Source organism: Tauraco erythrolophus, chromosome 3 (assembly GCF_009769465.1).
Source record: "Tauraco erythrolophus isolate bTauEry1 chromosome 3, bTauEry1.pri, whole genome shotgun sequence".
Taxonomy (NCBI): domain Eukaryota; kingdom Metazoa; phylum Chordata; class Aves; order Musophagiformes; family Musophagidae; genus Tauraco; species Tauraco erythrolophus.
Genome location: NC_141467.1, coordinates 51273746 through 51389083, shown reverse-complemented (window position 1 = coordinate 51389083; position 115338 = coordinate 51273746). Strand labels below are relative to the sequence as shown.

Sequence of the window (115338 nt, the reverse complement as noted above, 5' to 3'; positions counted from 1 at the left end):
TGTCTGTCATCATTTAAAACCAGAAACCACAAACATATGGACTAATTTTGCAGCATGGAGCAGTAAAAGTTAGAGATAGTTGTATTTGTAGGATTGGAGCTTATTAATTTAATCTCAGCAGAATTCAGCTTTCATCTCTCCTTATCCTTGCAACTTCCGCAGTAACTTCAGTCTTTATAAAATTCCTCTTCAGGAATTCAGCTGTGGATAGGTCTATGGTTAATACTCAGACATAGCATATTCAATACATGTTTGAACACATGGACAAATGCATAGTGATCTTTTGATTAATTTTTGAGGTCAGTAAACTGGTAAATATCGTTGTAAAATTCTACAATTTGATATAATGCTAAGAATTAAATAAACAGTGTGCTTTGATTCCAGTCATTCAGAGGCCTGAAAAAGAGGACCATTGCATCTTTCTTGAACCAAACTGCTAATAACTTTCAAAAGCATATTTTGCATCAAAATTATTTGTGAATCTCATTATACTGATATTCATTATACCAATCACTGATCTTAATACTAATTTTTTTGTAGTGCCATGTCATGTGCTCAAAAAATAAGTTGTTGTTCTCTTTTCCTGACAGCCCAGCACAACAAAATTGCAGAAAAAGGATGTCATTACCTTTTGTAAGAAGTACATCAAATGTAAATAGGCCACTGCTTATTAGAAAGATTCTCCTCAATATCTACTGTAGTCCATCTTTCTTGGACAGAGGTGATCAGACTACATGCTCTTTCAGCTGAGATCATATGAGAAGCTTGATACATGGAAGGATCAAACCTCTCTTTTTCTGAGGCTGCATTAAATGGACACTCAGTAGCCAACCTGTAGTTAAACCCACTTGGGTCTTATCTTCTTTCAGATTACTGAACTCACAGATAGTAGCAGTATTCTTGTTACTAGACCTGAAAGCCATGTCACATGCTCCTTTTATCAGCTCAGCTCTACTAGTCTTATATTTTAAATATAAGTCACCTAGTTCAGATATTTCAGGTGTCATCTGCATTAATGATACCTCCCAGCTGTAGGTTGTCAGCAGCTCATTACCATGTGCATACTTTTGTAAATTAAAGGTTCTTGAGTGTATTTACAGTCCTCTAAAGTACAAGAAAACCGTTTAGATTGCAAATTTGCTTAACAGTTCTGCCTACACTTAGCAAGTTAAGTTCCTTTTGCTGGAAAGCGCTTCATGTCACATGTCTGATCAGGTGGAATCTGCAGGGCATTTCAGCAATCATGGCCAGAGAGGACATGAAACAAAATGTTGGCCTCAGGGCTTGACTAGTGGGAATTAGCAGTGTCAGTGAAGTTAACCAGGAGAGGAAGACTGAGCCAAGAGAAGAATTTGGAATGGGAATCACCTACTGCCTTTCACAAATTAAAGAGGAGTTAATCCAATCAGAAGGAAAACATTAAAAACCCCTTTAAGTATTACCTTTATGAAAAATGACAAATGGTCTGTTCTCCCATAGGTGTACTGACATACATAGCATGCTTAAACAGACCAATATATAAAGCTCTGGAAGAGTTACTGCTTTTCAGTACAGGAATTAACTACAACTTCCCCTTAATCAGTGCAATTTACTTACTGCCAAAAGCAGTTGTTGAAATGAAGCCTGGACCTTGAAGTCCAAGATTTATGCTGCTTAAAAGATCAGAAATATGTAAAAAGCAGACTTTACACAGAAGACTTCGATGTGAATGAAAATGAAAATACACTTATTTTAAATTAGTGGATATGAGACTTCTGTGATTTCAAGGAAAAAAATTAATATTCAAAGAATTTGAATATATAGACTTAAAAAGGAGATACTCAAGGAATTTTTATTTGCAGAATATGAAAACTGTTCACTGCTGCAAAGATGACTAGTATGACTGCAGGCTATATTCAGAGCAGCATTTTAGACAAAACATGGGACACTTAGATCCTTTTGGGAAGATATGAAAGGAACCCATAGGCCTACTGAGAGAAGGGAGTATTTGTGGACTTAGGTCCTGATGAATAAGCTGTCCCGGCAGCTCTCTGTCCCTCACACTCTCCCGCTGATGACTTAAAGAGCTGTACAGGTGGCATTAGAAGTCAGTTCCTTACCAGTTCTGCATATCCATAGCATTTTGAGTCCTTGCTGTTTACCCTGCTGACCACTACACTCTTTCTGCCTCACAATTTGGCCTTGAAGAGTTTCTTCTCTTCTGTCCTTCCTCCTCTGAATGCATCCTTTTATAATTTGCCAGCTTTCCAAGGGCAATTCAATCAACTTGGAGATAGCAAAGAAATTTCTTACCACTTTGCTCAACTCCCTCTGTGCTCTAGCTTCTTAGACAAACTTTCAAAACCCATGTTATTTCTGACATGTTATATGTTGCAGAATTGGCCTTACTGCAATACCAGAAAGAATATTAGTTACCTGATCATGATAGATGAGGGGTCAGAAAAGAAGGAACTCTTTCTGAATTTTGACACAAACACCTACCTGATCAGCCATGAAAATCAATAGCCTGACTAATTAATTAGTCTTGACTTGGTAAATTTGCCACCATAGTGACTGCCATCTGTGATGTGTCTGACTATGGAATACAGCCCAGGTTTCAAGTACCTTTATCAAACCCACAAACTGTTCACTTTCACCTGCTTGAAGTTTAATCCCCACTTCTAACTTCTGTTTGTAGCCCACAGGTAGGTGGGCATGTAGGGTAACAAGACAAATGCATGCTGAGACCACCATGTAGAAATATCTTTTTTAAGGAAAAAAAAGCACAATCACCATAGTCAATTGCTTCTGGAGTATTTTTTATAACTAACCTGCTGTCATGGTTTGATGTGGAGGGGGGGGTGGTTCTGGTGGCAGGAGAGGGATTTTGCTCCCTGCGACCTCCCCGGTTTTGGATCCGGGTTAGGCTTAGTTCTGGCCACCGGATCAGACTGCCATCCCCCTCGGGGTTGAGCCAATAGGGCGCCTCTGCGAATTGCCCTATTTAAGTCAGGACAAGGGAACCGGAAAAGGTGCTTCGCCCAGGATCGACCAGAGAAGGGAGGAGGGCACTGCCCCCGCTCCCTGGCTCCCGGCCGGGCGGCTGCCTGCGTCGGGCCGGCGCCGCCCACGGAGAATGGCGGCGGCGGAGCCAGCTGGGGAACTCGGGGGCACCCCACTCCCAGGGTGCCTACTGGGCTGAGTTCACCTGGAGAGGACTGAGATCTGAGAGAAACAGCCGCATCGACAGCAGGTCAGTGAGGATGGAGCGGGAGGAGGTGTGCCGGAGCCGAGTTTCCCCTGCGGCTGATGGTGAGATAGCAGGCTGCCCCCCTGCAACCAGGACGGCCTCGGTGGAGCAGCGACCCACTCGCAGCCCGTGGGGAGAAGATGCCTGAGCCCGAGGATGGTCGTGTTGGGGGCACGACAAGGCAGAGAGGCATCTGGAGTCTTCGTGACGACCCACGCCGGAGCGAGTGGCTACAGCTCCCTAAGTACCCGAGACTGTGGTATAGCCCACACCGGAGCAATCTGTGGGGAAGGATTGTTTCCAGTGGGCTGGACTCACGTTGGAGAAATTTGTGGATTTTTCCTCGTGGGTAGGGGATCCATTGGAGCAGGGGAAAAGGGTGTAAGGACTCCTTCTCCTTTAAGAAAGAAGCAGCAGTAACAGCACGGAATGAACTGACCTGCACTCCCCCAGTCCCTGCCCCCTGTGCTGCTGGGGGGAGGAGGTAGAGCCGGGAGGAAAAGGAAGGTGGGGGGGGGGGAAGGTGTCGGTTTTAAGATCTGGTTTTGTTTCTTTCTGTCCTCTCAAGTAATCGGTTTTTATTTCCCTTTGTCCTTCTAAGTAATCATTAATAAACTGTTTTGCTTTGAGAAAAGCGCTGCCTGTTTTGCCCAGGACCATGGTTGGTGGGTGCTCCCTCTGTTCTTGCCTCAACCCTCAGTCCTTTTGTTTTTTTTTCCCTCTCCTCTCTACTTTATTGGAGAAGGAGAGACTGTGTGAGTTTTAGTTGCTGGATCAGCCTAAAACCACGACAGTCCTTTTTGGCGCCCAACGTGGGGCTCGAGGAATTTGAGATAAGAATAGTGATTGGGAGAGGTAACGGGCAAAACATGGACTTCACAGTGCTGAAAAACAGAAGGACCTTGGGAAACTTTGATTGTTGTGACTGGTGAAGGGACAAGGGGTGGATTGTTTGTAAAATGTGTGTTCTTCTTCTTCTTCGATGTTGTTGTTGATACTGTGTTCTTTTTCTGTAACTCTGTGTTCTCTTTCTGTAACTAAAGTTGTGCCTAAATATGGAATTCGCAGAGGCGAGGGGTGGAATGTCATGGTTTGATGTGGAGGGGGGGGTGGTTCTGGTGGCAGGAGAGGGATTTTGCTCCCTGCGACCTCCCCGGTTTTGGATCCGGGTTAGGCTTAGTTCTGGCCACCGGATCAGACTGCCATCCCCCTCGGGGTTGAGCCAATAGGGCGCCTCTGCGAATTGCCCTATTTAAGTCAGGACAAGGGAACCGGAAAAGGTGCTTCGCCCAGGATCGACCAGAGAAGGGAGGAGGGCACTGCCCCCGCTCCCTGGCTCCCGGCCGGGCGGCTGCCTGCGTCGGGCCGGCGCCGCCCACGGAGAATGGCGGCGGCGGAGCCAGCTGGGGAACTCGGGGGCACCCCACTCCCAGGGTGCCTACTGGGCTGAGTTCACCTGGAGAGGACTGAGATCTGAGAGAAACAGCCGCATCGACAGCAGGTCAGTGAGGATGGAGCGGGAGGAGGTGTGCCGGAGCCGAGTTTCCCCTGCGGCTGATGGTGAGATAGCAGGCTGCCCCCCTGCAACCAGGACGGCCTCGGTGGAGCAGCGACCCACTCGCAGCCCGTGGGGAGAAGATGCCTGAGCCCGAGGATGGTCGTGTTGGGGGCACGACAAGGCAGAGAGGCATCTGGAGTCTTCGTGACGACCCACGCCGGAGCGAGTGGCTACAGCTCCCTAAGTACCCGAGACTGTGGTATAGCCCACACCGGAGCAATCTGTGGGGAAGGATTGTTTCCAGTGGGCTGGACTCACGTTGGAGAAATTTGTGGATTTTTCCTCGTGGGTAGGGGATCCATTGGAGCAGGGGAAAAGGGTGTAAGGACTCCTTCTCCTTTAAGAAAGAAGCAGCAGTAACAGCACGGAATGAACTGACCTGCACTCCCCCAGTCCCTGCCCCCTGTGCTGCTGGGGGGAGGAGGTAGAGCCGGGAGGAAAAGGAAGGTGGGGGGGGGGGAAGGTGTCGGTTTTAAGATCTGGTTTTGTTTCTTTCTGTCCTCTCAAGTAATCGGTTTTTATTTCCCTTTGTCCTTCTAAGTAATCATTAATAAACTGTTTTGCTTTGAGAAAAGCGCTGCCTGTTTTGCCCAGGACCATGGTTGGTGGGTGCTCCCTCTGTTCTTGCCTCAACCCTCAGTCCTTTTGTTTTTTTTTCCCTCTCCTCTCTACTTTATTGGAGAAGGAGAGACTGTGTGAGTTTTAGTTGCTGGATCAGCCTAAAACCACGACACCTGCTTTCAAGGCTTTCACGTACTGGGATATAATCAAGTGCTGGACTAATTCACATAGTCCATTCTAGAGAAAGACAGTGCCCAATACCAAGACATCAAAAGCTTTTTGGTGCAGCCCTACAGCATGACATAAAAGAAAGGAAATTACAGCAGTGCATGCAAGCTTATGCTCAGAAACCGCAAGCACGACAGCTGAAGAAACTAATCAGACTAGCTTGGAGGGTGGGGAGATAAAGATTTTTGCCTTGCTGCTGCATTTTGCAGAGCCTTACTCTGGAACTTTTTGGCTATCAGCAGCACAGACAAGTTTTTGTTCACACTTCCAAGCCTGCAGCTGTCAATTTGGATATAACTCAAGGCCTTAGCTTGCAGAAGCTGTTTAAATATCACTCTGTTGTGGCAAAGTAAGGGAAAAATAAAAAGTTAAGACCTGAAGTCTCCCAGATTAACATATTAGAAGAGCTGCTGGCAGCTCATATAAAAACATTTGTACAGTGTCCCTCCTGAGTGTCTCAATAAATCCAAATTATTTTAATTACTTGAAATGAGACATCACATGAGAATTTGGATGAAGTGAAGTTGAAGGATGTTGCCAATATTAAAAATAATCAGCTTCTACTTGTAATGTTAAAAGCACCACACCTGACACAATGAACTGAGGTACACTGAAAAAAAAAAAAAAAAGTCACTGTATGCCAAAGGGCATAGCTGTACTGGAATGAGTTTGGAAATGACTGCCCCTTAACTGGATGTTGAACCGCATAAGTGAAAGTGAAGCGAAAATGCCAAGTGAAAATGGCTCTTCCATTCCAGGACAAGGACAGGGGCTTAGCCTGCACAAAGGCAGCTGAGTTTGTAGCAAAACTATTAGGTAATGCTGATCAGGCAGCTCTGCCAGATAATTGCCTCATAGGCTACCTCAAAATCTTTTTAGGATTTAGACTCCTTTAGGAGCCAACTCAGCCACCTCTGGTCACCCAACTGTGTCCCCAGGCAGGGACTTGGGATATGCTGAGGACTGGACTGTCATAGCCCCAGTTCAGCATGCTCAGGACCGCATAGCTTTAGGATGTGCTTGTCTATGTGAATGAGCAGCTATTCCCATTTTGAGACAGCTAAAGTGAATATAACAGTGATCCTGCTGTAAGAAATCATTCCTTCTTCTGGATACCAGTGCAGCCAGATGAGAGATGGCCTTGTAGACATGATACACTTGGATAAGAGTCAGGATTCAATTTCTAGCTGTGCTACAGATTTCCTGTCTGGAGCTTGGCTAAGTGGTTCGGTCAGTTCAGGCCTCACGTTAATTTTCTGTGTTTGTAATGCAGGTAATAGTACTCCTCTTATTCACAGGGGAATTCTGTGGATAAATACATTAAATGCTTATGTAGTTCTCAAACATTATGATGAAAGAAAAAAAAGGTTATACAAACCATCAAGTAAAGCTAGTACTCAGGACTGGCCTTTACTTTGTAAAGCGAAGCTGTACTGACAAGTAATTCAAACCCATCCAAATAGATGTTCATTATAAAACACCCACCTCCCCAAATTAAGTGTCCTATCTACTGGTAGAAAACAGCTGAGAGCGAGAAGCACAGTGAAATATGCTGATAGCAGGGCTTGGCATGAGAAACTGGCAGCAGAGAAACTATGCTAATGCAGTCACTGTTGACTCCAGTTGCTGCAGAGAACCGAGAATTTGTTAATTCACATTGTTTGGCTCTGTAGATTTGGTGTCAAGATTTGGCAAAAAGATGGGTGAAGTGAAAAGCAATGTACTTTAGGTTGAAGACTGGTATTCTAAAAGGTACCAGCCCATCTATTGACACCTCGCTATTTATGATATATCTGGGAATTAGTGCTGGTCTTTGGACTTGCTAAAAATATTTCACGTGAAAAGTATTTAAACATAGCTAATGGCAGTGACTTACTGCTAATGCCAGCAATGATTTTCCTTGGGGAAAGGAAAGGTTCCAACCTTATAAAATGCTGCACATACACCGGCCAAATTCCTCCTAAGGCCAGGCAGGGCACTAACTCACCCTGACGAGTCTCAAGTCGAGGCCTGCACACTCTGCCCACGGGCCTTATTTCTGCCTGGGCTGCGTTACAGGTGTGCCTGCTTCCAGCTGTGGCACAGCTGTGGATGTGCCTGGTCATGGACCAACATGCCAGCCTGTCCTGGTGATGGTGGCCCTGCCTGGACACACCCTGGGCTATGTCTGACCTTGGTTCCCCTCAGCAGGCCTGATCCTGAGCCTGCTGCCCCACAGGGACCCTCCGTAGCTGCGGGTCCTCTGGGAGCAGCTGGCACCAGTGGCGCCCTGCTGGTTACCTGGGGCTGTCTGGCGCCCTCCGCCAGCCCCGCAGAGCGGGCCCGTGCTGTGAGCGGCCATACCCTGCAAACCTGGCCTGGCTCTGCGCTCCGATCCTCCCGCACCACCGGCCCCTGCCCAAACCCAGGCCTCTGAGGGAGCCCCTCACAGGGGAACTCCAGGGCTCCTCAGGGGCCATGTGAGAACCGCCCCCCCTTCACTCCCCATAAGCCTGCCCAGCCTCTGGGGCGACTCAGGGTCTGCCCAAGCCTCCCGCCTGGCTCCACCCCCTCCGCCACCTTCCTGTCCTGTTTCCTTGTTTCCCTGCCCTGGTCCTGTGTCCCCTGAAATGCACCCTACACCCCATGGCAGTTAAATCACTCTCAGCAAAGTCCCCTCTGAGCCCAGATCTCTGCCAGGTGAGAGGACACATCCCTCGGGGGAAGCTGCTGTCTGGGCACTGAGGGCAGCAGCGGCCCTGTCTGGCCCAACCAGAGACCTTCCCACCCCACAGCTGCCCTCGGGACCCCACCTCAGCTCGGGCCATGGCCCTCAGTCCCACCCGAGCTGCCCCTGGATGTGACTGTCTCCTGTGGCACTGCAGCTGTGCCAAGCCATGGACCTCCCTGAACCGCAGGCTGAGGGCCCAGCTCCACCTGGGCTCAACTCCGTCATGGTGGATGGGCTGGCAGTCACTGGGCTAGACCCAGCCCTCAGAGCCATCTCCTCACCACGACCTCATCCAGCAGCCTTCTCAGCTGACCTGGCTGGGGCTCCCAGACCTGCCTCGCCAGCCGCGGTGTTGGGTCTGGGCTGCCCGGCTCCCCAACAGTGCCCCCGGTGCACTGAGAGCTCGACCTACATCTTGCTAACAGCAGGATTTTCTGGGATTTTGATCTTTACTTTTGAGTTAGTGCAGCACAAATACAGTTGGTACAAGAAGAGGAGCCAGGAACCTCTCCACTCTGAAAACCACTTGTTCATGTAGCTGCTGCAAGGTCATGTCTACACACGCACCACTGTGCTGAGCAAAACACTCGCTCAAGCACCAAACCCACAGAGAAAATAAGAGCTGTGATGATCATCCTTGGGCTACAGGGGATATCAGTGTCAGCAGCCCTGCAGCTGTCTGCAGACCGCATTGTCCAGCCCACGCTGCTCTGCGCAGATGTTATCCAAGTTTTCTCGTGAAGCTGCAGCGCGCTCCATGGAGCAGCATGGTTTTACTCTTTGTATTTTGCTTCTCTGCCTTTCATATGGGCAATCATAGTCATAGGTGCATTCTTCTGTATTTCTCACTGGTGTAAGAATATGAAATTTTAGCACTCTTGTAATAATGATTTAAAAATCATGTATTTCCAGGTTGTTCACAGAAATCTTGTGTGGGAAGAATGAACCAGAGAAATAAGGTGAAGGGAGGCAACTGTGGCAGGGAATAGCTGAAATAGAGACCGAGTAATTTTCAGCTGTAGTATTTAACTTTAGTGAGAAACGCAAAGGAGTTTTGGCACCAGCTCCAAAGGTTATGCAGTAGTTCCATTAAGCAAGTAGTAATTAGGAAAAAACCTAAAGCACGCACACGTATACTCACATGTTCTCTGGTTGCCACATCAATTCCTAGCAGTGCTAAGGCCTGCAAGGAAATAACAAACATTCAAAACTTGCTTCTGTTTTTTAATTTCCAGTGGAGTTACTCAGTAGCATAAAGGATGAGACAATAGTTGATTCAGCATACTGTTTTCTACTCATTTTATAGAAAATGTAACACATGTTATAAAACTTTTTATTGATTTTTTTTTCTGCTTTCTCTGCTTCATAAGCAAGGTAAAGAATTATATAGCAGGATGTGTGGAGCAGTAAAGAAATGCACATACTGTACATCTGGGGTTTTAACAGTGCTGCTAAGTATAGTGTGTTGGGAGCACAAATTCTGAACTGAACTTCCAATTTCACTGGAAATTGCACATTTTAAAAAAAAAATCATTCACATTTCATACTAAATGTCGGCTGCCTTCCTCATGCAGGCATTACAGTCCTTTCATGTGTTTTTTGTTGAAACGAACTGTTTCTTTATACTTAAGGGAATACAGGTGCAAAATGTATGTCAAGGTCCTGTAGCAAATACATTTAATAGTACTCTGAATAACTAGTTCAACCTGAACTCTGAATACATGAAGAAATAGTATCAATATTACATTACAGTACTGACTGGAGTCACCATATTATTACTGAAATAAAAAAATTATCTCTCCAACTTTTGAAATGATTGCAGGTCCCGTCTGGACATGCATATCCTCATCTGGAAAAGTTGGCTTCTTAATCCACAAGGGTTTAAATTCAGCTGTTTAGTGACCTGCTGTATTGCTTCCTTTATTTCCCATTGTTGGTTTGCATCCAGCATCTGGGGTTAAGGAAAATAAGAATCAAATACACTAAGAATTCTATTGACTTTTTTTCTGTCAAACTCTCTTCATAAAAAGAGCTGCAAAATTGATATGAAGTTGTAGAAATTCAGGAAATAGAAATCAAATGAAAAGCTGGAATTGCCATTCTGTCCATTTTATGCTTTTGGCCACACTTAACACTGAGTTGCAATGACTATAGCAATATCCAGACTAGGCTTGAACCAAGCAGATCAGGAGCTGTAGGAAGTAGAGCAGAGTCTTCTGTGGGAATGAGTGTATCTTGGCAGCATATACTTGAGTAAAGCACCCTAAAACATGGACGTGGCTGCCTGAAATATTCAGCAGAAAAGCTTCTTGACAAAAAAAAATGCAGTAGTTTAAATAAGATGAGTTTCTCAAGCAGCACTTCTCTCCCACGCAAGGGAGAATTTTTCTCCCTACGAGAAGTGAAACATCTGAAAATGACACCACAGTTCCTCTGCAAGCTCTTCAGGTGCTTGCCATCCTGTACTCACAGAGTTCTTCGTTCAGCATTTCATGATGTATGGCATCCCATGAAAGCCCCACGCTGCACTGCAGCACCCAGAGTAGGTCGTCAGCTGTGGCGTGTCAGGGAACATATGGGGCAAAGAATCCAGCTCATAGAAGCCAACAGAGTAACATTTCCAAGTCAAAATGTGTGCCTTCCATCTAGTACTCCTTTTCATTCAAATATTTCAGTTTGAAAAACTTCTTTTCCAGTTTATTTTTGGACAAACATAGGTGAAAAAATGTTAACAGGCTCTCCTGTGGAAGCCTCCCTGGATATAAAAGGCACTTTAAATCTTCTAGAAGACAGTCCTAAAAGTGGGTTCCCCTGTAGACTTGAAAGGGAGTTCTGGCACAGAAATACAGGATAAAATTCTTAGTAACACATCTAATTTGGTTATGTCCAATACTGCTCTTTGTTGATATATGTATCAACATTTGTTGCTATCATTATTCAGGACTTGAAGAACAAAGAAAAAAAGTATTTGTCAAGAGTATTTGTCATTTGTATATAATGAGAGATATTTTATCTAATGCTTTTAAATGGAAAATAACATAGTATAGTAGCAAAAAGTGATATTCACCATTATTTTGTCTGGGCCAATAATTTCTTGTATAAATTTGCATCTGCAAATATCATCCTGCAGATCTGCACCCACCTTTACTTTGAATGTAGATGTGTATTTGGAACAAGATATAGATAACTTCTGAATGATTAATGAAGCAATAAACTGGAATCCATAAACTAGAATTTACAACTTCAGCATCACTGTCTTACAGAAAGAACTTTCTTATTACTTCTCTTCCCTTGTGAGTAAGCCTCATCCAGCAATGTTTTTTTCATAAATCAATGGAAACACATTTATCTTCACTTGTGATCAGCCCTCAGCTTTGCCATACCATTACTGTTTTCCTGCAATGCAGCATTATGCAGTAGTAGAAGGGAGAAGTGTCTGAGAGAGATACAGAAGCAAAGTCATCAGTACCCGTATCATAGACCTGAAAAAGTAAGACTAGGTCTAAGCCATCTGTTCAAAGCATAAAACACAGAAGAATAACACTGAGCACAAGTGTTTACTATACATTGTCCAGCCTTCTCCCAAGGCTTATCTGCATAACTGCAAGCAAAGTTACATCAATTATACACCTCCAAATAACTCTACCACACTGCATCTAGAATCGTACTAACTTACACATTTTCAGAATAACAATAAGGTTTTAACTTCTTCCTAGGAGGTAGCTGAAAACCATCAGAAAATGAGATCAGATACCTGAATAACATCCAGCTGAACCAAACTCCTCAATCAGCTAACTGTAACGTATGATAAATTTTTCTAATCCAGGTATGAACATCCCATGACTCGGCAACACTATTTCTAGACATACCAAGGTGTATGTTTCCCAGACGATAAATCTCGACTATATTAACTAAATCTGACACTGATAAACTGTCCAAAGCTTTCACAATATTTTACAGAAAGCCAAGCACATGCAACTTTCTCTGACAGTAAGGATGCTGCTTTATGAAGGAAGTTAAGGACCTCCTGCTCCTAACAATTTCAGAGTATCCCTCAAAGCCGAGGCAACCAGAAGTTCTAGAAGAAACCAGAAATTATCAAACTTTTGAGGTTCATCTTGCCTGTGAAGGATACATCCCTTTTTCTCATCTATGAAGTTACTGCAGGTTAAGGGCACTGTGCTTCTGAATATAGCTATCCAAGCACAGATTTATGTGTTTTCATTAACACTCTTAATGATCACACTTTTGATTAATTCATGTCACTCTCCTGAGTATCCCTATGTGCATAAGCTCCTTGCTTAAACCAACACAGCTGCACCCATGCAAACTCACTGTTCTACATGATATACGAACATAAAGAGACTTCCGTTTCTACCTTAGTACCTTATTCTCAATACTTACATTCCTTGTGTAGATCCTCGATCACAGTCACGACTGTAACACTCTGCCTTACTGGGAAAATCACTTAAATGGCACCGGGTGTGCTTTTTACGTCCCCAAATGGATCTACAGTGTTACATTTTTACTCAGTCCAGCAAAACTTCTATAGTGTTCAGGAGCAAGCAGTGAGAATTGATCATCATCTGTTAGCATTTCCCCACTTCACACACCATTTAAAATCTTACTATTATTATCTCCTTAGTAACCCAACACAAAGAGTTAAATGGTAAAAAGTCACCAATACAGTGCAAGCTGAATGTCTTGACTTGCAGTCCTGGAACACTTGAGAAGATGCTGGCAAGCAACATGCTTCATCTCACATAGTCCCCTTCTCATTCTCTAAGAGACAAAGAATAATGGTTTTCATCAGGTACAGGTCTGTTTAAGCTCACCCCTTTAATTTTTCCCAAGTATGCCATTTTGGAGTATTTCGGCAGAGGTGCAAGCATAAATATCAAATTAGACTGTACAACAACTTCTCCTCACCCTCCAGGTTTCATCATTACAGTTGTCGCTCCAACCTGTCTTAGTCTCACAGGCTGGTGATGTACTCCCAAGTGAGCTACAGCCACCAAAACTGATGAGACAACTCAAGGATTAGGAAGATGGAGAGTACCAAAGTCCAGCTTTGAAGGAAAGATGACTTACCATAAGCTGCTTCGTCTGTTAGCACATCAGTAATATATCTGAAATCCATGCAGAATAGCAATTGTTTAGCATCCTGATTCATGGGTGACATATAAAATAAAAAGGCATAGCATAATAAAACAGTACAATGAAAAAATGATTAAGTAATGCTAGTCACTTGAGGAATGGCAGTTAATTTTTTTTCCTATGTCTCTGAAGCAAGCAGAGAGTTCAGACAGCAGATATTCTAAACCTTCCCCGCAAACCACCTTATCAGCCTCTGTTGCACTGCCAAATGTGTGTGTGCTGAATTTCATGGCTGTGAGGAGTTGATAATAAGCCCTTTTTAGCTTCCTTTTAAACTCTATCCAAGCAAGAGTAAAAAATTAAACAGGAAAGCCAAGTCACACTTTTCAGCTGTCAAATTAAGACAGAGAAGCACCCCTGTTGTCACACCTCCTGCTCTCAGGAAAGGAAAAACCAGGTTATTTTAGAACAGGCTCTTTTAGATCTTAATACTGAACGGAATTCTCCCGAAATGACTGATCACTTCAGCAAACAGATAACACACGAGGCCCACGCATTTGCTAGCAGAAAATGATAGCGTATACAGTTCAATTACTGAGTTTTTAGTTTTCAGCAAGGAATTAATTTTGGGAAAAAGCCCTCAGGAATTAAAAAAATTAAAACAAACCCTCAAATACCCAGACTTAAAGAAAAGCAGCTCCTTGGCCAAATCATAAACAAAGATGTACAGATTAAAGCATAATCTTTAAGAACACGTCTTCCTATTAGCAGCAGACATCAGTTCCTACTGCCAGCTATGATGCTGGAGTCAGACAAGACAAGCTGTACAGCTTCCCTAGAAGAGGGGCTAGTTTCCATCTCTGCATGAGGGTAGACACATGAAGAAGGTATGTTAGGAGGAAGGACATCTCTGAGCAGAAGGTAACACCCACTACCAGGGGAACAGCTTCTGTCTGAAATTACCTGTAAGAGCGTTTTAGTTCGGACACCAACTAAAACGCGTACTCTTCCAATACAGTTAAAAACAATAGGACCCAGTTGCCTTTAGACTGGAAATGTAACAGAATTTCTTTACCATGTCAACTAGTAACTTCTACATAAACTAGAAAAAAAAACAAATTAAGTAACTGGAACCACGTGGATGCCATAAAAGAGAGAGCATTCAGATGCTTTTTTCTTTTAGAGGAAGTGTCACGAAGTGCAATTATGTTTACATTTGGCACACAGAATTAATTATTGATGCCAAAGCAGTGTGGTTCTCAAACCCAGGCAAGAATATTTGACACTTTCCCCTGAAAATCATTAAGGATGGAGTATCGTTCTTAACCTGGTTTTATTATGGAAGCAGTATTGGGAGAGTGATTATTAAAAAAAAAGAAGTGCTTCATACCAGCTATCTGAAATGATGACCTTCCCTCTGGCCCCCTCCCTTGCTGGGAATCATTATCATACAAACTACCCTTTCAACATGCAAGATGTCTCTGTGAATTTTTTGATGCGCCTCTTTTTTGGACTGTATTATGCTCTTGGACTTGGGCAATGCTACGTGAAGGCTCAATTCAACAGAGCAGAAGTGAAAAAAAGAGCGAATGCTGGCAGGTCTGAGCCAGTGGGACTCAACCCAATTTCCCCTGCAAGCTCTACAGTCAAAGCAGTGTGGTGGCATGTTCCAAGCCACATGGTACGTGAGCGTGCACAGCAGCGACTCCAGCCAGTGCTAGCTGCAGCTTTTTGCTTCTTCTCTCCTCTGAAATCAGGTGTGAAAACAGCAAGCATGTCCGACCGTGCCTGTCAGGATACAGCCACAGCAATATTGTACCAGGTATTGTTTGTCCTCCTGCAGCGGTCCCAAGTGCTGGTTCTGGACTAGGAGTCCCCCCATTCCAAGGGTTTTAGGCTCACATGACAAAAGGCCAATTTCTGACTCTTACAACCTAAAGGGTTACCTGCCCTGCAGGTGTGAAGAGATCATGACCATGGGTTTGTAAGATTCTGTAATATGCAAGGACATGGAAGCTTTACCCTCTAAATTCCTCTGCTTTATTACAGATTGCCACAAATACCACAAAAATCACCACAAGTGAGTATACTACTACAAAAATCATCACTAGCAAACATACCTATGATTAATAAAATGAATATGAGTGAATATATATCAAGCTATTACAAATTACTACCAGCAATCAATACTATTGTATAAATCAATAGTATGGTATCAATCAATAATAGCATCATTCAGTGTTATAGTACAACCAATAACAGCAGCAGCCAAGTAGCTGTATACCATTACAGATTACTACAGCGTATCGTTAACGAAGCAAAGCTATCAACCATATAATAGCAGATATATTTAGGATAGATTACTTCTATGAAAATATGTAGTATCCATATGAAGCGAATTAAACTGGTTTCAGAAGGAGCCAAACCATCCCAAAAGGTGGGGACAAACAGATCCCAGAGGTGGACCAACCACCCCCAAAAGAGGGGAGGAAGACCAAGCTAGTAAGACAGCAGGCAGAGTCCCACTTTCAAAATGATCTGCATCACAGGCTCTGGTTTCAGCCAGGCACCCCTGGGAGAGCCTAAGAGCTGACAGAAAGTTCATGTGTGATTCAACTGGGAAGTTCTCTGAAAAACAGACTCCATTTTGGATAAAAATTCATAGATTCATAGATTTCTAGGTTGGAAAAGACCTTAGAGATCATCGAGTCCAACCATCCCTAATCCCCATTAAACCATATCTCCAAGTAGATCATCCACCCTATTCTTAAACACATCCAGGGATGGGGACTCAACCACCTCCCTGGGCAGCCTATTCCAGTGGCTGACAACCCTTTCAGAGAAGAAATACTTCCTAACATCCAACCTGAATCTCCCCTGACTAAGCTTATACCCATTTCCTCTTGTTCTATCACCCAACACTAATGTAAAGAGCCCTTCCCCTACCTTCCCACCATCTTTTCTCAAGTATTTGTAGGCTGTAATCAGGTCACCCCTCAGCCTCCTCTTCTCCAGGCTAAACAGCCCCAACTCCCTCAGCCGCTCCCCATAAGTTTTATTTTCCAGCCCCTTGACCAGTTTAGTCGCCCTTCTTTGGACTCGCTCCAGGAGCTCAGTATCTCTCTTAAAGCGAGGGGCCCAAAACTGGACACAATGTTCCAGGTGTGGCCTCACCAGTGCCCAGTACAGGGGCAGGATCACTTCCCTATTCCTGCTGGTCACACTATTCTTGATACACGCCAGTATCCCATTGGCCTTTTTGGCCACCTGGGCACACTGCTGGCTCATATCAAGCCGGTAGTCAACCAACACCCCCAGGTCCTTCTCCGCCAGGCAGCTCTCCAGCCACTCTTCCCCGAGCCTATAGCGATGCTTGGGGTTTTTATACCCCAAGTGAAGGACTCTGCACTTGGCCTTATTAAAGCTCATGCCATTGGCCACAGCCCAACGATCCAGTCTGTTCAAATCCCTCTGAAGGGCCTCCCTACCCTCAAGCAGATCGACACAGCCTCCCAGCTTGGTGTCGTCTGCAAATTTACTGAGGGTACATTCAATCCCCTCATCCAGGTCATTGATAAAGATGTTAAACAGAACTGGACCCAGCACTGAGCCCTGGGGAACCCCACTGGTGACCGGCCTCCAGCCACATTTAGCCCCATTTACCACCACTCTTTGGGCCTGGCCATCCAGCCAGTTTTTAACCCAAAGGAGGGTGTGCCTATCCAGGCCAGCAGTTATCAGTTTCTCCACCAGAACACTATGAGAAACTGTATCAAAGGCTTTACTGAGGTCTAGGAAAACTACATCCACAGCCCTTCACTCGTAACCAGGCGGGTCACCCTGTCATGGAAGGTGATCAGGTTTGATTGGCAAGACCTGCCTTTCATAAACCCATGTTGACTGGGCCTGATCACCCGGTTAACCTGTATGTGCTCATTAGTAGCACTCAAGATAACCTGTTCCATGACTTTGCCCGTCACCGAGGTCAAACTGACAGGCCTGTAGTTCCCCGGATCCTCCTTCCGCCCTTTTTTGTAAATGGGGGTAACATCCGCCAGCCTCCAGTCCAGCGGAACTTCCCCAGCGAGCCAAGACTGTCCAAAGATAATGGACAGGAGTTTGGCAATTACATCCGCCAGCTCTCTCAGGACTCTCGGGTGGATACCATCAGGCCCCATAGACTTGTGGGCATCCAGCCGAAGGAGTAGATCCTTGACCCGTTCCTCTTGGATCACAGGAGCTTCGATTTGCTCTCCCTCCCTGCACTCAGACACCGAAGGCCAGCTCACCTGGGAACTACTGACCTTCTTATTAAAGACTGAGGCAAAGAAGGCATTAAGGACCTCAGCCTTGTCCTCATCCCTAGTGACTAACGAACCCCCTGAGTCCAGTAGGGGCTGGAGGTGATCTTTAGCCCTCCTTTTGTTATTAATATATTTATAGAAAGACTTTTTGTTGTCCCTTACGGAGCTGGCTAGTCTAAGTTCCAATTGGGCTTTTGCCCCCCTGATTATCTCCCTACATGTCCTAACTTCCTCCCTGTGTTGATTCCTGGATGCCTGCCCATTCTTCCAAGACTTATAGACATCCCTTTTTCTTTTGAGATGTTCCCAAATCTCCTTTTTGAAATTGGAGATTTGAAATTGAATCTTTTTATGTTACAGAGATAGGGAATAAGACGTTGAGCAGCCAATAGATGTTGTTAATTTCTATTTTTCATCTGTAGCAGCCAACAGATGATGCTGTTTTCTGTTCCTTCAGAGCAATTTTATTTTTTTTGACTGTTTTCTACCTTCTCAGATCATAAATTGCCGTTACAGTCCCTTGTTTTGTGCTTATCAGTGGTATTTGTGGACGTCTCTGGTTTCTAGGTACTCTGCTGCACTTCAAAGAGGCCAGCTGCAATTTTCAAGGATGTTTTTTTCAGGCTTGCAGTTTCAGGCTGGCAGCCCTTTCTCTGTCAGTATTTTTGAGCAGACAATATCTTTTGTTCAGTAATTTCCCCTTCTAACCAGGCTGCCTTTATGGCTGCTCACATCACTGCCTAAATAGGTTATATTTAATATCCAGTAACATGCTAAGTGTACAAGATTTGGCTCCCAGATCAACAGCGTATTCAGTAGGGAAGTGGCTAAAAGATTCAAATCTCGGATTGAAATCTCCAAGTAAGAAAGACGAAATCAAGAGAAGGGCATAAAGAGAAACATCTGAGAAACAGGGCTAGGCAAAAATCTTTTCTGTCAGAACTAGAGTTCCAACAAAATGACTCTGAAATGTTCTGATCAATTCCACCACTAAGCACTGTGCAGTTGCTACAATTTTCCATCCTGCAAAAATCAAGCATGTGCAGAGTCTCCAAGAACTCAATGATGCCTGTACTTTATCTGATATTTTAAAGCTAAACATATGTATAAATTACTGCAAAATCAAGACCAGATGTGGAAATGAGGGCAACCAGGAGCAGGGAATGTCTCTGAATTAATGAGCATTCTTATATTGAGATCCCATGAGCATTACCTTTCCCTCTCTCGTGGCCCGTGGAGCGTTCAGGACAGCAGCTACGGCCAAGTGCACAGCACCCTTCTCCGGTCCAATCTTTCGAGCAAACAAATGTACATCCACCAGTATCATCCACAGTGGTTTGATACTCACTGAAGTCTCAGTTTCTGTTAAATGATGTTTTGCCCACCGGAGATTAAAAGACAGCACTGTTGATAACACAGCAAGGGGAAAAGTCACTGATACTGGAAAAAATGAGGAATCTGTATTGGTTAAAAATTACAAAAGAAGTAGATGCTGAAATGTGTGACTTGCGGCAAATACCCACTCTCTGAGTGGTCACTTTCACCCTGGCTTGCCTTAGCACCAGAAACTGTTCCCAGTTCACAAGAATAAAAAAGAAAATATTTTGTGAAAATGCACATGTTTGTTACTATCCTTTTCACAACAGCATCCCCAATGTGTCTTACCCAGCAAAGTTGCCTGTCACTGGTGAGCTCTCTGCAGAAGCCTCCAAAGTTGTTGACAATTTCTCCCATGTCTCTATTGACCATGTGAATAAAGAAAGCCTTGACAGCACATACGACTGCAAAGCATACCAGAATTTACTGCCTCGTTACAGCCAAATGCCTGTAATGGAATGACTGTGGGCCCTTTCCTCAGCTGATTCTTTGAGAATTAACCTTTTCTGACAGTCTATGAATTTGAATTATCAGCTTTGCACCATTCACTTTGCTCCCAGATCTGGGTGACTGCCGCCAATTTAGTTGCATGGCCATGTTTGATCTTATACTTGTCTGTCTCCAGATGCTGATCTCTTCCTCAAAAAAATTAATAATTACATAGGGCTTTCAAGATGAGAAGTTGCTCCTGTATCACCTCCCACTCCACAGAGGAAGAAAATCACCACCTTAGACTGACAGCCCAGTACAATGTTAAAGAGACAGAGGTCATCGGATCACATCTCCTCTGAGGAAAACAGCGTTTCTATAAATGAGGGAGTCTTTACATACCATCCCTTTCAAGCAACTGCTGCATCTCCCAGAGTTGTTTTGATTCTCGCAGTCACGTTCAAGTTCTCATTTCCTCATAAGGCATTCTGTTTCTGGCGGTGACATAATGGCAGTTGTGGTCCAGCTGTTTCAAGTCCCCAAGACTCGGGGCTGAGAGTGAATTCTATTTTTTTTCCAGTCCCACATAACACTATTCAATGTCAACATACATTCCCAGCAAGGGTTTTTGTTAGGGTAAACCACACACAAATCATGTCTAGCACACTGCAGAGTGTCAGAGAAAGGACAGACACAGTATGAAGCCTCGTGCCAACCATCATTTTCTTTAGCAGTGTGGATAAAGAGAGTCTTAAGAAACACGAGACCATGAGCCCAATTCTGTGAGGTCTCACCTGTTCAGGGTATTTGCTCGAGATCTGAGAAACCAGCGTCTGAACCTCAGTTCTGTAAGAAGCTTTTTGTGTGATTCTGGCTAAGACATTTTACTTGCCTGTGTCTCAGTTCCTCTGCTGTTCCTACCGGCACCATGGGAGGAAGATCCCACCTCACTTTTCTTGGATGTGATGAATCAAGTACTACAGAGGCTGAAGTCATTTATGTATCTAGGCAGATCGTACCAAGCACATTTTACTCATGACGATAAAAGGATGTTCAGCATCTTGTAACAGAGCGGGTGATACACGGACTCCAGTCTTGGGCTGACTAAAGAGAATGGTTTATCCTTTATCCTATTTTTAAGAAGCTTAAAAATAACTGAGTATGTACTTGCCAGATTGCTAAATGGTTTAAAAAAAGCTCATAGATGTTTCTGTAAAAACGGTTGCAAAGGTAGATTGAAGGAGGAAATGGCATGATATTGTCAAGTCACAGGTTTTGTGGGCATTCAGCTGATTGCTTAGAGTGTTTTGATATTCAGCAGTATCTGTGAAACACCAGACTTGAGTGGCAAAGAAGGAATTGCTCATTCTATGGTCTAGGGCACTGACTGGCTGAAAGGGCATTAGAAAACCCCTCTAAAGCAATGCTGCAAACCAACTGAAAGATGGTAGATTTAGATTAAATCTAAGGAAGAAATTTTTCACTCTGAGGGTGATGAGGCACTGGAACAGGTTGTCCAGAGAAGCTGTGGATGCCCCATCCCTGGAAGTGTTCAAGGCCAGGTTGGATGAGGCTTTGAGCAACCTGATCTAGGGGAAGGTGTCCCTGTCCATGGCAGGGGGGTTGGAACCAGATGATCTTTAAGGTCCCTTCCAACCCAAACCATTCTATGATTCTGTGATAATTACATATGGAAGTTACATCTGGTATGAGAAAGGAGCAACGACAACCGCAGAGGAACTCGTGCGTGTGCTCTCTGAGCACTGCTTGTGGAACACCATTGCAGTCCTGTCCTATTGTAACAAACTGCTTTACATAATGAAAGCCTCCTGCCCACCTGGCCGTGTGTACTGCAGTGTCCAAGATGCAGCAGCCCAGCGAGCTGGGAAGGCGGATGCCACTGAGAGTCGCTGCTATCCTCAGAGGCTGAGGTCAAGTGCTTACTCACACATGGACTGTCTGTGTGGGGGCTAGCTGCACCCCAGGGCCAACTGGGCTATCCCCAGGCTAAGCATGCAAGGGGTTGGCATGGTTTCACCGCTCAGCCTTCACTCTGTCTGCATGTAATGATTGATACACCGGATTTGCGGCAGCCAAATTGCTGTACGGAGCCCACAGGCTTTACTCAGTTTTTTCCTTTTTTTTTTTTGAGTAGCTCAGGTGTCTGTTGTGGGGCATAATGGGAAATTACTGCAGGCTTTTCTTAGGAAATCACCTCTCCCAGCTCAAGACCAGGAGTTGTGGTTGGTAAGAGATAATAAAAGCTGCCCATATGAAAGGAAAGTCCCAGTAGACCAAACAGTAGATTCTAGCTGCTCTCAGTCATGGTCTTCAGCTTGATCCTGGATGATTCAAAACAGCTCTTCTCCCCTTGCCTTAATTTGCCATCCAGAGATAACGAAACTGATCTCATTTGTGAAGTGTTTGAGAGTGAGAAATGCTATATGTCAGGTAGTAAGGGTTGTTGAGCAACATGGCAGATGCCTTTGGAAACCCCCAAGAGAGATGCTCTGTATCAGTAGATTTCTGCCTATTGCTTGGCGTAACAGTGTCTGTCTTGGGAAGAAGAACAAATGAGAGTTGTGCTCTTTTGTCAATAAATCAAGAGCACTTGCACAAGGCACTTGGCCTGTCAAAGTGGATGTGTATCCTACTATCTTTCTGAATGTCATCTGTCATCCCCAAGCTGCAGAGAGGATCGTTCTTTCTTACCTAACCGTCAGTTGAACTCAAGGAGTGTATCTATTGCTAAGTATACACACACTTGCTCTTCAAAACACTTAGTAGCAGTCTGAAAAGGCTGGGGCCATTCTAATGACAGTGGCACCAGAGATTATATTTAGCCTATTACTAATATGCTTATTATAACCTTAAACCCATTGAAGCCATTACCATTGAAGCCAAACCCATTGATTGAACATCAGCTTCATGTGGAAAAAATTCTCCCCTTGCAAATGGTAGTCCTTTGATAAAGACGGCAAGAAGATTAAATGCACAGATTTTGATGTAGTCACCTTAACAAGTAATACTAAATTAAAATTTAAATACAAAAATTATTTCTATTGTAGTTGCCATCTTTTAGCACAAAGAATATACATTTACTCTCATCATAAGCCAATTTGAAGGACAGAACCATTCCAGAAGTGAGGAGAGCAGTATAGAACAAAATCAAAACTCAGATGAAAGTCATATGGATATGACCTTCCTCTAACAAGACTGCTCAATTTGCCAGGCACCTTCCATTTAAAAAAAGAAGAAAGAAAAAATGGTACATAAGACTGCTGAAGGCTTCTTTAATTCTGTGAATTGTCATATATGTTCATGCTATTACTGCATAACCACATGATGGAGAATTAAAAGCTGGTCAGTTGTGGTGAAAAGCAAGCACCTGAGCTAGAACTGAGAGAAGAAGGTGGGTAGAGGGATGTAAGGGATGTAAGCCATCTAGTCACCAGCTTCCACTCTTAAAAACATGAGCCAACACTCTTGCCTTATCTTGGGAACTCTCCAGAAGGACAGAACCACAAACTTGGCCTCCTTGCCAGGATCAAACAGGGGCTGCAGTACAGCACAGTCATTCACTGTTTGACAACACACCTTGAGCATCTCCCTGAGTGGCGTATTCCACAGTTGCTGGAGGAGCAGGGAGCCATCCTTACTGTTTTCATGATGAAGCAGTCAAATGATTAGATGTTCTCCTTATTTGTGGCACTTTTTTCATAGGAGTCAGGCTGAACTGAGATTTATTCTTCCTTGGTTTTGAAAGAGCAGAAATGCTACCTTACCCAGCAAATACAACCCTGGCTCTTTCAAACACTGAAGCTGAGAGAAGCATCATCAGCCACGGAGCCCCTGGAAGGCTGCGCCAAATGTGAATAAATGTGGGGGTACTGAATGAATGGTGAACAGCAGCAGCAGCTCGCATCTGTTGAGGTCCAGGAAAAAAGTGAGTTGTTAGCACACATGGGATGGATTTTCAGGGTCAAATATAAGATGCACAGATTTCCCAGTATGCACTTAATCAGTAGTCTCAGCTAGAGACTCAATAACCTAGCAGCATGGCACAAAGGAGAGGGGTTAAGTGCTCCTCCTGGGAGTAGCTTTTTGATAAAAAAAGGAATGCTTTCACAGCAGTCAGCTTCAGTGTTGGTACATGATAGATTCAATTCATCAAGAGTACTTATATTCAGGTTTCCCTTTTAAATTTCCAGTCTGTTCCTCAGACCCTGCTGAGTTTAACGAGGTAACTGTCCTCTCTCCTTTAAGGAGAACAAATCGAAAGCAACACGATGGCCAACATGTGTTTCTGCTCACTTAAAGTAAATGAAATACTGAGAGAAGATGGACAATGTTCTGTAAAAATAGACAGTGCTATGAACACTTTGATCCTCAACAACAGTGGTTATTACAATTTGACAAAAAATATGCCTTTAAATTAAAAGAGAATGTTAAAACCCCCAAACTAATGAGCTACCTACAAGAAGCACATGTTTGCATGCAGAACTAACAAGGAAAATGAGCTCCAAAAGTAAGACCAGTAAAGAACACGGGTCCCAGAGGTAATGCCTGAACATTGTTCAGTTCCTAGGCACACCATACCTCCATGGAGAGGAGGGAAATTTAACACAAAATCCTACATTCACATACATCTGCTTGAAAAGAAACGTTAAGCTACTTGCCAGTGTCTGAAATACCATCACTCTGGGGCTGAGCTTCATAGGCAAGCATCCCTGTCAATTTGGATCCAGGGACCAGCATCTCTTGTTAGGTTCATTGCATAACTTTTTTTTTTTCCGTAAGAGCTGATCAAGGTTCACTCTTACAAATGACAGCAGAACGATGCTTGGGACTCCCCAACTGAGCTGAGCTGACTAGAACCACCATAGAGAACAGAAGCAGCACTTGGCATTAGCCTTGCTCCATTTCCACTGTGCACAAGGGAACAGATGCTCCTCAGTTCCTCTGCATTTCTACCTCCTTTTCAAAATATGACAGAGAGGAGAACCGATGACACCTGCCCTGCTATGCCATAGCCCTCAACCTGCTTCCCTCTGCCCAGTGAAGAAGTGCAGTACCTCAGCTGCTCACCTCCATCCTTCCATCTCACTCTCTCCTTTTCCCTCCCCTATGCTAAGGGAGAAGCAGGGAAGCTGTCGATGTTTCTCCAGCTAACGCTCTCCTTCTAAGTATCAGTAGGGAAAAGCGCAGAGGAAAAAAAAACAACCTGGTCCTTGAGCAAATGCTTAAACCTGTGGCTGTGGACGAACTCTTGTAGGGGGCTCTGCTCCCCACTCTCAACAACCTCCTAACAGTCTCTCACAGCTGACAACCACCTCTATAAGATTCATCAGCTATCCAGGATTCTTGATCAGAGCCCAAGTTTTCCACTCAAGGCCGTTATATCAAAAATAGATACAACCATCCCATTCCCACCTACTGATTCTTCCCATCCTGTCTTGAAAAGGTGTCTGCCAGAGATGCCCATCAGAGGGGCTCTCAGCCCTGCGCTGCCTGGAAGGTCAATGGCCATCTTCTTCCTGCACTAGGATCAGGCTGAAATGGGAGCAAGATGGGTGGATGGGAATGCATCTGCACTTCCAGGCATTTGCACAAATAGACTCCAAGTACCTACCACACAAGACAAAAGCTATTGCATGAATCACAGTTCTGGGGTTCAGCAGTTATCCTCCCAGACCTGCTTATGGTGCCCAAATCAGTTATTTGAACTTAGTCTTAAATTCCTTAGCGAAGTGTGAGAATTTGAGACTCCTGTTCGCAATGTACCGCTTAGCTTAAGTGAGTGCTCCTGTGGCTTAAACCCAACATGACTGCGTAGCTCTAAGCAAAGCCTTGTGTGTTGAGGGAAAGCTGGCACTAATACAAACATCTACAGCATCTTCACAGAAATCTTAAAAACTGAGTAGTTTATTGGATTGAACAGATAAAAATAAGTAACAAAAGTGGGGGTTCATTAAGTTGTTTATATTAATTTATACTCTTTCCAGCTGTGGATAACGAGTTTTAGAATAAACAGTACTGTAGATGAATATGGCTAAGATAGCATTCCAGCTTGTTTCTACCCATCAGCAGACTCTGAAATATTTTAATTTTTTTTCAAAAAAACCCTCCCACCTTTCCAAGGCTACTTTTCAGTGGCAAGAGCTACTCACAAGCCTAGTGAAACTAAAATTCACTGGTTGCAAGGATAAGAACACATAAGGTTCTTTTCATAATGCTTTTTGCTAAAATAGGTATGTATTTTATCTAAATAGTAGGATCATACACATTTTTATGTTTGGAAGTTTACTCAAAAATAGTATGAAAATAGTCTTAAAATACTACAGCTTGAAACAACACATGACAGAAACAATCTGCAGGCCTGGCATGCAGAACAGGTATCGCAAGGTTCTGATGGACAACAGGGAGAGTACAGAGTACCAGAAATTACATGATCGTTGTCATTAAAAACAGTAAAACATTAATTACATTACAGGAAATAATAATACACAGTAAACTTTGCAGTTTGTAGGTTTTGTAAGAAGCATGGTCTTAGTGCTGTATTAGTTATTACTGAAACTCAAGCAGTACTAGCTCCTTAATCTACAGTGGCACTGCGTATACGTGTCAGGATTTGCGGTTTGAGGAGTACTGGTCGTTGAGACAGGTAACGGTCAATGAAGCTGAGATAAAACATCAGCTATCACAAGAACAAATGTATAAAATTCCCTGAAAAATTGCACAGAAATCAACAGTGGCTGCTAATACCCTATAAAGCAAGAGAGAAGAAATGTGTTTTCCCCTACAGCGTGGCGGTGACCTTCAGCTAAGAGTCTACGTTGGACTTTGTCACAAGAAACCCAAGCCTGTCTGTCGGGTACAGAGATTAGTTTTAGGTCCAGACAGAACTGTTCTAGCCCATTCCTGCCAAGGACTTCTGAACTGCTCTAAAAAAAATGTCTTCCTTTTCACAGTAATAACGCACCATGAACTCAGCATCTTGTACAAAAGGACATTAAACTAGTTTAGAGAGGATAAAAATACAGCCAAAACTCATGAAGGCTTTATTCCCCTGCTTTTCCCCTTCAACATGAAGGCAACTCTGCTTTTGTCCCCCTCCCGCCTTCCCCACCCCCCTCAAATAAGCAGATGCAATCAAGGAGAAATTTATTTTGAACCAATTCTGCAAAACAGTTTAACAATGCCGTACTTTATAAAAATACTTAGTTACATAATTAAACTTATTACTATTTATATAAAAAGTGTGAATGTGAATTTTAAACTCTGTTAGGGTAAGAACCACATCAAGGTCTTCAGGTGAAACAAATACATTTTCATAAACATACAAACTCTTTTGGAGAAGTCTTATAATACACAACCATTTACAATGAACACGGCTCATTAAATTAGTGTTTTATTCCTTTACTATACAAGTGTTATTACAATGAACTGTTCCATTCAGTAATTAAAAATCCAAACAATGCCAGTGTCATATTTTGGCATTTTTTGTTATAACTGTATTAATACATAAACTCATATGATTGTGTTATTCATTTTAAAATATTTAGAAAAATTAAAATGCCATTGCATTTTTTGGGGTTTTTGATTATTTTTGTGTGTGTGGTTTTTTTTTTGTTTTATTTTTGTTTTTCTTACATAAAGCCCTTTTAAAATTCGATAACCACAGATGTACAGGTGATGAGCGATGATGAGGGAAAATGAAAAACGATGGCACTGTTCTTACAAAGATCTGCTTGGTAGTTGGATTCAATGTAGTGTAAACCCATGAAGAATGTTCAGTTTAGTACCAGAACTATATTACCAGCTTTTCTGAAATTCATTCGTTGGATAGCTTTACAATGATAATATGAATTCCGATCTGGTAGCTAAGTTAAGAGTTTAGTGTTTCAAAATTAAAGTACATCAGCTTGATCAGAAATTCAAGAACCTCATGCAAATTGTTGAGTAAAAGACATGATGTTATTGCTTGATATGTCAGTAGCCAAAGAAAATAAATCTAGATGTAGTGTCAGCTGGGCTGAATGCCAGCAAATTTCAATGTCACTATTTTCAGACAGTATTAAATATATTTTATCCCTTTAGTTTTTAAACTTTCACATTTTTTTTTGTTTATTTTCTGTTAAATAATTTCGTAGGAAGGGCAGAAGTGGGAAGAGCAACTGTGTGTAAGTGTGTCTTAATAGTCGAGAAAAGCAAAAGTGCAATCAAATCCCTGAACTAGTGACAGCTAGCATTTGTGGCACCCACCCTTGTTAACACATATAAGCCACATACAACAGTACCAACCCTGTCTCTGAAAATGGACTAAAAACTGACCATTTACCAGCTTCAGTCTTGCTTTCCCTGCGAGCTTTGTTCAGGTAGTCTTCCTATACAAAAGCTCGCTGTTGGATTGGAGCTTAAAAGATTAAAGGCTTTCCCCCCTGATTGTATTACATAGCTTCAAGTTCAAATATCATCATACTTTATCAACACAATTTTATAAAACATTACCTCATTTTCTAGTTACCTTAATTATTCTTAATTAGCTATGCAGAAAGAAAAAAAAAGAAAAATCTCTCATGCTACTTTCCAGTTATATTAATACAAGAATTAACACAGTGCATTATGCTAATTTCTCTATTGAGGTCTACCATTTAGATCAAGTTTGCCATTCACTGTTCCGATTTCTCTTTCAACCTGCCTACCCTAATTAAGTCCATGCAAGAGGAAGCTTAAAGATCAAGACTATATATCAAATACAGTTCTACCATCTTTTTTTTTTTTGGGTGGGTGAGGGGCACACACATGTAATTTTGAACACAGGGAGTTTTACAGAACTGGAAAAGAATTGCTTGGTCCCGCAAAGTTTTTCTGCTTTAAAAATATCTTACCCCAAGATCACTTTAATGCCAGACAATTCCCTCTTTAGTAGAATGATTATCAAATGTTGGGAAAATAAAGGATTTGAAGCATTGGTTTTTCTGCTATTGTTCACACCAACACTCAATTTTTTACCCCATATTTTCAGTAAGCTTCCTTTGGACCCTGAAAATAAGTTGGGAAAGAGGAAAAAAAATAAAAACATGTCATTGGTAAATTAGATTATAACACTTTAAAAGTGGTTTTGTGCAACTGCATTATGAAATTCCAGTTTGCCATTAAGAGCATGCAAAGTAGCGAAGATTTTCTTTCCTTTGATTCCTTACAGACGTCAGGAATTCTTTGCAAGTCTTTTACATTTGGCAGATTTGTGCATGTTATATAGACTGTTGGCTTATAAATTGTCTCCAGGCTGGTACTGTGGTTCTGTAGCAGTAAAGTAGTCCTCCAAGAAAGACTGTATATATTCAAATGTTGGTCTCTCATCAGGGTCCTTCTTCCAACACAGTTTCATTAACTCATGGAGAGACTCTGGGCAGCCTTGCGGGCAAGGCATCCTATATCCACGTTCCACTTGTTCCAGAACTTCCCGATTCACCATCCCTAAAAAGAAAGCATTTTAGCTCTGAATGACCTTAGGCAAAGAACTGTTTCCCAAAGTTTTTCAAGCATCTCTCCAGCCGCAATACATGTGAATCTACCATAATAAAACCTTTAATGAACGTGCTTTATGTTCAATTAATTTTTCACATTTTGCATTAAATACATTTTCTGAAAATTAGTTCATTACACTGGTAATGCCTCAATAGCTGTTACTTCTTCCATTTGTATGTTTTCTCATTTGTATACTTTCCCACTGCCTTGGGCCTGTCCTTTCAAAAAGGAGACTCGAGCACAAATACCTTCTGCCTGCCTTGGGTTCCATTCAAGCACCACTTAATTTGAAATCAGGCATTTTATACATCTAACAGAACCTCCTTACAAATTCCAGTCACAGCAAAATATCTGACAAAATGTGTTACATATAGTTAGTTTCAAAAACTGGTCTGGCAGGTTCACTCTACTGATGCTCGCTGTAGCCTGGGAAAACGTCCAAAGTAGAAATTTCAGGAACAGATAGATAGGAAAACATAAGAATACCCACTAATCTGAAATGAACTATCAGTCACATTTACAAGTGCTATTATCTTAAAACACTTAAAAAAATATCTAATAGTTAATCTGTAAATAAAACAAAGTAGCTTTGAGAACGACGGAACTGGTGAAGCGTGACTAAGTTTTTGTCTCTGCCTGCCAACTGTGGGCTCTGAATGAAGGTAAAAAGTATAAAAGGTAACTTCAGAAGCACAGAATACAACAAAGAAAAGAAAAAACTATCCAGTTTTTCTCTTACCTGGGTATGGCACTCTCCCCTTTGTTACCAGCTCTGTCAGTAAAATTCCAAATGACCACACATCGGACTTGATGGTAAACCGACCATACAATGCTGCTTCTGGAGCAGTCCATTTAATTGGAAATTTAGCTCCTGCAAACATTGGAAAGACAAGATACTCAATTCTCCCTTGCTTATGCATCACTTGCTTATACACTTCAAAATATTTATAAAGAATACTACACTCAAAATTTTTTACATTTTGCTTTGTTGACAAAATCGAGGTGGCTTAGTACTTTAATATTTCAAACTGGAAACCAGTTTCAAACTAGGGCAGCAAATACTGGCTACAATTTTTAAAAGCAGCTAAGACATCTGAGATTCTTAACTAAATATGTTTCAAGAAGTGGGATGATATTCAGAATCTGATAAGCAACCTCTCTGGAATCTCAGCTTTCTTCAAACTGTAGCAAGTTTTACCCCCAAAAAATAACTAAAAACATTTTTTTTAAATATAAGGAAACTGGGAGATAATTTTGAACATTAAAAGTTTACTAAAATTGCAGTTAGGCGAGGGAGACACCTAAACATAGCTGTGAAAGCACACATATGCATAATCTTTATTCATGCGGGCAGAACACACAGACACATTCTGCTAAATGTGACAGTTCTAAGTAATTTGAAGGTAACTGGTCTTATTTATTCAGCAAATAAATCGGTCTTACCTTGTCTTGCAGTGTACTCATTGTCCTCTATTAACCTTGCTAAACCAAAGTCTGCTATTTTACACACAAGATTGTCTCCTACAAGAATGTTAGCTGCCCGGAGATCCCTGTGGATGTAGTTCATTCTTTCAATGTAAGCCATGCCATCAGCAATCTTAAAAATAAAGTTTTATTAAAGATTATTTTTCATTACTATATACATTTCTCCCAAGCATTAAGCTGTACCCCTTTATTTTAGCTCCATTCTTGTTGTAAAAGTATAGGAGGTACAGAATAGCAAGAGCTTGTGACAGCACTGAGTGTGTCTGGCTATAGAGTATCTGTTAATTGGGAACTAGACTGTTTCTTTTTGACAAATCACAAACCTACAACAGAAGATGGAAGACAGAACAGCATACAATAGCCAGAGCGTTCAATTTTACATTTAGTTGATATCTCATATAGTTTTAAATCTCTTCTCTAAGCACAAAGTACAGTTTTCTTGGTTTATACAATGTACCTGAGCAGCCATGTCAACCAGCTGTGGAAGTTTTAAGTATTTCCCTTCTCCTTCTTTAAGGAAGTCTAGCAAGCTGCCTGTAAAAGATGACACATTTTGGGGGTGAGAAGGGAGGGAAAAAAAGAAAAAAAAACAAACATTAATTTGACCTGAAAACATGAATGAGATTTTTTTTTTCCTAGACATTATGATTTACATGTTCATCTCCCAAAACCTGTGTTTGAAAACCCATCATTTAACAAAATCCATGACTCGATGACTATGCCTGTAGTTGACTCTGTCCTGATAATTAGTTATTGCAAGTTTTATCCAAGTATTTTGGAATCCATTTCAATAATCCAGGTAACTGAACACTAATAAAACAGACTGTCGCTTGATGATTATATGGCAATACACAAGGATTTTTCCCAATATTCCCAGTATCAATGCCCTTCCTAGCTGGACTTTTTTCCACAGTGAGATTTATAATTAAAGAACAAAAAAACTCCTATCCTTTACTTAAAATTTTTTCTGCCAGCTCCAGTTATATACTAGAGAAATTATTCTGAAATTGTTGGTTTACTTTTGTTGCTTTTTCTTCCTTATAGGAGAAAATAAAAGTATCTTCCATTCTTTATGATATATTATCTTCTCCCATTTGTAGAATACAATCATGTCCAGAACATTACAACATGAGTAGTATTTGAAATCAGTTCCAACAACCTGTGCTCCTTTGAAGACAGTAATCTTTACATGTGTGGTAAAACTTTGTCTCTGATGTAACACCTTTCCCTATAGGTGTTATTATGCCATAAAAGTATAGGAACATGACCTCTTTCTTAAAAAACTCATGAAGACTGATAACTAATCAATCTCACCACAGCCAAAATTACGACGACAAAATGACAAGTGTGGTGACGGTGGGAAAAAAAAAAACCAACACTGAACTGCAGATCTTGCAGCGGATTCACAGCTGTAGCCGTGATATAGATACCTCCGATGTGGTTTGAGTCACTTGCTGTATTTTTGCATTGGAAGTAAAAGTGTGGCAGGCTGGACCCACACTGCTGCTGATGTTTGTTGTGTGTGTTTGCACCAACTTTTTCCCAACTTGGTTCATGAGCTCAAAGGACCAACGAGGGGCAAAGATTTCACATTGATCTCTAGTAACCTGTCCACATCGGCAAAAATGTGGGGTACTGTGCAGTTCTTGCCCATCTCTTTTCACTATAAAGAGAAATAAAAGGAAAAAAAAAATTGCTCTACTAACTTCCAAGTATGAACTACCAAAGAGGTTTAATGTTTTCCGGTAAAATGTGAGAAGTTTTTCAAATGAAAACAGAGGCTTCCGAAAGCATTCTGAATCCATAACTTAAACATGCAACTACTTTTCCAATTCTTTACTTCTGCTTTTGCAAGATAACATCCCAGTTCTGGATTTAATCTTAAATTTTCTTAGACAGAATGCTATAAAGCAGTTTTTTTTCCTGATTGCCTTGCCAAAACCTGATTTCTGAACAATGAAAACTGATTTTGCATGGCAGCTTTAAGATCTGACAGAGAGACTGTCTAGTGTTATTGAAGAACAACAAAAACACAGAAGGAACTTTTTATATTTTTCTATTCCTTTCTACCTTTGCAAACTTATATAACCCTTAAAAACCCCAACCAAATAGGAAAAAAAGCCCCATACTGAACACGAGCAGCCTCTCTTGGACTTTAAGATTTTTTTCTATTTCTTACCAGGATAGCAAAATCTCTGTGAGGTGAACAGAAATCTGCATTTTATAAAAACTGGAATAATTGACTAGAAAATCTGCTGCTTCTTAACACTAATATGCTTATGATGTTTATTTCTACTTTCAGCCTAAATCTCTAAATCTGTTTCAGCAGCAGGGGGAGGAGGAAACAATATAGAGCAAGGGAAGAAGGATGAAAGAGTGAAAACAAGGAGATAAAGGAAGGAACATGGAAAAAAAAACTCAATCTTTTTAAAATTTACTATTAACACTGCTGGAAAAGAAAACTGAAAAAAAAAAACCCAAACCCAAGTGATTCTGTCGCTGTGAGCACAATCTGTCTACAGGCAGGTGCATTCTCATAATAATATTCCCAGCTATATCATCCAATTTAAATGTAACATGCAGTACACACTAAAAAATGAGGAGAAAAAACCACAATCTTGTACCTGTAAGATTAGCAAGGGTGACACAGATGTGCAAAAAAATCATGTCTCCACCCACGATCTAAATCAGGACTGATTTAGACTTCAAGTAGGTCAAGTGCTGCTCATTTTAATTTAATCAAAATTACCACTTATACTCCAGTCGGCTTAAAACTAACATTAATTAAACATTTAATGTTACTGGGATCTTAAATAATTTTTTACATGTAGTATCTTTAAACTAGTCTGTCACACACCTTTTGTCATGAATTCAGTGACGATGTAGATTGGTTCCTCAGAAACAACAGCATAGAGTGGAACAAGTTTGTCATGTCGTAATTTCTTCATGATCTGAGCCTCCTGCAGGAAAGCTTCTGGCATCATTGTACCAGGTTTTAGTGTCTTGATTGCTACTTTTGTGGTTCCATTCCATGTTCCTAGAGAAATAAACTATGTTTTATTCTCCTCTATAATATCAAAAAGATTTTCTTCTGAGACTGTTTGCTTTTTGCTTCTGTTTTGTTAGCTAACAGTGTAATTATAAATTAGAACTATATTGAACATTATTTTTACCTTCATGTGACTGATCGTAATCGGTACTTTTTCTTTTCAAGCCTTTATCAGATTATTTTTCAGATCCCAAGACTGATTTACTTAAAATACAATTAAAATGTTGATACTGAACATGAAAGATGTCATGTTAAGCTCTTACCCATCCATACTTCACCAAAACATCCTTGGCCTAACTTAACCTCCAGCCTCAAGGATTCTCTAGGAATTTCCCAAGCATCTTTTGCTAGTCCCTGTGTTTGTGGTTTCACAGTGGGACACACAGTTGTTAGCTTATGACACAGCCCATCGGCATGTTCTGGAAAATTAAAGAAAAAGAAAAAAAGAAAAGCTTTGTCATTAAGCAAGGGTAAGACTATAACAAAAGTAACATTCTAGTGTTGATAAAACAAACTAGTCCATCTACTGTTTGTTGAAATAAAAAAGAAATTTTATAACTGTGAATTTTAAAAATAAGCTACATAGACCGTTTTTCTTCCTCATGAGAGGCACAAGGTAGCATTGGGACACTAGAAATTGGGCTTACCTCTGTAGTGTTTCACCAACTTCTGCAGAGATTCAAATTGTGCTCTGGTTGTGATATAGTATCCACCATTGTCAAGTTTTCTGATTTTGTAGTGTTTCACATTATCACCTCTGACCTCATCCCAGTCACGTATGGAAAGGGAGTAAGCACCTAGGAAACAAGTCACACTTGGCTCTTCACCAAAAATTTAAAAACGTATTTACCGTATCTCTCCCACTGTTACTATACACATACATGGGTGCACACACACATGTAAAGTGTGATGGACATAAAAATGCTTATTATGTCCATCTTGGCAGAGGATGGGGAACGGAGAGAAGATATATACATATACATACCTTTAGTGGTTTCACTCTCTCTTACTAAGAAAATACCACGCTGGTTCCCAGGATTTAAAAGTAGCCTTTCTGCATCCTTCCTACCCATCTTACCAAAATACCACCTAGAAAATGTTGAAGGAAATATGTTTAAGTAAAAGCTTCCTATGCTTTGGTAATCATATAAATACAAGATTTAGAAATCTCAAGCACTGACTGGACTACTAATATCCCAAAGCAGATACAGATCAACAAAAGAAATGACATCTATAAAATCAAAGGATTAGGATGACCTATTTCTACATGACTCTCATTGCTATTGTTTGCAAAATACATGTGAAGAGGCCTCTATCTGCAAACGCTATGTTTTTCTGATGATTTAACAATGGACATCCAACAGCACTGAACATCGAAAGTAACACTCCCTGGTTAAGAAGCTCACAGGTCAAGCTGAATCAGATGACATGCTCTCATAGCACACTCAAAACACACCACAGCAGCTAAAACTACCTTCTCTAAGAAGTTTTCTCTATATGTTAGAAAATAATATTTAAAGCAAAGTGGGAATGCATGATTCTGATACCAAAAAGCACACAAATGCTTTAAAACACCTGTGTGTTTTCTTGCCTTAAGTTCTTTCATAAAAGGAATTTCTTCTTTCATGCTGTCGCAGTACATGCATCCTGACGAACAGCCTCCACAAAGCTCTGTCCTGAGCCAGTGATGATTTTAAGGTCTATCTCCCAGTGAATCCCCAGACTTTGGAATAACACTTATTTCTAACCACATTTTATTTTGATTGTGTGCCTCAGAAGTCACAAAGTGGCTTTTTCATTTGGCACTGTCATAGCATCAAGCAAATCTGGCTTCACGAGTGTTGGGAGAAAAAAGTAGTACTAGAAACTGCTGCAGAACTGTGGTTTTGTGGGTGAAACTTTTTGTGGAGGTAAGGAGGGGAAAAAAGGAGGTAAGGAGGGGAAAAAAGAAGGTAAGGAGGGCCATTTTGTTGGCCTGTGAACAGACTGGCCTGTGCAATCACTTGTGAATTTGAAATTTATTCTTACTTTTTATAGTATTGATTTTATAGTTTGACTGTTTAGATGTGCAAAGTCAGAATTGGTTAGGAAAGTACATACACTTGAGACAATCTGGATGTAACCTATTATCTTACTGAACCCTCGTTAATTACTTCACATGAAAATGCCACTTCCCCAGACTGCTACAACAATTTACAAACTATGTTGTAAAGTGCTGTTTTATTTCATTACCTATAAAATAATAGCAGGGTTTACTCAGTCTTTTTATGAGCATTAAATATTTATATTATGGTATCATTCAAAAGGCACATGGATAATATGGATATCGTCACAAGCAGTTTGTGAAATAAATGCCTTCAGGCTTAGAAGAGACCACCTAAAGAAAATCCTAGCAACTTGGGGCTGAGTATTGCTTTTGCACTTGTAACTCCAACTGCAGCCACAACACAAAACCTATAAACGCTATCAAAGCCCAGGGCTAACAAATTAACTTTAAAGCAAATGAACTCGATTCCAAATGTTGTGGTGACATTTAATAAAATTCACACTTGTTCTTTAAAACAGTTTTAAAAAGCTTCCTCATTCATCACTCCTCCCTCTCACCTCCAGTCATCACATAAACCTATGAGAAATCCCACAACCCTGTTTTGCCAGTCTTTAGGAGCAATACTCTCTTTGCAGAAACACTGCATTCTTAGTTTGCAAAGGGCTACCATTTCCATTTTACCACCATTACTGCAGCTGTAATGAGAATATGATTTTATTGCATAGTGTTTTTTTTTTTTTAAATAAAATCTCAACTTTTTTTCAAAATATCTGAAGTCAATAATTTTAAAAACAGCTGAAACTCAAGGGCATAAAATAACAGTGCATCTTTGATGCAATCACTTTTCAATAGCAAAGAGCCAGGTGACAGCAGCAGCAAAATGCTACAGCCTCAGCAACATGCTACAGCCTCAGCTTGAGATTCAGGAAACACCTTGGAAATCAGGCACTTTTCCCAGAAGTGCAGTAGCAAACACAGAAGCGCGCAGATCACGTATCAGGGAATTGCTTATTGGCAGTACTATGCCTGTATATTGAAGCAATAGCTGCGGAGCTTTCTATTTCTAGTACAACAAATATAATTAATCCCTTGGAACAAGTATAACCTGAAATCATATCCCAACTCACAGTTCCCAAAATAACTTTATGTGATTCTGTAAATGCTCTGGGATCTCTGTTCGTAAATAAATGTAGGAACTACTGGCACCCAAAGCAATACAATTTTCTCAATTCATGTTAGTCCTTAGCGTGCCTAACAATTTTGTCACCAAAAATGTTGTTATAGATTAATAAATTAGCAATAACTGTCCATACAAATTTTTTAGAATGTAAGATTAGGTGCCACCAAGCATATAGCTGATCTTGAATTAGTGTTTGGTAAAATAAGGATAAAAAACCTAGAGCTGATGGTGCGTGAACTCTTTTAAATAAAAACTATCCATTTTTGGTTTATATGAAATACAAAGCATGTCCGCCAATTCTTATCTTCATTATTGCATTGTCCCATCCTTTTTCCTTTAGCCCTACATACAGCAAGCAGGCATAAAACATTTTCATGAGTGTCCACCTTACGCTTACTAAAAATTATACCTTTGACATCATCCAAGTAGCACTGCTATCCTTTAATTAGTAGTATTGTCCTACTTTACCCTTAAATGTTATATATACTGAAATAAAGGAACAGTATCATCACAGGGCCCAAAGTGTAGAATGGATAATGATAATAGATTGACAAGATACGATGTCTTACTCTTCTGCTTGAATGGAGTCTGCAGGAGCTACATAATTGCTGGGGATGTAGCCTGTTTTTCCTGTAGCAATGGATCTTGCTTCCCACCAGTCTCCTTCCCTGCAATTCAACATCAGTTATCTCTTCCACATATAAACAATACATCATTCTCTAGCAGCTATAACATCCTCACATATGAAAGGTAGGTTAAATTTAAGTAACATTATTTTAATCAAAGGCATCTAAAATAGTTTGCACTGCACCTAAATACATTTTTCTTTTAATTGTAAGCAACACAAGTGCCTCTTAGCAGAATTTTGTAAACATTTTTTTTTGCTTTGTGTGTTGTTTTTATTTTTAATGTAAAAGGAATTTACACATACAAAATGAAAACCTACAACAAAATGTTTTATGGCAGAGGTGTGTAAATAAACTTCCCAGTTCTCTATTCTTCATCTGCCTCTCCCATATCATTCTGTTTGTATGCTGACAGTGAGCAGCAACAAAGGAAGTAAGAAGTCAACTAATAAAATTAGAGAACTGGATAAATGAAAACTGCTACATGTATGAATTAGAACTATTACCACAGCCAAAAGTTGCATGGAAAGAAATATCCAAGGTGAACAAATTATTTCCTTTACATAAGACTTCCACAAATCAGGCCATAATACTGTAATGCTGCTGCAATTAAACTACAATATCAAACTACTCCTGAGCTATCTGAGCATGGATTTGCTGTGGAGGCCAGCTAGATGCACTTCCACAGCCAGGAGTCCCTGCCTACAGCCAGGGCGCTTGCCTCTGGTATTTGTGGAGCAGTGCTGCCGGCTGCTCCCATGTTCCCCTCAGATATGGAAACCTGTCAGAGAACCTGCAAGGCACAGAGTCTGGGATGCAGTTAAAGAGCCTGCGTCTCCACCTCTGCTGCCCCAAAGCGGGTAGCCGTGTTTCGCTGCAGCAGCAAGTGGAAGGATGTCACCCAACCAACCGAGGAGAGGGCTTGGGGCTGCCCCAGTCACTATGGGTCTACATCTGCATCCAAATCCTGACCTCAGCCTGAAGATTATTGTCTTATCAGTATAAGTATTTTAATGCCATGCTTGTTGAACATTTCATCCATTTGAGAAAAGAAAAAAAATAAAAATCAATCTACTCTTCACTGAACACAGAGATTTCAAGAAGAGTTGAAGATCTATTTACTCCCCACAACAACCAAGTGAAGTCTGTGAATGAGAACACTTACGTGTTATTTATTATCTGGAACCGTTCACCTTTCTTAAATGAAAGGTCATCTGTAGTTCTAGCTTCATAATCATATAAGGCCACAAATACAGTAACACCACCTTAGGAAAAAAGAGAAAAAAAAACCCATATGATATGGCAGTAACACTGCAACACTTGATTTAAGGACTTGTCCGTGAAACAACTCGTCAATTTTGATGTGGAAACAACTAACCACTCTGGGTTGCATCTCATTTTGGAAGCTGGATCAATAATCAGCTCATTTCTCGAGACAGAGGAGAGCCTATAAACAGACACTCTAAAAATATGCTTCCACACCACAAAAGGCAGCGAGCTACATCACTGGAAGTACTTTAATAATTAGAGCACTTATATACAGAAACCTGCAGAACACATCAACAATACAAAAACCTAGCTTCCTTATGAAGCTAGCTTCTTATTAAGGAATGCAATTCTAGAAGACCCCTTCAACACCACAACGGTGAACCATCAGCCACTAATTTTCACAGTAGTTTCCTGTTGAACTTGGCTAGAAATGACTGATATGTTCCCAACTTTCTGAGGTTACACATCAAGACCTACTCAAGGAATTGAACCAGAAATTGGAAGGTGGTAGAGAAATCTGGGAGCAAAGTTGAGCCCAGGAAGAAGAGAGGGGTGAGGGGAAGGTGGTGTTAAGATTTGGTTTTATTTCTCATTATCCTACTCTGGTAGGCTACTCTTGGTAACAAATTAAATCAGTTTTTTTCTCCAAGTCAAGCCTGTTTTGCCTGTCACCATAACTGGTGAGTGATCCTTCCCTGTCCTTATCTTGACACATGAGCCTTTCGTTGTATTTTCTCCTCCCCATCCCAGCACGGAGGGGAGCGAGCGAGTGGCGACTTGGTGCTGAATTAAACTATGACAACATGTGACAGATGGATGGTAGGGAGGAGGCTCCTATACTGATGGTAGGAAAACTTTTTCTGTACTTAAAAGAACTGATCTATAAAACTGGGCTAAAAGAGAAAGAGGCAAAGAAGAACAGGCTATATGAGATCCACAAGCTGCAAGCAAAAATAAAGAACAATGTACCATAACTAGGAGAAAGTTAAAACAGAAAACTGCAGATGGGCGATTCCAAAAGACCTTTTGAGCTCTAGAAATGCTACTTCACAGTCTAATGGACATTTAGGAAGCCTAATGATAGTCCAAGCAATTACTTATTTTTAAATGTATAATATTACATCTCTAACATGCACATACATGTACAAAGATACACATAGAAGATCACCAACAGAAACCTGTTGCATCTCATTACAGATATTAAAATTAACATGACAGTGATCAGAAAGGAAGAATACATAATGCAATGGGTATCTAATATTCTTCTGCAATGTATACTTTCTAACATAAGAGCTCCTAATCATTTAAATGTTTTCATCTGATTTAGAGTCTTTCTGTGATTACACTATCTCAGCAGGCCTCAGCTGGAAATGAATTTACAGTTCCTCAAGGAAAAACAGAACAAAAAATCCCCAGAGAAGGTTAGAGTAATTGAGTTAAAGTGTAATTTATGAACTGAAAAATAATTAGAATATTCCCTAGAAGTTAACATTTCCTAATCTAAGTTAAAAATCAACAGAGTTCTACGAATTTTTGCCTGCATTACTATGTTACTGCATTATTTTGATGACACAAACTGCTACACAGAGCAAGAAATTTGTGGAGATGCATACCATATTCGCACAAACAGAAACCAAATGTTACGGAAATAAACCATCCCCAGAGAGTTCTTCAGCAGACGAAGAAAATCAATACTCTCAAGCCACAGTATTATAAAAGTTTTTAACTGTATATAAAGAAACTGTGAGACTCCAAGAACTTTGAAACAAACTGTACTATAAAGATACTAACGTGGGAACAAGAGATTAATTCCTCTAGACATTGTAGCACTAGTCAAAGTAATAGATTTGAATGTAAACCATGGAATAAGAGAATTATCAGTAATTATCATTCTTTGCGTACTCTTAACTATTTTTAAAGAAAGAATTGGAAAAGCTAATATAAACCTTGGAAAGTTTTGATTTCAACACTTCAGCTACCATGTAACCTCTTTTTATTCTCACTCACAAGTGCTATTTATTTCCTAGCAAAGAACAATAAAATACTTCAGGAGAACAGCACCAGTACAGAACATTTTACACAAACAGATACCACTCAAATGATTTCTTAAGTCTCTTGCAGCCGTTTTCTTTGTGAATCACTGCAAGGTGATCTAGTTTATCTGTTCAAGCTATTTGTGGTCATAACAGCTCCCTTAAAAGTTATTCTTTCGTTAGGTCAGTATTCCCGTCCTCTAATCTAGGACTGGCTTTGGAGAGAAGACTTTACTTTCTTATTCAGTATGGGGATTACAGAGCACAAGTGCTTACATGCCTTCACAGAAGGCAAGAACAGCAGTTCATTTTTCTGTTTTGATTTTCAGTAATATTCTATGAATTCAAAGTATCTGATGACTGAGTATGTGTAATATAGGAGCAGTGTGACTAACTCAGATTTCTTCTCCTGTTCTGCTCTAGAGGAATAAAAGATGGCTCAACTCTTTTCAGCCTCATTACAGACCATGATGACAACCATATCATCCTTTTGTCAGATAACACTGATGGACTGGATAAGTACTACTGACAGTTATGTCCTGTTTGACAAGCCCATCTATTCTCTCTTGCAAAGGGTCACAGAATGCGATCCAGTGTTTTATTTGTCACAAATATAGAAAGCTTACAGCCGGATGAAGTTCATCATCTTATTCATTCACAAAAACACTCAATTTTGACTGATCTGAAAAATGGTACTGAATGTACCAAACAATTGCTGGTGCTTTTTTTTTTTTTTTTAAGTGTGTGTGTTTGTGGATGGGCTGGTTTTACAAAATGAGGATGAATAATTACATATGCAGTATTATTTTACCTGATCACAAAACAATGAGGGCGTTCAGCCAAATCCGCCTGCCTGCTGATAACTGAATCCACACTGATGAAATTCAAGACTATCTTTTCATGGGAAATCTCTTCTGTTGACTCTTGTTCAAGATATAGCATGCTTAACTACCAGAAGGAACAAGGACAGGCAAGGGAACATCTCTTCTGGTCTCTGCAGCAAAGGATTTGTGGTAACTGGTGGGGGGCTACATCCCTAATGTCTGGCAATACCCAGGAATGCCTGCACGCACTGCTGGAGATTCCCACGTGACCAAGGAACCAGATCTAGTAAGAAGAAATACACATTGGTTCTTGGAGGAGATGAGGACTTTTTTAAGTGTGATAAACTTTACTTAGTGGAGCTAATGAATAAATAGAAGTGCTACTCTTATTTTGTTTCTGCATCTGTTCATCTGAAACAGGGATTCAGAGCTGACTCAAAATTTTTGAGACTGGATAGATGCTCATTTTAATTATTTGGTTTTTAATGAATTCCCAAAAAGGGAATATGAGATGATCATTACCTGACAATTCATATTTGGTTTCCTGAATTGCTTAATGTCAAGGCCACAGTGGGTTTTCATGGATTTCAAATTTCTTGTGTTTATAAGATTTTAAATGCCACCGTAAAGAAGCAAACATTTAAGCACTGTAATTGTGCTAACAGTAGAGATTTGTGGGAAAACTGGAACTAGGCTAATAAGGAATTATTTACCTTGTTTTGTGAAGTGTCTGTGCAAAGCTTCTGAATAAATTACTTTCTCTCTCAAAAAAAGACTAAATTACATATTCCTCTCAAACATACAGCAAAACTACGTGCACAAAAGCAACGTTTTTGTACTGAAGTTTTAAGATTTTGATATAAAGATGGCTTTATAACATCAAATGCGTGTATTACTTTAAAATGCTGTATCTTCAGAGACTTTATGTCTCAGCCAAGAAGGTCTCTGCACCTTGTAAATTCTATTTTCACATTTTCAACTTTGGTTTTAATATAACCTCCAATAATGGGAATTCTGCTCTTTTGTTTCAGACATATTGTTCATATAATAAAGTACACAGAATATACTGCATATCCTGTTTAGCTTTATAAATGAACAGATTCAATGTTGCATTAATATAAGTAACTTACAGCTAATCAAGTAAGTCTGGAAATCAGTTTAAAATATCAATTTCCTGAACCTGAAGTTTTTCCAAAAGTTTAAATCCATTATCCCACATGCCATAACCCTTCAACAGCTTAGAACTGCTAACAGAATTTTATCAACTATTCCTACTACCATCTTTAATAAGCCTTGAGTTTCTCTGTGCTGTGATCCTAAAAAAAACCCTGCAAAACAAGAGCCAAAACACCCAACCCTCACACCCCAGTCACTAGTGAATATGGGCTGAATTATTATTTGAGCAGTAAAGATATTGAAAATCAGAAATCCCTAAAAGGCAATTTATTTTAAATTTGCAAATTATTTCTGTGTGGCAAGGGGTCATAATTTTTTTAATATGACTGTCAAGCAATAATAATAATAACAACAACAACAATAATAGCAGCATGATTTTATATAACACTCACCTGTTAAAGTACTAGGATATGGACTTGGCACAGCTGAAAATGAAGACGATGCTCCTCCAAAGGGTGTCATTCCTGAGGGCCCTCCAAAAGGAGTTATGGAATGACTATTAAAATTAACTGCTGATCCCTTTATTGATGGTGACTGTGTTGCTTGGCTGGAGTCTGATCCATAATGGCTGACATGGGAAATAACAGGTTCTGGAGTATTATCAGTTCTGTATTTCATGGCTGGACCTTTATCTTCTTTGCTTTTTATGCACCCCATGGTTGATTCTGTGAGAATGAGAGGAAGAAATAAGCTCATCTCTATGTTGCGTCTTTTGATAGTCAGCATAGAAGATTCCCAAAAAGTCACTAAAAATGTGGATTTATTACTGGTTAAAAGACCCAGAAAAACCCCTAGCAATTACTCGTATGTGCGGTTTATAAACTCCGATGAAAAAGTGTTCTGGAATAAAATCTAAGTCATTCCTAGACTAGAAAGGTCACTTTCCTTACAACAACACATTCTGACACACTGCCCTTACAACAACACAAACTAACAGCACTTTTCAATTATTCTTCATCCCAGTTCATTGGTGGACTGTAAATGGTAAAAAAGTAAAATTAAAAAAAAAAAAAAAAAGAGAAAAGAGGGATTCAGGTAACAGATCAGGAAAACACACTGAAGACTTCTATAGGAGGGTGGAAGGAGAAACAGAGGTGACAAATTCCTAGTCAATTATAAGAAGCCGTGTGGGGGGTGCTCCTGCTTTCTTTTTTAAGCACCTGTGCAATAATGCCCTGACCTGCTTGTGGTATTACAACTAATATCTTTAAAGATGTAGAGAAGTTTTCATCCATTGCCAGACCCCCAAAAAAAATCTCACAAACCAACCTGGGATATTCACAGCCATAGGATAAACCCAGAGTCTAACTAGAATTTGAAAAAAAAAAAAAAAAAAAAAAAAAAAAGAGTATCTACAACATTCATTGTAGTTTAGAAACTGAACTGTACCCGGACAGGTGACAATTTATAGCTCCGGTGGCCCAAAGTTGCCAACAGCTCCCACTACGGACAGACTGTGCCAGAGTTGTTTACCACTGGGACACATATTACCTGCTGATGGAGGTAATCCGAGAGCAGACTGTGTCACCAACAATTAAAATGACTGTGTCTTAAGGAGTCACCACCTGCCATTTATTAGGTGGTGACAACTGATAGCAGGCATTTTCTGGCTTAGCCCAGCTAGGAAACAAACCAGGAAGAAAACAGGAGTCTCTATCAGATGCAGCAATACTCTGTCATGAAAATATCTATATGCTTGGGGAAAAAAAAGTAAAAAAATCTACTTTAACTTCAAAGGTAGAAGCCTCCACAAAAATAGGAAATCAACTGCTCTACATTCTCTAATGAATCAGTTAAAAAAAAAATAAACAGCAGCAGTCTGAAAGCATTAAAAATACGTCTTTTGATAACTACGACAGCTTCATGGACTCTAACACTTAGAGAAACTGTTTCCCATTGTGTGTCTAACTATTTTTTTCCTTTTCAATTCTCTCTTACCTTGTTGACTATTAGACACAGAAATACAGAACAAAGGAAATCTTACTAAACAAATACTGCCTTAATATGGCCACAATAAGAGAAACTAATTCCCTCTGTATAACTAACCATTACAATATTAAAGATACTGCAATTTCCTCAAGAACTGTGAATCAGAGTTCCTGGAAAGAAGGAGGTCCATAGCCAGTGAAACACCATACAAAATTTACTGCTCATAAAATTAAGAATATTCACCCTGTCAATTCAGCCCCTAATGCTGTAATGTAATACAATTACTGGTGCAGAAACAAGCAGCAACAAAGTTAAATAACTGCATTTTCACAAATCTTGTCTGAGCTTTACATAGAATAATGAATCATCCCAAAAGCACACCTTATGCATTTTTTTTTTACTTCTGATACTATTATTGCCAACTTATTAATTGTGCAGAAACATTAATAGAGCAAGACTCAAATATATGCATGAAGAACACAGTATGTCTAAATACCTTACAAAAGAAGCCCTACAATCTACAGTAGAAAAGCCAGTTATTAATTCATGGTATGAGTCAATTGAACACTCAATCACATCCTTTTAATTTCTCTTCCACTGCAAATAGATGCTGTAATTTGAATCACTTTTTTTTTGTCCATGTGGCTGCCTAGTGTGAATTTTTGTCTTACTTTCACCTTTCTTTGCTTCTCTTTAAAAAACTGCAATCAAAGTTTTCTGCTAGTACTGCATACAAATCCAATCACCTTTGCCAAAACGTGTTTGCTAACAGCACTGATTCTCTGCCTTTGCCTGAAAGTTAAGCATCACACACAATTCAAAAGTCCAACAAGCTACTTACATTAATGAAGCAGATTAAAAAGGAAACGTATGGACATTTGTATGATTAAGTGTTCATCACAGATATTTTTCCTCCCTTACTTCTTACAACAGGCTGATTAAAGATTAAAAAAAAAAAAAAAAAAAAAGAGATAGAAAACAATTTACCAATTCCAGTAAAACTGCTGGATTCTGCCCACAGTATTGCTGATTTGATCAAATGGCCAGTGGCAAGGCTACCCTGTACTGCAATCCTAACTGCTGTCACCCATACGCTCCCTCACTTAAGGTGTGATTAGCAGCAAGAAGCTACCATTGGTATACTTGAGCACAGCAAAGAAAAGCCTTTATTGAAGACCTGAATTCATTCTAGAGAAACAGTCAGCCTCTCCTTTGCTGCTCCCAGCCACTTCACTGTTAAAGTAATCTTCTTTCAGGGGTTAAAGAGATTAACAGAGATTCAATCAAAACTTCAAAGAGAAAGACATTCAGGAACAAGCAGATAAAAATTTAAAAGCTTTACTTTTATAACTGCATACCCACAAAACAAAATTAAGGAAGCAAACTCCTTAGCTTTTAGAAGTCAAAAACATAGGCGGAACTTACTACAAAATAGTGTGTATGCATTTATGAGAAGGAATTACAGGAAAGAAGGGAGAGAAGACGAGATAAGCCAAGAGTGAGTAGTAGGGAAGAGAAAAATGATTGCCTACACGATGGGGAAAAAAACCCCCAACGACTTACTACTCTTTAGTCTTGTAATAAATTACTGGATAAAGAAAAAAAAAATCCCTAAGCAGCTGGTATGCAATGTTGGATTCGATTATTTTGGTACTGTATTTGTTATTAAAAATTTATGTGACTGAAAAAAAGTGTGATGAAAATAGCTGTAAGTTATCTGACAAGCAACAAACTATTAAGGAATACATTTCTGTCATAAAATTCATGGCTCTCCTTCTGAAGCACTGAACTCTTTTTAGAAACAGATACAGATGAGAAGTTCCTGTTAGTTTGTGGTTTGTTTCTTTGTTTTTTTGTTTTTTTTTGTAGAAGTCCATCTATTCAAATAAATGCTGACCCAAGGTATGTTGTTCACAAACTACTAGTTAAATCATTATTTTAGATCAGACTGGTGTCTGAAGCAAACTACTCTAGTATCTTCAGTAATTTGTTCTTTCTTTGAAACAAATACTCTTGGTTCTCATCAGTGTGCCCATGCATTAGGAGTCAGGTCTATGAGGAAATCAGGTCTATCAGGAAACCATGTTTAGAAAGGTATGAACCAAAAGCACAGATGCCTTGTTCTGCTTTCTAGATGAAAACTATCCAATGTTAGAATTCTTTCAAGAAGAAACAGAAGCTAAAATGATTACTGGAAGGACATCTGAAGGTTAGCAGGATGCCCACAAAAATCAATAGAATGAGAGTACTCCAGGAAGTAGTCATCAAATAAGATTTTAGTGACATTTAATTTGACTCGGGCTTTTTAGAGAAGTCATACAAAGGGCAAAAGTTCACTGTGGTTCAATACTCAACAAACAACTCAAACAATGACAGAGGACCCTTAATAACCCCTCTGCCAAACAAGAGAGCTCTAAGAAAGTCAATGCTGCCCTCTTATCTTCCCAACTCTGTTTTACAGCAGAGTGCTGGAGCACCAGGAAAGCTTCATTCAACAATAATTTAAAAGTGTGGCCAGTAAAGTCTTCATGGCTCTTTTTCTGCTCTCCTTTCAGTAGGATGACCTATCAGCCCCCAAAACCCAAGCTCTTCCTTAAGAGCCATCATATCCTAGGATACTGACAAATGGCTCCCTCAGGGTGTCTGCAGCCTCCTCCACCCACCACCCTAGAAAGGTGGGTGTCGCAAGGGAAACACTCCTTCGTCCAATGCCTCTTTGCTCTTCCGAGTTGATAGTTGCACAACATTGTTGTTTAGCCCCAGGTGGCAACTAAGCACCAGACAGCCACTTGCTCACTCATTCCTCTGCTCCCACCCCTACCCCACTCCCGGTGGGGTGGAGCGGATAAAATGTAACAAAAGGCTCTAGGGTCGAGATAAGAACAGGGAGGGATCACCCACCAACCATGCCCTGGGGGGCAAAGCAGACTTGGCTTGGGGACAAATCAATTTAATCTATTACCAGTCACTTCAGACAGGGTAACAAGAAATAAACCCAGATCTTAAAAACACCTTCTCCCCACCCTCTCTTCTTTTCCACCTCCTCCACTTAGTGGTACTGGGAGACGGCAAATGGGACTTGCAGGTCAGTTTGTCACACACTGTTTCTCCCGCTCCTTCCTCCTCAGGAGGACTCCTCACACTCTTCCCCTGCTCCAACATGGGGTCCCTTCCCACAAGAAACAGTTCTCCATGAACGTCTCTGACATGAGTCCTTCCTGCAGAATCCAGTCCTTATCCATCAGACTGTTCCAGTGTGGGCTTTTCCCATGGAGTCACAGCTTCTTAAGGTGCAGTCACCTGCCCCGGTGTGGTGTCCTCCACAGACTGCAGATGTCTCTCTGATCCATTGTTTCTCTCAGCAGTGTGGAGTCCCTTCTTATGGAGACAGTCCTCTAAGAACTCCTTCGGGCACAGGCATCTCTGCTCCAGCATGGGTACTCCACGGGCTGAGGGTGGATCTCTGCTCCACCGTTCCTCTCATGGGCTGCAGAGGGGCCACCTGCCATCTCACCAGGGGCTGCAGGGGAATCTCAGCTCTGGCACACCTCCTGCTGCTCCACCTTCACTGACCTTGGTGTCTGCAGAGTTGTTTCTTTCATATCTCAGTCCTCTCACCACTGCAGCTCTGCCAGGCCCAACCAGCCTGATGAACATCAGTGGTCCCAGCAGAACACACTCTGCCCAGTGAGTGCCTCAGGAGCAGGGCGCTTCAGAGCTCTCCAAGCTGTGCTGCCGCAGCTATCTCCAGTTGAGTGACAGTGGCCCAGCATGGGCAGCCGCCCAAGTGGGAGGCCAGGGGCCAGGCCCCCCGCCTCCTCTCTCTCTTTGCTTCAGGTCCCACACAGAGCAGACTCCTTTGTCCCCTTCTTAAATATGTTTATTCACAGAAGTCCTGATTGGCTCAGCGGTGGGTCTGATGACTTTTGGAGCTGGGGAAGCTTCTCACAGCTCCTTACAGGGGCTATTCCTGTAGCCCCTCCCCTGCTACCAAAATCTCCACCACATAAACTCAGCATACAGAAGTTATCAACTCATTGGTTCCTTGGGACACAAGGTTCTTGGGAATGCTTCAAGAAAAGTCTCGTACTGGCATGAAGGAAGATGCTGGAGCTTTCTTTGAAAGAGTTGATTTTAGGTTGGGTGGATAAATTGACAATCTGTTACAGCTAGCTGCCTCAGAGCAAAGCAATCTGCAGATGTCTCCGAACTCCATATTAGTTTCTCCCCCCGTAGTCTACTCATCAGCATCAAGATTTTCAGAGCCAGAGATTAGTCTCGGAAACCCTGAAGACCAAAAGCTGGGAGAGCTTCATGTTTGTTTCACTTGCTGTCACTGTTTTGATAACAAAACCCAGGAACAAACAAGGAGTTTCCTCTTGGGGCCAACTGGAGGTAGTCTTATACTCTTCCACTTCTGTTACAATTCAGCACTTCCTCAGATGTCTTCTGGAGACTTCATCACGACATTAAGTCAGTGAACAACAGTCGCATGGAGCCATTCTGACATGCCACAAAGGGAAAGACACCCTAGGGAGTTGTTCTCTTTTCAACATCTAGACTAAACTGAGTACTAAAACCATACAAAAACTAAATGCAAGAGGTAGGGCAAAAGAAAAATCACTAAGGGGAAAGGTGGGTTGCAACATTCCTTTTGATTACTGAAATTGTTCATACAGCCAAAAAGAGCACATAAGTCATTTTTCACTATGAAGAAAGAGTCAAGTTAGAAGAAGCAGCAAGTCAAATCTCTTTCTGGAAGGATAAAGCAAGACTGCAAATGTCCTCCTGCTTTAAAAAAATAAACAAGTAACAAACAACTCCCTCCCAAAAAAAACCAACCATCTCATGCTACATAACATAAAAAAAGAATTTTATCTGATGTTCACAAATTGCTAATAAAAAGACAAAGAAAAACACTGAAGATTTCACTGCTACTCTATGTTCGCTTCTCTGTGTTAGAAAAAAAAGTGTTTCTGTCAAGAAAGGCACTTTTACTTCTCAAAAGTGAAACAAATATCTTACAAGAAGATCCTCTTAACTTTCAACTAAAGTCATGATTTAAAGTCATTAAAATTTCATGCAATGATGAAGACAGGATATTCTGCAGAAAGTTTGCTAATGGATCCATTAGCTGACAGCTGACTATTTGCTCAAACAAGTGCAGAACTGACTCCGTCTGACACTGGAGACATGCAACCTATACTGGTTTTTCATAAACTAGGCAAGAAACATAGAGCATTCGCCAAACAGCTGGTTTCAGCTGGTATCAAAAACTCATTTACTAGAAGTGACATAGACTGAAAGACACAAAGATAACCAGAAAAGAGGGTAACAACCCCTTTGGCCAATACTATAACATCCAACTAATTCAGTCCACCTTTAACAGGTCAGTTGTTCTGGTATGAAAATAAGGGTGGGCTTTTTCGCCTACAGAGCAACCTGCCATGTTTGTAAAGGAAAATAAACCAAAGAATTGCCCTGTGTTCTTTGCAGAGTATATGAAATGTTTTAAAATTATGCAGTTTTTATCTTTTATGAGCTGTCATAAATTGCAAAGTTTGCTTATTTTACCATGAACAACCCATGGCATTTCAAAGAATGATGTTCTACTGGATTTAGTTTTATAATTAGCAAGAACATTAATGTAACGACACCTTAGAGAGTCTGTATCATTATGCATATGCATACAAAGTGCAATTGACGTGACCTTGTAATTAATGATCTAATAAGGAGTAAAAAGTGAAGATATAGGAAGTATATAAAAAAAAATAGGCACCGAATCAAGGATTTAGGTTACTAGAATTTCACTGTTTACCACATCCTTGTGCAGTTCTACCCAGAAAAATAACTATAAAACAGCACTATCAGACCTTAGGTTGCCTATACACTAAAAACATTTAAAAGTAAAACAAAATCCTCTTTATCACTAACGCAGTCTGAAATTTTTGATCATAGTGTTCCCATAGACCAAATCCTGCTCTTATCATGACTATACAAACATATTCAACGAAAAATTCTGGGGCTGCTGTGGTAATGATTTTGATTTCATAGAAGCAGAACAAACCCCAGATTGTTTGCTAATAAAGCTACAGATAGCAAACCCAGCATAGCAAACAGAGGACTGTACAAAGAGAGAAAAAACAATTAGTATAAAACTGCTTTTCTAGTTGGACATTTTGTATTTCAGAGTTAAATGTTGTTGGAAATATCACATATTTCTGTCCTAGTTCATGTTTTCTTACAGGAATCAGAATTTTAAATTTGCATTAAATTTATGATTAGAGACTGATCCTTCTACTGGAGGAGCTAGTTACCTGGCTGACAAGATCAGTACAACAGCTGTGCTCTGAAGGAGCAAGAGATCTCAAAACACTACCTGGAAAACCAGGCTAAGTAGGAATTGCATAAAAAAGAATAAAGTCCTTCCATCTTTCATGTCCTTGCATGATTTCTTGACCTTTTTTTTGAATGGAAGTGTGCTTCCTCTGAGGTTTGAATGGCTTAGATGCAAAAGACTTGCTCAGATGTATCAGACTTTGGATATCATATCTAAGAAGGAGACTGAAGATTTCCAGTCCTCCGATTTGATTTGTCCCAGACAAAGGCTTCTCTCCTGAAGAAATACTGTCCTTGTTGGAACCAAGAGGTAGGAGATGGAGCTGCCCCAGCAGTACAACCAGGCCCTACTATCTAACTGCAAAGTCCCATTGAATGACAGTTTATAAAGCTGAAGGAAAAATTAACCACTGCAACAAGTTCTAACAAAAATGTGGAACTAAAGATTATCGGTGAGGCAAAGTCAGGAGAGATGTGAGCACTCTCAGTTTGCCCTCTCAGTCACATCTTCCTTTTATCTGGACTAAACATGTAGCATTTCCTCCCACTCACTCTCTATTTGGACAGCTGAATTTGTAGAGGCAGTCTTGCATTTTCAAGGAAAAGGCTGCAGGAGCATATTGGAGACAATGATCATGTCATGAACAACGTGTGGCTGGCTCTGCAAAATACACACTCATAAAACTGCATTTATTTATAATCAGAGTTTCGTTTACACTATCTGAAATAGCATAGGTTTCCTTTGACCAGATGTTGTATGCAAGCATAGCAAGAAAAGGTGGCTTTTCCAATCAGACTAGTAAGCTGTCAGGAAAGACAGACTAGAGGTGGAAGAAAGCAAGCCTACTGTAATTTTAAAGACTTTTTTAATCAAAGATCCAGCACAGTATTCTGTCTTCAGTGGTGGCTTTTGTCTCTAACCAGGAGCTTCTCCTTCACCATGGGCCTGGACATGGATTCTGGCAACGAATAAATTTGCCTCTTTGTAGAATGAGTAACCAGCAGGAGATGCCTTGGAAGATGAGAGGAGCAGAATGAGCACAGACTGCTACAATCTCTACCAATCTGCAGCTCAGAAAGTCCACAGTCAGACAGAGACTAGGGACTCAGCTACACATGAAATGTCCCACAGATATGACCTAGCTTATGAATTTAAACTAGTGTAGTTATGTTGATGCAACATCTGCACAGAATTTGCATTCTATTGTAAGTATGAGTTTACTTGTATTGCTTTATGCTGCCTGGTTTAAGTCAGAATAATCATATCCAAGAAAATAATAACAGTTACTACTATAATGATATAGATATAAACATCATAACTTTCTGTTCTAGACAAGGCTTCTGAAAACCCACAGGAGGCGAGTGTCACAGTCAAGACCTGGACTGAGATCTTCCAAGTGTGACTGTAGTGGCCCGACTTTTAGTCTGATACACTTGAGCAAGGCTTCCTCAGCAAAGCTGTTCAACTACCTGAAAAAACACACTCCCATCCATCAACCTCCTTGTCTTCCAGTTGCTCACATGAGCAGTCTCCACTTCAGCTGGAAGCTGCTTACCCTGTGTGCAAAGCAACATAAAGTACAAAGGAAAGAAGATGCTAGGTGGAAAAAAACAACCAAACAAAAAATATCCAACACTCCAAACCCACCTGCAGTAGGCACCAAGTGTAGCTGGGGGTACCTGACTGACAGTCAGAGGCAGTTGCTCCTAATTGCCACAGCACAGCAGAGAAAATATATCAAATGTACTTCATAAAAACCAAACAAACAAAACCCAAACAACACAACTATCAATTGCTAAATAGAACTTCTATTTTAAGAAAGTTTATTTCCAGGATCTATTCTGAATTTTCAATGAAGTCAGCATATTGTTCACATCCAGAAAGACCGAAAAATAATTTGTGCTCTTGTATATCCAACAAAAAACCTGCTGACAAACCTAAGGCAGATGATGCAAAATACACAACACTGACGGATTAATTTTCTTTATTCCAGCAGTCAAGATCACAAGGGAGAGATTAAATAAATATCAAAATTGCAAAAGCAATTTTATGTGCTGAAATATATAATACATATACAAGACCATTTTTAAAATTTAGAGTTACAACGTCCAGTCATACAATTTCAAGTCTTCACCACAGACATTTTCTCTGACAATAAATGATACTACAGACAAAGCAACCAATATATTGTCTAGACAGCATTACTGCTGCTCCATTGTCCTGAAAGTTTAAATACACAGTCAATAAATAAACACAAGTAGAAAAGGACAATTCTGGGTTTTTTTTCAGTGTAACTGCTATTTTTTATTAATTTGTAAATAATTATGATTATCTTTAAAACTAAAAGTCTGATATATTCAGGAAGTCTGGCCAAAAGATTGTTTCGGATTACAATAAAATGCATGTCATATCTTGTCAAAGCTATCTAGCCCATTTCAGGCAGGATTTAGGAACCAATTTAAAAATAAAAAGATTTTGTTTTCATTGAATCCTATTTGGAAAAGAACAAAAAGTATGCTGGTATCATAGAACATTTTCATACATTCAGTTTTCAACAATTCTATTTAAGTATACCATCTCCAAAAAGATGCCTCCAAAAGCTATTTTAAAAACAACTTTTAAATATTGTTTACTAAAGTAAACTAATGTTCTGTTTTACAGGTCTCACAGCAGGAAGCATGCAAGTCTTCCCAAAGGACATCTGCATATAGAAAAAGTGAAGTAAAACTTCTATGGTAGAAGAACAATTTGCAGCATTTTTGTTCTGAAAAACTTACGGAAATTTAAGAAGTAATTTCTTTCAAAGTTCAACTATAAACTACATATGAAAAATGGATTACAACACTTCCAAGCTCTCAAATTCAGAGATACTGAAATTCATACGAATCTATAGTATTTTTCACCTTCTCAGCTGGGCATACAGTTGAAGTGGCAATTACCTTTTAGAGATAACAGAGGAATTCAATTACAGCAAGAATCCAGTTGCAACTTCATTTAGTCAACTCAGAAATATAAAGGAAAGGAATAGTAACAGGAACTTATAAGATGAATCAAAAAAAGACCCTATAATAAATGACTGTTATATCCACCCAAAATATAACACAGGAACACTGCCAGGGACTCTCATGGAACTTAAGAGGAAATTTACTTGGTGTGCGTTTGACACACTGTTACTTTACATTTGTACACACTGCTTTGTAGAGGTGAATTTTCCCAGCTACTGTTTGCCAAACGTCACCCTAAGTTGAAAGTAAATTCCTCTTTATTCTAAATGCTATTTTATCCGAATATAATTGACATGATTAGCATGTTAACAAAAAGCAGTAATTAAAGTATTTAAATCCAATTACTAACAAAACGTTGCTGCTCATTTGTTCAAGGGCCATATACCCAGATCTCCTTCAGCAATTAGCTCTTTGCTGAACAACAGGAATTTCAAGAAGCCAGCTGGAAAATATCAACCTTTTGACTAAAACAAAAAGTAAATGTATAAATAACTACAACCACATATGTACACTGTTCTGCATGATTCAATAGCTTGTGTTTTCCTTTGTACATAAAAACAAGTGAAAAGTACAATTAAATTGTAAAGAAATTCAAAATGAAACAAAAAAAGTAAGGTGACACCTGCTACATAACACCCTTATTAAAAGGGAAGGGCTGGATGACGTTTTAACTAAACAAGAATTATTACCCTAATAACTATCATTACTGCTTTCCTATCACTTTCTATACTGACAGATACAATAGTGTTCATAGGCAAGAAGACCAGGAGAAATTACCTTAATTAGCTTGTCACATCTTGCACAATAGAGGTCATAGAGCTGCCCTAAATTAATTCCTCTTTTTATGGTTTTGAATGTACTCACATGCTCAAATTAATTCAAAGTGACCTGTTATGGAAAGTCCACTCACACTGGACAAGTCCTAAATTTTAAACACAGTAACCTCTAAAAGTATAAGCCCCATGTCCCACCTGAATCTAACATCCAGCCAGCAATCCTGTTACACCGTTGCCTCGGAGCCCTACCGCCACCCTGTTTCTGTTCCCTGTGTAAGGAGATCATGGCACTCCGACCTTCCCTTGGCAAGACTGATGCAGTCCCACTAGACTCCAGCCTAGAAAGTGTCTTTCCAGTCACTCAAGCACCTCATTTTCTCCAAGGTTTCTCATTTTTTTCAGCGCCTCCCATTAACCGGGATCACCAGGACAGATATGGTATTCCAGGTAAGGGATATTTCTTAATCTTCCTTTCATAGAATCACAGAAGGGACCTTCAAAGATCATCTAGTTCCAGCCCCCACGGGCAGGAACATCTTTCACTGATCAGGTTGCTCAAAGTCCCATCCAACCTGACCTTGAACACTTCCAGCGATGTGGCAATCTATCCCAGGGTCTCACTACCCTCATCATAAAAAATTTCTTTCTTATATCTAATGTAAATCCACCGTCTTTCAGTTTAGAACTGTTAGCCCTGTCCTGTTACTACCGGCCCTGGTAAAAAGTCTCTCTGCATCTTATAAGCTCCCTTTACATACTGAAAGGCCATAACAAGTCTGCCTGCAGCCTTCACTTCCCTGAGCCGAACTATCCCAACTCTCCTAGTCTTTCGTCATAGGAGAAGTGTTCCAAGCCCTCTGATCATTTTTGTATCCCTCCTCTGGATCCACTCCAACAGGTCCATGTCTTTCTTGCACTGTGGACCACAGAGCTCAATGCAGTACTCCAGGTGGGGTCTCACAAGAGCAAAGCAGAGGGAGAGAATCACCTCCCTCAACCTGCTGGCCACACTTCTTTTTATGCAGCCCAGGACACAGTTGGCTTTCTGGGCTGCAAGCAGACACGGACAGCTCATGTCCAACTTTTCATCCACCAGTATCTCCAAGTCCTTCTCTGCAAGGCTGCTCTCAATTCATTCCTCCTCCAGTCTGTACTGATACTGTGGATTGCCCTGACCCAGGTGCAGGACCTGTTACTTGACCTTGTTGAACTTCTTTATGTTCACATGGGCCCATTTGTGTCTGTAGTATTTATTTTGGCAGTAGCCACTGTCCCTCAAGATCTTCAGGTCTTTTTCAGTACTGCTCTAGAACAGAGATTTCCACATCCTGAAAGCATGGACCACATCTTTCTTGCTGCAAGTACAATAATAATTTTGTCTCACCATGACCCTACCCAGGGCTTCTTACAATTATCTCCAGTAGTCCCTTGCCCTGTTCATCATCTGCCCTGCGAGCACCTGGCACTATGTTTTGCAACATGCATGGACTCCATCACGCAGCAGCTCTACCTTCCAAGCTCATCTGCTTCTGCAGGAGAGAGACATCTGCTGCACTTCAGCAAGCACACCGCAGAAGGAAAGCGCCCACTTTCTTCTTGTCTGGGGAGGCAAAACTGGCTTACTTGTAGGTTACAGTCACTTATCTTAGGTCAGGGTCGGCTCCTGCAAAGTAGGCGTATTCTCTGTCTTCAACAGAAAAGTTTTGTTCCAAATGCAAGCATTTCACTAGTGATTTTGTGAGTCTGCTATCAAAAAAACCCAACAAAAACCAAACCAATCAAACAAAAAAACTCAACACCCTTTAATTCTGTGCTTTCAAAACCATAGTGTTACTTTCCCCTCACATTCATGTTGTTTCATTTGCCTAAGGAATCAAACCAGTCAATTCTTTCCAGCTCCAGACTAGCAATTAGAATGACATGGACAGGGTGTACCAAGCCTGCAATGATGGCATGTAATGGAAAACCACATAGTGTTCGCTTACCATTCCTTGTTGGTTTTCCTCTAGACTCATCTTCCGTTGATTTTTCCTCTACCACTTAAATATGTTGAAAGGGCTTTAAACACAGTTCATAAAAGCATTTCTGAAAAAAATGTCAAAGACAAACTTTTCCCGAGAGTGTTCTTATTTGATGGAGTGAAACAAAGGGGAACCATCTCAGCATTTCCTGTGATGGGGAGGTTTACCAAAATACAGCTCAAAAAAAATGCTGAAGCCTTCAGACATCTTCTAAGGATATGTTAAAGATGACATCAATTTTGTGTTCATCTTTTTAAAAGGTTTTACATATTAGGCAATGGGCCTTCCCTCTAATTTAGAATTCTCCAGTTCAGATTACTTCCTACCATGCAGGCAACAAAATCCAAGCATGAACTAGCCAGCAGCACGTAAATCACATTATCAGTCACTACTCTCTGAAGATGTGCAAAGTGAACACAACCGACAACTTTGGTAAGTTAGCCACTGTACAGGATACAAAAAAACCAAACAGGAATAGATGAGAAAAGGGTGTGAAGAGGAGAGTGAAGAGATGCTAGAGCAGCAACTGGAGTGCTGTGAGTTCTCTTTAGAAAAGAAACAAAGAAAAGAGCAACAGAAAATAGTTTTTATCTATTTCATGTTGGTAAATACTGTTAACCTACAATAGGGTACACAACAGCATAAAGACATCCTTCAGTGTTTATCGACAGGTTCAGACAACGCTTTTCTAAATAAGTAAAATGCCTTGGCAATTTTGTGTTGTCAATCACTCTGGTACTTTATTTTTCAGGAGTAGACAATATATATTTAAAGATTCTCTTCAGGCTAAACAACTACTGTTTAGTAGCAAATTTTCTTGTCTCTAACCAGTAAGCAGAACTTTCAGCAATACTCTTTTGACTCCAAAAGTATTGCCAGAAGGAAGGATAATTTCCATTTTAATGTTAAATGTTAGAGGTAGAAACATTGAAAAGTGGGGGGAAGATCTTAGGGATTGAGCAGAAGCGTATATGTCAAACAACTTATTCCTCAAAACGTCCATTTTTTGGTTATAGGTCAGAAGCATTTAAGTTATGAGTAATAATGAAAGAAACAACACATTAACAATATTTAAAAAGATTAATGCTGCCTGATAGAAACATTGCAATGACAGAACTTCTCATCTTCAAAAATATGCAGCATGCTTAAAAGAGCTGAAATGTGTACCTTGCTGCAGATTTGACAAGCTCCAACTGAAAGTTTCAATAAAACCAAGTATTTCTTGAAAACAAATGTAAAAAATATAAACATTTAAAATAATTCTATTTTATCATGTTCCCATAAAACAAGAGAAAGGGAAGAAAGCCTTGTTCCATGTCTCTCCTGGAAGGTGAGGGAGAGGAATTAAGTCCTTTTAAGTGGTTTTCTTATTCATTTCAGTGTTCTGATTCTTCTTATACTGACCTAAACTGATGGTTTATAAATATGTCAAAACTTATATTTCTCACTTCTCATAAGCTTAAATAGAAAGCTGTATCTGAGAGAACGTTAGAGGTGTTCCCTATCCAGCAGAAATGGGATTTCTTTGCTAAGCCTCAAGTCTTCTGAATTTCAAAAACTTCTTAAGTCCTCATCAGTTTTATAAACTTAATGCTTCTAAATGTCATTGCTTCAAGCAGGAAGCAATGCAATAGGTTAGCTTTAAGAATCAATTTTGCATATTTTTAAACACTGTCTTCTAGACTAAACATGAAATGAATCTGCTGAAAAATAGATTCTGCTCTTTGGAGCTGGACTGCTCACTGCCAGAATCCACTGCTATTTACAAAGAATAATATAGTAAGAGTGATAACCCTGAGGCTGAGCAGTGTTAGCAGAAGTAAATACCTGTACCTTCAGCCACCAGAGGAGTGGCATAGATCACTGATGACTGGTCTAAAGACAGGTTAGATTTGCACAATACAGCACTAAGCCCCAAATACACAAGTAAGAAGAAAGGAAAAACCACAAAGAGTAACTTCCTTGGAACAGTCTATAGTGAAGGAGCTGGTAGCACTTCATATTTCTACCAAATACTGGTTGTAACTCAAGCAAGGATATTGTCCCCAAGCGAAGTCCTACTTGATATCAAGTGGGAAGCTCAGCAATTGCTCCTTATCACACCAACTGACAGGTTTGTATTTCCTGCTCATACAACTTCTAGCATTAAATTGCCAGACTAAGGATGGGGAGAATTATCCAGCTATTCCCAACGGGTAGAGACTAACAGGTTTTTTACGTCCCCCTTGCAGGGAAGGCATTTTTTTCTAGGAGTGCCCAGCAATTTCTATTTGACAAATGCCCTGCTAGTGTTAAGGGATGGTGATTTGCTTCATCTGTCCTCATGTCTTCCTGGAGCATGTCATAGCTGTGACTTCTGAATTTTGCTATTTTTGTTAGAGCGCTGAGAATTGGTTTATATCCTTGTCGGTACAAGTCTGGTACAAGGAGTCCACATAATATCTGTAGAGCATCCAGTTCTCCCAGTAAGGAACCCCAATAACCCTTCAGTTCCAAGTTTCCAACCAATAATTTTTCCTAAGCTCCTAGTGAGGAACTCCTCTTCCCCTCGTGTTTGTATCTGGTGAAGGAAAATGTTTGAAGGATACAGGTTTCTATAACATTCAATGTTGTTGTGAGTTATTTTCTACTCCCAAACTACTTTTTTAGAATGTTCAGGCTGATGTAGGAAATAAAAAAATGCTCATTTTAATGTAAAAAAAAAAAAAACACCAAAACCCAACACACTTAACAGAGCTCCATCAGCCTTTTATATGTAACTGAACATAAATATAATTACTAGGATAGAAAAACAGAAGTGATACAATAGCAATGAGACCGTAATAATTTCTTATTTTCCATTCGGGTATAAGGATAGAGTCTGATGGTAGGACTTGATCAGTGTGTCAAGAGGACAAAGTTCCTACAGATTATGGCATAGAAAGCAGAGTTCCCAAAAGGAAAGAAAGAGGAAAGAACAGGAGATTGCCACTGACAGGAATCAAGACCTACAAACAGGAAAAGAGAAGGAGGGAGGAGCAGGGTAAGCAAAGAGTTTTCGAGCATGGCAGAGTGAGCAAGCATGGCACAGAATGAAAAGTACTTTAAAAGGATATCAGCCATTCCAAGTGACAAACAGAAACAAAAATTGAGAGTAGCCCTGAAGAGAAGGATTTGGGGGTGTTTATAGATGAGAAGCTCATCATGAGTCGGCAGTGCGCTCATGCGGCCCAGAAGGCCAACCGCATCCTGGGATGTATCAAGAGAAGCGTGGTCAGCAGGTCAAGAGAGGTGATTCTCCCCCTCTACTCTGCTCTTGTGAGACCCCACCTCGAATACTGCGTCCAGTTCTGGTGTCCCCACCATAAGAGAGACATAGATCTGTTGGAGGTGTTGAGAGGATGGCCACAAAGATGATCCAGGGGCTGGAGCACCTCTGCTACGAGGACAGGTTTCGGGAGCTGGGATTGGTCAGCCTTGAAAAGAGAAGACTTTGGGGCGACCTAATAGCTGCCTTCCAATACCTGAAGGGAACCTACAGGAAGGCTGGGGAGGGACTTTTTCCAAGAGTGTCCACTGACAGGACAAGGGGAAAAGGGTTTAAGTTGAAGGAGAAGAGATTTAGATTAGATTTTAGGAAGAAATTCTTCAGTACAAGGGTGGTAAGACTTTGGAATAAATTGCCCAGAGAGGTTGTGGATGCCCCTCCCGGGAGGTGTTCAAGGCCAGGCTGGACGGAGCCTTGAGTAGCCTGGTCTAGTTGAGAGGCGTCCCTGCCCATGACATGGAGGTTGGATTAGATGATCTCTGAGGTCCCTTCCAGCCTATGCCATTCTATGATTCTATGATCTGCACTGCCTAACTTTTGGTCCTGAAGATTTGAAGGCTGCACCACCTTACACAGGTTTCCTGTACAACCAGTGGAGATACACAGGCTCCTCTAGAGAAGCAATGATTTTAAGGACACCTAAATATATATTTATCTATTTTTTCATCCCTAACATTTAACAAAGTTTAGAGCAGAAAGAAAATTGTTATACATCCTGCTCCTTATGCTAGTGTCTGTCACCATAACCCCACCCCAAAAACCAAACCAGTTGACAACAAGACTAGTCAGATAGCCTCGCAGAGCCAGATGCTTATAAATTAAGCAATGTGCATATACCCTACTTGTTAAGTTTCAAATCTGCCATAAAAACAGAGCAGCTTCAAGCAACGCAAAATACAAAACAGGCTAGAGAGTGCTGATTTTAAATCTCTGAAGCTTAATTTATGGAAGAAAACAAGAGACTTCTATTTAATCGCCGTGCCAGTCAAGCTAGTGTCCTTTCAAATAATTCCCCAGTTTAAACTAATGACATTTATAGTCAGTAATGGACTTCAGGTGGAATTCATCTTCCAAATTTAGACATCCATCTGGGGGTGAGATGAATCATGCAGTGAAAGTGCTTATTTTTCTCCACTGACTCTAAAGGGAGCCTACAGAACTAGCTCATGTACAGGCAGCCAAATCTGGTGTTCACCAACCTGTCTGCCAATAACTAACGCTCAAGCATACATGGCAGAGCATGCCTAATGGTCGTCTTGTATCGTTGAATCAAAAAATTAGGCTAGAAAAGTTTTCTTTCAACAAGGTGAGAAGCAACACTGCCCTAAATTAGCATCTGGAATTAGCTTAAGTTATATGTAAACGTTAACAGTCACTATTTTCCTCTTGCACAACAGTTAGAGGTCTGTTCGGGGAAAAATAAGCACACCTTTCAAATAAAAACCCCACACATTTGACATCTTTGTACAAATTTTAACACCTGTTGAACATGAAAGAGCTATTTTAAAATGAAGAAACCACATATAGAGAGCTATCCAGAAGCCCCTATCTTCATAAAATGACGCATAACTGGATGAAAATACATTACTAAGTCTACTAATTGCCTGAACTCAGCCTAAACTTTAAGAATGTTTTTATAGAAAGCAGAGACTTAGGACTCAAAAATCAGCAACACGGTATACTATTAAATCAAAATAATCTATTAAGATTGAACCAAACAGTAAACATCATCTGTGATTTGTGCAGCTGCCACCTTAAAAAAAAAAGGAACAGGGCAGCTATACTAAATAGCAGCCTCTTGTTTCAAATAGTGTGAACCTTGTCAAATGCAGTATTTCTGTCCAGCACAATGTCCTCTTAATATCACTTCTCCATTTGCAAGTAGAGAGATCCCTTGATTATTTCAGTAGTCACTACTACTTTAGACACCTCTTTCCCTAAAGGGCCTCTGTTGTGCAAGGAGTGCATGAGAGAAGTGTGATTGGAAGTGCATCCATTACGTGACCAAAATAGTACTATGCAGCAGTAAGAGGAGAAATTCATAGGAAATTAAGGCAACAACTGACACCTACCTACAGCCCTAGACCTGCCCTGAACATGACCCTTGCTTCATGGAGATTTTATATTTTGGTGGCACGTACAAGGTCCCACAAAGAGAAGAATATGTAGCCAGTGGCCCTAAAACACCCCTTAAGTTTGGCCCCATTTTGGGCCAAAGTTTGAGCACTACTGGTAGAAAGGATTCTGGAAAACAAGTAAGAGAAATTAAAAAAAAAAGGGGGCATGGGAGTGTAGGCTTTACAAAAAAGAAATGGCTGTACTGAGCAAGACTCTAAGGTCCATGTCCATTCAAAGACGACCCTCTCACTCACAGCAGCTAATAAGAGATACCGAGTGAAGCGTCTAAGAACACAATAAACAGCTAGTAATACTTCCCCAGAATACTCCCGGAGCCCCCAACAGTTTGCAGAAGCAGCATTTCCTGAACAAGAGTAGGTATTTGCATTTGATGATTCTTCTTCCATGAAACAGCAGTTTCCCTCTACACTGATGTAATGTTTAGCTTCCTTAAATTCCTGAGGCAAGAAATTCTATAGCTTAATTACACATTCTGTAGATAACCACCTCCTTTTGTCTGCTTTCAATTCATCAGCTGCTAGTTTCATTAGGTACCTCTTAGCGTATGCACACTAAAAAAAGACAGTGAATAAATACTCCTTATTTATGTCCTGTTGGCTACTGAACACTTTATAGAATTCTGTCACTCCACTTTTTGGTCACCATTTCTACCCTAATGAATTCACGCTGCTCCTCTTACAGAATTTTTTTGTATTTGCTCTTCCTTAAAACTTCAACTATGTTCTTTTTGAGAAAATGACAGGGTTAAGGATGAGTGGGGCAGAACTGCATAAAATAATTCAATTTTTTAATTTTTTTTTTTTTAAACAGTGTAATCATTATTCTCCCTTTCTTTCCTAGCCATTTCTAGTGGCAATAGTCAGCTTTGACCTCATCTTTTGATATGCAAAGGTAAGCTTGCTCCTCCCCACCTTCAAATACACCACATAAAGCTATTTATGGGAAATTTCATCTGCCATTTTAACGTCTTGTTGCTGGGCTCTGTCAAGTCCTTATGCAATGCTACAGTCTGCCTTTGCATCTACTACCCATCAGTAAAGTCTGTGAGCTCACTTTTCTTCAGTATACTTTATGAACTTGAACATTCACCATTAACATAACCCAGGATCCCTGTCTACCCTATTTTCTCCAATTCTCCATTTCTTCTACATTAGTCAATAATTTAACCATGAAGTCCTTCTCCCCCATCCTATGGCTGCTTAGTTTCTTCAGAATTCTTATCAAACGTCCTTTGGAAATCCAAGTAAACTATTTCTGCCAGATCTTACTTATTTCTGTGCTTGCCTTCAAAAAACCTCCAGTGAGTTTGCAAAACATGACATCCCTTCATAGCAGGCTCTTAATTCCTCCTCAATATATCATGTTTATCCATGCTGTCTTCACTATTATTTCCACTGACTTAGTACAGTTGTCAGGCTTACTGATCTGTAGCTCCCCAGATCTCTCCTGAAGTCTTTTTTTTTTTCTAAAATCAGTGTCACATGCAGACTAAGACATTATAGATCATTCATAAATAAATTTATATCTTAAGTAGATGCTGTATTTATTGCTTACTGTCTACACTACAACGAACCTTGCTTGCTTGCCATTCGGAAAGCTGTAATTCCAAGTGCACAAGCAAGTCTCTCTAAAGAGATGTAAGCGTTGGCGTTATTTTCCCTCAGAAAGTTTAAGCAGCATGTTTGAGAAAATCAGTACATGATAAAGATTTACTGTAAGAGTAATACTACAAACATTTAGCTGTATCAAAATAACTCTCTTATCTTTCCAGTTTGTAAATGACAGTTCCATAAATATGTGCTCCTGTGCAGTAGTAGCCATTCAACTATTTAATAGCTGTCCTAATTACCAGAAAACACAAATGAGCTTGTGAAAACAGTTATTCATTTGCAAATGAGATACTGTTCAAAGAGAAGTATAACTTTCAACTTCTTGCTAGAAGACTGGAATTGAGAACTTCTGTGGAAATTACAACCAACGACCAGGCAACTTGAGACAAGGACTAAACCAAGCCAATTTTCAATATTCACAAGTATTTTTATCCTCACCAATTGTGTGAATTTGCAGTTTTGTTTCACAAGGTTTCTAAGCGCCCTCTAAATTTCAAGTCCAAGTTCATGCAATTTTTCTTCAGCATAGCATTGACTTTCACCTCATTTTCTATTCAAAAGCCCAAAACCAGAGTTGAAAACGAATGAGCTCCATCTTACTAAACTGATCAGGTGCCTTTGTGTGATACAAGCTCAAATGTTAGATTTCATTGTGACCACATTTTTATTGGTAATTTGTTAAACATAATAGTGTGTTTAAATCCATACGCAACTGATTCAGCTTCTTTTTCACCTCTGTATTTTTGTATTAGTCTAACAAAAGTTTGTAGTGCTAACACCAACAGAATAACAGCATGGATTCATCATTTCAGTATGTTTAGCCAAATGCAGGGACAAAACCAAAAACACCTTATCACCATTGGTAAAGAAATCATTGGGGCAAGTGTAGCATTCACATTCTAAGTTTTGACAGCATTAAGAAAAAAACCCCATGACATTATCACAAATGTTGAAAAAAAAACACCTTTCCAAATATGAGATTAAAACATTTTGTTGACTTGAACGCCTCTGGTGCTGCGATGCAAGCTCATGCTGGAAGACTCATTCCAGGCAGCAGAGAAATTAGCAGTACTCGACTTCTCACCACTGCTGCCATGTGGGTGAGGAGAGGACACAACGGACAATAAAGCCATACACAGACTTGATATTAATAGCAGAAAGCAAACAAACCCAAGAGAACAATATAGTTGCAAAGAGTTATCTCCTCTCTTCCCAAGTTGTCATAAAAAAGCTGGTAGAAACAACAAGAAAAAAAATTGGCTGCCAAAACAAACAAAAATATTTTGCCTTTCGACACCTGTGTTTTGTTTCATTTCAACTACCACACTTACTGTTGTGGCTCTCTTAAATCCTTTCATGAAAACCACAGAACAGCTGAAGTTGGAAGGGACTTCTGAAAGTCGTCTACTCCAACCCCCCTGCTCAAAAACGAGTCAACAACAGCAAGATGCTCAGTGCTATGTCCAGTTGGGTTTTGAGTTATCATCAAGGATGGAGACTCCACAACTTTTCTGAACCATCTTTTCCAGCATTCCATCACCCTTACAAGACAAAACCCCACATTTTTTTCTTAAGTTTAAATGGAATTTCCAGTATTACAATTTGTGCCCATTGCCTCTTGTCCTGTCACTGGACACTAACGAGAGAAGCCTGGCTCTGCCCTCTTTATTCTACCCCATCAGGTATTTATACACATAAGATCCCCCTAAGCCTTCCTTTTTTTCCTCCACGCTGAGCAGCCCCAGCTTTCTCAGGCTGTCCTCATACGACAGATGCTCCTAGCCCTTAGTTGTCTTTGTGGTCCTTAGTCAGATTCTCTCCACTATGTTCTGGTCTCACTTGGACTCTAAAACCCAGAAGCAGACACAGCACTCCAGGTGTCACCTCACTTGTGCTGAGTAGAGCAAAAGAGTCACCTCCTCGACCTGTTGGTAACTATTCTCCTAATGCATCCAGGACACCTTTGGCCTTCTTTGAGGCAAGAGCACATTGCTGGCTTACGTACATCTTCTCCACCAGGAATCCCTGGTCCTTTTCTGTCAAAATGCTTCTTCCCAACCAGGCAGCCCGGCCCCAGCACATACTGGTGCCTGGGGCTGTCTCATCCCAGGGGCAGGACTTGGTACTTCCCGTTATTGAACTTCATGAGGTTCCTGTCAGCCAATTCCTACGGTCTGTTGAGGTCCCTCTAGATGGCAGCACAACCTTCTGGTCTATCAACTGCTCCTCAGTTTTGTACCCTCTGCAAGCTTGCTGAGGGTGTACATCTGTGGGACCACTTAGGTCAGCAATGAAGGTGTTAAACAGGAGTGGCCCCGGTATTGAGCTCTAGGGTACACCACTAGTGACTGGCCTCCAGCTGGACTTCGTGCCATTGAGGACAATCCTTTGAGCCCAGCAGTTCAGTCAGTTTCCAGTCCTCCTCACCGTTCACTCACCTGGTGTGTACTTCATCAGAAAATCTATGAGGATGCTATGGGGAGACAGAGCTGAAAGCCTTACTAAAGTCAAGACAATCAACATCCGCTGCTCTGCTCTCATCCACCCAGCCAGTCATCTCATCACAGAAGGTGGGTTAATGTTGCTGTCTTTCCGGGGACAGAGAAAAGAACGATTAAGCATGATTTCTCCTTCACAAATCCATGGTATGCTAACAACTCCCAATCACCTTCATATTTAGAAGTTATTCTAGCTCCTGTTCTTCATCTTTTCCAATCTATATACTTTTTTTTTCTGATGCATACAATACACTTACTCATTAATAGTTGCATATCTACTAATAGAGATGTCCTTAAAACAACTAACAAGCTCACAGCACTGCTTAACAAACTACTTACCCCAGCCGTCACTGAAATAACAATGCGTCTTTTTTTCTCCACAAATGTATCTAAACCAGCAGCAATGTTGTTGCAGCTGTAATGGCCTAATGATCTCAGAGAAGCAAGGAAAACACTCTTCTCCCTGCCCCCAATACACTCATTAATATCAGACCATCATGCCTGTAAAATTTTTTCTCTCCTTTAAACTATTTCGTTAGTAGCATTCTTTCTGCACATGTAGTTTAATTCCTGTATTTTGTCAGGCTCTTGACAGAAGTAGCTCCTTTTCTCTGATTTCCTGGCCTCCACGAAACAGACACATCAGGAATTTCAGGGAGCATCTTCTTCACATGGTTTTTCCTTTTTTCACCTTCTTTTCTCTTCCCTTTGGAAGTGCAGTGAAGACCTATCAGACCCCAAACTATGCTAAGAAAAGGCCTGTGGCTATACTTACTGGGAGAGAAAGAATGCACAGCACCCCAACCCTCTGCATTCAAGTGATGGTGTACCTAGAAGGTAAGCATCCTTTCAACCTCCGTTAAAACTAAAAATGCATCAAAAAAATTTGGCCAGCAAAGAAGCGATGCAGTTTTCTTAGGTCTTTTACAGTTCCAAATGTTTCCAGGTAGTGGGTAATCCAGCAGCTGGTTTGGTTAAATGGTAGCTCAGTTCTGTAAGTCTTACAGTAATGACAGGATACAGTTGTGGCTTGACATCCGACTAAGCACTTCAAACACACGCTGTGGCATTACACCGAACTGGAAGAGCAGATTACAACACGAATCCCGTATTCTTTCACCAATTTAGCAATGTACTGCCCAAAAAGAGACCATTTTAAAAGCCATGTTGTACATTTGACCAGGACACGTCCGCTGCAGTTCCGACAGACCAAGTACGATCATCTGACAACAGTTTCTGGGGTACTAATGCTCTCTGTAGCCAAGCGATTGACTAAAACATTTTAAACAAATTTGGACGTACTCCCAATCAGATTACAACAATTTTCAGGCAGCTGAAGCCCTGGGCCAACACTAGTTGACAGCATCCGTTTAAAAACTCTTTCACACTTGTGCAAAGTTAAATCAACTTGGCACTCTCTCTGGTAGGCAATTGTCTCTTTAAAGTATGAGCACTATTCATCCAAGTGAATTGCTGCATTAAGGGGACAGTTGGCTGGTGTGGGGAGGACGGGACTGATTGACAATGCGCCTTAGTCACAAAGAAGTTGCAGCAAGAGTTTCTAAAAACCAAAAAGCAGTAAAGGCCGTGAATAGATGAAGCTAGCTGAAGACGACAAAAGTACAGGATGTTTCCGGGAAGAAGCTGGTGGTTCAATAAGCTTCCTAACTATGACTAATCTTAAAACACTTCTTGTGTCTTGTTTTGTAAATTTAGCTCCTCAAGTGTTTCAGAGAATTTCAGTTTACTACTTAATCCCTTAACACCAGCTAAATATTGCAGCAGTAGTTATTTGTGGATGGTTTTTTTTGCAGAGCTATGTGTGCTGAACCCCGAAGAGCTTTGTGGATCCGCATTCTTCCCAGGGAAGGGATTTTATTTCACATGTGAAACGTTAATAAAGAAACGCAGAGCAGCATTTAAGGACTCATTCTCAAATTATTCTAGGGAGATTACAATGTTTCAGCCCTCCTTCCCTTTGCGAAACTTCAAAGAGAAAGTACAAGAAAGCCATACAGTGCTTACGTGAAAAATAATCACACAGACTGTTGAATTAATTCATGATCCCAACAGATACCAGAAGCACTGAAAGAAAAACTTGATACACAAGAGCGACAAACGATACATTTTACAAGAAGTATAGCAGAGTATTACATCAGTAATCACTATATCTGAGTTCATTTTTCAAATGCTATTTCTTCATTGTTTGTGTACACAATACAGATACTATTGTGTAAAGCATAAAAAAAGATGCCAAAGGCACTGTGTCTACTGTGGAAGTCAGTGGGATTATTTTGGATACCACTGGCAAAAACACAGGATAACATCCAATTCAATTTTTAGCATAAATGAATTACCCTATTCCCACCTCGGCAAGACTACAGAAAGCCACTCAGGACACTAGCCTGATGCTGAAAATACAAACAAAGCCCCCAGATGCCACACAACTTGTCATACAAAGCCTATCAAATGTAAACGGCACGGCTCTTTTTCAGCTACTTAACGATAAACTGCTTGAACATTTGCTAACAGTTTATAAAGTGTTGGAGTTTTCTCTTGATAATTCTTTTGCCACACAAACAAAAGAGTTCATAAACAGCTTCTAGCTTCTGTAAAATGTTTGTAATCAAAAATAAGTGCCATCTTATTCACTGCTCAATGCAGTGAATTAGTATAACTGTAGTATCTAATTGAAAAAAGGAAAAAAATCTTTGATTCAACTGCAAAATTAACCCAGCTGTTTGAGCTTCCAGGCGATGAAAATGGATCTGTGAAGGCAGGCAACATTTCTTTGTCTTCATTTTATACCCTGATGAAGTCTACTTCAATAGAGCTGCCTCCACTTATCCCAGAGGACAATTTGGTGCTTTTGTGTAAAGCTAATCCAGCTCTCCCTGAAGTCAAGGGAAATTTTGTACTTGACTTCAGCGTGAAAAACGATCAGGTCCTAGAACAACAAGGCTAAAATATCTGTGAATAAAAATAAGTTCAGATTTTCCACTTCCTAATTAGCTAAAAAGAAATTAAATATATATACACACAAATACATACAATTGATTTGATGAAATGAACACTTAAAAAAAATTGAAAAAAGTCTGATTACATTTCAGTTTAAAGCATGTGAAAAGTTGTTTTACATGGTAACATTTTTAAAAAGATAATATAATCCCATTCTAATATTCTGACTGTAAAACTGTACTGTTTAATGCATCTGTCTTGTCTTTTCAGTTTCAGAGGAACTGAGGGGGAAAAGTAACAATCCCTCAAGTCTAGGAAATATTTTAAGAGAAGTATCAGTTTAACGGCATGGTTTCCAAGCTGTAGAAACCACGCAGCTACCGCTTAATAATTTTTCAACTCTTTGTCACCGCTTGTAGGGTTTCCTCAAGAACGTTCTCACACCATGCTCAGTCCACCGGCTCAAAAGTTTTGGCAGGTTACTCCATCGGCCTCAATATGATTTGATTCCATCACCTAAATCACGTCGTTACCTGGCTGTACTATACTATGTATAATGCAGTAAACTATGTTTACTTTCAAGTATTTGTATAAGATCAAAAATAAAACACAACAGACCTGAACTGTCAAATAAAGTCATATATTAATTGACCACATGCTATGTTGTAATGGAAAGTTACCCATCTGATAGCACTTTTTTTTAATATTTAAAATGGAGAAATAGTTTTTAAAATGTTAACATCAATTTATATTAAGACTCAAATTTACTGTTAGGATAGCCTATATTAAATTTAAAAATTACTCAAACTATGGTGTTAACCACCAAAATTTTAAACAAATTCAAATCACCAAACCAGCAGAGCTCATTCAAAATCACCTGGAATCAGAATTTGACCACTTAAATACCTGAAGTAACATAAGCTGTTACAAGTGTAGAGGATCCCCTGCCTCAATTAACATCATTTAGACATCGGTTTACTAGAATCTGAGAAATATTTAGGGAAGACAAGGCTAAAAGACAGAGATTTTTATTTGTATCTTCAAAGAAAGCAAAATCTTAGAAGTACGAGATCTACTCATTCTAGCACCTTAGAGGTTTTCGTGACTAAGATTAACAAATCAAAGCTAACATTCCCTTTTGAAAATAAATCCACCAGATTTAAAACGTGTTTTGCATTTAGAATTACTGCCTTCTATATCCTTATCTAAAAGGCAACATATTATTAACTTGTACCTTAAAATGTAATGTTAGTTATTTACATGAATTTCAAGCAAAATTTCCATTCAAATGCCTCTGAATACAAATTAGGAAGAAAAAAGTCTTCCATATAAATTAGGCTTTCATTGCTTAAATATTAAACAAATAGCTTAAAATAAATTATTAGGACACTTTATTAATGCATTAAATACACATGCAGAAAATCCATGCCCCAGCAAAAAGCTAACACAATTAGTGTAAATCTAATATATAGTTAGGGTCAACGTATTTTACTGACCAGTAAGACTCAACTGCTTTCTTTAGGAAAAGAACGAAGAAGTAGTGTAAATTTAAGTTAAAAAGCATTTAAAATAACCACACAAAATCAAGGTGTCATGCTTGTTAACGTAAGTCACTTTGTTTTAACTTGGCTATGGTTTTACCATGTATGCATCAAATTTAAACAGTATTCTGAAGGTATGTCAGACCTAAGCGAAAGGGAGGGAGGGGAGGTAATCAGAGCCCTAGATTTAATAACCAATGCAAATTAATTCTAGAATATTTAAATACACCTACTTTGTATGAACAAGTAAAACGTTTCCAGGGAAATAGTTTTTAATCTATGAACTATCACTTGTCTCATTTTATGTACATCATGACAGCCTGAATCAATCAGTTCTACAGGTTTCTACAATACACAAGCTAAGAAATATTTCCTAAAATGAAAAAGATCGACATCTTTAGCAAATTACATAATATATATAATTATTCAGCAAGCTATTTTTGAAAGCTTATCACTTTAAATAACCTCAAGCACTATGATTTATGAATTGTGTTTTAAGAGTATAACTGTACTTAAAATACAGTACCTGAAAGTAAAAAAGTATCCATATTACTATTGCATCTTAATCTCTAAAGCCATATATAAGTTAGCACTTAATTTTTGTGTCTTCTGAAGTTGAGAATTTTGTACTTGCATTTTGCTCACTCATTTGAAAACCACAGAACCAAAAAAAACAAAAGACCACCCCAAAAAACCACAATCCTTCTTTTCACCCCCTACAGAATATTCATACAATACTTACTTTTCAGGTTTGAAAAAGCATGGCTGCTGAGAAAAGGAATTTTATTCAAGAAAATTTCCCCAACGGAGGAGTAGTAACAGCTCAGGAATTATCCTGGTTTTCCTTCTCTTTCCTTCATGGGTAATTGTTTTCCAAAGGAATAGTGTTTTGCTCTATGTTTTAAGCGTTCCTGAACAGAGTATTTAACTTTACTATGAAAACAGAATTAAACATGGGTGTTCAAACTGAGACTAGTATACTCTTTTTCTCTCTCCAATGCATGTTTTTCAGTTAGGTATGGATGAGCTGGTCTGGCCAATACTATGATAACTTTTAATAATCCTTTAAACAAATATTTAACATCAGTATCAGTTAAACAAACCCCTCCCTCTCTCTGCTTTCAGGACTTTGTCATTCTATTAACGCATCTTCTACCTATAACTTATGGCACAGGGAACCCAAAAAAAACAAAATCAAAGAACATACTTTGGTAAAAATCCAAAATATCACATGTCTTAGAAACCAGGGATCACACTTACATTTTAAGATATTACTGCTGCACGAAAATCTGAATACTTTTTATTTAAAACAAGCAGAATCAGAATTGCCATCTGTTGCTGAAAGAACCCATTCTGAAATTTTCCCTTTAACTAAACTTCCAAAAACTTTTACTTGAGACATTAAGAATTTATCCTGAATTGAGGGGTGTAAGGGGGTGGGAATAAAAGTGAGATGTTTGCATAGACAGACTTCTGGTCTAATTCATGACTGCTGTTCTTTCAGTAGACTTCACTTAATGAACATGGGCATCAAAAAGGAGAAGCACTGTTAAGATTTGCGATAAAAAAAACAACAAACAAACAAGAAACCCACAAGTCTTCCATCTCCATGCAGTATGGGATAGCCTTCTTACAGGAATGAATGACACACAATTCACCTGGGCTAGTCATCACACAAAGTAGAGAATGGTCTTTGCCCCACAGATCTTATCTGAGTCTTGCACAAATTTGCATTAGGAAAAGAAAAAAAAAAAAATCTGTATTTTCAGGTTCACTTGTCACTAAAGTATTACAAGATTTTCTACTAAATCACCTACAAGTGCATAAGATGCACTATTACATATGTTTGCAGCTTCATCATAGCACCGATTTAAGTCCACATCTCTAAGGAAATGTGGAGTATTTCAACTGAACTACTGGAAGTGGAGCTAGTCACAAATACTTAATAGTATGTATCAACAAAACCAGCAGAAGTAGTAAATGTTCTGCTGGTACGCTCTGTTTTCAGCTCAAGAAGTTATGGGAAAAAGGACACAAAACATTCGGTTTTATCACCATAAGCTTTCCTCCCATTTCATCTCACCCTTGCTTAGTCCTCACATGATACAAATGCCACGTCTTTACAGATTTTTAAAACGTGAAGTTTGCTATTAGGTTCGGTGCAGATTTTTAAGACGTTTGGAGACCACTGTTCTACACAAAATTCAGACCTACATGTCACACCTAATTCTCTGTTTCTCACAGACTAACCTTGTTAAACTTTTAACTGACACACTACAAATTTTGCCTGTATGCTTCTGAAGACTTCGGTTTGGAAAACAGTAAGGTAAGGTTTTGATCTCAAACTGCAGATATTCAGAAAACCAGCATCAGAATCAAGGCAAAGAAAGGAGATACAAGAGAACTGAAAAAAAAAAACCACAACTTGGAAGATGTACTACTAAACTTATGGATTTGTTTTAAACACTTTACAATGAAGCACAGAACTTTTGTTATTTATGTTCAAATTTCCTTCCTCAACCACAGTTCTTTGCTAATGTTTTCTTTCCTACAGTTTGGCAAACAAACACGACTTTTAGATAAATGTATATTTTGAAAATGAGAATATTTTCTAGACATTAATTCTACATTCATTTTTCAGTGAAGCATGCTTTGAGCAAAGCCTTAACAGTGTTGCTCATCTTTGAGGCACGTGTTCACTAAGTTGAGCCTACAGAAAGACCAGCTGTTTTAAGTCAGACCAGAAGCCCACTTAGCCCAAATACCTCTGAGTCAGACCAGAGGTTCACCACCGGTCCCAACCATCTGAGATGCTGGGCAAAACTGGGTGCTCTGGAAGGGGGTTAAGAACCAGGAGAACCTGTGGCCATGCTATCCTTGGCATAGTCTTTTAGCTTTTGGTCTTTAGGGTACTGTTGCTGGCAAAATTGAGTATTTATGTGGAACAAGCTAAGCTGGTAAAAAACAACCAGAAACAGGAAGAGTGTAGAACAGAAGAGCAAGGTATACAGAAGGACTTTGGAGGGAAGGTTTTTTTTTATTCTTCTGTGGTGACAAGTGTCGGTCACAATTTTAGTTTCCCATAAAATGTTCTTGAAAAGCAAGAAGATGCACATAACTCGGACCTGTTTTTCCTTTGTCACGTTTTAAGTATAAATACTATTTTTGTTATCTAACCATACTTAAAGTTACTTATTAAAATTGGATTGTTCACTATTAATTTGTTTTAAGTCTTCTTTTCCTGGCTGAGTGCCAAAACAGTTATAATGCTATACAATTGCAATACACAAGAGATTCATAGTACCCTCTAATTACTCTTTACAAGCACTGCCTTTTCTTACAATTGTGAGGGCATTAAGTGCGGTTGAAAATTTCAAAACCTTTAGCCCAGATACTGTACTTTTCTTCCTGAAGCTGAACTTTACACACACCATCAAAAAGTTTGCCTTAACTACAGGCAAACATTTGGAACAGGAACTGAACAAGAACACTGTCCTCCACTCAGACCCTTCTTTTGCTACAGGGCCATCAGTTCTCGTAAGCATACCTGAGACCTGACTGCATTTATGCTCCGTCATTCACACCATGAATAACACACTACTACTGTCTCAGTTTTGCAAGATTGGAAGGTGCTTTGGGCATGTGAAAACAAAGGAAATTAACCCCGTTGAACCAAAGTCTTCCAATATGAAAACTGACTTTAAATGTCTGATTAATGCCACAAAACGCTCCTGAAAGTTTACCCGAAACAAAGTTAAAGGCCCTTATCTACAAAGATTTATTTATGTGGGTGTGTTTACTCAACTTCACTGTCAATGGAAGTAAATGAAGTTATCCACTTGTGTAAGCCTGGTCTACCTGATCCTAGAATCTGAACTGGAGGGATGACTCAACACTTCTGAAGAATTATTTATTTTCCCAGACTTCTCTAGGCTTCTGGTGTGAAGAAAGCCACAGAAACACATATCACAGAAGTTTTTCATCCCAAGTACCAATTTGAAAGAAATTATTTGAGGTTCAGTAGCACCATCAGAATTCAACATTTACGTAAACATTTAAGATATCCATGTAGTCAGTATACATGCTTTAATATTAGAGTCTCATATAACACTATCGTAATAGCATTTGCCTTCCAAAAATACAAAGATAAAAACTTTTGCCAGGTTAGCAAAAAAGTAATCTAATTTCCTATGCAACATTTTAGAGCACCCAAGCAGACGAAATACAGATGATGTCAGTCTGAGGTTTTAGTGGTTGTTACTTCCTCGGCACTCTCCAACCATACCCTGTAACATTACCTAACACTACAGTCAAGAAAAATCGAATCAAACCCCCAGTCTTGGCCACAACAGTCAACACGGCCTCGGATTTGCTTACTGATGATCCCTACGGCAGTATCCTGCTGGGCTCTGGGGCTCGGATACAAGCCCGGGATGGCAGTCCTCACAGGAGACCCTCAGCTCGAGGGCTCATCTCAGCTGAGTGAGACTTTGATCCACTGACTTTTGGGACATGGTGTGAAACCTGGTGCTCAACCAAAGTGACAACAGAAAGAGTATTTCCCATCTTATTTCCAGTTGTCCTTCACATTTTTAAAGAATATGTATTTAAATCTAAAGGGAACAAAACTCAGGCATAAGTAATAATGCTCACTTACTTCATTTCTAGCATTAATGTTACTAGCATCCTGAACTCTGATCCTGCAATCTGCCATGCATGTTAACTTTACCTAAGGGTGCAGTCCCACTCGTTTCAATAACTTGCTTCAGTGCCAGTTTCTGCTTTGATGCATTGGCACCATTGAGAACAAACCCTCATAGGTGAAAAAGGCGGTAAGAATGACCTCTTAAAGCATAAAATTAAACTCTTCCTACAGTTAGTTGACAGCAGCTTTTCAATATGACTTTTTTCCCCTGTACTAAATTCAGCATACACATGGGAATTTGTCCAGGTTTGCCTTCAAAACCTGGCAATTGATGATACAATCTGGAACCCTACAACTTTAAGTCACTGGTTTGAATGCAGCCGGGACTGTAGTGATTGAAAGAAGTTACCATATGGCAACCGTAAAGCAGTTTGTATTAAAAAAAATAAATAAATTAGTGGCTGCCATATCATAAAATCTATCACTATAAAACAGCATCCTACTGGCATTCTCAAGGAGAACTAAAATGAAATCAATACTGAGAATAAGCTACCTAGTTGTCTTTGAAGGTGGTTCCTCCAGGACAAAACCTAAAGCACTGTTACAGTAGTTTGAGAAACTACATTTCTCCCCCACTAATCAATCTGTTCCATCAACTAGCAGAGCACTTCCAGTACTAGAAGCCCAAAACCTTTCATGAGGACTTCACAGAAACCACGGACTGTGTATGCATGCACAGAAGGTGTCCTATTGGAAATAGGCTGCTTGATGTGACACAGCAGAATAAGGACACATTCCTGAAGTACTCTTTGTGTTAATACTGACATCAACTTTTAAATTAACATCAAGGTAGCTTACTCAAAACTGTGATCAAAGTATGAGGCAAAACAGTTGGATCCAAGTAGGGAATACAGATGAAAGAACATATTTCTTTTAACTAACCATTTGAACGCAAGGAATTATCTATTGAAAATACACAGCTTTTGTCCACAGACAGCGCATACAGAAAAGTAAAATCATGCAGTTACTTTGTTCATAAAGTAAACTTTGACCACATAAACTGACATGTGCCACACCACAGACTTTCACATCACTGTCACGTGACGGTCATCATTTATCAGAGCGAACAGAATGCCATTTTCATTCTTTGGGAGCTGCAGGAAGTATGCAAAGCTCAAAATAAAGAATATTCCCCTAGAGCAGAAGCATGGTTCTCTGTTCTGCTACATTAACACTGATAAAAAACCTAAATTGTGAACTGCAGTTTTTCAGTAATTCTGTTACACAGTACGCAGCACACCAAATATTTATTAAGTATTTTTCTAGCGATTTCAAGTAACATAGCAATTTAAACAGACTTTCAATTTCGTTCATTTGCTTCATAGCCAAAGACCTGCTGTTATGCAATAAACATTCCCCTTACAGACTCTCTTCATAATACATAACACAGATTAAAGCTACCTCGGGCTCACTACTCTCATTCCAAATGAAGTTCTCCAGATTTCAACAACAGCTACTGGATTCCAGATATTAAAAAGTTATTGAAAACTGGACTGGTGGCTCTGCGAGCAGTAAAACCAGGGAGGCCCCATTTCCTGCATCCATTTCCAGCCTGAGATAAATGTTGACGTGAACTCTCCAGTGCGCAGGTTAAGAGCTGTCTTCTACCTGGCTTCCTTACTTCCACAAATTTTGTAGAAATTGCTCACCTGTGAGACCTCTGCTGCCAAATTTGTTTGAAATCGGCTAAGAGCCAGAAGAGTTATCAGAGGGACTGATGGCACACAGGTACTGCAGCTGCATTTGAGCTGCACCTCCTGAGGAAACAAAGGTAACGAAACCTGTGGAATAATTACTGGCAATCGCTGCTACCAACTATTGTCACCCTTTCACACGCCTGGTATCACAGGATCTTTTTCTTTGAAATTCAGCACAGTGCCAGCGCTGTGCTCTTTCTGTGCCCCTCACAGATGCTACCTTATCCCAAACTTAAACTGGACACCCTGGCTGTGCAAAACACATCCATAGTCTCTGCTCTATGCCCTTGTTCAGCAGGAACCCCCTATAGCTAAATTTACAGACATGCATCAGAAGTGGAAGTGCAAGCTTTTGTCGTCTGGAAAGGAACCGTTCTTACAGCTATGAAGCCTGCAGAAACATATAGTTAAGGCAAAACCATACTACCTACTGACATAGGCACTGCAAGTGTAACTGACAAGGCAATTTTATTACAAATCCCTCTTCACGGGCTTACTTTCCAAAACTGAAAGAAAAATACTCTGAGGTAAACTTTCGTATCTTGCTTCCCTGACTAAAGGTCGATTTTGCTTCCAAAATTCGCCTAATGTTTCATTCAGCCGCCTATGAATTATTAAGAGAAAGACGACACACCTTCTTTGGCAACATGCTCCAAGTTTTAAACTGGTTTTGGATCATTCTGCCAGTTTAAGTAAATCCAAGCATCTATTTTCTAATTAATGACCAGCCTCTCCTTAGAGTTAAATCCAGCAAGTAAATCTGAATACACTTTCTTAACAACCACGAGGTTCGGAAATATTTATAACCTAGTTTTCCCAGCGCAAAGTGGCCCGCACCTACATGCACAGCAGACACCTGGAACGGACCATTCCGAAATGAATGCGATAAACCCGTGTACTTGCAGTACTGACTGATGGAGAAGACAGGCTAGCCCTTGGCCGGAGGGACGTGCGCTCGGCTTTACGCACCGCGCAGAAAGTTGCGCGCAGCCTCCGCAGGAACGGGGGCTCCTGTGTGTCCTATACATTTTTTTTTTTTTTTTAACCGTAAGGAAAACGAGGCGCCTTGATGGAGTGTGATGACTGAACATTACAATTAATGACTCAGAAATTTAAAGCAGTCGTGTTCCTGCTCGATGCAGGGATACAAATCAGAGCAGTAGGAGAAAAAAAAAGAATTAATAGAAAATAATTCCACGCAGGTCAAGCCATAGGCGTCTCGCAAATCAGTTTCCTGAATTTCGCCCTTTTACCTGCGCTGCGCCGAGCGGTGCCGGCACTCGGCTGCCCGCTCCCGGGAGCGGCTCACGCCGAGCACCCACCGGGCGGTAAAAGCCACCACGGAGGAACGAGCAAGCGCCCTGTGATCGCGGCAGCCAGGCGGGAAGGGGCCGCGGGGGGACCCCGGCGGCGGAGGGGAGGGGGTGAGGGGGGCCGCCCCTCGCAAACTTACTTCCCCTCCGCCCGCCCCCCGCAGCCGCGGAACGCGGCGGCTCCCGCCCGCCTGCCGCCTCCCGACCCCTCCGCCCCGCGGGCGGGGGCTCGGGCCCCGAAGAAAGTTGCTGAGAAACTTTCTGTAGAGGAAGGGGCCGGGGGTGAGGGACGCCCCCCCCCCCCCTCCCCGGGGCGCGGCGGCGGGGAGAGGCCGGGGGCGGGCGGCTGGGGCCTAGCGCCTCGGCGGGCGCCGCCGCCGCCATCGCGGCCGCCTCTCCCGCGGGGCGGGGGAGCGGGGACGCGGCCGGGTCCTCACCTGCCTCTCCTCGGCGTGGCGGGTGGGAGAAGGAGGGGGGAGGGAAGGAAGCGGGGCCCCCCCCGCTCCTCCCGGAGCCGCGGCGACCCGGGGAGGGAAGGGGGGGAGGAGGGGAAAAGGAGGAGGGACGAGGAGCAGGAGGAGGGAGCCGGGCGCTCCGGTGCCTGCGGGGAGCCGGAGTCTCGCTGCGGGAGGAGGAGGAGACTCCCCGCCCCTACGGCTGGGCCCTGCGCTGAGCTCTCCGGCGGGCACCGCAGCCCCTCCTCCGCCGCTCGCTTCCCCCCGCCCCCGCGGCCGTCCCGGGCCGGCGGCTCCGCGCACCAGTCGGAGGCCGCGGGGAGGAGCTGGGCTGGCGGCGGCAGCCACCTCCGCCGCGCCGCTGCGCACGGAGCCAACATGGTGGAGGCGCGCGGAGCGGCCGCGGCTCCGGCGGCCCCGCAGAGCGAAACGGAGCTCCCGCGGCTGCAGGGGCGGGGCGCCAACCCCCGTCTTTGTCTCCTCGGGATGGACCCGGGGTCGGGTCGTGGGACCCTTGTCGGGATAAATACGGGGCGGGGGGGGCGGCGGGCGAGCGACCGGGGACGCGTCAGGTGCCGCCTGGGCCGCGGATCTGCTTCACGCTGTCCCCGCCGTGCCGGGCGGGTGACCTCGATGAACCTCTCTCGACAGAAAAGCTGAACCTGAAACGTTTCGGCAGCCGGAGCCTTTCGGCGTGGTGTGGGGAAGGTGGACAAAAATAGCCTGAAAGAACGCCTCAGCCGCGCTTCGCCAGGTGGGCGACGGCTTAGGCTTGGTGAATTTAATTTCTTTCGGTCAAACATGCAAAACGGTGCTTCTGAAGAGTGGGTACTGCCGGGGACTGAGGTGCTTGCGGCCTGGGATCCCTCTCTTGGGAAAGCTTAGTGCTGCGCAGAACAAACCTGTCACTCGAACACTGGGCAAACAAAGAACGAGCTTGTCAGTAACGCACCACTAACTCCGTGGTATTTTGTGTTACAGGTTTCCCGCTCGTCGCAATTCCAGAAGTCAGCGTTTTGTGTTTAAGAATTAAAAAATCGGATTTGTGTCAAGGTTGGCTTCACTGAGAAAAGTTGTTCAAATGCATCCAGCCTTCAGAATTGCAGACGGTGGGAAGAAGCGAAAGAGAAGAAAAAATAACCCTAAAGAACCAAAGTTACTGAAGTTTACATGGGCAAATCGGCAGTTCTCATTCAACATCATCTTTTATCGTTTCAGCTCTCTAACAGTCAAATTTGGCTCTGGAATAGCATTTATGTTTCTCACCTCTTCGTTTGGTTCACAGGCTGAATATAAAACAATAGTTGTCATGATCCTTAATGATAATCTAACATAATATATATATTTTTTTAAATGGAAATGGGATGTCCCATTTGTCTTCCAGGCAATGCTGTTGAGTAATGCCATTTGTATTTTTTAATTTAAGATAAAGCAAATACATGTATTTGCTTTTAGAGGACCATAAATAACACTAAGAAGTTACCAAATTAAAAAAAGCAAAAGTGTTTTAGATTTCGAGACTCCTTACTATAAATCGTACTCACGTAATCCTGTTAGCGTGGTGGAGTTTATCATGTTCCTGTTCTGTCAGGAGCCTAAATCACGTTATACAGAATTGATTTTTAGTTTAGAAATCAACAGCGAGTTTTACAAATTGACCTGGGCGATGAACTTCTTAACTGAGGAGGAGTGTTTGCAGCCTGGTCGGAGCTCTGGGTCTGCACTGATTTGTGGCACTGGCTGGGCTTACGGTAGCCTGGAGTGAGAGCGAACTTTGACTTCCAGTATTAGTTGTGGTTTTCCTACACACAGGCAAGCGTTGCTGCGTGGTTAACAGTAAAACTTGTGTATCTGAAAAACAGACTGAGCCCTAAGTATGTCATCTTCATTATATTTCAAAGTTACTTATTTTTCTTAAACTTTTCAGCATTGGGCTAAAGTTTTATAGTTAGAGGTATGTTGGCTCTTGCTAGCTGTCACTGTAACTTGACTTGTAGGTTTCAGACTGGGGGTATATGGATGGGATTACAGAGCTGTCCTTTCTCCCAGTGCCTGGCTGTGCCTGTGGGGCACCAAAAGGTTCATTTGGATTCTCGATCCATCACTCCCATTACTTTCTCTCCTTGGGACCAATATAAGGAATGAATTTGTTGGTTTCTGAAAGACTGAGCTGTTAACCCTGGCCTCTGCTTGCCATCTTAACGTGCACGTGTGCTGTCGGCTGCCGCAGATAGCACTGGGGCTGCACCAGCGATTGACTTTGGTGGATGATGGAAAGACCGGCACGCTTAATTTCAGGCACAGTGTGATTAAAATAGCAGAGCAATTGGGGAGAAGACAAGACGACCAGTCTCATAACTAAGAACGAGCTTGGGTGCACCATATGGGTGTGGAAGAACAGATTAGGGTTCGAGTCTGGAGCCTCGGAGGCCAGACATGCTTTCATTGCAGTGGAAAAATTGGCTGCTTCTTAAATTGTCTTGCACTTGTTACTGACAGTCTGAGCATTCCTCATTTTTATAAGGAAGTGTTGAACAGGTGACTTAAACCCATCAAACTGCTGGTGGTCCAGTCCATTTAATCCTGCACGGAAGGGCGCTTGGGCTGTCATTGCCACCTTCTGCCTGCGAGCCAGCCCGCAACCTGTCGCCACGTTCTACCGAGGTGTGACGGCCTCACGTTTTCCCAGGTGTGACGGCTTTACGCCCCTGCTCTGCGGCTCCCGAGTGGGCTCTGCAGTCCGTCGCAGTGCTGTGAGCCATGCGGGTGGGCTGACACCGCTCTGTACTCGCTCCGGGGGCATCAGCTGCAACTGGCACCAGCCTCAGCTGAGAGTCAGTGCAGGCCGGTGCCTGCTTTTAGGAAATTTCTCATCCCTTTTATTCTTTTGGTTTGAATTAATATTTTTCACTTTGTCCAGCAAGAGCAGGGAGGAGCCGCCCTCATATGCTTTAGCGTGGCTGGGATATGGTGTGAGATGCTGCTGCTGTAGGGGTTTATTGCTGCTGTTTGCTGGATGCAGTTTCCCCGAATATCCCTTCAAACAGGCTCCAGTGTTCACTAACTCCTCAGCTGTGTTGTGTTTTTCATTATCATTAATGCAATCTTCAAGATTTGTGCAAATAGTACAGGTGGAATGCCTTCCTAAATGTAGGCTTTTAAAATTATCGTATATGTGAATTAATTTCTAAAGAAGGTGATAATTTTTACAGTCCTAAATGGGGTGGAGTTTTTGGTTCAAATTACTAAATGATTGGTAGGATTAAGTACATATAACACTGAATGAAGTATTTTCAGGGATATAAGGGGTAATACAGGTGCAAGATCAGAAAGAAAGGAGGAGGAGCAGAGCAGAGATGGAGGAAGGCAGTCTAAGGTATTTCAGGCATTGATGTGGGATTGCTGATTTGTGATGGAGAAATACAGGAGTTGTATCCTGAGATTTTGAAGGAGATGGGCAGATTGATTTTTCTGAAAAGCTTTAACAGTGCATGTCAAAGGTTAATTTATGGTACATGTTATAGTGACTTGGAAACATTGAGACATTCTTGAAAACATTTGGTGGGATTGTTCTCCAATAAATTGGAATAAACAGAAAAATATTATGGTCATTGATGGTCCCCTGTAAACTACTTTTTCTTTTGAAACAAATAAAATGTTTTTCTCAACCTAAATTCATTCCTTCGTTTTGAGAAATAACTATGGTAATCAAGGCCTCATCCTAGCTATCACTTACTCTTTAAAAGCATGAAAAAATAACGGCATTTTGTAGCAGCATCTCCCAAAATTCATGGGCCAAGTCCCTGTTGCTTGGCAAAAAGCAGTTCTTCTTAGAATTAATTAGTATTAGTCACATGCTTACGTTTAAGCGCTTGCATAAATATTGTTAAGAATAGGGAGTTTAGCAAAGCATAGATATTTCTTTTGAAAATATTCTAAATGTTAGTCAAATAAGTGGGTAGTTTTTGTTTTGTTAATTTCTTCAAACAAAGCTATTAATATAATTGTTGATTTTCAAAAATGAAAGTGAAACATCTTCCTTGGATATAGTGCAAATTACATAGGAATATAGTAGTTCAGTAGGGAAATAGAATGCTAAGTCACGATGTGATGGATCTGTCATTGTTTCCTGTTCTGAAGCAAGTATTCAATTTAAGCTTTGTTAAACTTCAAAACGTTTTCATTACAAATGTCCCATTTTGCCTTAAAATGCTTCAGCGTGTCCAAATGGCCGGGATCTTTGCATTTGATGTACACATCTATTTGCAAGGTTAAATATTCCCTTCTTTCTCAGATAGCGTTTCTGTTTGATCTTGTGTAACATGACTAATTACTTACGCGTATTATAGTTTTAGCAAATGTGTGTAGGGTTATTTTTGAAAAACATTGATTCAAACATTGTTTTGGAAATTATTTAAAGTTACTTTTGAAAGCATGCTAGAATTTATCTCGGAAAATCTTGTACTTCCAAACCTGTTGCTATTTACATTTGTGTCACATCCAGTTATATCAGACACGCTGGATTACATTGTATAATGAAAGCCGCATTGCTGTACTCTAATCTTTATCTCTTTATATCCGATCTCCTTTGAATTGCACATGAGTATTGCTTATGGTTACTTAAAATAACTACTGCTTTTGTTTCAAGGGCAGTGCTATATGTGGTGAACGCAACACTCAACCCTGCTTTGGCAGCAGCTACACATCCTGTATCTTTGGTTCTTGCATGGTTTAATTTGGAAGCTGCAGAGATAAGTTCGTTTTTTATTTTTAATTTAAATTTCATATTTGAAAAAAATGATGCCTGTAAAATCATACGTGTCTGGAAAAATTTAATGCATTTATTTGGGCCATTGTGCTCTGCTGAGGGTTTTGGAATGTGTGCTGTTCTCCTCACAAAGCAGATCATGTACTCTTTAGTCAGAAAGGAAAGGCACAAACAGTAGAAGCAGATGAAGTACATGTGGTAAAGCTGACCTGGACTGACTTTGGTTTTGACATCACTGCTAGAGTCAATCACAGTATTTAAGAGACTTCTGACCTCATTTGTTATCCAGTATAAAGGAGCAATTTCTGCTGACTTTGGGAGACTTGTGCGTACATGTATTGGTTATACTTAGTTATTCTTGTGCTGACTGCCTAAGTAATTACTGAGGATGAAATGCTTAATAATGTTATTAGATGCAAAATCCAAGTTGATACAGCATTTAGGGAGCACTGGTAGGCGATTCTGCATCAAATTCTCTTCTTTTCCAGGGCACCCTGAATTTTAGCTGTTGAACTCACATGCAGTTGCAGCGCTTTTATACATAACTTCATAAAACGAAGCCAAATGAAACAGAAATCAATGACTTTCTTTTTACAAAGACACAGCAACTATATGCATAGTCTTATTGTGGCTCTGTGGGACCATCCTTTCCTAATCAGCCTCTCCTCCATCCACCCCATCATTCTTGTCCCTGCTGTATTCTCCCATCTTATCCTCCTCATCATCATAGCCAGTTAGTTCTTATGCTCAGCCTGGCTCAAGACTCTCTGTGGTCCCTTCCTCTGAGCTCCCACCCTGACTAAAGAAGGACAAATTCCTCAGGCCTGTGTTGGTGCCCTGTATTATGCATTAATGCTTAACATATTTTCCTAATTTTCTGTGCCAGGTTGTTATTCTTGCCCTAATGTTTTGAGGGATAATTGTCTGTCACAACCCTGGGCACCAGAAAGCCATTCTTCTTAATGTAAAGATGAATGTGATGAAGTTTATTGCTTTGGGAATTGTTCCAGGAACAAAGTCATCCCCTCAGTCTGGGATGCCAGACAAATCCTTAAGAGTAGAGCTTCAACCAGGATGGGGGTGTTCACTATCACAGGTCAGTATAACTGTTGTGTACCGTTTAGAGATCTCAGAAAAACTGGACAGCCATCAGATTTATGTTTGTTTGTTTGTTTGTTTGTTTGTTTTTTCTCAGCATGCCCTGTATCTCTGTTGTTTCTCTCCCGTCTTCCATTTTCTCATCACTGTTCCTTCAGCTGGAGGCTACAATCTCCTCAGGTCTACTGGCATAACTACAACTGTAGTCTTTTTCCTGTAGTTTTGCAGTTCTGCCAACATGACCTTAGTCAGTTTAAATCTCCTAATAGTTTTCTGAAAATTGAGATTGTGTTGATGCAACTTTTCTAGGGAGTTACATATATACAGTTGTACTCACTGATACAAGGAAAGAGGTAACAACATAGAGAGGAGACCAGTGACTTCTTATCCCACCTCAACTGCAGCCAGAACAGTCTGAATTTTCTGAAATTTCAGAATTTAGGAAAGCCCAGTGTGGCTGCATTGATAGATGAGGAGAGAACAGTGGTGGTAGGGAATAGGAAAGACTAGATGGCTCTGATTTCCTGATGTTTAACTGTTAGTTGGCTCTGCCTGCATCTTTCTCAGTTCCCACCCCACTCCAGATAAAGGTCCTTTTGTTTCCTTACTGCTCTCTGCTTTGCTCCCCTGAATCGGCCGAAGTCTCTTCCATTCTTCCCTGAGAATCTGTGCCAGGGCAAATGAGGGAGTCATGAGCGAGGCATCCAAGGTAACAACTACTCAAGAACAGACACCTGTGGAAAACCTGATTTTTAAAATCTGAAAAACACATTAAGGGATGGAAGAAGCCTGGGTTTATTAAAAGCCGGGCCAGTAGCTTTCCTGTGGTTAATGGTCACTAGTACTGTTAGTAAGAGTTTTCAGTCACTTATAACCACCCAACTTCAACTTTTAGGCTGAAATTGTTCTTGGCAATTGCCTACCTCACTGCTCTGACACTTGCAATGTGAAAATATGCTGCTTTTTCGTGTGTTAAAAGATGCAACTTTGGCAGCTGAGTTGTAGAGAAGCACCTCCACCTCCAAACTGGGCCCAGTTGTTTGAAAATTAGCAAGTTTCCCATGCAGATGTCGGGGATATGCCTTTTGCAATATGTGTTAATAATATGTCCACGTCTGACCTGGTGGTGAGTAAGCCTCTGCACAGTCTCACTTCACATGTAGGGGCTTAGTAGATCTAAGGTGAGTTCTCCAAAAACTCTATCTGCATATCCTCCCACAAGTCCTACTCTCCAAGGAGGCTGGAGATGCTCCATTCCAAGGCTTCAAAGCCAGCAATTCTTTGCAATTAGGTAGGAACGCAGACTGGAATGCATCTCCCACCACGCAGCAACTATTGTGGGAAAATGGAGCGGCCCTTTGCTTCCCCACCCCTTGCTTAAAAAGAAACGAAGAGGAATGAATAAGTAAGGGAGACTCTGCTTCTGAATTGCTCTCTTTTTGTTTTGCAGGTGCCTGATGTGTTCTGCTGCTCTATCACTGTGCTTCTCTAGCATCTGGCTCTCAGTGAGGGGCAAGGAGCAGCACAGAACCCAGCCTGAGCGCCCTGGCACGGATGCCGAAGCCGGTGATGATACGTCATGAGCGCTCAGAACCTTTTTGTTCATGTTCTTCAAAAGGGGAAAAAAAGGCTGCTATAAAGGTTCAGGGGAAAACTAAGTACATGCCATGAATTCAGAACTGGAAGCTATAAAAAAGACAATTTTAATTATTTTTTTTTTTTTTTTTAGAAAAGAGAGTTTTGCCAACATACATTTCTCTAAATTTTAAGTTTTTCTGAGAAAGGGAGCTGGCAGATTTTCTTTTTTATTTTTTCTTTATTTGAATATGCATGTAATCGATCCTGTTGTTTCAGAGAACTGCAAAACTTTGAAGGGAATATCAAAACCGTTGAAGTAACATCATATTTCACCATTATCTTATGTTTCCTACATTTCATTAAGCAGTTTGTGGAAGCCAGATAACATCGCATAGCTGATATTTAATTGCTCATGGAAAAAATTGTAAATGATGGGTTAAAAATATACGTTTATCTTTCTCCTCATAATAATGGGGCAACTTTAGCTATATGAGACAAATGTAACTAAAGGAAAGAAGAAAAATAGTAGCTGAAGAAAAATAGTAGCCAAAGAAAAACACATGGCATTAAAGATTACATTAGTGTGGCTCACATGCTGCTTCCTTCTGCTTGTTTTTCCTTTCACTTTTGGTTATAGTGGGATTTTCCAAAGCACAAGAATTTGCTTATCCTACTCCTCATTCCTTCAAAATAGACCCTGTTGAAAATCAGACTGTCTGTTCTTCATTGTCCCATATTTTTGCTACTGTTTTCTAATTGTGAAGGAAAATGAAACATGGAAAGTTCCAAAATATTTTGGTTTTAAAATGTGGGCTTGGGACATCTCTGATGCATCATCGTAACACAGCTAGAAGGAACTCTATTGTTCTTGATGGAAAATGTAATCCATTCAGGAACCCCAGATGATGGAGGGAAACGAGGGACCTAAACCATGACAAACTCATGATGAGTAATGACAAATCATCCTGAAGCAAAACATTTAGATTTGCTTGGACAGTTAGAACCATTTTGGATTCTTTTTTATTTTCCCAAAGGGACATTACATTGTTTCGGCATAACCGAATTTTGTGGACTTTCCTGTGGAAAAAGTCAGTATTACAGAAACCACTTTTCTATTAAAAACCATGAACAGAAAATTCTGGAGCAGCAATAGAGGGAAGCAGTCAAGCCAAAAGCAAGCACATTTGAAAACGTCCTCCCTAGAGAATCTTAGGACTGCTCCAACCTAGCAATAAGAATTTTATATGAAGGTAAGTATATTTCATAGACACCAAGCATAACGTGATGAAATCCATGTGGCATACTATTTCAACACATTTTAAATGTGATGTTTCACAGAGGCACTGGAAAACTGTTTAAAAAATGTGAAAGAGCTCTGGTGGAAGGCTTAGGCCTTTGAGGTGAAAAATCACATCTGAGATTTCACAACTGTTTTGCTAGGACTGGGCATTTTTAAAAATCTGAACACTGTTTTTTAAAGAAAGAAATCTCTGTCCACCAAGCAAAAGCTTGTATGTTTAGAAACATACTTTTAGCTTTAGAAACATCCAGTGAAATTCATGGGTGTTTAATATTTAGAAACATACTACTACCTTCAGTTCTAAAAAATGGTCGTAAACCTCTTATTTTAACAGTGACAGCAAAATATTTTTGGGAAAAATATGGAATGTGCTACTCTTGCTGAATTTTTAGGATACGGGTAGTTAGGCTAACCTGCAGGCCATTTTGTAGCCTTGACATTGTAAAAGGGGCTGTGAGTCACTGACTTTCTAGAACTGACGCGCATCACACCGTCTGTTTTTCAGGGCAACTTCTGCTTTAAATGTGACAAGCTTTCTCCTGGCTTCTTCTGCATCAGGGCAAGCTTCAAACTGACAACAGCGGGTAGAAGACAGACTGTTGTTTTCCATTACCCAAACTAACCACATGCTTTTCTGAGTACAATAAATAGGTAGCACACCAAGTCTAAGAGCAGATATGACCACCAGACCAGCTGGTGTCAAGCTCTCTGAATATCTGTCACTGCCTCTCAGATTTCACCCACACTTGGGCCCGGTCACTTATGCCAGAACAAAGTGTCCCATATTGATGAGAAGGCACAGAGGGATGGGGAGAACAGAGTTTTGGGTGGCGTGGGCTTAAGGGACCAAAGAGCAAGAAGAGCAGAGTAACAAACCAAAGGATGAGCTCGACGGGTATTTGAAGGCAACTGTTGGCATCGTGCCTGTTGGCACATGGATTGTGCGGCCAGCTACATTACATGGTCTTTCACCTGGTTCTTGCAGGTGTGTATCGCTTTTTTTGTTCTTTATGTGTAGAGTTATCACAAAGGGATGCTAGTCCCCATGGCGAGTCTGTTAGGTGCTTTCATAAAAAAATCTGCAGTAGTATAAACAACCTTTGCTAGTCCCACATGCAAAACAGCAGCTAACAGCTCTGAGTTTCATCACACCCCAGGGAATGCAAGGTGAGCTGTTGAAGGGCCCAGGGTAACTGCAGGTTTATGCTGGTAAAATCAGAAAATGCTCTGCTTGCTGCATGATGTTTCTGAGAATGTGTGTGAAGTCAAATTAAAATGGGAGAGTGGATTTCATAGCTGAGGGCTTCCCTTTGGAGCACTTGTGCCTCTTCACTAGCTCAAAGAAATTGCAAATGGATCTTGCTGAGGTTTGAAAGATATTTTAAGTGTATTAGGGCTTTTAGTCAACATCAGCTGACAAACACTGTTGTTTATTAATACATTCAGTGTGTTTTAATATAATTTTTCTTATGTTTCAGCGCTCTTGATGAGTTTGTTTTGTTTTGATTTGTTTTTTTTTTTTTTTCTATCATTGTTTTGTTAGTCATTTCTGTAGGCAGCTAGGCAGCTGTTGCTGCAATCCATCTGTTAGTTGCAGTTGGCTCTGGATTTAACAAAATGCAACTGCACCCTCTTGTGGAAATTACCAAGGAGATTGTTTTGGTTTCCTGGTACCGCCTGGTTTATTTTTTCTGAACAAGTCAAATAAAAACAAACAGCAGAAGTGTCCTGAGGCCACACAGCAACAAAGCTTCCTGGAGAACTTAAAAAAAAAAGTTGCAACTTAGGAATGTCTGAACTCAGACAGCCTTTGAAGACAAACTTCTATGGGGAAGACTTTCAAAGGCACCCTGGGAGACCTTCCTGCCCTTGGCTTTTGTGGGGATCCCTGTCATAATATGTTCTTCAAGAAAAGCACAGTTGATATGGCTATATGCATAGAAATGGTACATTTACAACTAAGTCTAAGGACAATAGTTCGATATGAGTATACAGCATGGACTTGAAAAATAGTTTGCATTCGTCATCTATATGTGCAAATCCATGAACACAGATGTCCGTCTCCCTGTGTGCACTGCATGTTCTTGAGTGCAAATATGCTTGTGAAGGGAGTAGGTTAGGTTGGCTGCACGTTAAAGGTTTAACTTCAAACACTTGTAAATCTCAATGTGTCCATTTTTTTCTGTGGCTCCTGTGGACACTTCATTTAAAATAAGCGCGTTTAAATTAACGAGCATATTTATGCTCTGGTCTCTGAGGAGTGATGGCAGGGGAAGCAAGCATATCGCGTGTTCAACTCCCACTCTGCTATATAGGGGCTCACAGAGAGAGACTCATACGGTGTTTCCCTTAAAAAAAAAAAAAAAAAAAAGAAAGAAAAATTATATACTGGAAATTAATTTTCCAGAAAAAAAGCCTCAAATTTTTTTCTTCCCCACTATTAGTGTAAACACAAGGAGTTTCTGTGTAAGATAAAATGAAGGAAATACAGATTTTTAGTAATAATTCACCATGTCCTCCATAAGCAAAGATAATCACTGATAAAAAGGTAAAAATGCCCCCAAAGTAACGAGGTGTTTGTGAAAATACTTGTTTCCACAAGAAAATTTTAAAAAATGATACTGAAAAATTTTGTATAGTTTTAATACACAAAGTATTCAGATGCGTTAAACTCTCATGTAAGCAGCAGCTGGTTTTTATGGGCCACAGCAGTGCTGTTCTTTCTCAGAGCAAAGAATTAACCCAGAGCCTGCTCTGATGTCAATGAGAAAGCTGGAAGAATTTGTCTTAGACTCTGCAAATAGTTAATTTAAAAAAAAAAAAAAAAGAGTAACTGTTATACAGCATTTGATCCACTGCTCTATGTAGAATTTAATGAGATGAGTTGGTTTGCATTTTTGTGTCTGAACATGTTTTTGCACTGCCAGCTTGTCTCACTGAGTGGTGAAATACAGCCTGCCAACACCTCTGGGTGGAGTAAGAGAATTCAAGATACTGGTCTGAAAGTCACATTTAAGGAGTCCTGGTCAGATGCTACCCTTGCCTTACCTATGACAGGGCTTCCACGCTTTCTGAAATTCTACAGCAATCATCAAAGTGTTTAAAATCTGTATTTCTACTTGCTTTGCTGTTGTGTTTTCGCTCTGTGCTTGAAAGGCCCCTTTACCACCGTCAGATCGTGTACGTTTCTGCAGTCAGTGATACAGTACTTTGCATCAGATGTGGATATGAGCCTCATTTTAGTATCTCTGTTGGATATTTGTGCTCATCCTGTACGCTGTACTTTGCGTATTTCTGGCAGAACAGCTGTAAGTCTGGCACTGTGCCGGCTGACCCAGCAGCAGCAGCTATGGTTGCAGGGGGTGGCTCACATGGCCCGACCGGCTTTGGGCTCCATAGGCTATCACAAAGGGGAAGAAAGAGGTCAAGTACTCTCGTGATTGCTGAGGTTATAATTTTGTTAACATCTCTCCAGAGGGCATGCAAGTACGCACAGGTGGATGGGCAAAAAGAGTTACGAGCACTCTCATATACAGGAAAGCTGCTGCTCGGACCTCAGCGTGCATTGCTTCATGCCACCAAACGCAGAAGGGCTCCTTGTATCACACTTGCTCCTTCTCTAGTGTGAGCATGGATGTGAAGTTTATGCAGCTGCATCTCTCTTTCAAGTTAATTATATCACTCCGAGCACTTCAGCTGTGATCTCACACTGCAGTGCCTCGCGCTTGAACCAGCCTGCCTATTTCCCTGGGTGCCTGCCACGGAGGTTACCTCCCTGCTGAAATCCTGGCACATGACCTAGTCCTCTGTAATCCAAGTTTCTCTCAAGCTCACATACCCGGAATTCGTCACTGTAGCCATGCCTCATGTCTCTGCATGATTTCAGCTGATGTCCCAGTCTCCCTCGAGGAAAGGAGCACGTCCAGTCTCATTTAAAAGAACCCATTGCTGAAAGCCAAGGATCTACAAGCAGATTCAACTACCTAAAACAGTTCCTGTGTGGCTAATACATAATGAAAGCCATTTTTGACTCCTAGTATTGATTTTCCAGTTTATAATCCTGAGCATCAGATACAACTCCACATCCCTGGCCCCAGCTCATCTTCCCATACTCCAAATGTGATGCCATTTCCAAGCCTAACATAAATCAAAAGTTGACTTTAGGATGTACTGGGCTTGAGAAATGTAGGAAGCAAAAATTTTCTCTCTTTTCCTCCTAGAATCCAGTCCTAGAACAGCTACAAAGCAGTGGCCTCCATTTTTCCCAACTCATCTTGAACAAGCCCACTGTGCCCACCCCACTCTTTTTCACAAGGCTTCTGGCCTTGGAAAATCCACAAAAAACCACAGATCTTTGTTTACAGGTGATTTAACCAAATATCCTATCCCTTCTTCCAGCTTAAACATTAACCGTGGATCCCTACTTGTGCTCCATCCTCCGTGGATTGGTGGGATATATGTAAAATCTGTGGTTGGGATAGGGTTAGTTTTAAGGGTTCCATTCACGGGGATCTGAAGAATTCAGGAAAGTTCAGGAGCTTCCAAGACTTGTGGGACTTTGATGAGGAACAAAGCAAAGGTAGGCTGAATTTAAGTTCAGGGTAACAAAAGCTAGATAGCTCGATCTGTTCTGGGGCAGAATACAATCGGTTTTATATCAAGGATTTGAGATTAGATTTGGGTTCAGGAAAACAGGAGCTGAAGGTTTCAGTTTACTGATGAATTCTGCAAGATGTACAGGAAAAACGATGCACGCTAGCAAATAATTTGTAGCTTATTCAGAGTCAATTAGGAGTTTCTGGATGATGGTTAAGTGTGAGGATTAGGACACTGAAGGCTAAAGTTCTCAGTTTACTTCAGGTTAAGTGCAGCAGCTGATTTCAAGCAAAGGAATGATTGACACTTAGTTCTACACTTCTACTACATTTAAGGTTAAATACAGTAGGGCTTAATTTCTTTCTACTTTGGTACAAAAGAGTTTGGTTTCTTGCTGAACCTGTTAAATGTGGATGCTGAGATGAGGAGAAGTATTAGATGGGTTTAATATTATTTTGGTTAGTGTTTGCTTCTTTCTATGTCGGCTCTGACAAGGGAGGCAGGAACCTCCTAATGAGAGTTCAGCTACTGTATTTTTGGGGAAGGAGAGAAGGAATTAGATTGGGCAAAGCCAATGTTGATGAGTTTAAAGCTAGAATTGGTTCTGAGCAAACATAGTCTGTGACTCCACCAGTAAATAATACTTAAGTGTTCTAAGGTTTTAGTCAGATTTCAGGTATGCTCACTAAGACCGGTAGGGGTAACACAGACGCTTACACATGTATAAAAGAACTTGTACAAATCAAACGCTAACCAGCATTCTTAGGATCCTATGCACACACGCACATATATAAAACCACGTCTAGTTTATTATTGAGGCTCTAAGAAAATTGAGGAATCGAAGCATCACTATGGGAAGGTTTCAGAAAATGAGAATACTTCAGCTCAAGACCTAGCTACCAATTGTAGCAAAGACAGTGGCTACCACTCAATTAAATTCTCATTGAGTCCTGTAGTTACCGTCACAGAACTCAGGCAGTAGTAATTACCGATTTATGTATACATTTTCTGCAGTTAATTTGAAAGTAAAACACATTTACCCATCTTTCTAAGTACTCTGAGTTACAAGTCCTTTTACCAATGACTCATGATGGATAAGAAGTATCATACATAAATAATAAATTTCATAATGCACGTTGCATAGAGGAATGCAGCAGCCTGTGCACTTATACAATTTTGTGGCTAACGTGATTTGGTATTTATAGAAAATCCTAGTGGACCCTAAATATTGTGGAATCAATATTTCAAGAATAGAAATTTACAAAACTGTTTAAAGTCATTCTTTCACATGATAATATTTAATAGTACAATTTGGAGGTATATATTCAATTTCACATGAAGACCACAAATCTGTTTATGTATTATACCTCAGAACAGCCCCTGGTGTCATTTAGATTTCTTATAAAACCTTTATTCAAAAGCCAGTAGGCTTTTTTGCTGGCCTGTTTTTGGATAACTACTTAATTCGACAAGAATTCAATCCTACAGCCCGTAAAGCAGTCTCACCAGCCTCAGTGGAGCTACTTGTGAGAGAAAATGCTGTTGAGGAGAGCATATCCTTTAATAAAAAGGAATGTAACTTGGAAAGTACCAAAGTGCAGTTACACCCTTCTTCTCCTCACTGCAACAGGCACGAGGTCTGTTGCCTCCCAGGAGTCAGAGTTAAAGATGTAAGGAAGAAGCTTCCTTCCCTAGTACAGCCCTCAGACTATTACCCCCTTCTGTTGTTTCAGGTAGGCAGTGAGGAATTAGGAAGAACCACTCCAAGGACAATGAAGAAGGACTTCAGAGCTTTGGAGCGCCTGGTCAAGGGATCAGGAGCACAGGTTGTGTTCTCCTCTATCCCTCCAGCTGTGGGCAATGATGAGGGATTAGGCAGGAAGTACCAACAGATTAATACCTGGCTCCGAGCCTGGTGTGTCTGGCAGGGGTTTGGTTTTTTTGACAGTGGCTGGATCTACAAGAGGCCAGGTCTGTTAGAAAGGCATGGTAATAGCCTGTCCCACAGAGGGAGAGGAGTTTTGGGAAGGGAGTTGGCAGGGCTCATAGACAGAGCTTTAAACTAGATATGAAAGGGGTTGGGAGTGACATCAGGATCACTGGAAGGGAGCTGGAATGCAGTATGCCAGTGCTTGTGGGGCAGGAATGCACTAGCAAGATCGCGCAGTCTCGTGAATTAGCAGTGGATCAAGGTGTCATGCCAGGTTGCAGACAGAGCACAGGGGTTGTTGAGGGGTTGGTTACTGTGGAAACATCTGAGCATCATCAGGGGGCTCCAGGTACCTCATCAGAGACCCAACTCAAATGTCTCTATATGAATGCCCGCAGCTTGGGCAATAAACAAGAGGAGCTGGAGACACTTGTGACCCTGCAGCGCTATGACCTGATCAGCATCACAGAGACATGGTGGAATGACTCCTGCGATTGGTGTGTTGGACTAGAGGGGTATAAACTGTTCAGGAAGGATAGGCAGGAGAGACGAGGAGGGGGTGTTGCCCTCTATGTCAATGAACGGCGAGAATGCATGGAGCTCCACCTGGCAAGTGATGACAATAGAACTGAGTGCCTGTGGGCCAGGGTGAAAAAAAGGGTAGGAGACTTTACAGTGAGGGTGTGCTACAGACCACCCAATCAGGAGGACCAAGTGGATGAGGTCCTACATAGGCAGATAGGAGTTGCTGCTCGTTCACAAGCCCTGGTCCTCATGGGGGATTTTAACCACCCTGATATCAGTTGGAAAAACAACACGGTGGGGAACAAGCAATCCAGGGGATTCCTGGAATGCATTAACAATAACTTCCTTATCCAAGTGATAGAGGAACCAACGAGGAGAGGTGCCATGTTAGACCTCATTTTCGTCAGTAGGGAAGGGCTGGTAGGTAATGTTGAACTCGTGGGTAGCCTTGGCTGCAGTGACCATGAGAAGGTGGAGTTTGAGATCCTAAGGGCAGCTAAGAGGGGTAAGCTCAGCAAGCTTGAAACCTTCGATTTCAGAAGAGCTGACTTTTGCCGCTTCAGGAACCTCCTTGGTAGTGTGCTATGGGATAAAGCCCTGGAAGGCCTGGGAGCCCAAGATTGCTGGTTGACTTTCAAGTATCATCTCCTCCAAGTTCAAAAACATTGCATCCCTAAAAGGAAGAAATCAGGCAAAAACACCAGGAGACCTATATGGATAAACAAAGAACTCCTGGCTAAAATCAAATACAAAAGGGGATTACACAAAGCATGGAAGCAGGGACTGGTAACCTGGGATGAGTACAAGGAAGTTGCTCGTGTACTCAGAGATCAGGATAGAGAAGCTAAGGCCCTGACAGAGTCAAATCTGGCCAGCGATATTAGAAATAACAGAAAAGGATTTTATAGGTATGTGAGAGAAAAAAGAAAAACGAGAGAGAATGTGGGGCCCCTCCAGAAAGATACGGATGACCTGGTTGCTGAGGACATGGAGAAGGCTGAAATTGTCAACAACTTTTTTGCTTCAGTCTTCACTGGCAACCACTCGAACCACACCAACCAAATCACAGAGGATGTTGGCTGGGTCTGGGAGAGTGAAGAACCACCCAGGGTAGGAGCAGATCAGGTCTGGGAACACCTAGAGAACCTGAAGGTGCACAAGTCCATGAGACCTGATGAGATACATCCACGGGTCCTGAAGGAACTGGCAGCTGAAGTTGCTAGGCCACTAGCCATCATATTTGAGAGGTCCAGTCTGGTGAGGTTCCTACAGATTGGAAAAGGGCAAACATAACCCCATCTTTAAAAATGGGACCAAGGACAACCCGGGAAACTACAGACCAGTCAGCCTTACCTCTGTGCCAGGTAAAATCATGGAACAGATACTCCTGGGAGCTGTACTAAGGCACATAAAAAATAACCAAGTGGTTGGTGACAGCCAACATGGCTTCACTAGTGGCAAGTTGTGCCTGACTAATTTAGTGGCCTTCTACGACAAAGCTACAGCGCTGGTTGACTTGGGTAAAACAACGGATGTAATTTTCCTGGGCTTGTGCAAGGCGTTTGACACTGTCCCACATGACATCCTTGTCTCTAAAATGGAGAGACACGGATTTGACAGATGGACCACTTGGTGGATAAAGAACTGGCTGGATAGTCGCACTCAAAGAGTTGTGGTCAATGGTGCAGTGTCTACATGGAGACCAGTATCAAGCGGTGTCCCTCAGGGATCTGTTCTGGATCCAGCCCTGTTCAACATCTTTGTCAGTGACATGGATGATGGCATTGAGTGCACCCTCAGTAAGTTTGCCGATGACACCAAGTTGTGTGGTGCCACGGACTCACTTGAGGGAAGAGATGTCATCCAGAGGGACCTTGACAGGCTTGAGAATTGGGCCAGTGCAAACTGCATGAGCTTCAACAAGTCAAAATGCAAGGTCCTTCACCTGGGTTGGGCCAATCCTAGGCACAAACACAAACTGGGCACAAAGCGGGTTGAGAGCAGCCCTGAAGAGAAGGATTTGGGGGTGTTTACAGATGAGAAGCTCATCATGAGCTGGCAGTGCACTCATGCGTCCCAGAAGGCCAACCGCATCCTGGGATGTATCAAGAGAAGCGTGGTCAGCAGGTCAAGAGAAGTGATTCTCCCCCTTTACTCTGCTCTTGTGAGACCCCACCTCGAATACTGCGTCCAGTTCTGGTGTCCCCACCATAAAAGAGACATAGGTCTGTTGGAGCGTGTTCAGAGGAGGGCCACAAAGATGATCCAGGGGCTGGAGCACCTCTGCTACGAGGACAGGTTGTGGGAGCTGGGATTGTTCAGCCTTGAAAAGAGAAGACTTCGGGGGGACCTAATAGCTGCCTTCCAATACCTGAAGGGAACCTACAGGAAGGCTGGGGAGGGACTTTTTCCAAGAGTGTCTACTGACAGGACAAGGGGAAATGGGTTTAAGTTGAAGGAGAACAGATTTAGATTAGATTTTAGGAAGAAATTCTTCAGTACAAGGGTGGTAAGACTTTGGAATAAATTGGTTTGGATGAAGGTTGTGGATGCCCCCTCCCTGGAGGTGTTCAAGGCCAGGCTGGATGGAGCCTTGAGTAGCCTGATCGAGTTGAGAGGTGTCCCTGCCCATGACAGGGAGGTTGGATTAGATGATCTCTGAGGTCCCTTCCAGCCTGTGCCATTCTATGATTCTATGATTACAGGTATGACACGTGCTTGTCCCATAGAGCTAAAAAGCAGACAAAGACAGGAAAGAAAGGAAGCCCTTCGGCATCCTTAAATTTGGTAGAAGAAGCAGCCTATTGCTGGGCTAGGTGCTCTAACAGTAGAGTACAGGGCTTGTGAAGGAGGGGAACAATCTAGCCTCCTCTCTGTGGTGGCTCTAATTTAAGCACAGCCTTTGAGAGCTAATGCTGCAGGCCACTGTCCTCAACGTGTTGCTGCCTGTTCCTTAAGGTTCGTTCCCCGCAGAGCTTGCTGTCTGAGGAAGAACCGCGGCAACTGCCCCGACACTGATTTCGGGTAGGAAGCCTGATTCAGAAATCTGTGCAGGTCTGTTGATCTGGTACAGCATCGGTGATCCTGAGAGCAGGGTTTTTTCCTTGCCTTCCTCTCTGTGAGTCACGGGAGGTCTGTCAAACTGAATGATGCAATTAGTATTACTTAATTTTTTTTGCATGCCTTTGTGCCTTTCAAGCTGAAATTATAAATTATAAATATCAATTGAATGACATGCTTGAGAAAGTGTATTATTTAATATAACGGACACTTTTAATTTTAAGAACTCATTTCAGTTTGAGTTTCTTCCAGCAAAAGATAATTGATGAGGACAAAAATATATGTTTCTTCAGAAGATTTCTAAAGATTTCCCAGTTACTCCAAAAAATTCCCCAAACGTCAAGCTGAAAAAATACCAATACATTAAATGTATTTATTTTTTAAGTAAAATGTGCTGACTTTCTAAATACAGGTATTTTTTCCCCGTTCTTTTTTAATGGAAAATTTTAGAAACAATACCTTGGCTAGCTCTAACTTCAAAGTGGACAATCCAGTTACATTGCAAGTCATGGCCAGTTACATTCCTAAAAGGAAAACCTACACTAGAAACAGAGCAGTCCAAGGGCAAGTCCGCTCTTTAAGGCAGCATTAGCATACGGATGAAGAAATGCATTAACTAAAACATTGGCCACGCACTGAGATTCATCGGACATGAAAGGATGAATGCAGCTGAAACCAGGACACACACACACACATCTGCTTCACTGTGGACTGAGACAATAACTAGAACTGGACAAGCTTAAAAATAACTCTGCTACAAGAAAAGCTAACTACTTGCTATGTTCTCACAAACCAATTTGTGCCTATTCTTGAAGCTTTTATCCTGGAAGTGTTGCAGTTCAAGGAAGTTCTTGTTTCTGTGCATATCACTGTATTTCATGACCACTTCTCAGCACCTTGCGTCTGTCAGACTTTTGGTCTCTTATTGCACATAGGGTATTTATAAACTGCCTCTGTGATTACTTACAGATTGTTTCAGTTCGTCTGTTCCTCCAAGGAGAAGCTTAAGCAGATTTTTCCGTCTTTTTTGAAAGCTGGCTATTGCTTGAAGGGAGGCTGTTCTCTTGGACCGGAAGTGGGACATTCCTTGGGAAGCTCCTCTCAGGTGCTTTCCGGGAGGCTGCTTGTTGTGATAAGCTCTCTTTTTACCACCACCACATGGGGACTGAAATTTTCATAGCATTTGTAAACTTTTACAGGCAACTAATATGAGGGTTAAAATAAGATTTAATAATCCTTTCCATGCTCCAGACCTCTTGTTGGAATTTCTGGAACAAGCAGGATGAATCTGAGTCGATTTTCATACTAGGTAGGTGTGAGACAAACTGAGCCCGAGTGCCAGGCCTGCGTACCGTGCAGGTGTCCTGTCCACCTCCCTCGTCTGTCCGTCAGCCTGTCGCTGTTCCCATGGTTTGCAGGAGACCTCTTGTGGTAAAAAAGCAAAATCGCAGAGGGTGCAGAGCGCAGCCTTTCTTCTGCGAACGCTGGGAAGAGTAATCGGGCTTCCGCTGCCTCCCAAGCCTTTAGTTTTCTTTTCGCTGCCAGGGAATAAGGGAAGGAAAAGTCACCTGTCTGTTCTGAAGGGGGTTTTTGAATCAGGGCAGACCGGCTGAGCAGGGGCAGAAGGGAGCTCTCAGGCTATGGAGGCAGCGTGTGGGACGTTGTCAGCCTTCTGACGACACCAAGTTGTGTGGTGCCGTGGACTTACTTGAGGGAAGAGATGTCATCCAGAGGGACCTTGACAGGCTTGAGAATTGGGCCAGTGCTAACTGCATGAGCTTCAACAAGTCAAAATGCAAGGTCCTTCACCTGGGTTGGGCCAATCCTAGGCACAAATACAAACTGGGCACAGAGTGGGTTGAGAGTAGCCCTGAAGAGAAGGATTTGGGGATGTTTATAGATGAGAAGCTCAATATGAGCTGGAAGTGTGCTTATGCGTCCCAGAAGGCCAACCACATCCTGGGATGTATCAAGAGAAGCGTGGTCAGCAGGTCAAGAGAGGTGATTCTCCCCCTTTACTCTGCTCTTGTGAGACCCCACCTCGAATACTGTGTTCAGTTCTGGTGTCCCCACCATAAAAGAGACATAGGTCTGTTGGAGCGTGTTCAGAAGAGGGCCACAAAGATGATCCAGGGGCTGGAGCACCTCTGCTATGAGGACAGGTTGTGGGAGCTGGGATTGTTCAGCCTTGAAAAGAGAAGACTTCGGGGGGACCTAATAGCTGCCTTCCAATACCTGAAGGGAACCTACAGGAAGGCTGGGGAGGGACTTTTTCCAAGAGTGTCCACTGACAGGACAAGGGGAAATGGGTTTAAGTTGAAGGAGAACAGATTTAGATTAGATTTTAGGAAGAAATTCTTCAGTACGAGGGTGGTAAGACTTTGGAATAAATTGCCCAGAGAGGTTGTGGATGCCCCCTCCCTGGAGGTGTTCAAGGCTAGGTTGGACAGAGCCTTGAGTAGCCTGATCTAGTTGAGAGGCATTCCTGCCCATGACATGGAGGTTGGATTAGATGACATCTAAGGTCCCTTCCGGCCTATGCCATTTTATGATTTTATGATTCTGTCTAGGGAGGACCTGTGAAATCTGCTGCAGCTTGCTTGAAGTCAGATGTTTCTTAGGTGAGGTGATGGCCTTGCTAACAGCATGTTTGTCTGCTTGCAGCCGCCACTCTCCAGCACGGAGCACTGATGCAGGATGCTGCAGAGCATGGGAAATGAGGTGAAGCACAACAAATGAGAGTGCATTCATTTTTGACTTCAGTACAGTATTTTTTCTGTGACTCTATGAAGATGGACATCATTCAGCCAGTTAACTAAATCCCACTTACAACTATCTGTGAGATTAGGATGCTCCCACACTCCTACCAGATAAGTACAGAGGGGAGAGTTCCGCTGAGGGAGCCTGTTATTTAAAGGTACCTATTTAGAAAAAAAAGTGAATTAACACAAACATAAAGAAAAACAAGAACGAGGAAGATAACACCACAGGGAATCAGAAAGACAAAGCTGGTTTAGACATTTTTATGATTAGTAATAAGTATCTATCTCTCATGATAATTACAACTATTACACAATTGTGTAATAGCATTTCTCAGCTGGCCTGGCCTTTCGCTGAAGCAGATGCCATTCAGACAGGCATAGAAAATGACAGTATTTGCCTCAAAGAGAGTATCAACTAGGAGACAAGACAGAGCAGATGAATGAGAAAAATAAGTGAATTGTGATGGGGCGATGGAAGACATGGTAGCAGTAATAAAAGGATGGGTGCAGTTCTAAACTTATCACCACACCATGCTGTGCTATTAAAAAACCTTGTAAGAGAACAGAGGAATAACAAGTGTCCATGCTAGGGGGAGCTGGGAACAATAGCGGCAACAAAAGGTAACTCCTTGAAGATGGGTAACAAAAGCTGCCTACAAAAACCATTCAGCAGAAGCTGTCTCAAGTGAGGTAGTCTGGTAATGAGATCGGGTAGTAATCATTTGTCCCCAAGCTGCTGTTATCCATGGTGAGAAAATCTAATTCTTGCAAGTGTGCAGTAAAAAAAAATCATAACCTTCCAGACCCCATGAAGTCGCAGTTTATGAATAGAGCCTTGCAGAAGATGGAAATTCCATTTGGCAAAGGACTGGCCACTTGTCCTCATTAGCTATGGCACCAGTAGCTTCATAAATTCTATGCAGAAGGGTATTTCATAAAGGATTAGTGTCAGGTCGACCTGGATATTTCATTTTGAGATGTGAACATTTTAGATTTTATAGTAAAATATAAAATTAAATGAACAGTCCAGTTGAAAAAAAAAGAGGGAAAAAAACAAAGCTCAGAATATTTCCACAAGTGACAAAAGAGCGTTTTGCAAAATTTTCACAACTTCTCTCCCTTTTATTTCCCTTTTGTTGGGTGATATTATGGAGAAAATTATCCTGTTTTGCAAATGTGTCAGTGATAATGAAAGCGGATTCTCTATTCCAACATTGTTTTCCCAACAAGCTTTATAAAACATCTCTCACTTGTCTTTCAGAGCCAAATTTTGTCCCCTTCCTTGAAAATGGAAACAATTAATACTTGGCCCAGCAGTATACAACTGTAACAGCTCTGCACACACTGCCTCGGAACAGAGCAACCCCTCTGTACCTGAGTGCAAACTACACATGTGGGACACAGCCCCTCTGGCAAGATCTCCTTTTGGAGTGAGACTGAGGAAATGGCACGAGCACAGACTGGTCTTTCTAGTCTCCTTGGAGCTTGCTGTGGCCCTGCATGCAGAGTAAGCCTGCCCTGATTTAAATCATAGAATCGCAGAACCACAGAACAATCTAGGTTGGAAGGGACCTTGAAAGGCCACCTGGCCAACCTTTCATGGGAAAGGGAGCCTCAATGATATTATCTCCACCCTATTCGATTGCATCTTGAAAACCTCCAATGATGGTGGCTCTACCACACCCCTGGGGAAGTTGTTGCAGTGATTGATCGTTCTCACCGTAAAGTTTCTTTCTTATATCACGGTGAAACCTCGCCCGGTGCAACTTGTACCCACTGCCCTTTGTCTTTTCCATGTGGCTCCTTGTGAAGAGGGAGCCTCTGTCCTCTTTGTAGCTGCCCTTTAAGTACTGGAATACTGTGACGAAGTCCCCCCGAGCCTTCTCTTCTCCAGAGAGAAAAGACCTAACTCCTTCAGTCTTTCCTCATGGAGCAGGCTCTCCAGCCCTTTGATTATTTTTATAGAATCGTAGAATCATACAATGGTTTGGGTTGGAAGGGACCTCAAAGATCATCTAGTTCCAACCCTCCTGCCATGGGCAAGGACACCTTCCACTACACCAGGTTGCCCAAAGCCTCATCCAACCTGGCCTTGAACACTTCCAGGGAAGGGGCATCTACAATTTCTCTGGGCAACCTGTTCCAGTGCCTCACCACTCTCAATGTAAAAGATTTCTTCCTTATATCTAATCTAAATCTACCCTCTTCCAATTTAAAGCCATTACCCCTTGTCTTACCACGATATACCCTTGTAAAAAGCCCCTCTCCAGCTTTCTTGTAGGCCCCCTTTAGGTACTGGAAGGCTGCTATGAGATCACTCCAGAGCCTTCTCTTCTCCAGGCTAAACAGCCCCAACTCTCTTAGCCTGTCTTCATAGCAGAGGTGCTCCAGCCCTCAGATCATCTTTGTGGCCCTCCTCTGGACTCGCTCCAACAGCTCCACGTCCTTCTTGTGTTGGGGACTCCAGAGCTGAATGCGGTATTCCAAGTGGAGTCTCATGAGAGCAGAGTAGAGGGGCAGAATCACCTCCCTCGACCTGCTGGCCACGCTTCTTTTGATGCAGCCCAGGATATGGTTAGCTTTCTGGGCTGAAAAAACAATTTTTGTGGCCTTCCTTTGGACCCTCTTCAGTCTGTCCATGTCTTTCTTGAATTGTGGGGACCAGAATTGGACACAGTACTCCAGAAGCAGCCTGATCTGTGCTGAGTGGGATGATCACGTCTCCATCTCTTGCTTGTAATGCCCCTGAGGATGCAGCCCAGGATCTCGTTTGCCTTTGTTGCTGCAGCGGTGCTCTGCTGACTCATGTTCAGCATATTGTCCACCAGGACCCTCAGGTTCCTTTCAGCAAGGTTGCTCCCCAGCCACACAGATCCGAGCCTGTACTGGGCTCTTTGATTATTTTAAATCTGTGCTGCAGTTGCCTCTCTTGGTTGTTGAAACAGCTGGAAATGGCCGATATAAGTGAAAGACCCATACAAACCAAAATCTGTCTCTTCTGAAATGTTGCTTGTGCTAGGGGCTCCACCAGAGGATGAGCTGTGGGCTGAGGGCTTTTCTTTAGTTTCTCTCCATGTGGCTCTTGGCTATGGCCTTCTTTCTAGCCAGCACTAACACTGAAATGGGTGGCCTAATACATCTCGAAGACTTTTTCAGCCCTCATTCTTACTTCCTCAACGGTGGGCAGATCTACATCAACTCTGTTTCTTCCAAGAAGTCCTTATAAACTGTGAGAAGGGAATTCTTGTATCTCAGAGGCACCTGTATGTGCTCCAGGGTGGCAGATTTGTCAGCATACGGTAGGAACTATATATTACTCTGATGTAAAAACTGAGATGTAGTGCTTTGCCGTTGCTACTGCTGACTGGTCCAGGACTGAACACAGGAAGAAAATAAAAATGGCAAGCACTGATAATCCAAACTACTTTCTTTCCTTCTTCTTCCTGACTCTGCTTGTGTAGGATGGGTATCATTTTTCATTATGCAATTTTCTCTGTGAAGTGAAATAGTCTCTGTAACAGTGAAATTGTCCCTTTCTTAGTCTTCTCCATCAAGTTCTAAGGATAGACCAAAAAAAATGCTTAAAACCCATGTTGTATTTGCAAAGATGATGTTTAAATAAAAAAGTCTTCAAAACAAAGAATATCAAAAGTGTTTACTCTTGACTCCACTAGAAAACGTTGTTGATGACTTAAATACAAAAGCTATGCCTGTTTATCAAGGTGACAGATTTTGTACTTTGGTCATAAGATTAGCAAAGTAACTGGATAAACACAGTTCTCCATGTAAAACGGTATTATAACCAGTGCAACTTAGGTATTCATACTGCAATTGATCGCCTCGGTGCAAGCCCAGCTTCATTCTAGGCAAGAATATTGTTTCAAAAATACAAAATATAGATGTGTTCTTTGATTCAGGACATTTTATTTCCGTTTTCTATGCTACTACAGTCTCTGTTAATCTACATCAAGTCACTTGATTTCTGTGCTACACAGCTATATAGATGTAAGATAAATATCAAAGGCGAATATAGTAAAATATTTAAGTGGAATAACAATAGTCCCCTTTTTAACAGCAGTAATTAAAGTGTAAATTAATATGTTGTAAATAATTACATGTAAATATTAAAAGCTACAATATTGACTGAATTTTGCTTATATGCAGGCATTGCTGACACAGTGTTAACTGAGAAGGATGAGCCTGATCAAACAAATAGCTTATCTCTTCCCTTGCCTGATAAGAAGAGTGTAGCCACGATCAGTGTGGAAAGCTTGTACATTATCTGCTCTGTTATTTACCACCCGCCTCAGTAACAAAACTGTAATTTAAGTTGAACCTGCTTGGCAATCAGTCCTGAGCATGTCTGTCTTCAGGCCCCTGCAGGGAGCTCAGCACCAGCTTTTGCAGTACCCAGTCTCCAAGCCACACTTGGTTATATTTGAGGGACAAGTCAGTAATCTAATAATATGCAGATGAAGAATTCAGTTGCCATCCACAGAGGGCAATTTTGTATTGCCCTGTATACCCAAGCATCGCAGCAAAGCGATGAAACGGGCGGAAGTTCTACTTTATGAATAGTGTTGAACTTTGAAATTCTAGTCACACTAAAGATGCCTTCAAAATAAAATGAGAGGAGGGAAAAAAAATCTTAAAGTCCAATCCAGAATAGGCACTAGATTAGGCACAACTCCTAAATAAGCTGTGAAACTCATTTTACATACCTAATGCAAATCAAAGATATAAACCAGTTCAAAATGCAATTAGACACATTCATAGCAAAAAGTCAAAAGAAGACAGAACATCAGAATGAGGATACACCTAACAGCTCAATAATTCCTTAAGCCATGGACACCCAGAAGCTGCAAGTGTGTGAGGAGAAAGTATCAATACAGGCATGTTGCTCACCAGCCTGGGCTGCAGCACCAAGGACACTGTTACACCTTCCACAGCCAGGAAGAAATGGCCTGCCTCTTGTAGGCAGGGTCGGTACCTTGAGTTGATTAGTTAATTAATAGTTCATTATATTCAACTCAATCCAGCTGGCTAATAATGACTGGATGCCATACAGGCATGCCTTGTTCTTGCATTCTTTCCTAAGCATCTGCTAGCAGCTGCTGTTGGAATTAGGCAAGTATGTTTGGGTACCACTGGTCTGAGACAATGCTGCAGTTCTTATACTCTTACATTCCCAACTCTGCTCACTACAACTCTTTGGTCTTCTAGTTCCAGGGACTTCAATCTGAGTGTCCTGCATCACAGACACATCAAATGTGGGGCTGTATGCATTTTTGTACAAGTATTCTAAGCAGAGCAGTTTTCATAAGAAAATACAGAAAATTATAGAATCTACAAGGTCTTGTGCAGCTCCTCTAATGTCTCTGCAAGCAAATACTGGAGTGCTCCTAGAAAATCAGAGCAGGGTATCAAACTTGTATCTCAGCAGACTGTTATTAGTGTCTGCTATCAGTGTTTCTGCAATAAATTCCTCTCACCAAAACTTTGTCTTACGAGTAGGTGAAAGCCTAGATTTTGACAGCTGCCATTTTCTGTTGACAATTCCTTAAACTCTTTAACTACAAATACACTTGATAGTTCCTTTCAAACATGTAGTCGAGAGCTATCACATGAGCACAGTGAAATTTCTGCACAGCAGTTTTCTCACAAGAGACCCGTTGGTAATATAGTATAAATACTGCTAAAACTGAAGGCCTAGGGCCACGTAGATTGTACTAACCTCAGTTAAAATTCATTTTATGGGAAAATGTCTACTAACACCAACAAAACAGTGATTCCGAAAATGGGAAAAATGCTAAATACAAACTCTGTAAAGTAACAGCAATATTATATGTATTATGTATGTACAGAAAAGAGGCCAGCTGTTTATTTATGTTTTGCTGAAAAAGAGACAATTGAGGGACTAGTTTCTGGTAATATTAAACATGGTTTAAGTAGATTTGACCGCCCCCCCAGATCAATTGCTGTTTTCAGGAACTGAATACCACATGTGACATAAAAGCATTCCCACAGGAAATCTATTCTTCTCTACCCAAATGTCATTATCTAAAAATGGATAAAGATTATTTGCATAGAGAACTTGAAGAAGATATTTTTCAGCTACTATAATGCCACTGGGATTAGCACTTTCAGAAGGGATTATTTCTTCTTCCTTTTATTTTTCTTTTAAATGGAAGAATAAGTCAACCTCTCAGTCTGAATTTTATGTTGTTTTTATTTTTTTGCAGGTAAGAACCAGCTAAATTTTCTGCTTTTCACAGTTTTGTTTTAATGCAAAGGTATCAAAGACAAACCTTCTTGTAGGAGTGGGAAAAGCAAAATATGGTTTGTTTTTTTTTTTTTTTTTTCCAGAATGCCACCGGGGGCTCATGGTGCGGAATACACATGTGGTTAGATATTGTTTAAGAAATATGGATAAGATACTGTTCATAGCTCTGCAGTGCAAAAATACCATGCTCTTAGGAGTAGTAGAAATAGAAATCATAGAAATCTTACATGTTAAGGACCTCAATAAATCACCTAATCTAATCTAATTCTTTGGTGAAAGACATCAAGTATATCTAGGCCACTGGCAAAGATGTTTGTCAAATTATTCCTAAATGCCTTGAATGAAGAAGGTCCCTCAGCATTTCTCTTCCCCTTGGTCCCGAGACTCATTGTCTTTCCAGTTAGAAAGTCCTCCATATATCTAATTTAGCTAACCTTTGCTGAAAATCAAAATGATGTCTTCTTGACCTTCTTTCGACAGGTCAACAGCACTCTTGTTCCACTAAACAGCAGTTCACAGCTTGCCCCATCCTCCACATTTCTTGGGAAAGTCAGCAAGTCCAGAAATAAGGCTCTGCGGTCACCTATGTGGACACGCTGGCGTTGCCCCTGTGCCGCAAGCTCCATGAAGGGCTTGTCAGCCAGGGCGGGCTTCAGCCCTTGCAGAAGCACCTGCGGGGACCAGAGAAGCTCCCTGAGCTCCACGGCTGCTTCTCACTCCTGCTGTAGCCTCAGGTTGCCCATGTGTTTTAATCAAAGAAGACTTGCAGATACAAAAAAAAAAAAAAAAGTTCAAAATTAGCTTTCTCTGGAGGAACTAGAAGGGTAGTAGAAGCAGGACGGGGCTCAGAGGGTCTCTGGCAGCAGCACAGGGACCCCTCGAAAGCGTTCAACTCAGGGATGTATTGCAGCTTTCCTCAGGGAAAACAGCTGGCAAATCCAATGAGATTTGCACATGTCGGAAATCCCAGCTCACCTGCCTACAGCTGTGCAGATTATTTCCCTTCCTGCCCGGGTGTCGCAGGGGTTGGAGGCTCCCCAGAGGCCAAGAGGGCACCTCGTGAGGTCTTCTAGGGCAGGACCAGGCAGCTGGGGCGCGTCCCACCACTGCAGCCAGGAGCAGGGCAGCTGGGGATCACCGAGGCAGCATCAGCCCCGGGCATCGGGCACCTTCCTGCGGACAGGGACAGGCTGCGGCCAGGCGGGGACGCGGGCTGCGAGCTAGATGGGGGGAGCACTGCGGGGGTGGGCAGGGACGGGCAGTGCTGGCGGTGCCTCGGGGCCATGGCATTGCTTGAATATTCAAGCATTGCCACCTCTCCATCCTCCTCAGTTACTCACACTTCTGGCACTAAAAACTGGTGGATACAGGAGTCTAACTCAGAAACTCTTGAGATTAATCAATTTCAAATGGTCCTTTGGCACAAGTGCCATGACCGACACACTTTTTACCTACGTTTTGTGAGGCAGAGAGCTCAATTTCTGTTAGAGATGAAACACAATCTGTTTCTGTGCAGAGCTATCAAATTTTGAAAAACATGAGGAACACTTATTCAAAAGCGCTTTTTATGTGTCACAAGATATGGAAAGCTGAAAAATGTGATGCTGGTAAAATATCTTTATAGCCATATCTCATCTGAGGTGGGTCATGTTTTAGCAGTGTGTAAAATGCTGAAGCAGCAGTTGCAAGTGGCTCAGCAGCGTATGTCCTGAGAACACCTGAAGGCATGACACTCACCTTTGTCTCAAAATTGTCTGTGTGCTACTCAGATGTTGTCTCCTCCCATATCTTTGCATGAAAAACTTGAAACTAAAGTCAAATGAGTTCTTCAATAGTAAGGAATGAATCTCATAATTTCTTTCTGTTGCCTGAATAATTTTCAGGTTGTGTCAGATTTCTTTCAAGGTTTTGCCAGGTTCTTTGAGACAAGCCATGATGAAGAGAGAACAAGTTTTATTTACTTGAACGTCTTCAGATCAAAGCCAGGGGCTTATCTGTTTCTTTCACCAAACAAAGTTTGGTCAACTCATGACTTATTTAGTTCAATATTTGGCTAAATGAGACTGAAGAATTGAAACTAAACAACTGAATTCTCCTTTCTGGCATGAAACAAAAAATGTTTAAAAACACGGATCGGAACTACCAAGAGCAGAGCTGTGGTTCCTCCTGCCCTCTGGCGTGGGTATGAATCACAATTCTTTTCTCCCTTACAAAGCGGGGGCTGAAGAAAGCCACTCATGACTACAGGGATACAGCCCCCTGTGTAAAAGCAGAGCTTCTCTCAAAACTTGGTTCTTAAATTCACAAAGTTGCAAATCGAGGTGAGACACGGTGTCAATCTGCTGACAATTACTATTTTTTCTCTCATCTTTGGCTTTGTTAGTTGAAATGAACTGTGAATTGTCTAAACGCCAAGCTTGTTGTTTACATTTACTTGAAAATAAATACCTTGCTGTTAGAGACTATTGTATGTCTGCAGAGAAGTCTATTTTTTTCCCGATGTCACAAAAGCAATTTACCAGAACAAGATAATTTTTTTTTTTTCCCGGAATGATGGTGCTTAATAATTTCAAGCAAATGTGGGAAAGAACTGTCATGTGTCCTTTGCTTTGTAAGGAACCATTAAGCTTTGGACCTATTAGCTTGTGTTTGGAGGTTTCGTTTGTCGCTCTTTGTAGTTATATAATAAAATATTTATTGAAAAAGAAGGAGTAACAGTTAACTCCCTTCCATCAGTAAACAAATGTCTCCTTCACCTTGTGAAAATGGAGGATGGACGGTTCTTCAATTAAACAACAGTGGATACGTGGGTTTGCTGAACATATTTTATCTGAAAAGTGGAACATCTGTTCTGCCTCTCAGATATCCTCAAGGAATTCCTCTTTTAAGCTATCACAGTTTTACATTCTGCCAAGGATTTTATTTGTCACTCTGACATGTTCAAAATTGCTAACCTGAGGTCCATCCAAACTGTAACAATGTAACTGCGGTAGCTGAAGGATTTTATACTTGGTTTTCTATCTCAAAGTTTACAAGCATATGTTTTCCCATAAGTATGTACACAACTTACATAAGTAATTCTCTTGTGTCCTTTCTCGTCGGATACATACAGAATTCATTTGTTAATAGTGTCTGATTTGCTTTTAGGCATTTATGGTCTATGATTCTTTACATATTTTTTTATATGTAGTTTCCATTCCAATGTTAACTGACACTGCTTTGATGGTTTATAGGCTTTTATTGTGCAACTAAGATAAAACTGTTAAAGACAAAAAAAAAAAAGGAATACTAACTTCTGACAGTTCGGATGCCTAAGAGAGTCATAGAGGCTTTCAGCACATGCCTATGTCAAATTATTTCTCTAACAATGTGTTATGATTTATCTTTTCTGACATACTGTTTGTTTCTTCTGCACGTCATTGAACATATCAATTGTCAACTACTTACTAAAAGACAGATTATTGAAAGGATTCTGCACCCACCTTCAAAAAGATAATGATTTTCAAGACCTTAAAAACTCACCTTTGCACTACTTTAGTCCAGATTTTCAAATAAAGCCAGCACCCAGTTCCCAGTACATGAAAATCTGGGTACCTCGTCTGATGCCCAAGTGGGAAATGAGTATTTCTGAGAGTCTATTCATATGCGTCTCTTCTTTTACATCAGGCTCCTAAAACACAATGTGTAGTCCTGAATGAAAGATGACTTATCATGTTAAATTAAACGCAGTCAAAATAAGTCCCGTATTCCATTAAAAAAGTCTGTTCCTGTACATGGGAATCACCTGAAGCTCTGACAGTCTAAGCCTGTATTACATCTGACTGAATTCTGATTCAGAAATTAATAACGTTAACCTTTCATTAGACATGGCAAATGAGTCTATTGTGTAAAATCCAACTCTGGCAACATACCTGAGCCTGACTTTTAAAACACCTACCCTTTCAGTTGTGTCTCTTTCTCAGCGTCACCATCAATCTCTCTATTTGCCTCTCTAGCTTTCATCATCTGTCTTCATTGCAAATGTTTTTGGTTGGGGAGGAATGGAAATTGAAAGTTGAGCTGGTGGGGAACTGAAGAAGTCTTCCCTTTAGGGAAGAATGGTCTAACATCACCAAGCTACATTCCTTTCTTTACCTACAAAGAAAACTGCTTCACTTTCTGCATCTGATGTCTAAGGACTTTATTGTATTCTTTTTAGTTCATACACCTTGGCTAAACTTTCAAGGCATGAAATATGAGTAGAAAATTCAGCATATTAGATTTTTTTCTTTTTAATATTTTAGAACCTCAAAGCAATTCCGAGTGGTCTGAATGTGAGAACCGGGACCTCTTCAATTGTAAAGCATGTGGAGGAAAATACTGATATGCTCAATTCTTATGTTAAACAGAGAATTTTGCAATTCTGTTTGCTTAGCTGTTTTCTCTTACCCTTTCTCAGTATCTTCTGTCAGGAATGAAATTAAGTACAAACAGAAATTATATGTCTGATCTTTGAAGCACATTATATGGAGAATAATCTTTTAAATGAGAACATACTGCGCTGTCAACCTTTCCTCCTTTTTCATCATGTTTAAGGACAGTTGATTTCAAACTGCCTCAGTATGTAGTATCTAAACAATCATTTTCTCAGGAGAATGGGGAAATGGCAACTGGAATAATGACCTTCACTATTTTGGCGCTATTGGTTAAATAAAATTTCTATAAGCATTCTTATTCATCAGAAATTTGCAGATTGAGAAACAGCACCTTCAGATACTTTCAGCTTCATAAAAATTATTTCATATCCTGATCTCTCTCACTGCTGAGTCTGATCTTTTATTTTGCTTATTACCTACCACCTGTGTTCTGGGTAAAGCTACTCATGAGAAAGTACATTCAGCTCCCAAACCTAGTTTCATACGTCAGTTAACTGCACTTTTTTGTCTTGGCTTAAACATCATACACTGCAGATCTGAAATGAACCATGAGGAGCTGGATAAAAGCAATTTGAAAGAGGATTTCAGTTGTGTGGAGTTCATCCACCTGTACTTACACAGGCACCTCTAGAATCTCCAAAAACAAATGATCAATTTACAGAATAATATCAAACTTTTATGACAGCATAGACACAAGTATTTAGAAGGAATCGTTGATGCTGTCATTCACATGTCTGCAAATGTGTTTCCTTCTTAATTTTACCCATATACAGCTGCATGTTCTCCCTAATTAATGAATTGCCCTCAGGTTACTCACCCAGACACATCTAATCTATCTCTGTCCAAAATGACTAAACTCTGTCTTATATTAAAGATGCAAAAGGCCAGAAATTACTTTCTTGGTCTTTCCAACAAGAAAATCACTGCTTACTGAATGGCATACTCTCCATGTGGCATTCAAGGTGATTTCATCACCTCAGGGCTGAAGCTTTCAGTAGAAGTAAAACATCTACTGCTAAAAAGTTTCTCAGTTCAGATTCCAGTTCAACAGAAGAAATGTTCACTTCAGGTTTAAGCTTACAATAATGCTATGAATGCAAGAAAATGTGTAAGTGTGCAGTTCTTTCATCTTTAAAGGACTTTATAAATATTAACCAATCTTTCCTGAGAACAGTTTCCGACTAAAGTTATGTGATTAAGATGAAGGTTCAACATATTGTTACAGAAAGGTATTCTTTTCCAGACCTTATAATAAAAAAGTGTGTGCAATTAGCATATAAAGTGAAATATGGATAAGTATATGTCATCTTTAATACCGGCTGACCTCCACTGCAGTTATAAAAAATAAGGATATACGCAATTTTCATGTGAATTTTGCTGCTCCTTTCTTACACATCTTGATATTTTTTCCTCCTTAAGGCCTCTGAGAGGATTTACAAGCTCGTCAGTGAAAAAATCACCTCATGCTTTGTCTGCTACGAAATAAAACGTCAACAGTACTCAATAGGTTTAGGAATTGGAAATGATAGCGCTGAATTTGAATTCCCTGCAGGAGTGCAAGCAGCAGGAATGCTTGTTTATCAAAGTTGAAGGGAAAAAAAAATATCCATATGATTTGACCTCTGTTTCAAGCGTGAACACTGCAAGCGAAGTAGTTAACACCACAGTAATATTGCGAGTTAGCTGGCAGCCACAAACTTGGCCAGAGACAGTGGACTTGCATTTAACAGAAAACATTCCCTGTGATCTCTAGCTGGAATTTGCCAGTGAGATCAAGCCTTATTAAAACCCCAAACCATAAAAATTAGAAGAGAAAAAAACAGTTATGTACTGCAAAAGAGTGTGCTGAAAAAGACAAAAGAGCGGACTTGGAGATGTGGAGTTGATCTCCCACTTTGAGACCAATTTCCCCGCATAATCACAGGGAAAGCAATCTGTCTTCTGCCTACAGCTTCTCATTCATGCCTGTCCTCTCTGTTCAGATTGTGAAGCCTTTGGATGAGAGCCGTTTCAAACAGGTGCATACAGTGCCTGGCATAATACACTGCCTGTACTAGACGGTACGTTGTGATTTGATCATAATACGAATAAAAATGTGAGAGGAACGTTGAGAAACTCTCTGTCAGTGTAATAAACTGGTATTGGAAGAGAATTCACTGTTCTTCGTTTGTTTTAGAATAATGCAAGGTAGAAATGTGAGTGGAACAAACCCATCAGCTATTTAGAACGCTTAAAGGCTTTTGTTGGTTTCAGAAGTTTACTTTTCAAGCACCCTTTGATCAAATCATGTATGCAAGACAAAACTAGAACTTTTTGTTAAAAATAGGTTAGAAGAAAATGAGTTCTGATATATGGTACTTCAAGAATATGTGCATTTTTTTTTTGCATTGGAAATAACTACAAAAATTGCCCAATTGGGAGAAACATGTGATACTGCAGTGCTTTTCTAATTTCCAAACTATTTTCCTACTCCTTTTGTAGAAGGTGCCTTGAAAATCACAGGTGTCACAGCTGGCATGCTGATAGCCTTGCTTCGTTACCCCTCCCGATCGGCAATTCTGGACTGTTGTTACTGTATGCCATACTGTATACAGGCTACCATTGTATATTTCTGCTTCTCTAATCATGTTTGGATTTCTAAGGAATAACTACAGTGTAAAGAATTTTGGACATCAAGCAGTCACCCACATTTAGGACAGTGTAATCAAACCCCCAGGAAGATAATACAGGAAAGCTTGATTGCTGTTGCCAATTGATTTTCTTTTCCAGGTCACTGCACAGGGTGAAACCTGGAAGGTGGATATTTTCCATTTTGTTTCTTTTTCTAGTCATTAAAGAGGCCAGCTTAGTCATGTCCTTATTTTAGACTTTTCCACATGATCTGGAGTTAATGTTCCTCAGATGCCGAACGTTCCATATGGATCCTTTATATTCTTCAAAGGTTAGTATGTTGCAGTCCTTGCACAGTTCTTCAGGGTCTGTATGGCACCAACATGACGTGGTTTTGCTTTTTCTTTGGAGACATTATTTTAATCCTAAAAAAATCCAAAACAAAACCAGAGTTGAATTTTGTATTATGCATTTTGCATTTTTTATAACAATGTCTTATGAAAGAATGTTCTCCAGTGATTGCCTCTGAGTTCATGATATAAGGTCCAAACACTAAAGCCCTTTTGGGATCTGTTACTGCGTAACATTGAAAGTAACTGCTATCGGCAGGTGTCAGGGTCAGCTGTCAACCTGAGCTCCGAAGTCTTTGCAGACTGAATCGGTTCTGAACATCTGAAATTTCATTTTTCCTAGCTGTCCAGCCAGGTTGGCTGCTCTCTGATTGCCAAGATATTGATGCGAGCTGTGGATCGCCCATTTGTTAGAGATTAAAAACTCTTTGCAAAGCAACAGCTGACCCGTGTTTTTATCACTTGCACGATTGTTTCTGAAAGCAAGATATTTTGGCGCAGGGTGATTAATTTTTAGCTGTTAACATCTTTGATGCTTCCTATTGAATGTACAAATAAAAACCTTTTTAAACACAAAAGAAGCTAGTGGTTGGTATTATTCCAAACCAGTGAGCTCTTCCTACTGTAATACTAGCTTCTCTCAGTACCAAAACTGGCTACAGCACACGATTCCCTCTCAGCAGTACCAGCACTAAGATCTTCTAGTCTTTTCTTTCTTAACTGCATGCTGCAGCGGCCAGAGCTGTAAGTAATCTCCAAAATATGGAAGACTGATAATTTATAAACTAATTAGCTGGTTTGACTTGCAAATTCCTATGCTGAAATGGCTCTATAGGAAGCATTTTTACAAGTTCTACAGTAATGAGATGCTCAGAATGAGAGCCGAGGGAGAAGTTTCAGGAGACAGAATTCTGAGTGCCCACCCCTTTTTAAGAAAAATTACTTCTCTAATTGCTGAGAGATTAAAGGGGTGAAAATGGTGGCCCATCCATATGTTTTCCCAGAGACAATAATGGTAGCACTGTACTTGAAGTATATGAGATGGGCATGTTG

General features: G+C 41.0%; 2 protein-coding genes across 2 annotated transcripts; both read right to left on the bottom strand.

Annotated features, from left to right (window-relative positions):
• Nucleotides 1-5731: 5731 nt before the first annotated feature.
• Nucleotides 5732-19920, bottom strand: ENOSF1 (enolase superfamily member 1). Its single transcript, XM_086609301.1, is given in 10 exon segments — nt 5732-5925; nt 9430-9469; nt 10092-10180; nt 10183-10237; nt 11354-11514; nt 13378-13450; nt 14459-14476; nt 18901-18978; nt 19353-19468; nt 19896-19920. Coding segments are annotated over 10 exon segments (849 nt in total).
• Nucleotides 19921-28676: 8756 nt separating this feature from the next.
• On the bottom strand, nt 28677-79026 carry YES1 (YES proto-oncogene 1, Src family tyrosine kinase). Its single transcript, XM_086609225.1, has 12 exons — nt 78993-79026; nt 43109-43381; nt 38580-38679; nt 37358-37456; nt 34547-34650; nt 34209-34358; nt 33825-33980; nt 33370-33549; nt 30970-31046; nt 30471-30624; nt 29767-29898; nt 28677-28976 (listed from the first exon to the last, which is right to left on the bottom strand). Exons 2-12 carry the CDS (start codon nt 43371-43373, stop codon nt 28768-28770), a joined length of 1626 nt encoding a protein of 541 aa, XP_086465351.1. The 5' UTR covers nt 43374-43381; nt 78993-79026; the 3' UTR covers nt 28677-28767.
• Between the last annotated feature and the right edge of the window lie 36312 nt (nt 79027-115338).

Coding starts and splice junctions, on each gene's coding strand:
- YES1 (XM_086609225.1), bottom strand. CDS start 43,373: ATGGGGTGCATAAAAAGCAAAGAAGATAAAGGTCCAGCCATGAAATAC. Junction 30,625..30,969: donor TGGTTGACATGGCTGCTCAG/GTACATTGTATA, acceptor TTTATTTTTAAG/ATTGCTGATGGCATGGCTTA. Junction 28,977..29,766: donor GGGGAGAGTGCCATACCCAG/GTAAGAGAAAAA, acceptor CTTTCTTTTTAG/GGATGGTGAATCGGGAAGTT.